At 38.0% G+C, this 144179-nt stretch overlaps 1 protein-coding gene across 1 annotated transcript; it reads right to left on the bottom strand.

Annotated features, from left to right (window-relative positions):
• Positions 1-39752: 39752 nt before the first annotated feature.
• On the bottom strand, positions 39753-120309 carry rab2a (RAB2A, member RAS oncogene family). Its single transcript, XM_028803564.2, has 8 exons — positions 120109-120309; positions 97341-97412; positions 96752-96819; positions 78781-78863; positions 67221-67313; positions 66393-66504; positions 51768-51836; positions 39753-42204 (listed from the first exon to the last, which is right to left on the bottom strand). Exons 1-8 carry the CDS (start codon positions 120152-120154, stop codon positions 42109-42111), a joined length of 639 nt encoding a protein of 212 aa, XP_028659397.1. The 5' UTR covers positions 120155-120309; the 3' UTR covers positions 39753-42108.
• Positions 120310-144179: the final 23870 nt, after the last annotated feature.

The following is a 144179-nucleotide window of genomic DNA, read 5'->3' as shown; positions in this document are numbered from 1 at the left end:
AATGTTTTGAACATATGACTGGATAATTAACATGTGGCTTCTGTGACATGAGTAACGAGATTTTTTTTTCCATGGATGTTTTTCACATCGTGCAAAGATGAACAGAACAATGCTTACTGTGAGACCAGTCTGAAAGGGCTGGGGAGTAAAAAAGTAAACATGCAAAACTCATTGATGGTCATCAAAATGGACACCAAGTGTGTTCTGCTCTCTGAAAATGAGGTCTCTCTCAGCAAAGAACTTGATTTCAATGCTAATTTACATTAAGAAATGGAGCTTTCATACAAATCTTTCCTACACTATTACATATGTGAGCATAATTTACACCCTTATCCAGTATAGTTCTCTAGTTTTAAGAGTTTTATTCCAACAATACTAAAGTCAGTACACAGGTGACAAGGAAGAAGTGCAGAGGGAGATCCAGTGCGGAAACCAAAGTCCTCCCAGAAAAGATACAGGCATAAGGTTGTCAGTTATGTGCCGAGTTATTGAGAAACTGGGGATTTGAAATTGGAATGAATATGGACAGTAAAGAAACAAGAGGCAGACTAGGGACAGATTAAACATTTGTGCAATGAAATAGTAAAGAGGGTGACAAAAAACAGGATAGTTGAGTGCCATCAGGTAAGTTGTTATCATGCAATTCCAAGACTTTAAAGACATCAACATGAAGACCTGCTAATCTATTGACAACTGTGTCACCAAGAGTCAGAAATGGGTAAACAGAGAAATAACACACTATCCTTAAATCTGCTCAATCCACTTCAGGGTCTCCAGTTGGGGTGGTGGAGTCTTTATAGACAGCATTGGGTGCAAAACATTTACCATTCATGCACAAAGTGCCCAGTCTTACACTCACACACACACCCATGCAGAGTCAATTTAGAGTTACCAATTAACCTAAGCACACTGCTCTGTGGTGTAAGACATGAGGAAACATACAGACATGGGAAGAATGTGCAAACTCCATACAGAAAATAGCCAGTCGTAGCATTCAAACCTGCACACTGGATCTGTGAAGCAACAGCGCTAAACATGGAGCTATTGTGCTGCCTAATGAACAATTCACTAAATGGTCCTTGACATGAAAGCCACAAATGTGCTTACCACTTCTAGTTTTACTGAATACTGTCCACTGCATGCCACTTATTGGTCAAAACCAGTCATTTTCTTTGTTGAATATACCACATGATTTGGACGAATTGTTCTGAGCTACATATAAACAACAGAATTCATTCAATAAACCCCTGTGGACAAATAAAGTTATATCTATCTAAATATTTGAAATTCAAAGAAATAATGTCAGCACACATTATTTAGCTTTATTTCGGGACCCTAGCTTCATTTCACATCTTCAACATACACTATTAAATGAAGCAGGCTTGCATGAGTACAAATGGTTATGGGGTTTGCACAGACAGCCCTCAACTGTAACAAGTGGAATTGTGCCCATAATTAGCTGTGTTAATTGCTGCATTCAAAAGGCACGTGAGATGTTGGGGCTAATTAGGGAGCTTAGGGCCACTTGTAGTCCTTTAAACAGAGCATCTAGGAGATGTGAAAGGAGCCAGCAGACACGGGGAGAAGTATAATGAAAACAATGACAGAGTGGCTTTATTCAGTCCTGGCAAGAATCAGAAAGGGCAGGCATTCATCCATGGGTACAGCTTATTAGGGCAGGGTATCAGCCGGAGAACTTATGTATAACCTAAAGAAGGCGACGGCAGCACAAAAGAACACTGTAAAGTCTCAGTAGCACTTTTACATTGAATTACTGCAATCTTAAAATATGATAAATAACATAACCATCTATTTATTGGTGTTGAGGTGTCTGTCACCCGTTGCACAGCTGCGTTCAGGGATCTTGAGGTGATTCGTCGTGTGGTGGGTGCAGAAATGCGCTGTATCAGTGCAAGCTCCTAACCTCTCTGTCTTTCTCTATTTACTGCCGTCCTGATTGATGTCAGTTCCACTATAAATGTACCTTTAGCCATAGAGTACTCCAGGCTGTACATGAAAGTCTCCTGCTTTATATGCAAGGCAAAAGTAATGCAGCCACTTTTTTTTTTCTTTTGTGGTGTACATGTTTTGATGCAATCAGTTTGTTAAAATTAATTAACTTTACCCCATTCTCAACTAACGTTTGACCTCAACAGTCTGTAGACACTATATAGCTGTTTTGAGTTTAAGGCATTTTTCATATTATTTAAGACAAAACCATTTATCAGATCAATTAATATTCACAACCAAACTGTGTTAATCATAATATTGTGTATAATTAATATATTAAGCTCGTTTTGCTTGCCAACCCCCATGCCTGCGCTAAGCGCTAGCCTCTTTGTGGTTCTGTCGTTTGCGTATGGGGATGCGGATGTACAATTTAAACAGATTTTTATTTTCATGGGAATTGTTACATATGCATCATAGAACTATTTTACATTACAGCGAGTAATTAACCATATTAAAAAAGAGTAAAACAATAATTTGAAAGTAAATTATGTTTCATGTTGTGTTAGAGTTATTTGTTGTATAATATGATTTTGTTCTGTTTGGCTTTGGAATTAACACACAAATACTTTTTAAATTTACACTTTTACTGTAAAACTTCAGTAAAAACAATTTTTTTAATTAAAACTTCGTCAATATCGCATTGAATTTTAATTCTGTGCTTGGACTTTCATCGTGACAACGTAACATGATTGAATTTTGTTTCTTTCTCTCTATTAAATAAAACAACTTTTTCAAATGTTTGGCTCTGAGATTTGTTAATTGTCTTTGCAAAAGCTATTCTAATGGGAAACTGTTAACATTTTAATACAAATGGCACATCAAGATCTCCTTTGTTGTATAATGTTATCTGCGGAAAATGTACTACATTACCTAACTTGGATACATCCCAAAGTCTCATTTTGTGAAAACATCTCTTCAAAAAAGTCTCATCTCGTTGCAGGATTTGTTTAATATAATTGAGAGATATACACATACACAATATACTGCATATACAGTATAAACATCTATATACCACAACAATGAAGATCTAAGCCTGCAAAATGATTACCTCCCCAACTCCATTTGTTTCTGCATGACAGCCTAATGACACAGAATGAAGTAGAGACAGATATTCCCTTTCAGATATCAACAGTAACAATTCTTGCCTTGCACCTTCATGCCTCAAGAATTTTAAAATGAGGTGTATACTAGCTATTGCTACTGTTTGGGTGACTGACTTGTGTTAAATCTACATGACAACATGAAACTTGGTGAGTCACCTTGTAGCACCAGATCTCTTCATGTTGTCTTTGTAGATTTTAGTGTATCCTGATCTTGTAGGCTGCTTTTCATAAAGGTGTGGATCACACATTTTGTTTACATGTCTCTCTCATTTTTATATATGGATATTTTTATACTGAAAAGCCAGCAGGTGTAATACAAGTCCTTTCTTCAGTATCTACATTTAAAAACCAACTGTCATTTTCATCTAATGCTGCTGTATGTGAAAAATATTTGAAAAAACAAGGAAAACAGATGTTTTTGGCATTTTCAGCAAAGCAGAACACATGAATCCTATATTTGCCATAACCCTCTTCCCATCTGAGGTTAACATACTGAATTTAAATTATGAGAAGACGCTAAACTCTTCAGAACTGAAACCATAGCAGGATATCATTTTCTTGGAAAGAGTAACTTGGTACATTTAAGGATTTCAGTAAAATGAATTGTGTCATAAGTCAATTTGTCTTTTTTTGCTTTTGTGAAAGCTGTTGCATGCATTGTATATAAATGGCCATCTGTTAGAAGGATACAGCAAAAGAGTGTGCAATTGGATAGGAAACAGGCTGGGAATCAAACCTAGGCCACATAAAATGTGTGTCAAAACTAGTGATTGCTATGCCACAATGCTGACCTTTTATATAAACATTCATCTATTCATTTTATGAATGCTATTAATAGGTAACTAGAAGATGGAGCCAGTCAACATAGTACTGGATGCAAGTGAAGAACATACCCTGATCAACACAGTAATCTCGATCAACACTGGACATACTCTCAGCTTTAACCACATGGACTCAACTGTCTTCACAACTTCAGTAATGCCAGGAAACCTAGCATATGCATCACTAGGCTGTAAAGTGAAATTAAAGTAGTTCAATTAAAATAATATTCACACATGTAGCTGCACATATTTACAACTTTAGTGCATTAACATTAAATTTCGAAACCATATTACACCTATATACTGTACATACGCAAACACATATATTAAAGGATAAGTATGGTATTTTTCAAATTGAACTTATTTCTTCAATGTATACTGCATTAATATATATTCATTTGCCACATGAAATTGCATTCTAAAGTGAGGCATTGTTATATATTTTTAAAAATACACAGTCTGCATATGTGTTTATAATGAATGTTAAGGGTACTTGTATCCAAGAGTGAAAACAAAAGCTTTAAAACTCACCAAATTCCTCCATTTTTCAAGACAGATTAAGCAATTTTAAAAGGAGACTGGCTGTGCACTTCACCTCATTGCTCGCCTTCCTTTCACTGTACCTTTTACCCCTAACAGAATGGTTTCCTCCAGCATATACTTTTCATTTTGTAGATCGTCTCCAAGCGATGTTATTGACATTACTGAATGTTGATACTCAAGTGTAAATTGATGTCATTGTACTGTAGACAACTAGACAATAATCCCAGAAAAAAGTCACATAATCACTCACAGCCTTTTCACTATACGGAATCTTATTCCTGCCATTAAAAAAATGCATTGTATTATTGGCTCCAGCAGACCCCCGTGACCCTGTGTTCAGATTCAGAGGGTTGGAAAATGGATGGATGGATGGATTTCACACAGATATTGTGTACTGTCACTGGTATCTTGCAATCAAGTGAGAAAACTGAACAGACATTTTAGGCCTTCACTTGGTTTTAATCAGGTTCAACAACAACAACATTTACTTGTATAGCACCTTTTCATACAAATGATGTAGCTCAAAGTGCTTTACAAGATGAAGAAAAAAAAAGAAAAAATGTAAAAATTAGGCAATACTAATTAACAAAGAATAAAGTAAGGTCCGATGGCCAGGGAGAACAGAAAAAACAAAACAAAAAACCCAGAGGGCTGAAGTAAAAAACAAAATCTGCAGGGATTCCAAGGCCACAAGACCGCCCAGCCCCCACTAGGCATTTTACCTAACATAAATGATCTCAATCAGTCCTCATGGTATTCAGGCTTCACATGGAAGAATTAGAAGATGATGGTGTCACGCATGTGCGAGGAAGAGGACGTTGTATGGATCAAGCGAAGGTAATTTCACGCCAGGCCAGGGGGTGGCGAGGTACACTAAACCTTCTCCTGTTGTCTCTGCAGACCAGCCGAGGGAAAACCTGTCTGACTCAGGATGATGTCACTTCCGGTTCCAGCACCCAGGATGACGTCATTTCTGGCTCCACCGCCCAGGATGATGTCAGAAGAAGGTCACGTCTGGTTCCCCTATGTCACTTCCGCTTTGAGCACTTAAAACCGCCATCTTGCCAAACCCTCGGCAGTTCATGTCTAAACTCCAACAGAGACACTAAAACAAAACCGATTGTAGCCAGAGATAATATATGGGTCGTTGCCCCAAGCCTTTTTAAGTGTGTCGAGTTTGATCTTTTCACAATGGTTATGTGGTCCTCTGACCTTCAATCCATCAATGTAGGGACTGCATGTTGCTTTGATCTGGTGGTGGTGGCGCAGACAGAAAACCGGAAAAAAGAACAGCAGAGAAAGTAGGGGTTAGTATGGATTTTGGAACCATGAAAAAAAATGATAATTAAATGTATATACAGAATATCAGGGTTATACTAAAATGAAGCTACGAGAAAGCCATGTTAAAGTAATGGACTTTTAGCAGTTTCTTAAAGTGCTCCACTGTATTAGCCTGGCGAATTTCTATCGGTAAACTATTCAGGATTTTAGGTGCATAACAACAGAAAGCTGCCACACCACTTATTTTAAGTTTAGTTCTTGGAATTATAAGCAGACACTAATTTGAAGATCTAAGGTTACGATTTGGAATGTAAGTTGAAAGGCGTTCCGAGGTATAGGATGGAACAAGATTATTTAAGGCTTTGTAAACCATAAGCAGTATTTTAAAGTCAATTCTAAATGACACAGGTAACCAATGTAGTGACATCAAAACTGGAGAGATGTACTCAGATTTTCTTTTCCTAGTTAAGATTCTGGCAGCTGCATTCTGCACGAGTTGCAATCGATTGATGTCTTTTTTGGGTCTTTTTTTTTGAGAGGAGTGCGTTACAGTAATCTAGTCGACTAAAAATGAAAGTGTCAACTAATATTTTAGTATCTTGCAAAGTTATAAGGGGTCTCATTTTTCTTTATTTCTTAAGTGAAAAAATGCTGTCCCAGTACTCTGATTAATATGTGATTTAGGTCAGAGTGAATAATTACCCCTAAATTATTTACCTCTGTCTTAACTTTCAAGCCTAATGGATCAAGTTTATTTCTAATACCCTCATTATATCCATTTTTGGCAATCACTAAGATTTCTGATTTCTCCTTATTTAGTTTGACAAAATTACTACTCATCTATTCAGAAACACAAGCAAGACATTGTGTCAATGAGACAAGAGAGTCGGGATCATCAGGCGCTATTGATAAATACAGTTGTGTGTCGTCAGTATAACTGTGGCAGCTCACATTATGCCTTGAGATAATCTGACCTAATGGAAGCATATAGATCAAAATGAGCAGTGGACCCAGGATAGATCCTTGTGGAACACCATATAGAATATCATGTGTCTTTGAAGTATAATTACCACAACTAACAAAGAATTTTCTACCTGTCAAGTAAGACTCGAACCAATTTAAGACACTGCCAGAGAGGCTCACCCACTGACTAAGGCGATTTCTAAGCATATTGTCATCAATGGTATCAAATGCGACCCTCAGATCTAAAAGGATGAGAACAGATAAATGGCCTCAGTCAACATTAACCTGTAAGCCATTTACTACTTTAACCAGTGCAGTTTCTGTACTGTGATTTGTTCTAAAACCTGACTGAAACTTGTCAAGAACAGCATGTTTATTCAAGTGATCATTTAGCTGTGTAATGACTGCCTTTTCTACTATTTTAATAAAGAAAAGCAGGTTAGAAATAGGCCTAAAATTGTCAAAAACAGAGGTGTCGAGATTATTTTTCTTGAGAAGGGGATTAACAACAGCAGTCTTAAGACAGTCTGGAAAGACCCCCATATCTAATGATGAATTTACTATGTCAAGAACACTCTCAGTTAGCACATCAGATACTTCTTTGAAAAAACTTCAAAGTTCAAACTTCAAGTTTAGCATAAACAGATAGTGTGGTAGTATAGTGCTGTCATTCCTGCCTCACAGTGCCAGGGTCTGCATGGAGTTTGCACCTTCTCCCTGTGTATTTATGGATTGGCTTCAGTGATTGTCAGTTAGTTTACACACTCAAAAATGTTGTCTTCCTTACTTTTATTACCATATTTTCAGCAAAAGTGACTCAGCATAATCTACAAAATTTGATAACGGATGTTCAGTATTGCGGTTCAGTTTGCTTTATTGTGGTTTAGCTCTATCACTTACTCTGCATTTTTCATTTTCTTAGTATTTTTTATTGTGTGTGCGCACAACATGCTTTGGAAAATATGCAATGCCTAATGTTGATTGACACTGTAATCTTAGTAACCACTTGCAGGCAGCCTGGCTCTTACAAAAATCTGAGGCTTTTTAATCAGAGCAGTTCAGATTTATTGTAATGTGTACAAAGCACAATGAAACTCATATCGGCACTCTTCACCACCATGCTTTCACTTGAAATGAATCACACTCTGTAGGTTATATTAAGCTATATAAAATAACAAAACTGAATGTACAAGGAGAAATGTAGGTGTCATTTAGGGAACAATAATCATATCATTTAAGTGCATATCCACCTGTTGCTACAATACATGGCAGAACATAACTGTTGATAAAACAGAATTGCATACATACACATGGCCTGAAGCTTTGGGAATTTGACGAGGGGGTGTGCGCGACACCAACTGTGAAAATAGTACCAAGAATCAGTGATGAAATGTATTCACAGAAATCACATTTCTTAAATCGAAACATTTGATGCTTTAAATAGGACATATTCGGTAACTTTGAAGCCGTTAATATTTATGATGTGACCATTATAAATGCATGTGCAGGGTAGATGTTTTTTAAAATGTATAAAAAATGTTTCACTTCAGAATGCAATTTCATGTTTCAAATTAATAAATACCATGATTGTGAAGAAGTAACTTACTTGAAAAATATTAGACTCAAGTTGAAATATTGAATATCCTTTAATTAAGCAATCATTAAAACTAGTATTAACAAAAACAAATCATGGTACACATTGCATACTTGCATTACATTAAGATATGGTGTAACAAAGGCGCTACATAGGCGCCTGACCCGGCACAGAAGGACAAAGAGGCACGTATAAACTAATACAGACTTTTATTTTCTTCACCCATGGGCACACGTCTTCCCTGTGACCCACAGGCAATACACAGTCCAAAAGTTTCTCCCTTTTACCACCACTCCTCCTCAAGCTTCGTCTCCTTCCTCCCAACTCTGGCCTCTTGAGTGGTGGTGGCTGGCCCTTTTCATACCCCACCCGAAAGCGTTCCAGGTGCTTGATCACCTGGTCCTAATTGCATTTCCGGGGGGGGGGCTGAAGATTCAACCAGCCGGGCTGCAGACTCCATGCAGCTCCCCCTAGCGGCCATCCGAGCCCCCAACCAGGCTGTGAAGGACTCCATCTCCCATGGAGCCATGCGCTAGGTTGGGGAATCATCGTCCACCAGGGAGGCTGCCACCAAGCATCCCGGGGAAGGTATTGAACTGTCCATGGCTGCTCACCCAGAACAGATGCAGCAGGGGCGTCCCTGCCGGGCATGGGACCCGGCTGTCCTTCACAATGGCTAGTTGGAGAAAAGGAAAACTAACCTCCAGGTAACAACATTTTTTGTAAAAATTAACTTCTAGAACTTTAAGTCACAATTATCATGATATTTGGCCTATTGACCAACCTTCCTGTCCTGGGTATTCTACAATATAACATTCCATTCAGATGGCAAAGAGGACAAGAATAGAATTGAGGTCCATGTACCTGTGAGCTAGAAATTGTAGTTTCCATACAACAATGTTACCCTTTTAGTGTACATATATTTATTGATAACACAAACTCTGAAGGCCTGATAGTCAACAATAATGATACAGCTTACAGAGAAGAGGTTTGATTTCTGGCACAGTGTTAGCAGGACAACAATGCACTGCTCTGGAGAGGATGCTGTGGAGAAGGTCAACAGTTTTAAATTTCTTGGAGTCATAATCACTGATGACCTGAAGTGGGCACAACTCATTTTAGCTAGTGTCAAGAAGGCTTACCAACACATTCATTTAATTAGATGTCTGAACAAACCCAGATGTCTTCACTTATGCTCACCAGTTTTTATCGGTACTGAGTGGAGTCCGTCCTCTTAAGCTGTATTACATAATGCAATGGCATCTTTTCAGCCTAGCACTACCAAAAATTTCAGAAAGTGGTAACGTTGTCTGTGAAAAAGACTGACACGTATCTCTCATTCTGGCAAAGAGTTGAGGACCATTACCACTTGTACCAATCAGTTCTGGGACTATTTTATTTTTTCTCCCATCAGATTATAAGGCTAGTCAAACTGCATGGAGAGACCTGATGTGAGTTCTTACAGCTGTGCTTGAAAGTTTGTGAACCCTTTAGAATTTTCTATATTTCTGCATAAATATAACCTAAAACATCATCAGATTTTCACTCACGTCCTAAAAGTAGATAAAGAGAAACCAGTTAAACAAATGAGACAAAAATATTATACTTGGTCATTTATTTATTAAGGAAAATGATCGAATATTACATATTTGTGAGTGGCAAAAAAAGTATGTGAACCTATGCTTTCAGTATCTGGTGTGACCCCCCTTTGCAGCAATAACTGCAACTAAACGTTTTCGGTAACTGTTGATCAGTCCTGCACACCGGCTTGGAGGAATTGTAGCCCATTCCGCCGTACAGAACAGCTTCAACTCTGGGATGTTGGTGGGTTTCCTCACATTAACTGCTCGCTTCAGGTCCTTCCACAACATTTCGATTGGATTAAGGTCACGACTTTGACTTGGCCATTCCAAAACATTAACTTTATTCTTCTTTAACCATTCTTTGGTAGAACGACTTGTGTGCTCAGGGTCGTTGTCTTGCTGCATGACCCACCTTCTCTTGAGATTCAGTTCATAGACAGATGTCCTGACATTTTCCTTTAGAATTCTCTGATATAATTCAGAATTCATTGTTCCATCAATGAAGGCTAGCCGTCCTGGCCCAGATGCAGCAAAACAGGCCCAAACCATGATACTACCACCACGTTTCACACATGGGATAAGGTTCTTATGCTGGAATGCAGTGTTTTCCTTTTTCCAAACATAACGCTTTTCATTTAAACCAAACAGTTCTATTTTGGTCTCATCCGTCCACAAAAAATTCTTCCAATAGGCTTCTGGTTTGTCCACGTGATCTTTAGCAAACTGCAGACGAGCAGCAATGTTTTTTTTTTGGAGAGCAGTGGCTTTCTCCTTGCAACCCTGCCATGCACACCATTGTTGCTCAGTGTTCTCCTGATGGTGGACACATGAACATGAACATTAGCCAATGTGAGAGAGGCCTTCAGTTGCTTAGAAGTTACCCTGGGGTCTTTTGTGACCTCGCCGACTATTACACGCCTTGCTCTTGGAGTGATCTTTGTTGGTCGACCATTCTTGGGGAGGGTAACAATGGTCTTGAATTTCCTCCATTTGTACACAATCCATCTGACTGTGGATTGGTGGAGTCCAAACTCTTTAGAGATGGTTTTTTAACCTTTTCCAGCCTGATGAGCATCAACAACTCTTTTTCTGAGGTCCTCAGAAATCTCTTTAGTTCGTGCCATATGATACACTTCCACAAACATGTGTTGTGAAGAGCAGACTTTAATAGATCCCTGTTCTTTAAATAACACAGGGTGCCCACTCACACCTGACTGTCATCCCATTGATTGAAAACACCTGACTCGAATTTCACCTTCAAACTAACTGCTAATCCTAGAGGTTCACATACTTTTGCCACTCACAAATATGTAAAATTCGATCATTTTCCTCAATAAATAAATGACCAAGTATAATATTTTTGTCTCATTTGTTTAACTGGTTTCTCTTTATCTACTTTTAGGACTTGAGTGAAAATCTGATGATGTTTTAGGTCAAATTTATGCAGAAATATAGAAAATTCTAAAGGGGTCACAAACTTTCAAGCACAACTGTATATACAGCTTATCATCTGATGTTGGATTCAAGGCATATTGTTGTATTCATTGGGTATTCAGACTTTTAGGACTTGAGTGAAAATCTGATGATGTTTTAGGTCAAATTTATGCAGAAATATAGAAAATTCTAAAGGGGTCACAAACTTTCAAGCACAACTGTATATACAGCATATCATCTGATGTTGGATTCAAGGCATATTGTTGTATTCATTGGGTATTCATTTTCTGCTGTTAGTCTTTGACACTGATGTGTGGGATATAAGTAATAAGAATTAACTGTTCTAACCATATTTGAGCATGAATATCCATTTCTATCCCATTATTCCATTACAGGGTTGCAATGAGTCAGTGCCTGGCGATATTGAGCAGAAAGCAACAACCAACTCTGAACAGTGGGTCACTTCACTGCACACAAAGAAACTCAGTCACACTCACATACATTTTTGTAATGAATGAAACAACAGGGTACATGGAAAAGATGGGACAGCACTCTGGGAAGGAAGCTGATGTAGGCAAAAATGTGGAGGGCTGAGCCACATGCAATGTATGATTGTCATGATTTGGTGTTATATAGTATTATCTAGCGCTTGAACAGGTGGATTATAAGTTCAATTATTCTGTTTCCATCATGTTTACTCAGAATTCTTTAGGGTTTACATGCTGTGTTTTGTTTTTGCATTGTGTTGGATGCCATTTTAGGTCCTTACTGCAGCCATATTGAGTTCCTATCATTAGACCTGCTTCCCCATGTTTCTAAGGGGCTAGGCTTCAGATTTCATGATCAGTTTGTTATTGATGTGACGGATTAAAAGGACAGCTAGGGGTTTGTTTCCTTATCTGATCTGTAGATATTAAAACAATCAAAAAAAGCCCTGCTCTAAAATATCTTGTGTGTTTCGTTAGGTTTTGACCTCTTTCAATTTTGTCTCATTAATTAGCTTTGTATCCTAATGGAATGTCCCAGCTTGCCCTTTTATTTGCTTATGCACATCTCCTGATGCTACTCAAAACATTCACCGGTTATTTCACTGCCAGGTCAATGATATGCACCTCCAGTCTAACTTCAATACACGGGGCAAATTACACATACCAGTTTACTCAATATGCTCCAAATTTAGAGTCTTGGAGGACATTTTTAGTAGTTATTCCAGGATACTAGGAGAGGGAAGATACTTATGGTATCATGATTAAGTCTTCAGGGTAATAACAGAAACCATCAGTAAGAGGATTAAGTGGACAAAACAGACTTGCTCTTCTGAAGTGGCCATCACCTTCATTAAAGTTGGTGACCAACCAAAATCCCTACCAAAAAGATCTGCAGGAATCTTGGCCTCTGCAAGGTACTGAAAATTGATTGTGGATCTGGAGAGATAGCTGAAGTTCTCCCAGCATATTGCAATCATTACCTTGAGGCCAGGTATTGCCTTACCTCAGAAGCTATGAAACAGTCGTTCTGCTGGAGCTGACGGTATCAGTGGAGGATCCTAAGGATGAAGCTTGACAGAAAACACATTAAGTATGAGGGACTGATCAGCGAATACAGACAAGATGGTTGAAAAGTAAGGTGCCTACATAGTAGAGGTTGGATGCAGGGGTTTCACAGGCCAGTCCTTGGTCAGATCCCTCAGGTTACTGGACATCAAAGGAGAGAGGAGGAGAAGATTTTTAAAGGGCAAACCAGGCAAGAGATGCAAAACATAAAAGGGTTAAAACCAGCAGATTGAAAAGTGATGAAATCCACGAAGCAAAAGAAGGAGACAAAAATCAAGGTCAGAAGAACAAAATGAAAGTCAGGGACACAAGAAATTAATTCGGAAAGCAAGAAACACTCGCAAAAGGTTTAGCAAAGATTTTTTTACCTGCAGCTCAGATAAAGGCAATGTGAAGTGGGTGACACTTTAAACCCACCGCTGTGATTACCAGCGGGTGATGAACCTGGAGGCCATGCCCCACAACGAAGGGAAAAGGTTACCCTGGCAACTGGAACAAGCTGCAGTGCACACAAGGCACATGAGATGGCCACCAAAAAAAAACAAAATTCAAAAACATAACAACTGAAGTGACTAAGAAAGCCTACAAATGGCTGTAGTTCAAAAGAGAGGAGCCATGGGAGAGAAACGGTCTATTTGCTATCTGGTCAGAAACTGAAGAAGTGGCCCGAAGCACCACATGATGTATTTACTCGGTGTAACTTGGAAGGAAACTTGAGTAGCTAGTGAAAACCAGTGTGGACATGGGAAGAAAATGCAAGCACTGAATTCCCAGCTGTGAATCAAATCCAAGTCCCTGACACAGTGAGAAAGAATCTAATTATTTATGCCACACTCTATGCATTCACATAAGCATCCATCCATTTTCTTAACCTACTTTTTTCCTTATAGAATTGCAATCTTAGCAACATCAGCTGAGAGAAAGCAACTAACCCTGTTTTGTACCTTACTAGACACCCTCATACACACATAAACACTCAGGGCTAACTTACAATGCCAAATCAAGCTAACACAGATGACACAACTCTGGCACATGGAGAACACTACACAGTTAGCTATCACACAGGAGACCCAAGGCTCTGGAATTGTGAGCCAGCAACATTAACCACTATGCCATAGTGGCTTAATTTCTGCATAAACACATAAATGGTCATCTTTAATTAGGAAAGTAGCATGTACCTAAAAAAAATAATGTCTGAAAACACTGGAGGTCACGTAGGCAAAGTGAAAACAAGACTTCAGAAGTCACTGTAAGTTGCAAGACAGGTGCATTTACTGCAGTTACCCGCAGGGTGTTATGCAACATGTTTTGTTAAAAGTGTGTGTCCATCAACAGATGTAAAGCCATAAGGCAGCGAGTCAAGCCACAGCAAGAATGCTTAATGTGCTGCAGATATCAAGTGCATTCTCAGTTCTCCGTGACCTTTAGGATTCAGTGTGAGGACAAAGATGTAAATTCAAATCTCCAGTGATGCTTTTTCAGTACATCCAAGTAAATATGCTCTACCAATTGGTACAGAGGCACACATCTTCACACCAGGATGATTGCAGAAAAGTGGGCACATATATTGTTCTGTTTTTGAAGAAAAACTTTCAAAAGACCTGTCAGGAAGCAGAATTAATTTGTAAATTTCAAATTTGCTCTTTCTATGTTTAAGGGCTTGCTCAGATATATAAGATTAGAAAAAAAAGTTTGGAATAGTAGGGTGTTGTACTGTGTTAGCCATTATGGATGCAACGAGAATTGCAACAAAATTACACCTTTTATTAGCTAACCGAACAGATTATAATATGCAAGCTTTCGAGGCAGTACAGGCCCCTTCTTCAAGCAAAAAATAGATAAGAATGCAGATGTCTTTTCACTCAACACACGGCTTTCTGTGGAGTCCTGAGACAACAAAAACAATTGTTTGAAAAGTCTGCAGCAGGCAAGTTGCACTGGCCATTGCCTTTTGTTTGTAGAAAGGTAAATCCAGTCAGGCCCTAAGGGGAGATCTGTAGAGAGAAGGCTGCATGATTCTATCAATTGGCGCCAGAGGTGGCGGTGGGGGGGGATGGGAAGGGGTGAACTGCCCTCCCCACTTGTTTACTAGGCTCTGAATACTTTCTGATGACTATTTTCTGTCTTGTAATCGTGTGCACTTCTGCTGATGCCCCCCTCCCCCAACCACACACACATTTTTTCTTTTCATTAATTGCCATGTGAGCTCTTTTGAATGGCTGACCAACTGCATTTCTTAAACAGGATGACTGACAAATTTTCACTGGCGATTTCCACACCCCTGCTTAAGGTTAAAAGGTCTACAAGGGGATCACAATTGCAGCAGGCCTTCCTGGACCTTAACCCCCCCCCCACCCCACCATCACCACATCCTTCTAAACCTCCCTAACCTATCAGTGCAACTGCCTGTCCAACCAGTGGGTGACACCCAGTCTTTCCGCATTAGCATAGCTCTTCCATTATTACATTAAAAAAAAAAATCACCAATTCATTTCATTACAACTGAAGAAATTCTTTAGGCAGCCACATGTTAGGAAATTGTATAAGCTAACCAGTTTGGCATGTTTTGACAAACAAATATTAAACACAAACCACTTTAAATATTAGAGAGGAAAAATGAGTGACTCTAAAAAAAAAATTTTAAGGAATGTGACTGTTTAGTGTAAAAGCTTTGAAGCCATGGAGAGGAGCCGTCTTCTTTGTGAACAGTGTCATGGAGGTCATCGCTAACTGCCACTTGGATACAGCCAGAGCCGGTCTTCAGAGTTATGAGGGCACACTTATCTTGCGAAGTGTCAGGCTGAGCTGGCAGTCTAGTGAATCTTTACTGCGTCCCTGAAATATCAGGAAAGATTTCCATACGTCGACTAGACAATTCAAAAAGTAAAGTCAGGTGGGATCACCTGGCTTTCTCACTCAAGAAGAAGACAAAGTGGGCTGTCCACCTGAAATTACATCTGAAAGTGAACTTTGTCTGCATATGCCTCAATACATTTTTAAAGTAATTAAGGCTGCCAATGGGAAGCATGGTGGTGCAGATGAAAGCGGGGCTGTGGCCTCATAATTTTAAGGGACTGTGTAGAAATCCCTGCCTGATCACTGCATTACGTTTAAGCATTCTACCTGCACCTGAAATCATTGTAGTTTTCCTTTCACTGGCCTACTGGGACCGTGAAGTATTGTCATTGCATTTTGGGTTGGTTCCTGATGACTACTGATGATTACTGCAACCCAAAAATTGGATTGGTTTAGTAACGTGGATGGATAGACAATTCAAGTACTGTAAGTTAGAATAGTGGTTAGTTCTCATGCACCATAGTTTAAAGAGCCTGGATTTGATTGATTTGAATCCTTCCTCAGTTTCTGTTTGTGTTTTGCATAATGTTCCTATATTTGTGGCTGATTTCTCTAAATACCCTCACTTCCTTCTACATTCCAAAAACCTGCTTATTAGATTGACTCATAATTCTAAAATGAACTTGTATGAGTGCTGTCATGCCATGCAGTTTTCTCCTGCCTTCATCCAGTATGTCTAGAATGTAGACTTCCTACAGCATTGAAATAGAATCAGAAGATTCCACACCTAGGAGGAAGGCTGCTGACATTTTCTTTCAAGACCTTTTTTCTGAGGCCCAACTTGAAGGTGTTTCAGCTTCATAAACTTGTAATTTATGGTATTACTGAAGATAGCAGCACTAATAAACATTACATTAGACAAGTGATTACTAGGCCTGTACTATTAAAAATAGGACCAGCACAATGTGCAACACCTTAAGGCCATGTCACATTGCACAACATCTCCAGCACTTTTCAGTCATAGCCTTCATTTACATAATCTTGGCAAGTTAGAGGCAGTCAGTGGCATGCTCCCAAGGAACACAACCAGTGAGTCACTCCAGCTAGTCTGCGAAACACTCTAATAAAATCAAACAGGTTAGTCAAAGGGACGGAGTTTGTGTGGAAGAGAGCTGACTAGACGTTCAATGCACTTAATGTTGGGGTGAAAAATAAGGAACATGGGTGTTTTGGACCTCACAAACAGGAGAGAATCTTGTCTGTCTGATGTCTCATGTTTTACATACTATGGCAGAATAGAAAAAGGGAAAAAACAGACCCAAGATTGCAGATAAACTCGCTGTAGTTGTTAGGCCTTCGTACAGTGCTGGCGCCGTTAGGCTGTGTGTTATTGACTGTCAGAAAAAGGAACAAGCATCACTGTGCTAGAAGGTCGGCACTCAATTGGTAAATTTGGCCTGTATATCAATAATCAGTTGTTTAAATAGACATGGTCCAGCAACAAGATAAGCAACTGTGGTCTCTAAATCTGACATACCACACAACTAGAAGTCGCGTAATGTAACATCGGCTTTACAAGACTAAGTCCCCAGGTTTAATTCGAGGATATGTAATGTGTACACAGGTGAACAGTGTAACTTCTGTTCTTATTGATCATCTAGCATGATGAAGAACTCCATAGTAAGAAAAAGTTAAAAAGGAGACTGGTGACATCTGATGGGACCTGATATCCAAAGGTGAATCAACAACTTTGAAGTAGAACCAACCTTGGAAAATTGAGCTGGGTTTGTGTTCTCACAACAAACTGATTGAGAAATGTGACATGGCAGACAAAAAAAGAGGAGTGGCAACATCTGCTGAGCATGAAGCAAATTTCTTAATCTGATTATGTGATAGGAAGAAGAATGATAGCCATCAAGCACAAACATCATGACAACCTGCTGGTACTCACAAATTACTGGGGATAGAACCTTAATCTTAGTCTTAATCATAAATTTATGAGCTGATACATTTTGGAAAAGTTAAAAAAAAATTGAGCTTGCAGCTTTCAAAACTAAAGAGATCAACAAAGTGATATGGCAGAAATAAAAGTGGTGCTGTCTGTTGAGCGTTTGGCTCCTTGCCAGTCCATCTTTTGATAATTCTACAGGACATGCTACAAATGTCTTTCGAATTCATATTCAAGCATATGTATTGTCTTACCAAAATGAAAAAGTTCAGCTTTCTATATATGAATCACCATTATTTGAGGACTACAGAACCTGCTTATTCTTATCATAGATCTATCATTTATGTCCACTTTGTCCAATTCAAGTTTGCATGAGCTGGAGTCCATCCCAGCAGCATCAAGAGCAAGACAGAAACCAGACATAGACAGGGTGCCAGTCAACCACAGGTCATGTACTTGTGCACAAAATGTAAGTTCACTCATACTGAAGTAATTGCACGCATGTCTTTGAGATGTAGTAGGAAAACCCAAAATACAATTTTTTAAAACTCTTTGTATCAGTATAGTGGGAGTCTTATGTCTTCAATTCCTTCCTTTATTCCTTATTATTTTTTTCTCATTTCACTTTTTTATTACAAAATTATTTCCTACAGGTAATGATATTTATTGGTTTACGACAGACACTTTTCAAACCTACAGGCTTGAAATGGAACTCTCACTGCTGGCAGTCTATGTAACAGTGAATAAGTGCCATAAACTAACTACAATCCTTCCACCATCAAACTTGCTTTATCCAATTAAGGGTCGCATTAGTCAGAGCCATTTGAATGGACCATGAAGTGCAAGGCAGAGAATAGCTCTAGAGTGGGCATCAGTTATTGCATAGCAATATATACAGTACAACCATATCCACACCAGGCCAATTAAAAGTCATCAATTAACCCAACACAAGCATATGGGATCTTTTTTTGCAAATGTATACTGAATTATGTCATCCCTAAATTTAAGTTGTGTCCACCTTGAGCTATACTTTTTAAAGTAAGCATTAAATTATTGATTAAAGATGATACTTCTGAATGAGTATTCGCTTGTAGAATTCCTTGATAGTTGCAATAGGTTGTGCTCATTAAAAAGAACTAAAGCAGTCAAATCTTAAAATTGAACTTTTAAGGAAATTCAGAAATTAAATATTTTTAGGAAAATTATTAAATTAAGACAAGTGAATTCAGTTCAGTTCAGATAGGACAGATATATTGTTAACTTGAAATAAAACAGTAAACTCCACAGCTGGCAATTATCAGCTTGGAAGATTACAGCTATCAATCAACTTGGGTTTTTACATGATTTTGTTTCAGTTCTGATCCACCATACATACTGTACATACTAATAGAAAAAGCAAATGCAACATTTTCTAGAATAAAAAAAGTAGTTATAGCTTGTGAAATCTACAAAATGTTGTCAGTTTATTTTAGATTACTAAAAAGCAACAGCTTGTGCACTGAGGCATTGCAACTTATTGAACACATGAAACAGGGCTGCTATCTGAAAATGGCTTATATCCAAAGGTATCATGCAAACAAACATAACCAGGTTCAAGGAACACAAAACCCATAAGCAAAGGAAGAAGTAATATTGTTTGGTGAGTCAACCTTTACTCCATTTCCAACATTTAGATAAGTTTATGCTTGGAGAAAGACAAGGACGGTTTCAATCCACAACGTCTACATAAGCAGCCAGCTCATAGAAGTCATTATGCCAGATGATTCTTCTTCTTCTTTTGGCTGCTCCAGTTAGGGGTTGCCACAGTGGATCATCTTGTTCCATATCGTCCTGTCTTCTGCATCTTGCTCTGTTACACCCCCACCTGCATGTCCTCTCTCACCACATCCATAAACCTTCTCTTAGGTCTTCCTCTTTTCCTTTTGCCTGGCAGCTTTATCCTTAGCACCCTTCTCCCAATATACCCAATATCTCTCCTGTGCACATGTCCAAACCAATGCAATCTCGCCTCTCTGACTTTGTCTCCCAACCATCCAACCTGAGCCGACCACCTAATGTACTCATTTCTAATCCTATCCATCCTCGTCACACCCAATGCAAATCTTAACATTTTTAATTCTGCCACCGCCAGCTCTGTCTCCTGCTTTCTGGTCAGTGCCACCGTCTCCAACCCATATAACATAGCTAGTCTCACTACTGTCCTGTAGACCTTCCCTTTCACTCTTGCTGATATCCATCTGTCACAAATCACTCCTGACACTCTTCTCCACCCATCCCACCCTGCCTGCACTCTCTTTTTCACCTCTCTTCCACAATCCCTGTTACTCTGAATTGTTGATCCCAAGTATTTAAACTCATCCAAATTCGTCAACTCTACTCCCTGCATCCTCACCATTCCTCTGCCCTCCATCTCATTCACACACATGCATTTTGTTTTGTTCTTACTGACCTTCATTCCTATCCTCAGATGATTGCTATGTACACTAGTGCCAAATGTTATGCTGGGGTCCAAGTGAAAGGTAGAGCTCAGTTAACATGACCAGGTTCACTTAATTTGTCAGCCTAACCTCCTGTTTCCCTCTTATGCTGACAAAACTCTGATCAAATATCTCTCCTGGATGTGCATCTTTTATGGAAAAGTTTATAGCCTACCTCATTTACCTCAGTGTTTTGATTTCCTCAAGACTTCCCCCTACTTAACAAACACAAAAGTGAATTATGTCTCATTGATTCACCAGGACAACTTAGTGAGCTTCACTGTCAAGGTATTACAAAACTATCCTACAGTATCTGCCACATTGAGCAAAGGTGGAGTCATATTTGACAGTAGCTTGACCATCTCTGCTACAGTCAAAACTTAAATACATGGTCTGCAGAAATCTGCCTGACTCTAATCGTACCTCTCTAGATTAGCTGATGAAGTAGTTTACATGCATTTATCACTTCACATAAGAACTATTATAATTTTCTTTTTAAATTTACGTCTTCCTGCAACTACTATGAACATGCCATAACAGGTTCAGAATGCTCCCACCAGAGTCTTGACGCAGACAAAACACTGTGACCACAAAACACCTATGCTGGCTTCCTGTTGAAATACTGCATTGTTCTCAAAAACCTCACACTTACTTACAAAGCTGATTGTTCTAAGACCCCAAAATACTTGTCTTTACTGCTTACTCCATTCATCACCTGTTGGACAGTTCAGATCTTCTGATGCTGGAGTTCTTATTGTTTCAAAACCCCTTTTTTGCAAATCTTAACAATCACTCATTGGACCTCTAACTACTTCACCATGAAACTCTCTTCCCAGGTCTATTTGTGCAGCTCCATCTGTCCCCACATTCAAATCAAGGCTGAAGACCCAGGTCAGGATTTTCATTCACTGTCCCTTCATTTACGAGTTCCATTGTCTCTTCAAGTTAATGTGACTGAAGTGTCACTAACTCACGGCATTAACTCTCCTAATTGTAACAGACTACTCAAACTTTAATATGTTCTATGACATTGCATCCTGTTTCGTAATTTGTTCAGCAGCTGTGTTTGATCTCTATAAGCTGGGGCACAAAAAGCTGTTTTGAAGTGGGTATGCAAGAAATCTTTTTCGGCCCTGTAGTGATGTATCTCACTCAGCTTATGGCCAACTCCCCTTTGATAAAAGAGAGCTGTACTTTCATCTACTGTAACCAGGAGACAGTGAGGCTATGTAAGGGCTCCCATGCATAGTGCTTTTTGCGCTTGTGTGTACATGTCTTTTTGACACTTGCTCTGTAAAATGTAATGTTAGGTATAAATCCACGATGGTTTCTAGTGTTTACTAGTGGGCTCCAGCAGTACAGCTGGTTAGTGCATGGCCTTTACATGACAGTGTCTGTGTATGTAATGCCAAGGCCAGGAGCATAGCCAGGAATTCCTTTCTGGGAGAGATGGAAAAAGTACATAATTACGTCTATGTCCAAGCAGCTGGAACTATCATAAAGTATATTTTGGGGTGGTTCAAACCTGAAATAACCCCATCTACACCTATGAATTAAGTACGGAGTTTGAACCTCACCTAGAGCAATGGATCTTGAAACCACCTGACCTGCCGTGATTAAAGTTGTAAACACTAAGAACACTGAATCAAATGACTGAAATTTATATCTCAGCAGATATAAATTTTCTTAATTGTGCAGTTTAGTGCAACAGACAATGCACTGGATCTCAAACCAAGAGTTAGTTCGTGCTTCTGACTCATTGTGCCACCATAAGAATGTCACTTAATTTTTCCATACTACAAATGAATAAAGTTTATGTTTGTGCTGTATCCTTTACTTGTAAGTTCCTTTGGGTGCAGTGTCAGTCAAACACATAATAGTAGTGCCCATCTTGTACAGTGACAAGAAAAGGTATGTAAACTCTTTGTAAATAACCGCATTTATGTATAAATGTGTCCTAAAATATGGCGTGATCTTCATCTAAGTTACAATGATGAACAAATACTGTCTGGTTTAACTAATAACATACAGATTATTGTATTGTTCTTGTATTGAATACATCATTCAAACATTCACAGTGTAGGTTGAAAAAAGTACATAAACCCCTTGGTCATTGACTTCAACAAAAGCTAACTGGAGTCAGAAATTAGCAAACCTGGAATCAAATCAATGAAACAGGATTGGAGGTGGTGTACAGCTACTCTGATCCATAAAAAAGACTCAAATATTTTGAGCATGCCTCACAAAAAAGAGAGCTTAGAAGATCTAGATGAAGAATTGTTGATTTGCATAAAGCTGAGAAGGGCTACAAAGTAATTTTAAAGAATTTAGATGTTTTTCAGTTCACGGCTAGACGATTTAGTACTGTGGCTACGCTACCTAGAAGTGGGCGTCCAGCTAAGATGACTCGAAAGACACAACTCAGAATGCTCAGTGAGGTAAAAAGAACCACAGAGTAACAGCTAAAAGCTTGAAGGAATCATTGGAACAGGTTAACATCTATCACATTCTATCCAGAAAATATCATCTCAAGCGGTGAAGTACGGTGGATGGAGCATCATGGTTTGGGCCTGCTTTGCTGACTCATAACCTGAACAGCTTGCCAAAAGTAAGGGGTAAATAAATTCCGAAATATATCAAGGTATCCTACAGGATAATGTAAGGGTGCCTGGCCACCAGCTGTAGCTCAATAGAAGTTGGATGGTGCAGTACAAAAATGATGGTCAACAATAGTGTATATAAAAATGGCTTCAAAGTAAGAAAACTAACCTTGTGGAGCAACCCAGTTACAGCCCAGACCTTAAACCAATAAAGATCCTGTGAAATGACCTCAAGTGAGACGTTCACATCACACATCCTAAGAAAAATGGTTCAGCTGAAGACGTTCTGTAATGAGGAATGGTCCAAAATTCCTCCTGAATTGTGTGCAGGTCTAATCTGCAGCTACCAGAAGTGCTTGTTAAAGGTTACTGCTGCTAAAGGAGGTTCAATCAGTTATTAAATCCAGGAGTTCACTTACTTTTTCCACAGCACATAGTGAATGTTTAATGAGAGTGTTTAATAAAGATATGAAAGATTTTTGTGTTATTAGCATATTGTGTTTGTCAATACTTGTGACCGAGATGAAGATCAGAATAATTAATGCAGTAAACTAAGTCCATCTACATGGTTCACATACTGTACTTTTCCTTGCCATTGTATCTGGTACATGGGTTTATTTCTAATATTTTGCAGATTAAAGTTTATATTATACATTGCATTGTAATCGTGTTGGCCCAGTAAAGAAAGGCTTGTGATGGCGTTTCCTAAAAAAAATGTGACACATCTTTCATTTCAACTCTTAAAAGGTTTTGTTAACACACTGTGTCAGAGTAAACGTAAAGTTAACGTAAACTGCGTGACAATCCTCACTGCACATTCACCCTTCAATATACCGAACCGGCACCGCACAGTGGGCTCAGGCGACTCTAAACGGTAGTTTGCGCTGCACAAGAGCACACGTTGCAACATTTTTTTCTTCTTATTATTATTATTATCATCACTAAATTTTAAAGCACTGCAGCACATGATCTGCCATCTGCTCTTGGCAACTGTTGCTTTCGCAGGCCGTTGAACAAGTGCAGTTGGGACAGATTTGTTCGGCTAGCATTTGGAATTTTTCTATTCTAAATTACTTATCAAAGATAACTAAATATGGCTTAGTCAGTATTTGAATTTCCATCAGGTACCTATCATTACCAGTGAACTGTGGTGCGCTTACCGTTACACGCATTCTCATGTTTAACCGCCAAACAAACTTTTCAATGGCGATAACTCCAACTAAATTCCGGCGCGACCGCTCATCGCCCCTTTCTGTCTCTTGAGGCGACTCGAGTGGAGAGCAGCGTACAGAAGCACAGAAGCCAGCGGCATTTTTTGAAAGGTTTTGTTGTTGACGTGCGTGCGCGCTCACCAGTGACATCCCCGCGCTCAGCGGCCGAAGCGCGCGAACGAAACGAGGGCTCCCGCACAAAAAAAAAAAATGCCACACGGCTCGAGAGCTGGGGCAGGCGGCATGAGGTTACCCATCTTTTTCCCTTACATATTATTTATCAGAAACAATCAATGATAAAGCGATCATTTATTTTGTTATAATTTAAACTTAAAATGTAAGCGGAAACTTTGAAGAAGGTGAGAGGGTAGGCAGGATTTTAAATGAATGGTCTGTTCCCTGTTTGTGGATCCGGGCCAATCCTGTTTAACAGATGCGCGTGCGCGCGAAGACGCTCACACACGCACACACACACACCCATACACGGCTGCGCTCTTGTAACCCGGATGTCACTTTTCACCACCGTTACTCGCGTCTTTCACATTAAAAGACAGCGAAGACGTGAAGAGGGTGGCTTATTAGTTGAAAAGCTGCCGCTTGCGGTCGAACTTCGCATCTAAGAGTAGATGAAAGATTTCTATTAAAACAACGCGTGTAAAAATGCCGTCCGGTCGTGATTTAAATGTTATGCCTCATCACTAAGCCTCAGTTATGCTTGTATAAACGGTTACGTGTTTTTTTTTCTACCCCACAAGTCGTTTTGGCAGTTTTAGCCGAGAAGACTGCAAGCGATACCTCTCGACATGTAAAGCCGCTCTTGAGCTACTGGGGCTGCAGACAGGCAAGCAGCGCCGCACAGTCGGTGAACTTGAATGGAGCCGTCCCGTTTGACGACTTCTGGGGTATTGGTGGATACATTTATCCCAGGAGGTCAGTGGGGGTCATTTGGGAGGGGGAGCTCGATGTCGACTCCTACGACACTAGCACTGTTTCAGTCTTTGACTAGATTTAACCTACTTTTCTGAAACCTGAAAATCGGATTGCCGTCCAGGGTGACTACTTTGTGTTTTTGCTGTTAAATGCATTAAGTGTTTTCTCATTTAACCCATGCAAAACGATGGTTTAATAGGAGATATCCATTATGAGGTTGTACAGCGCCATATTCACTGAACACATTTATAAACTGCATCCATCTTATTTGTGTGACCAACAAAAATAATAAATTAGTAATACATTTTATAGGTTCATAATTAATACCAAGAATACGTACCATACAGTAGTAATAACAATACTTATTATTTTTAAAAAAGTGCAATGTCAAGAGGGGAAATTAAATAAAAAAGGTTGATATAATACAATTACTGACCAAAGGGTGTACAATGAAACATGATACAAAAAACATGTTGCATAATCCATCTGTCATCGTACGCTCGCCACATGCCAAAAACGTGAATTTTTGCGACAATCTTGTTAAATAAACCATTCCTGAAGAATCGGTGTATATTATAAAATAGGAAACGCAATTCATTTTAAACAGATGAGGGAACTCTTGACCAATGAATGAGGGAAGCAGACAGATGTTGACCAATAAATGGGGGAAGCAGGTGGATCTTCAGTTCAAAAGCTCAGTCCCGCTGTTTATAAATTGTGACGATTTCCCCGTAATTATCTGTTTAACAATACTAGAGCAAACGAGCATACAAGACATGGGGATTATGCAACAAGAATAATGTGTGAAATTTTTTTCCCCCATTGAAATTTTTCATATTGTTTGACATTGTGCAGCACTGGTCACCATTGACTGATGTCATATCATAAACTTTGTTTTTTGCTAATCTGTTTTTTTAATCTATATTCTACATGAAAAAAATAGCTCTAAACACATGTAAGTAAGCCGGTAAGTAGCATATAAAAAATAATTTTGGGGAGGAGTATTATTTTAACACCACTTGATAGCACATCATTATAGTCTTCAAGAAAATATAGAATTTTAATTTTTTGTTAGCAATGGTATAATAAGTATGCTCTAAGATTTTTTAAGGTAAGGAAGACTGAGGCCTTTATATATTGTGCCTTTAATGTTCACACATTGTGCACTATGAAGGCTGTATACAGTATATAGTGCTGTTTATGCAATCACAGGGTGCTTGATGAAGCATACTAGAATGCAGTTCAAAGCATGAAGGCAAAAACTGGGATATTTAATGAATAATTCAAATATTTGATAAATGACAAGGAAAGACGTTGAAGATTCTTCAGCATTTAAAAGGTGTGGAACGTACAGAGAAACAGATTATCGGAAACAATAATGAGAGGCACATGTGCGTTTGTCAAAGTACAATGTATACAAAAAGACAGATGGGAATAAAAAATAAATAGAGGAATAGGTAAACAGAGCTGCAAAAGAGAATTTGTTGAGCTGGTAAATGTGTTAGGAGATTAATACAGATGGCGCTACATAGACAAACCTAACATAAGACATGCAAAAAAAGCAGGAGCTGTAAAACAAAATGGATGTTTACCAGAATTTTCAAAACAGTACCTTTGAAAAAGTGAGAATATGAGTGTTGGAAGATCTTTGTATGGGGCAAACCAAGACAATGTGTAGTCTGGGTTGCTATAAATTGCAGCTATTTGAGAACATAACCTAGGTTTTAAAGTGTTATAACAGTAACCATTTTCAGTCATAACCACATTTCCTCTTAGCAAGCAGCTTCTCTTGAGTGGTAACTTATAAACACATATAATCATTTGTGATTACATATTTTAGCGTAGTACTTTATGTGATTCTGTGGTTAGTGTTGCTTTACGGTTCAGACACATAGGTTCAGAGTCCAGCCCACTTACTGTAGGGAGTTTGCACATTTTCCCAGTGCACTCGACCATGTTCTGCTAATACTTCAGTTTCTCTGGAAATCCCAAAATTTGTATATCACATTGATAAGGAACTCTAAATTGATCTGTTATTAATGAATGCACCATAATGATGACTTTTCAAGGACTGGTTTATGCTTTTTGTCTGATCTATTTGAGATAGGGTACTGCTCTCTGCTGCCCTTTAGTGGAAAAAGCAGGTTTAGAAAATGGATGAATTCATTTTGTGTTAGGCATGCTTTTATTTGTTCTGGTGTTCTTGTTTTTCCATTGTTTCCCTGATTCCTTGTGCCTCTTTTTGTTTTAGACTATTTTCTCCTTCTAAGCAGAAATTTGACTTAGTTCTTAAGTTATTGTTTTGATCTGATGTAGTACCAACAAACGTCTTCTGACAACATCTCCACCATTCACTTATCTGACTACTTTGGATCAACCTATGATAACTCATGACTGTATGTCACCATAGGGCATATCTTTTTTTCTTTAGGATCCAGTCCTCATGGTGACCCAAAGCTCATCTTGGGGATCCCTAGCCTAGGAATGCAATGCAAGAGATAGTTCACATATTGCTTGACCCCTTTGCCTCACATGAAATTTATTTCATGTAAGACAGGAAGTCAGGGGTAAAGTGTTTGTTGTGTTTCGTTAAATTTGGAATCTGCTGTTAATGTGTTCATACTTTATTGCAAAGGGATGTGCAGTAATCCAATAATAAATATTTTAATATATAAAACTGAATGAGTTTGCTTGGTATGCAAATCCACAATGTTGAACCTACTTCCACCATAATTTGCTCAGATTCCCCATTTGTATGGGGAAGACCTTAGGCTGTGTTTCGTTCCAACATCTTTCCCCTTGGGGAAATAGTGATCACACTTTCACTTTATTAGGGAAGTGTTTTAAGGAGTAACTTTTTGGGACTTGGCCCAAATATTCAAAGTTGCTCTCCTTGATGGGTTCAGTCAGTGAAATTTTGGTTTGTGGCCAAAATTCTTTTTCCCTGAGAAATTTATTGAGCGATTGCATCTGCTCTTCATTCTACCCCAACCAGCATTCGGTACACCTGCTAAGTGAAAATATGGCAAGTACCCTATAGGTAACAAAAAGAAGTCTTGATTGGGGCCAAGATGTCGCATTCAAAGCACAGAAATATAGTTCAGCATGACTTTCAGGTTATGTAGGATGATGACAACGATGAGGAGTCAGACTAAATAAACTGAACTGATGATTGTGTACGAGTAGCTTTGCTGAAATGCCACCTACATGCAGTACTTTCCTGTTTGAGAATGAAACTTCTAAGTCGTGTTTAAACACAACAACAAGTCCTTGCTGTTAATCTCCTTGACATGTTTAAAAAGGGCATAAAAGAAAACATGCTTCATCTACAGTCTTCTCAATTGCATTATGAATTTTCTAAAGGAATTCCCATCAGTATAGTTTTCACACAAACATTTTATGAGTGGTTCAGTGAACCAATGGAAAAATGATGGCAGAAATAAAATGGAAACCACATTTAGCCTGGTTTCTTGTGCTAGTAGAAATACTGCATAAATGATATGGTCAAAATAATGACAGTTTACTTATTGGTCCTTCCTCTGACTGAAACAAAGTCAATGACAAGGTATGTAATCATTTTGTTGCTTACATATAATGTCATCTTAGGCACTTGTATGTATGACCATTTGTTATTCCATTTTTAAAGTTTAATGTAGTTTTATATTGATAATCTGCATTTTTATAGTGTGTAATACCTCAGGGATGATTAGGCTCACACATAGGTGTACTATCACTATCATTATCACACACACACACAAAGTGTCATATTACAGTCTATTTATTAAACACAATTACTCCATTCACTCTTTTTCTGAATGAACTTCTTCCATTACAGGATCATGGTGAGCTGGAGCCTATCCCGGTAGAAGTGGACGCTGGACAGGAATGAACCCTGAGTAGGACTACAGTCCACATATGTGCTTACAGACACTACACCAGTGTTGAGGTCTCCAGTACACCTGAGATCTTATGCTTGGATTATGGGGGTTAAACAACGCATACTAACAGAACATGCATAAATAAACAATTGGACTTATCTTCAAAGATTCTGTAAGGAAATGGTTGAACTGGGAAACACATTTTCTAAAGATAAATGGAAACCAAAAAATCATAAATAGGACATTCTTTTAAAAAAATTGGCAAAATTTTAACAAACAACTACATCTAAAATTATTGCAAAGCTTGAGCTGTTGCAACAGGCTCAGAACTAAATTCAAATAAGGCATCATTCATGAAAACAGGTTTTTAATATGGGTGAATGTAATACTTGTTGCTTTAAAAGAGTTAGTTTTTCCTTGGCACCTGTAGAACAGTTTACCTCCATGTCCCACCTGCTTCAGGTACACCAAGTTTATGTACTCGTGATACACTAGATTAAAATCAAAATATAAAAGATGAGTACATGTACAAGTAAAAATGAAAAGTAAGTCATCTATCAAATGTTAATTGTATAATATGGTACAGATCGGTTTGTGTGCCTCTCCTAGACAGTGGCACCTGCATGTTTGTAGTAAGTAGGCAGTCAACATTTGTAAATGAGAAAAAAATTGCAAGTATTTTTCAGTTTCAGAATATACAGTAAAAGAAACAATTAATGACTGGCTGTAATCCAAAGTGGCACATATTTATGAAACCAATTATAATAATACTAATTTTACCTCCAAATCCCCAAGCACCACCTTCACAGATATGTAAACACTGAGAAATGATGTCAGTCTCCTTTTCCACTGAAATTTCCAAATATCTCCAGATGTCTTTGCTTTCCCCTAGTATTCTGCATTCCTACTAACAACTGGCCGTAGAGACATTACCATTAACCATCTTAAACAAGGTCATAGACCCTAGGATGCTGAACAAGCCAAATGCCCCTTTATATAAACTCCAGTATTTTCCCAGCCAATGCTGTCAAATTTGTACACTGCAACAGTTTTTGACTGCATGGTGACACTGACGAAAGTTTTTACAAGTAAGAAGACGACTGCCAGCTTCCACTAAAAGCATACAACTGTGTTTGCTGTAATTTAATGTGAGACACCCTACATTCCATAACCATTATATTTTGTTTTTTGTCTCTCTGTCTTAGATGGAAGATTTTTTTCTTATCCCTGCAAAGACCTGACAACTGTTTGTACAAGGTTTTAGAAAAGTTCACATTTTTGTATTTGCTTCTGTATCTCATTTTCTAATCTAGTCTTTCACACAAAAAATGTCTAAATAATAACTAAATAATAGAAGCTAGCCTGGGTACCTGGGACAGTAGTTGATATTGTCCTTCAGCCTTGGCTCACTGCAGATTCAGATTGTTCCTTTATGTGAAAACGGGGGTCAGGCACACTGGCTGTGTTACATATCATGAGCAAATGAATGGAGGCAAAAGAGTGACACATTTTAAGTACTGGTGTATGAGGGATCAGTCAATATGGATTTTGATGAGAGAAGATCATGTTTCACGAACTTGTGCAAAACATTTGCTCAGAGGAGCGTGTACAATATTATTTATCTCAATTTTCAAAATGTTTTTGATAAGGTACCTATAAGAGGCCAATGACCAAACTGAGGGGTGCAGGAATTCAAAGTACATCGTGCAGATAGGTGCAAAAATGGCATAAACATAAAAAGCAACAAATGCTGGTACAGGAAACTTTCTGAAACGTATGACTGTAAAAAGTGAGGTCCCACAGGGATCAGTGTGGAGGCCACTGCTATTTTTGATTTACACAAATGATGTAGATGAGAACGTAACTAAAATGGTGTTTAGGTTTGGCAATGGTACTGTAAACTCAGCATAACCTAGAATCAGCAGAATCATTACAGGGGGCCTGAAAGGAATTCAGACATGGGCAGATTTAATGTGAATAAATATAAGGTGTTGCACATAAGGCAGTAAAAACATTCAATACAATTACACATGGAGGGGTCTGTGGCTTTAAAACATACTTTAAAAGGAGGGATTTGCGGTCATAGTGGATGTGCCATTGCCAGCACCCAGAGAGTTTACTGAAGTGATTAAGAAGACTAATAGGATGTTCAGTTAGACAGCACGCATGACGTGTCGAGTACAAGTCAAGGGTGGACGTGCTTAAGCTGTACCACGCATTTCTGAGGACTCATCCATAAGTTTTAGTCTCAATATTACACAAAAAAACCACATCAGCCCCAGGGATAGACCAAAGACAAGTGGAAAGCAATCAAAAATGAAGTGGTGTCAAAACAGAAGTGTTTAACATTACGAAGGGAATGCATGTGGTATATGCCAGCTGCTACTTTAAAACAAGTTCTAATGAACATGAACACAGGCTCAGATGGAAGTTGGTTCAGTGGAATAAGTCCCTAAGCAGTGTAGGAGAGTTTGGGCACAATTGAAAGTAGTCATGATGGTTAAGTGCACAAAGATGGATGAGCTAGTTTGGATTGGATGTCCTGTTCTCGTCAAAATTCTTATGTTCTCTTAGATAGATAGATAGATAGATAGATAGATAGATAGATAGATAGATAGATAGATAGATAGATACTTTATTAATCCCAATGAGATAGATAGATACTTTATTAATCCCAATGGGAAATTCACAACTCTTGTTCAGTTTTAGTGTGCCACATAGATACCCACATGCATACCAGCCATCCTGTTAGTAATGAAGTTTGTACACACTTCTAGTTTACAAAGTTAAATCAAAAGTTCAGCCTTTGGTTTCTTTCTATCCATGAGAAGTTCAAATCATGTTTGACCGGTTATTTGTTGTTTGTGCTTCCTTCAGTAATACTTCCTTTAACTCAACTGCTGGCAAACGAGTTTTTCTGTTTGGTCATTTTACATTATTGTTAAGATTGGAACGGCATAAATGTTTTGTGCTTAGCACGACTTGCACATGGCTAGAGGTCTGAGCCCTGGTTTGTTACACAATCTCCCCTTCTAGAGCACTACACTTTTGTGTAGTGTGTGTTCACCCTGTGATGGACTGCTGCCCTATACTTGCTGGGATAGGCTTCAGACCCCACAACCCTGCTCAGTATTGGGTGGGCTTAGAAAAGGGTATGGTATGGGGGATAATGAATACAAACTGTACATTTTGGCAGAAGGTGCTGTTTTATAGAATTTAGTGGGAAAGTGCTGGGGGTTCATTGTTGTAGATATAAAGACCACCGGTATGAGGAACCCTCCTTTTGTGTAACTAAATATAAAACATGCTGTAAGTATGGCAGTTTCTTTCTTGATCCTTTTTTTTATTTTAATACAGCAAGAATCACCCTGGAGGTCAAGATTAAAGACATTTTAAAACCGTATATGTTGTGAGCGAATTCAGCAGCATCCTACAGAAAATGCTCCGTGTGTCTGGTTAGTGACTGCAGTTCACAGTATTATATAAAATAATTCCTGTTTTAATGAGATTGACAACAGTTGCAGGTTTTTTTTGTCATCAGTTTTCTTTATGAAATCAACACACTGTTCACGGATTAGTCCAAGTTCAATTCATGCACCTTCTGGATCAAGTTGTGAATCCTGCCGACTACACTAAGTGCTCTGTTGTAGAATCACACAATGATCCATAATGGAGTGGCAGTACTATGCAAAAGGTGGGGGAAAGAGTAAGAGAGCTCATCTGGCATAGCCGGGAAGAGCTACAGTAAGTTTGCAGTGCTTACAGGTAGTCCACCCACACAAGCAAAGGATCTCACTTTTGAGCTCACAGTATAAAAGGGGCAGATTCAGAGGGTTTTGTAATCCAGGCATTGCAATTTTGTAGCAGCAGTTACTACAGTGCAAGTTTCCAGACTGGGAATCTGGAAAACAGACAGAAGGAAAACAAACTGTTCAACACAACAGTCCATTGCCATTTAAGAGCTAACTCTACACAAGACTCACACTGCAAACGAAGAAGGTAATGTGAATGTACAGCAAACAAGGGATACTAAGATCAACCCAAGCAATTGTAGAGGAAAGCGTGTATGTATAGTGGACAAGGGATGTGAAGACCAAGCCAACAGTCTTAAAAATAAATAAAGTTAAATGAAAATGAGAAGATACAAAAGTATATACCATCACTTTTGATACAAGGCCCTGTTAAAATAAGAAATGCTTAAATATAATTAGTGATTAATTAAATTGAGTTAAACTGTTGTTGTACCTGCACCATCTTACGATCCACCCATTATCTGAGCTCTAGTAATCCCGGATTAATGCACACGCATTTAATTTTTCTGTGCTGTACTAAATTGGCCAGTACGAGTGTGAATATCTGTATGCTCTGCATCGCTTGGATAGGCTCCAACCTCCAGCTCTCACCTGGTCTAGGAAGCCAGTGCATTCTGTGCAACACGTTCATTTTCAAGATGGTCCAAATATGTTAAGTTAAAAGGGATAAAGATTTACTTTGCAGGATGAAATGTCCCATTTTAGCCAGAAATAGTGTCTGGATTAAAAAAAAAAAAACTTTCCCTTTGTCAGGCTGAGGCTGCACCCACCGTTAGAAGAAGTCACTGAGCGCAGAGTGTGCCAGTCGAAGGTCTACAATCGGGGAAAAAAAATGCATTCAGTTTCAAAGCTTAAGTTTGAATGTTTGAGATTTGTTTCTCAGTCGGATGTAAATAGAGAACTTGATGCCAATGTATGAATTTCTTTTAAAAATAAAAAAATTCACACGCTCATATTAATTTTCATTTACAACTTGAGTGAAATTTAAAGCAGAAAAATATTAAATAACAACTATCATATTATCCTAATTATTATTTGAACTTCTTTAAGAGTTAATTTGAGGCCTGAATTTCCTTGTTAATACATTTTAGCAAATTAGTTGTGTTGTGACAAAGTAGTGTGGTTATAAATAGCTCGATTTGTTAAGAGGCCATTATTTCACATTGTTACTAGTGGATAAAAAGGCAGAATCTCAATATAGCAAAGTGAAATTAGAGACCATTATAAGTGTACAGTGAAGGTTTGTCAATATGGAAATTTTCAAAAACATTGAAACATTCTATAAGTGCATCACAAAATCTATCAGCCCTGAGCTGGTAACCATCTCTGATGAGGACAACCACAGGAAAGGCAGAGCAAGCAGTAACGCTCCTGCAGCAAAGAACTTCATTAGGATCAGCAGCTTCCGAAATCCGCAATTAACTGCTCCTCAGATCACAGTCCAAATAAACACTGCATTTGTGGTCTATCAGCAGCACATCAACATGAACTGGTTACAGGAGCTCATCATGACAGAACCAACTGAAAAAGAGGCAAATAAGAAGAGGTGACTTGCTTAGGTCAAGAAACACAGGCAGTACACATCATCATCAAATCGGCAGTGGAAATCTGGCCTTTGGTCTGACCGGTCAAAAGTTGAAATAGTGGTTAATAACAATCCGTGTGTCTTCGTAGATTAAATATAAATGGCCTCATATCTCAGGCTTCAGTTCCAAACGCCCTCTTATTTTCAACCTTTAATAGCTCAGCAGCCTGTGCATTTGTGTGCCCCACCAATTAGCAGTGCTGCCTCACTGACTTGACTTCCAATTCTAGGCAGCCAAGTCACCAGTGTGTGGAGTTCTCCTCCTTCATTAGAACAGTCGATGAGCACAAGCCATTCTGTCCATCTCTATAATCATCTCACACTTTCAAAAAACAACAAGTTTCATCATACTACTTTGTAATTTCTTTCATGTATTTACAGATCTCTGTGTGAGGAAAAATAAGCTGACACTTGTGCAAAATCTCCCTTTAAAGAGTTAGTGTCCATGTTCTTACTGAGACCTCATCTCAAAGTTAGCTTTCCAATCCATTGTCTGGATGTGAACTGCAACGAGTCTGCTACAACTCCCAGGTCCCTGCTGTAAGGGGGATTGTCAAGTAGACTATTAACACTGTCAACAATAACAGTTGCATAAATAATACCTAACAATCTTAAATGTGATATTTACCTGCAAAAGTCTGGAAACATTTTGTCAAATTACATAATTGGCTGACATTTAAAGTGACAAATACTAAATACAACTGTGACAGCAAGCAGACTAAATAGTATTTGTATGAAAAGATTAATGTAATGTTATGATTTACTTAAAGAATTGAAAAGATGTTTAATAAAATTAAAAGTCACATTTGCAAAAGTCTGTAATTAGTAGCAACAGCCCTTTGGCAAAAATCACAACACCTTTGAGCCTTTGGACTCAAGTTTTGGAAAATTTTCCCCATTCTTCCTTAAAGATCTCTTCTAGCTTTGAGATGTTCTTGGGCAGTCCGCATGTTCTGTATAAACATATGTAATAAATATGAAGGAGAGGAAGAAGGAAAAAAAACAAAAAACGCATGTAGTTAGACACTTACCACTATCCAGTTTTCTCACCTGCAGGACACGCACACTAAAATGCATGCACTTTGCACGTTGCAGTGCACACATGCTGTCGCACCATGAATTTTTGTAACTGTACATTAACGTTTTCATATAAATGCCTTTTTTTTTTAGTTTGTTTGCTGTTGACATTATTTACTATTTTTTAACATCCAAATGTCAACAAAATAAAGTCTGCCCTTTGTATTCGCCGATTCCACATCCACCGATTCAACCAACTGTAGATCTAAAAAGTTCATAAAAAAAGTTCCAAAAAGCAAAACTTGAATTTGCTGTGTGCTAAAATCCTACACTGAACCCACCTAAATGAAATGATGTGTAGGCATACATTGCTGCCTACCTGAAAGTTTCTAACTAAAGCATCTGCAATTGTGAAGTCTCAGCCTTCTACCCTCGAAAATGCTCAGCTCTCAACGTCCACAGATCCCAACATTAGTAGTGTAGCAACTTAAGGGTTCGGACTGGTGAGGGACACGCTCTTGAGGTAGGCATGAGTTAGCCAAGAGATGGGAATACCTTGAGGAGCTGGTTATGAAGCAGTCCCGCCTGCTATAGTCCACTGAGGGTCTGGATTTGGACAATGGGCTTGGATGTTCTTACGGACAGCCAAGGGAACTGTGTGGCATGTGGGTTGCCCCAGACACATGTAATGAGGTGAAGCTGGGTTGGTGTGCATTGAGTTACAAAGGGACAAAGCAGTTGGGATTGTGTAATGCCTCTGAAGACTTGAGTGGGACAACAGAAACAGCACTGAATAAACCAAACAGTCCTTACTGGGGCCAGTCACCAGCAATCAGCATAAAAAGGCCAATTCCATTCCTGTATCTCTCACACCCGTTGATTCATTACAGTTTTACTGAGCGTCCTCCAAGGCATCAATGTCTGCAATCGGAGGGTTAACACAGTGTGCATATGAGAGAGAGAGAGAGAGAGAGAGATGATAAACTTGTCTTTTCTCTATGTACTTGTATTTTATACATTCTGTTAAGAGTATTTATCTTTCAGGTCATTAAATGCAAGTAATCTGTTAGTGCTGAGAGATAATGCTCTGTGCTGCTAATCTGCACTATGGCGTTAGGCATACCCTGGTCACGTCAGTACTTTTCATTATTCCCTAAACAATACAGTGCTGTATAACAACTATTTACATAGCATTTACATTGGATTAGAAATACTAACTAATCTAGAGATGATTTCAAGTATATGGGAGGTTACATGCAATCTCTCATTACTCTACAGAGTTCAGTTTGGTTACATTTCAGAAGGTGATAAAAGTTCCTGTGGCTGAGCAATATGAGGACACCTGTGCAGCTAATACAGCGCATGCACAGCACTGAAGAACCATCGGGGCAAATCCAAAAACTCACAAGTTACAAAGAAGTAAAATTAAAGCCACTCGTAATTTGCCCCTTTCACTTTGCAATTTTGACAAAGTCTAGGTATCAAACAATTTTTATTTGATGTTATCATCCCAATGTTGCTTTAACCACTTTGTTACTTAAACTGCTTAGTGAAGTTGTCTTTTAAAAAAGTCATCTGCTAATCACTGTAATGTTTAACTTAACACCGGTGATCAAGTAACTGTAAAACACTTGTCTTTACACACAATCCTACACGCTTGGCTAAGTGTAATGCTAACTCAAGTCCGGTGAACACAGCCCAGAATTTTGTAGTTTGACGGGAAATGATTAAAAGTACCAGCGATGTTATATGGGTTGGAGACGGTGGCACTGACCAGAAAGCAGGAGACAGCTGGAGGTGGCAGAGTTAAAGATGCTAGGATTTTCATTGGATGTGATGAGGATGGACAGGATTAGAAATGAGGACATAGCTCAGGATGGATGGTTTGGAGACAAAATCAGAGAGGTGAGATTGCTTTGGTTTGGACATGTGCAGAGGAGAGATACTGGGTATATTGGGAAAAGGATGTTAAAGATAGAGCTGCCAGGGATCTTACAAAATCTGGAACATCAGAAATAAGACTGCTGCTTCAGTAAATGTACAGATGAAACAAAAATTATTAAACTAATAACAGGTACAACCCAAGGATGTAACATTTTTCAAAGGACAGTATGAATGGTTGGACTAAGTTACAGCAGAAATAAGTCAAATGCTGAAATCATCAATGAAGTTCATTTACCTTGACTTACCAGTCTCCAATGTTTAATGCCACCGACCAACGTTGTGCTAAACACTACAGAGGATTTATTTCTTTGACAAAATAACAAATATGCAAAATAAAAAACGCATTCTGAAATGTTAAATAAATGGGAAAATGAGGTTAGCAAAAATTATTAAAAGTAGTATGTATTTTGTTGCTTTATGTATTTATTTCAATGCACAGTACACAACATGAAATACGCCTGAAATGAAACCTGTCATTGTCATCCAGCAACACACGAGGTACTTGGTGACTGATCGAGTAACAGAGACCTGCCACTTGTGGGTACCAAATGTAACTGCTCAAAGTTGTGACCATCCATATGGCATCCATGGCATATACAAGTACAAGAACGAGTTGCCTAGAATTACTGCACAAAGCAAATACTTTTATTCGAGAACCTCTGAATTTATCATCCTCTCAAGAACTTGCATCTAAATTATATGCTGTATGTGTGGTACTTGATTGGCAAAGATTCAAATCCACTCTACCAACAATTCGCCAATCAAAACACAGTATTCACTAGAGCCCACACCCTCAACTTTGATGGGTAAATCATTTCAAGGCATAATTCACATTGTGAAATGAATAAATGAAGAAACAAATAAATGTTGTTTATTTCTTTATTAACCTAGTAGATCTCATTATTCAATGAATTAATTATGCTCAGATCATATATATTTTTTTTATATTTGTCACATTTCACAAGGCACCTTTTTTCTTCTTTTGTTCAAAATTTCTCTCCGTGGAAAACACCAAAGGGCTCCCTCCTCTCTAATGCCTGTTTAGCCCTTTCAAAAGGGTTAGGCGTTAGGGTTTGGGCTGAGCTGTAATGGTGAATAGCAATGACGAACCAAACATCCATGCATGGCGAGTATTTAGTATACAACCCTGATACCACCACCACGACCCCTCGCAATACCTTGAAAATGGCCACATCCTCACACCACATCTATTATATACATTAGTAGGAAAACGAAAAGTAACCGTAACACTGGACGAGCTTAATCTATAAAGACCTTCAACACTCAAATACAGGAAGATATCTGTTCTGAGAGGGGCAAGGCACATTGCTGCACATCTATCACCAAATTAATAACCTGGTTAAAGGAATACCCCACCCAAAAATGGAACTTTTTGTGTTACTTACCCCATGTAGTTTGTAGTGGTGGCTAAGAATTTTTTTAATCGCATGTGTTCATGCAGAAAGGTTGAGAAAAACATTTGATATAATAGAATCCAATGGCAGCCAGTTCTGTAAAACTACAAACAACTTGAAAAAACGCCATGAAACTAGTGTTATATAATCCACATTGCCATTATGCACTCATATGCTCAAAACATTCCAAATATGTGCATTTTTTTTGCTAAAATAATATTAATACTTCTGGAAAACTCTGCATATACGATAAAAGAAGAGACGCATTCCCATAATATTGCATGTTTGAATTGAAGATCTGCCTCTCCCTCATTCATTACTCAACAGTCCTGCATTTTTCCTATTTATCAGACACCCTTTTCCAAAATTATTAACCATTTTTCAGGTTGTGAGGATACAAATAGATACACTTGACATGAGTTATCCAAGGTTTATTTTTATTTTATGGACATTTATCACACTGTTTGTCATTGGAAGGTTCACCATTTGGTTCAATTACATCATAATCTGTTTTCTTTTGTTCTGCATGAAAACATGAGATGAAAAAAGTTTTTTGGTCTCTACTACAAACTAAACTGTGTAGGCAACATATTTAAAAAAAACATTTTTGGGTGGAGTATTCCTTTAAATTTTTTGGAGCATACCAACAGGGACTATTAAACTGACCTTTACAATATCTTAAAGTGGTACAATGTAAAAATAAAAGTTGTTCTTGTCGAGTTCTAAAGATTCAAATGCAAGTCATTATATAGCCATCTAATCTACTGGTTTGGAACTAGAAGATGGACTGCTTATTCTCCAACACAGACTCCTTTAACATGGCTGTGTCGTTAATCGCAGTAGCTGTCTACAGTGTACTGATGACTGCCCTGTAGCTCAGTCAGGAGCAGTGAAACTGGCGCGCTGGACTTTACACTGCAGGAGTGCCAAGGACACCCCTACCTCTGAATCCAAGTATGGCAGTCACTTCGCACACCTGCACATCAGCTGTACAAAAATATCAACCAAGGTAAGGTATCCTCATCTGGTAAGCTGCCTTAGGAGAAAATGTCTCTAGATCACACTAGAAATAATAGTTGACTAGTTCAGCACCTTAGCAGCAAAGAAATGTTTGTAGTGACAGCTGCCATTTATTTTACAAAAAGAACGTAATGGGCGTACATATCTAATTGCATAAAATTACACAATAACCAAAATCTTAATGAAGAAATGAGTTGCACTCAATAATATACTTAGGTGAAAATAACCAAATGCAACTTGGACACAAGTTTTATTTTCAACAGCAAGTTAACAACATATTTGGACATTATCAGCCAACACAAGACACAAGCTCCTCAGGCAGCAAGACACAAGTATTCAATCAGGAAGTACAAGAATCTTTTCTGGGTTAAAGGGATGACATGAATGCCATTATTTATGTCTACATAACACTAGCAGATCTAAATATAGCAATCATATGGTTTTTTCTCTTCCCTTTTTTACAAGCTTGTTTTCACTTCTCCAGATCAGCATCACTGTGCAGAAAGCACACTATGTCCTCAGTACAACACTTTTGATAGCTCTTCCATAAAATATGAGAAATGTTTTAATGCTTTCTTTTCTAGTTCATGGACATGACATGACGTAATTTACTGAAGATGGTTATCTTAATCAGTAGGACTAAACTCCACGAAAACATCCCTTAAAAACAATCTTAAAATTGAAACTGAAAAGTGGATAAACTGCAGTAAAAGTAATGATATATGGACAAGGCTTAAGGCATTCTGGGCAAGTTCCAAAAAAAAAAATAGATAAAAAATATCATACACCTACAGCATGAACAGAAAACAAAAAGAAATGCACCCACATCAACAAAGCATACACTGACATCAGCATTTACACCTAAACAGGGAGTCAGAATTGTCATTGCAACTTTACATCTCTGACAGAGAAGGTTTATTTTTATTTCAGACAAATTCCATAAATTAAAACTAGCCTTAACATGATTTACACTGAATAATGCCAATATTACATCAGTGGTGCTATTGGTACATTTATTTCCAGAATATTTGACAGCTGCTTATTTCATCTTTACCAAAAACTTTATTATTTAGTGGGTGTAGGTAATCATAGAACTGCATAAACCATAACAATAAAAAAGTATTTTTGTATAAAGTGTTTATAGTTAAATCCCTAAGCATGCTTAAAAACATATTTAAATTGGATATATATATTTAAATTTAATATCAGAACAAAACTTATTTACATGTCTAAGCACTGATTACCTTTCTGAAGCCAATAAATATGTCTTCAAGTACTGCCTTTTTGTCTTTACTAAGGTTCCGTACAAAAAATATCACCATTTATTGATTTGGAAAGCTTAAAATAAGTGTTATCAGTTTACAATGTGTTTAACGACAGGAATTTATTTTTTTTTTCTCTTTTATTAACATGTCATTTTAAGAAGAAACAGCACAGTAAATAACAATGTTGTGGGTCACATAGATACTCCAGTTTTGGCTTTTATCACACCCCTTTCACAAAAGACAAGATGCCCCATCTCATGGCTACAAATAAATCAGACTGCCAATAAAAGCAACTCTTCACATAACAACTACAATATTGAAAGAACAGATCTGCACACAAATTAACTTGCAAATAATAAGTGCAAATCACATAAAAAAAAACTCAATATGAAAAATATTTAATCTATATCATTATGAATCACTTTTGGACATAGTCTGTCTGTTGCTGTGTCACTTAAAATGTCTTCATTTTTTAAGGCACACAACTGATCTATTTCTGAAGAGGTGGTCCATTCCTGGAGAGTAAATTGTGGTTATAAGGTTTTTCAGATAAACACAGAATTTGGCATTAAAATAGATAGGCAATATTGAGCCAATATCGCTATACACCAAGCAGATTTGTGGGATTACTGGAGAGTAAAAGAAAAGGCAGATGGCAAGGCGGAAAGAAAAAAAACCAAACAGGATTAAAACTGTGTTAAAGCGGGTTTGGACTATAACAATACTGATGCAGTTTCAAGCTCTAGTTTTACAGTATAGAATGTAAGTAAATTCAGTGAATAATCCTACCTTGGCAGATATACACCAATGCTTATTTTTATAACTATATACAGAAGGTGAATGATAAATATAGAATCAGGAGTCCCACTTTTCTTTCGTCATTATTTTGAAAATGGTCGACAATTCTTTACACAGTCTCATTTTGTCGAGCTTCAACAAAGCACGGTGGTGGTGGATTTCACCCACAAAAATTGTTTAAAATACTTTGATGTTTTTGTAGTGTTTAATATTTTCCATCTAAACTGAGGAGGTCACAAACATTTAACAAAAATATATTAAAAAAAAAATCACAAACATCTGACCTAGAAATTAGAGTGAATATAACAATACAATCCTCAAAAATGATATTTTTGGGAAAAACTTAACTTTTTATGCTGCAGCATAAATTGATGTTAAGGTTGCACAGGGATAGTGAAGAGGACCCGGGCATCTGTTTTGAAAAACTGCCATCTAATTTATGAGCCAATTTCACCGGTTGGGTTTGAGAGGAGCAGTTAAGAAAACGGTTAGGTGACCCAACCAATTGGACAGAAAATCATAAGACCTCAGCAACAGCCCCCTCCTGCCTGCTGCCCTCCTTGGCTTCCTGCAAGTGTTGCATTGGTTGCAGCATGCTGTGGGCCAATTTTGATGCCATTTGCCTAAAAAGAGATTAAAAATGTATTTAGTCAAAAATAAAAATGTACTTATACATGTTTGTCACAATGATTTACTATAATATCAGGTTATTCTTTGTTATCCATCTTAGTTATAGGAGACTACAAATTTCACATAGAGTGTAGCCAGTCTGGGAATCACACCCCAAATTCCTGGGGTAATGAGACAGCAGTAGTGACCACTGCAAAAGAATTACAAGCATGAAACTATTAAATATGAACAATTAATTAAAAATGTTATTTTAAATTAAATGTGTAAACAATAAGTTAAGAGGAGGGTATGAATATAGACAGCAATGGTAAAACATTTGGTACAGCCAATTAAAACGGACATAAATAAATAAGAACAACAATGACTGAAGGTGACCATTAAATATTATTATGTTTAATCTAAACCAATGAGATATACAGTACCTGTTGACCAACTGTTTTATTATACTATAAAAATTGATTTATATTCATGTACTTTTTCCAAAATAAAGCAGACATGGGACATGAAACTCTCATAATGCAACTTTCCATCATATTGCTAAATCACCTTTTTACTTATTTATATAAAGCTGCACCCAGGTTTGATCTGTCCCCCTTGACAGTACATTATACTGCCTGGCCAAAAAAAAAGTCGCCACCTGGATTTAACTAAGCAAATAGGTACGAGCCTCCTATTACATAATTACTGCATGGGCGATTATCTTTCAGCTGGCAACAAGTTATTTAACCCCAACTGGTGCAATGAGTTGCTTCTCATTTCTTAAACAACCATGTCGAAAGACACATCTCGTGGTCGTGGAAAAGATGTTAGTCTGTTTGAGAAGGGTCAAATCATTGGCATGCATCAAGCAGAGAAAACATCTAAGGAGATTGCAGAAACTACTAAAATTGGGTTAAGAACTGTCCAACGCATTATTAAAAACTGGAAGGATAGTGGGGACCCATCGTCTTCGGGAAGAAATGTGGCAGGAAAAAAATCCTGAATGATCGTGATCGGCGATCACTTAAACGTTTTGTGAAATCAAATCAAAGAAAAACAACAGTAGAACTCAGGTCTATGTTTAATAGTGAAAGTAAGAGCATTTCCACATGCACAATGCAAAGGGAACTCAAGGGATTGGGACTGAACAGCTGTGTAGCCTTAAGAAAACCACTTATCAGTGAGGCAAACCGGAAAAAAAGGCTTCAATTTGCTAGGCAGCTTAAAGATTGGACTCTGGAGCAATGGAAGAAGGTCATGTGGTCTGATGAGTCCAGATTTACACTGTTCCAGAGTGATGGGCCCATCAGGGTAAGAAGAGAGGCAGATGAAGTGATGCACCCATCATGCCTAGTGCACCATCATCAATGCAAGTGTGCATCAATTAAATATATCTGAATGATTTGTTTTTCAGTCCTATTTTTGTAAAAATTGATCAATTTGTATGGAATGTTATGTGATTTCAATAAAACCAATAAAATATAAAAAAAATCTGAATGAGCTAACATTTTTATCTTTGGTCTTTGCTACAATTTGCACAAAGTAAAAAGATAGTGGTTTAATATTGTGATTGGATTACTATTATGCTGACTTGGTCTTTTTGAGTACCAAACTTTAACAAAGCTGTGTTTTCTTCCATAGTATATGAATACGTGCAAAGGTATATACCAAATGTCATGGAAGAAAAGCTACAGAATTTCAAAACTTAAAACAATGGCAAGTGACAGTGATTTCTGTACTACAATATGGCGGTTTTTATTCTCATCTTTCATGAACTACATTTACGGTCTTGGTTAATGCATATTTTTATTTGTATCCACTGAATGTGACAGACACCAACAGCAAATAAACAAACATAAGAGAGGGCTGTAAAACAAGCAAGGGAGTTAAAGGATTAATGAAACTTAATGCTTGTTGCTGTGTGGAACTTGGTGTTCCTAAGACTGACTATTATCATCCCGAATGTGCTGTCAAGCGCCCAAAACAACACAGCAAGAAAATTAAAACTTGTGTTGTTCACCAACAAGATGACACCCTGTCACAATTACATCAGTTACTTTCCAGTGTTTTGAACAATACAATCCCAAAAAAACTGTATTTAAACCTGTGAAAAGTGAAAATGTTCTTCTTTTTATTTTATTCCAGTAAGCGAATTTAAAACTAATTTGAAACTAATACTTGTCTTTTAAATTCCAGTGGAATTTAAAAACAAGTTTTAGTATTTTTTACTTGTAACCAGATTCAGAAAAAAATCTAACACAACAAGCTAATAGATGCTGAAGTGAAATGTTTAAAATGGACAATACACTGTGGGCAATATAACAAATCTTTCAGATAATTAAAAAGGAAACCACCGCAATAACTGCAGAATGACGAGTAGAATCTTACATACAATCACTTTCCAAATTTTGATAAATAAGCAATTTTAGATAAGTTATCTATTTAACACTTTCTGGTGGCCTTCTGTAAGACCAGTTTAAGTCGGGTTGGAATGACTTCAGGTTTCTCCACCCAACGACATGTTTTTAGGTAGACTGACAGCTGTAAACTACCCTTAAGTATGCAAGAATGACTACAATGAACTGCCATGGTGTCTAGGATGCTGTCGGCCTGTTCCTTCAATGTGGGGTCAGACTTACCAAGAATGTCATGAGAAAAAAGAAACTTTAAAAGAATTGAACTTAAAATTTGCTCATAGGTGCTAAAGTTTGCACCAACTATATACTCTTTGTATGTTTTATGCATTTTGGTTAAAAGAAAAGATTCTGCCTTCAAAACTCACAGCCAAATGTGACAATATACTTTTGACCTTTGCCAGTTCACCTTTCCAAATGCTATACATTTCACAATGTTCTCAATGTACAAATAATTATGTGCACAGGAGTACAAATTAATGGAAGTCTTTCTACACACACACTGGTTTTCAAAACTACTTCCAAGAAAATGAGATTTAATACTAATAACATTAACTGGTCCACACCATTAAATTTCCCTGTTAATTAATGCAACTTGGATTAACAGAGCCACCATCACTTATTTATATTTATATTATATATACAGTGGAACCTCGAGATACGATCACCTCTGTATACGAGAAATTCAAAATACGAGGAAAGTATGAGCGAAAAATTCAGATCTAAATACGAGCATTGGCTCACGTAACGAGCCACGTGCCAGGCTTTGGGTATAGCTCGCGGCTTAGCGAGAGAGCGTGGTAGCTGTAGCGAGCCGCAGGGCGATCTGCGGTGTCTGCGTTTCTCACCTAAGTGCACAGGTGGGAAACTGCCCACATCCATGATTTGTCCTGTGGCTGATGGGCTGGGCAGGGTTGCCACCCGTCCTTTAAAATACAGAATCGTCCAGTATTTGAGAATGAAATTGCGCGTCCCGTTTTTAATCAATACGTATGCGTCCCTTATTTTTTTGTATTAAAAGTGGTAACCCTAGCAGTTGCCATGTCTTCCCCGCATATATAGAGAAGCGCGAGCCGGTTAAGGGGGAGAAGAAGTAAAAGAAAAGAGAGGAGAGGAGAGAGAACGGAGGTTGCAGGAGGAGGCAGGAATCCGCAGCAGTAGGAAGTCGGTGCGAGAGAGCGAGCGAGTACAGGCTCGCGTGTAGCTGAACAGGCGAGCCAAACAGCTGAAGCAGGACGGTGTAGAGAAGGTCAGCTGCATTAAGTGTCTCGCCTGTTGCAGAGCCCGCATGGGAGAAGCAGGTGAGACGCTAACAGAGAAGAAGCACCGGGGATTGTCATCTGTTTTTTGAAGACTGCTTCCTGTTGACGTTTTAACCTCGTGTTAAAGGATTGTTATTCTTATGTACTTTAAACCTCCACTTCACAACTGTTTTAAGGATTAAAGATTTATTGAATGCTCTACTGCACTTTGGACACCTGTTTTGATTCTTTTAATAATCAGTTATATTATTTACCAGTGTTATTTATTAAAGGTAGACTACAGTATATATAACTTATCAGTGTTATTTGTTAGGAAAATTGATTTTTATGTTAATATATTTGGGATGCGGAACGGATTAACTGGATTTCCATTATTTTCAATGGGGACGTTTGTTCTAGATACGAGAAATTCACTATACAAGCTCAGTGCTGGAACGAATTAAACTCGTATCTAGGGGTTCCACTGTATTTATAGTTATATTATATTATATATAACTTATTTTCAGTCTCTAGTAATGTTTAATTTCTACACTCACAGAGATGTATTAAGGAATGGGCCTGCAACAGATGCCCACTTTCATGAAAATCAGGTGTGTATTAGTTGCAAAAAGAAAAGAAAAAAACAAAGGGGAGGAGTAACAGCCATTAGGAAAAGAACACTGTGAACATCAAAGCATTTAGACTAGAAGCCATCATGGAAACAAAAATCATAAAAGGAATTGTTGTTCTAAGACTGAGCCAGAATCAGAATTAACAACCCTATCACAGATTTTTGCAAAGGTTTCCTCATCTGGCCAAAACCATACAATGTACAAAAATGTGTAGTCATTTTGTATGTTTTTAAAATGACAACAAACGTGACAATATGAATGTGTGAAAGGTGGCCTACCTGCTATCTATGTTGTACTGTGATGTAATGTCATGTAAAACTTTACTATTTCTGTCTTAGGTAAGCTAATAATATAGTATCATTCTGTACTAAAAACAATACGCGGTCAGCTTTGCTTTAAGCAGGGAAGCACACACAAGTGCTCTGTGACATCAATAATATCAGCGGCCCCTAAAGACATGGCTGCTTGCCAAGAACTCTCACACAGAGCAGCCGTTCATTCATCAAACACATTCATCTATCCTAACACTTACTCCCTCAAGTGGATTTCAGCTAAAGTGCAGGAGTTCAAGAAAAAAAAAAGTAATACAGTAGTTTTTGAAATTTAAGCTCTTAAGGAAACCTTACATCACAGAAAATCTCAGATTTATAGGGCTTGGCAGGAACTCCACTACATCAGTAACCTTGGGGTTTCTGGCAAGAGCTCTCTATTGACATCAGCTGATGTGGTTTTCACTTTCTGTCTAAACCATGCCCTTCTCATTTTTAAGTATGAATTGAAAAGCACATCCAATCACTCACTCAGGCTCATTCCTTTAAGATGTTTGTAGCTTTATGAAATGAGCCTGGAAATCTGCCAGTTCAAGTAATGAAATTGATTTCACATGGCACAGTTCATTCAGAAAGTAATGCTAAAATGTATAGGCAGCATAACGCTACCTGAAATTTTGATGAACTTTCTGCATTAAAACTTTCAATAAACTACTAAAAAGTAAGCAGAACAGGGCAAGGAATATGTTTAGAAGATTTGCAGAATATCAAAAGTTTATTAAAAGGTACATTTTGTGCCAAGATGAAATAAAAGCAAATAATGTCATAAACAATGCTTTAACAAGAACATGACTGGGAGCAAAAAAAAAAAAAAAAAATCAACATGCACCAAACTCCACACACATGCCAGAGGTTAGCAAGCTATATTCTTAGAAGTAGCAATTGTTCAGTATGGAATCATTATATAGTGTTCCAAGTACCAGTCTGATGACTTGACAGAGCAAGCCTACTGACTCTGTATGCACACAGTGGCCTAGGTTTGAAATACTTTCTTCAGGGTAGCTGAAACAGCACTGGTTATTTGTGTATAAATTAATCAGTTGTTCCTAGAATGTCTGAACATGTATATGCGACCATTCTCACTGACACATGGGAATCAGTCAGTCTTTATTAAAAGAAGAACAGATAAATGCTGTGTCTTTTCAAATATGTTAACCCATGTCTACACTGAGATGAGTTATAAGAAAAATGTAACCTCCTATATGTTTTTAAGCCATACAATATAATTATGCATTAGAACTGTTTTACTGAAAAAAGTGCTCTCTCAATATCTTTAATATTATGTTGCTTTTCTTTTTCCATGGGAAGGAAAAAGTTTATAGGGAATGATAAGATGATATTTGGTTGAAACAGTAGCTTATGATCAGATTTTAGTAGAACACTATCTTATGTGGATCTGTTGTAACTTGCAAAAAAAGAACACCTTGATCCAAATCACTAATGTTTAAGCTAAAAACCAAGCAGTACAAAAAATATCTAATATCATCTAATAATGCAGTTAAAATTCATTCCAACTACAGTGACCCCCCCACTGTAACACAGTTCAGCTATCGCACCCCCGCTATATTGCGGAAAAATTCAATAAGTACATCCTACATGTAGTGCACTTTACAGCCAATTCATAACAAAGCATATGGTTTTCAGCAGTCACTACGGTAGACAAAGAGTTTCGTGTTACAGTACCCAGATGATTTCTTACAAGGCCCGTTATTGGCTGAAAGAGGAGACTCAACCAATCAGAGCGGGATTTTCATTCTCTTGGGCTCTGATTGGCTGCTGCTAACGTGGTGTAATCTTGCAAGAACAGCGAGCGTGGGTCCCCAACGCATCTCAGTTCTCTGCGTATCGCGTATTTTGCTTGTGGTCTGATTGTTGTGAGCAAACTTTATTAACTTTCGTATTAAGCCCTACGATGGCTCCCAAGCATCCTGCATCTTCTTAGAAGGGAAGGAAAGTGTTACGTGGACATCGCTCACCATTATGGCTTGAATGAATCGACTGTACGCTACATTATTTTTATTATTATTATTACTATGTTATTCATATTCTTAGCCCGACATCCACATATCATATGTGTTTACAAAGTGTGTTTTAATAAGTTTACATGTGTTTAAAGCATGTGGGAGGGGTATTTTAAGGCTTAAACTATAAAAAAAAATGTTTATTTATATGGTTTTTCTATATCGCGGATTTTCACCTATCGCTGATGGGTCTGGAACGTAACTTCTGCGATAGGCGGGGGATCACTGTACTGCCATAATACAACAGTTAAGTTACAGAAAAATCAATTTTGCTTTTTCTCAGTATGTTTTAAACAAACCAGAGTCACTAACAGCTGGGTAAGTCATTTAACAAAAGTAAAACAAGTCACTGAAGCTATACAACACTTGAAGAAACTATGCTGATTACATATTGGGAGTGACAGAAATGCCTCCAGCATATTAAAAAGAAATAACTGATTCCAGTGATAAAGAAATGTCTCTTTATTTTTGCAATCTAATATTGCTGCTGTGGGAAACTATTAGTTTGCAAAACACTGAATAGAAGACTAGGATGGGGTCACAATCCAGTGTCTTTCCATGAATTTTAACTCTTAAAGTGACAGTTTTGGATGAAGACCATCAGTGTTTCCTAAATGTTTTAAGCACTTTACTCATCAAATTTTAGGTGCACGACACAGAATTGGGTACTGGGAATGTGCAAGACAAATGGGCTTTTTATTATTTGGATGGATGGGAAAGTCATGGGGGGAAAAAAGCTGCATACTTGCAGTTGCAATTGTTACATATAAAGAGACCCACTCAACTGATCATGAAGAGAAAAAAAAATTAGAATAGAACACAAAAAAGCATCTTAGTTCAACACGATTTAGATGTTGCCCTGCAACTGTCCCTAATTACACTTTTCACATTCTAGGACAAGGATATTGAAGTTCATAAGGAGCTGGGCCACTTAAAATAAACACAAACCTCTGGTGGACCACAGAGCTTTCTACTAATAATTTGTGTTTGCTTTTGGGAGAATTTCCAGTCCATTCAAATAATAGTTGATTTTCAATAGCGGTGAAAACAAAGTTACATTTTAGTTATTTTTGTAAGGCAAGCACTTCTTCAGGAATACTCTCTTCATACTAAACTAGGTGTGTTAAAAGGGAATCGAAGTAATCAATATTGACACAGCATTAACACTTGCAGTGCACCATGCAATGCATATGTCTCTGTTGTATGCCATTTGGTATGGGACTCATGAAAGCAGTGTTAATGTTTGTGATGTGCCATCTATTGGAATGACAGGGGCATAGTAACTTAATAGACAGACAGACACACCCTTTTATTAGGGTGGAAGACAGACCATAGCTAATTTAATTGCTGTTGTACAGCAGCATTGACTACAGCAGTGTACACAAGTAAAATGGGTTAATAAGTAAATTTCTGTCGTTGGATGTTGTTTTTATGTGATTATGTTTTGCTTTGTTAGTATGTTTTGTACCTTAAATAATTAAAATAATTCAGAAAGATTCTTGTCAATGTGGAATTTTATTGTAGCTGTGTTTGGTCAAAAATGACAAATTCAAAAAACAATGAAGTTTAAAATCTACTACTTTACTACCTACTTTAAATAAACAAAAAAGCCTAACATAAAATAAATAAATGCTAATATGTTTAAGCATTAAACCTTACCTAATTAGCAGTCCTATTGAGTTAGTGAACTGGCCTTTGCCATCCACAGCCAGCTTGCTGAATGTGGGAGTCCGAGAGGTCAGGGTAACATGCAGAACTGTTCATCTTGGAAAGACTTATGCTGGTTGCTCTTAATCAAGTTGATTGTAGAAAAGCCATATTTACAAAGGTTGATTGACATAAACATTGTTGAAAAATGGGCCAATCTGCTGCTGTTCTTAAACTAATGAGTGTTGTGGGTACAAAATGCTGTACATTCAATGTTCCTGAATGCCATTTTTAAGCCGTCATTGGCTGTGAACTTATGTAATTTCTAAACAACTCTTAGCTGTGTCATTCACATGCTGTAGTCTTTTGGGTTTAGCAGAGAACAGACAAACAAAAGAACATTTGCAGTAATACTGAAGTCATTAGAATCCTCAAAGTATTCGGCTAGTTTTCTCAAACATGTACATATTTCTGAGATTACACTTGCACTGTTTTCTATGAGATGAACTGCAGGAAAAGATACGGTAGCTTTCAACACTTCAAAAAAGGCAAAAAACTGACTGACGCCCAGTCTTCATTGTCAGCTAGCTGACATTTAACTGGGAGAGTGCAGTTTTCCCAAGCCGAATAAACAACACTGCAAATGTGTTTCTGTCAGAAGATGGCGCCATTTTGCAGCTTTGCCTTCTTAAACCCACTTGACCAGTAGCCATTAATTCAAAAGTGATTTTAAATAAAATTATATTTTTTTTACTGAATTAAAATATAAGATTACACAATGGAACTGTTATATTTTGCTCACAGACCAGACTTAGCTTGAAGTATAACTTCTCTTGAACACCCCAAGAAGTGAAATACACTCTCCTCAATTCATTTACTTCTGCTTTCACATTTCTGCTTCTTTCTTGGCCTTGACTTCCTTACCTATATATGATAGTTCTACTGTTGACCCAGTTATTGTCTTTTAACCAGCTAATATCTCATCAACTTTTTTTATAAGAGACAAGCCATAGGTAAAGCACTATAAAAATAAAGTTTATTATTATTATTACCATTAAAACAGGGGTAGCAACCCTATGCTATTAGGATCATTCTTTGGTTTAGGACCTGACCAACTTGTAAAATTAAAGAGCAACATATAAAACAGCAAGGCAGAGGATTTTGGGACAAAACTACAAAGTTTTATTTGGGTTAACTTTACCTAAATCTTAAACACAAACATAGTATTAATAACCAGAGACAAAACTAACATTTTATGTTACAAAAATAAAGAATAAACAAACAAACACATACCTCATTATTGATATCAAATACACCTTCTTGAATTTTTTCATATATTTCCTTGGCTGTGTTTATAAATGCCTAAAATGGACAAGGAGAAATATGTAACATCCTAAAAACATTACTTCACAGCAGATATAAAAACATACCCAGATGATCTGCTGCACAAATGATAACCAAACAAATGACTGAAAGCATTAAAGTTTAAAAACTTAAGGCCCGGTTTTCTGGTTTGGAAAAGTATAAAATAATCCAAGCATGCCTTTACATTTCAGCAGACATTTGAATTGTTTACATTTTCAATATGTTCACTATATAGCTCACTTATTAATTAATTTGAGAAAAAGTGTGCTTTATAAATGTAATATTCTGTACAGGGTTTCAGTTAAAGTAATCTTGTCATCAAAATAAAAAATCTCTTAATCAAAATATTTTGCCTTCAAATAAAGTCTTTACTTAAATTTAATGCTAAATATTCTTTTGTTATTCAGAAGTGCTCAATAGTATGTGTAGACATCTACATATAATGCACAAAAAACATTTTTAACAAATAACCAAAAGGTACAACTGACAATTTGGTAGGCAAATTTGGTAATTTTCACTCACTACTGTGTCTGTTATCTTTGTAATCCAGTTTGATATTTTGAAATTGTTATTATATATAATAAAAATTCTTAAAAAAGAATATATAAATATATTATAAATAATACAAATTAAGCAAGCACAATTGTTAAAACTGATTATCACCATACAGTATTGTACTGTATTTGTACTTTAAAGTAAACCAAAAACTAAGATAAAAACATATTCAACTTAATAAACAGTAAAATCAATTTGCTTGTAAATGTGGAAGATACATTTTTTATCAAGCAACTCTATTTTTGCAGTGCTGCAATGTTTAATTAGCCTTGAGAAACATACTTTTATTTCTTCTGTTTCATTTGTACTCACACTAACAGCACAGGTCACCAAGAAAAATAAATGGTGCTTCTTCCTGGTCTTACCCTGGAAGCATTTAACTGCTGAACTTGCCACCAGAGCTTTGTTTCCTAATTAACAGGACTGATATGTTTTCACCTATAAAGGCCTCACATCTCCCCAGAGTAATCAATCTGCTGCAGCTCAATTACTGCACCAAGCGCGGAGTGCAGTGAGCGAACAAGTCTTAAACGACTGCGGCAGGCACAGGAAGATATGAATATGCATAAACTCTAAGTGGGTGATCGAAATATCATACAGGGTCAGGAGAATTCACAGCAAACTAATGAGATGAATTAATCACTGAGGGTGTTCTTGGTGCTTCCAGAAATGAACACATTTTCAAACAGTTTCACATTTTAAATATGTGAAACTGGCTTTCAGCCAATGCTGAATTGATTCATTCTTCTCATAGACTAAAGTGTTAACGTACACATATGGGGATTCCCTAATCATGTATATACCTGCCATTCTAGAATTCACACAGAAAAAGCCAAATTAAACTTGTCACTTTTGTTTTTTGAAAATGTATTTTGATCATTATTTATGAAATTTTATTTCACATAAAACTTAAAATGTATTTCTTAAAATTAAAAAAAATTCCTACAAATTTTTTATGGCTAGTAAAAAGTAAAATGAAGAAAACCTATCAATAAAACAAACAATTAAAAAAAAATAAAGGTCTACAAAATAAACACTAGACTGGCAAACAAACAATAAAACGATTCAACTACTTTAGATGAGAAACAAAACTGGGGAGGGGATGCGTGTTAAAAGGTGCACTCTGCAAAGTCATATTGCAGCTTTTCTAAAAACTTTTGCGACATCCTGTTTTTGCTAGGGTTTGGTTAAAAAAAAAAAAAAAAGCATGTAATGCACAGTTTTAAACTGGCATGACTTTCGAAAGTAATATTTTATAGCAAAAGTAACCACAAAAAATTATTTTATGTGAAATAAAAATATGTTGTATGAATAAAACATCGTGTTTCAATATTCATTTTCATGTGAAGAAAGAAGCTCCATCTGATTACAAACTTTCTTTTAATGAAAGGTAAATAATTAAACAATGTATTGAGTACATTTGAAATAGAATATTGGCTAATTTTCACCTCTAAAACTGGCCTAGCACAAGTAAAACTGGGCATGTGTGGTAGTGTGTAGTTGGCTGGGGTCCCATTTTTGATTGGTCTCTTTGTTATACTTGGTTATCTTAGGAAAAGTGCAACTCTCAGAAAGGCAAAAAGGAGGTTCAAATATGGATGATTAGTGCTACAGGATTTGTTAAGTTGAAATGGCAATATGTTACAAATACTTAACATAAAAATACGCAAAGAAACACTTTCCACACATTCTCCAAAAATGTATTTTTTTAAAAAACATTTAACATAACTACCATTTGTTCCATAGATGTTTCAATTAACAAGCCATGAAAAGTAATTCATATTTTTAGTATTCTGATCATTTCTCTCTTTAGGATCCACTAAGTGGTTCCACACTTAACAGGGCATTTCCACCTGTAAAGTTAACAGAAAGAAGAATGATGCGGAAAATGCAAAAGTAGACCCACGGCCAAGAAGGTATAGCATCTTATGAACAAGGAGGGTGAAAACTAAATTTACAGAATCTTAAAAAAAAACAAAAAAACAAAAAAAAAAAAACTGATGTTCCTTATGGATCATTGTAGAAAGCCACGGCATTTCTGTTAGTATAAATATCTTGATAACCACTCTTTATATTTGTAAATATGCAGTTGACACTAAACTGGATGCTGCACATGCTCTGGAGTCAGCAGATGAATCTGGACAGAAGTAAGAATTGGCCAGATTTGTGATACATGAAATCTAATGTAAATAATAAATGCTGTATTTGAAAATGTAGTGGGGACAGGGTAGATGGTGGTCTGAAACTAGAGGTGACATTTTTCAAAAATTTTATCTGAAGGAAAACTTTCTGGGAACCATACATTTATGGAATAACTTATCACATAAGTGTGGTGAATAGTACTACTTTGGGGTCACTGAAAACTCAATTGGATGATATTTTGCTTGTTGTGTAAGTAGGGACTGATAAGGTACAAATGATCTGTTCTAGCCAAAACTGTTAAGTATTTTATTCAAATTAGATCAGATACAGCTAAAACCATGGGCAGTACATTTAGGACAACTTTAACAAATACATGCCAGATTCTAAGGATCTTTTGAATTGTAAAGTAAAATTAGTTTTTCTAATATTAAGTAAAACAGGACATTCTGGACTCAGTGCTTGATGGTAAGTAAGTTAAGATTCCTACAGCTGAGATAGATAACTAAGTATTACAAGTTATCATAACAGGTTGTTTATTAAGCAGTAATCGTACTGCAGTAATAGTCTAATTGTTTTCTCCAGGTCACAAGGCAAGTTAAAGCTGGAAACAAACTGGCAACCTTGCGCTGTAAAGTATCTTGCTTAATAAATAAGGGAATATATATAATAATTTTCTTCTTAATATGATTTATTTGTATTTTTGATGGGCTGGAATATATGAATTCTACAGTCATAGCTAAAAATTATTTTAACCCCATTAGTTCATTTAGTTGAGACCAAATCATTTGCTTAGTGCCTATACAACTACTGGTCAACATCTAAAACAACAACATAAAATGAATAATAACACAACTTATTATGTTACAAAATGAATTACCATGCTTGTCTATAAAATATATGTTTATGGGGGATATGCAATAACACCTCTATTATAAAGTTCTAATATTAACAATTCAAAATTTTAATGTCACACTTTACAATGTAAAAAGTATATGTCGCTCCCTAAAACAGTGTTTCCCAACCTCAGTCCTGTGGCTCCCCTGTGACTGCAGGTTTTTGTTCCAACCAGATTCCTAATCAGTGACAACACCTGATAGCACTGATCTCATTTAATTAGCTGGTATTATTATTCTTTTATTCTGCATTCAGAAAAGCACAACAGCATGATTTTTACATTTATAAGACATTTAGAAATATTTCTGCTTTTGCTAGAGATTTAAATGCTCAACTCTTTTGTTGATTTCATTATATTTTGCCCTTTCTCTGTACAGTTTTTCCCATTCGTTGTATCTTATTAATCTATATATATAAAATTCTTTTCGCGTTTGAAATGGCAATTACGTAAGACCACGTGATATGGAAATTACGTATGACCACACAATATGGAAATTTCCTATGACCACAGAACACATTATAATACAGGTAGAAGTGCGCCCCGCGTCGCCCTCTCCCAGCCCTCCTGTCTGGACTACAGCGCTGAGCCGTCCACCGCCACGCGGCGGTACTCGATAGTAAAAGAGATGAGGAAAACAGCTTTGCGTCTTTCTACTTTTTAACTGCGCCGAGCTGTAAACAATGTGAAGACGAGACCGCCTTCAGCAGCGAGGGGTCATGAGAACAAAGTGGACGCTGGGAGGGTCAGGGTTAGGGGCTGAATGTCGGGCTGCTCCGCCAAGTCGAGAGCTTCGCAGGTTCGGGCAGCGTCCTCTCTTCTCGCACTGTTTGTGACACTTCAAGTCCCCCGTCGGCTCCTGGGAGAGTGGAAATCTTTGCGAATGAGTGTAATTGGCGCCATCGAAGCAGGACTGTTTGTAAATTGCCCTGCACGACTAATTACTGTCCCTTAAGGTAAGTTTGGGTCACAAAACCCCACAACATTCAAGGTTGCTTTTGTGATTAATTATTTTAAGCAGTAAATCACAGGCACATAGTCCAAGGTTGTCAGGTAGAAATTTGGATGATCACATAGAAAATGTAATTTCTATACCACAGCGGTCATGTAGCACCTTTCACAAGGGATCTACTACTTACCTGTTGTGTTATAGCGCCTTTAAAATGTAGTTTATCCAAAACCACTCCAGTAGTGCTCAATGTATCTTTACTTCTTAAATGTTAATGTTTTACTGTTTAATAACTTATAGACTACGTTTTATTTTTTTCCCTTGCAATCAGTGAGCAAAGCCACTGGGTAATCCACTAGTGACAATTAAAAATGAGCAGAGCAGACACGCTGGCTAACAACACTGAATAATCAAAGGCTGCAAGTACTTTAGCATCTACAATTAGAACACCTAGAAATGTAGAATGAAAATCAAGATGAAAATATTAAAAAGAAAAAAATTCAGTATTCCCATATAACTGCTTGGTACATTTTAATAATAATAAAAAAAAATTTATATATATTTACCAAACTTAGTTTTCTAATTTCTATATTGTTCCCAAAACACAGAACTTGGGAAATAACACATCACTTAATTAGCCCAGGAGTACAATTGAAAACAGAAGCTGGTTGGAACAAAAACCTGCAGCGGCAGGGGGCCACAGGACCGAGGTTGGGAAACACTGCCCTAAAAGATACCTATATTTTATACCTGTTTAATGTGAACTAGCATTTGAGTAAGTGTATAATATAAACAATTCCCTGGCCAAACATCAAGCATTAAGTAATGAAAAGTATATTTTCCCTTTCCAGCAAAATGCCAGTTAAAATCTATGCTCATTTTATTAAGCTTTGTCTCCATCTAGTGGGAAAGAAAACATATTACAGTTGTATAGCCAATTACTTTCCAGACAATTCTTCTAAGTAATTATTTTTTATTCATTTTGATTTAGATGTCGAGTTCTGCACACATTGCGAGATATAAAAGTTAAACTTTAATAACATTAAATATACGATTTAAGAAAACTATATACAAGGGGTGATCAAAATGTTTACAGCTCTACACCTGACACGGTAAGTGTCCAAAGATTAGGTCCGGTATATTAAAATATGAATTAGAAGTATTTAGCATTTATGGTTTATAGTGCAGGTTTCTCGTTTCCATACCACGCAAAAAAACAGGCATAAGGCTTTTAATGAATTTATAGTGCTGCACATTTGGAGACTGGCATTTGTAGTAAATCTGTGAAAATGGACAAGTTTCTTAAAATTCCTTAGTACACTTAACACTTTCCCCAAACAATGTTCACACTCCCCCCATGTATAAACTACCCTTCATACCAATTCATCTTTTATCCATTCACTTCTGACAAGTTGTAATTGGACAGAATTTCTCTACCATGCACGTCTTATTACCATCACTCACCCCTTACATGTCCACTGCTACTTTGCCTCCAGCTATCACCTTGTGTTTTCTTGAATTTACGTTAAGGCCTTTCACTTCCAAAACCATCTCTCTCTTTCAATTCTGTTTCACTTGTTTCCATTAATTCAAGATCAATGCGGCGATCCTTCAAGCACTTTTCTTGTCACTTAGTCAATTACTGCCATGTAAGGGAGAAGACTCAAAACAAGATCTCCAGTGCAAGGTTATTATACTTCTGCCTTTTTTTCTATTACTTATGATTTTACTTTTAGTTTTAATTTAGTTTTACATGGAATTCATATTGAATTTTTTGGTAGTGTATTTTTTATTTCACAAAAAGATTTTTTGTCTGATTTTTACATATATTAGCATCAGTAATTTTGGTATGTGTAAAACAATGTTAATTTTGCATCACAATGAAAGAAATGTAGACTTACTAGATTTGGATATATATTTGTTTATTTTCAGTAGATGCCAATGGGTATGCCTTGCTAAAACCAAACGAACAATATATAAATATATGAATATGAACATAATTGTGAACAATTTTATAAAATGTTTATATTTGTGATGATTTGTATGGAAAAAAACAGCACTTGTGTGAAAATCTGCAATTCAAATCTAAATGGTGTAAATCAAACAAATACTTCATTGTCCATTGCACAATTTAATAAAGTCCCCCCAACAACACAAATACAAAACAGAGCCTGATTGTTAGTTATATACCTATCAGTTAATTTTCAAGAAAACTTTGCCCTCCAGCGAAGTGGTCATTCTGTTCTCAATCCAGAAGACAACGGTCCACAAGCTGAGAATATGCTTTCCTTCACAAAGTCTTTTAAATTATTTCAGTTTTACATTTGAATTTCTAACAGTGTTCTAAAGGTTTCATTGGCATGCCAATATAGCGAATAAAAATAAAACCTTACATTATCAATATAGCATATGTACAATAAACATTCTATTGCTATTCTATCTAAAGAAACACCTATGTGAATTTTGATAGAAACTGATTAGGATTGGCTCTTCTATACACAGAGGTTATGTTGTTTCACATGACATAAAGTAAGGATGGACGGGAAAACAAGTATCAGTGTAACATTATATAAATATATAATAAATACACACACACATACATATACATATAGATATATCTACATCTCTCAAAGGTCTATATACTGTACTAGCCAACCCGCGGCGTAGCATACACCGCACAATCACGCTGCTTTTTAAATGAATTTTAAGCACAGGGAAAAAAATGAACATTTGAAAAATCCGTAATTTAATAAACCACCAAGAAAAGTAACATTGCAACAATGCACTCTACGAACCAACATACAATTGTCCGTGACTGAAAACTGGAGAACCGCCGTCGCGCCTCCACCTCCCAGAGCGAGGGACGGGGTTGGACGGTGCTCGGGTGCGAAGGGAGGAACGGGGGGAGAGGGGAAGGACGCCCATTCTGCCCCCCCCATTCTAGTCTGCTGATCTCTTAGTCATCGTTCAGTACGCACTGCCTGCTCATGTGCCTGCCCCCAACTCCTCACCTGAGTCGCTTTCGTCTGTGTACAGTCCACATGCACCTGTAAGTCACGTTGACTGTTCATTTTCCAAACACCGCCTCAGTCGCTTTTGTCTCTGCTACAGTCCACATGCACCTCTGAGCCACGTTGACTTTTCATTGTTCTTTGCGGTTCCGGCTGCTTTTCTATATATAATCCACCAAGTCACCCGACCATGGTAGTAGCGAGGGGGGGGCGGGTGTGTACAAAGGACAGGGACGTAATCAGTGTGAGCGTATGACCCGCACTTCCTGGGAATTCCTCATTCGTGGGGAACAATTGCAAGCCCCAATCTCCATCACGAATGGGGTTCAACAACTTACCCACGTCTCTCGGCACCGGGTAGAGACACGTTGATCCATTCAGTGTAGCACGCGTGCAGTACCGGACATCCAAGGGCATCACAGACCTGTTAATGCTCAATCTCACGTGGCTGAAAGCCACTTGTCCCTCTAAGAAGTTGGAGGCTGACCGCTCTTGGGTCGCGTAACTATTTAGCAGGCAGGAGTCTTGTTCGTTTTCTGAATTAACCAGACAAATTGCTCCACCAACTAAGAACAGCCACGCACCACCACCCACAGAATTGAGAAAGAGCTATCAATCTGTCAATCCTCGCCGTGTCCGGGCCTGGTGAGGTTTCCCGTGTTGAGTCCAATTAAGCGAAAGGCTCCACACCTGGTGGTGCCCTTCCGTCAATTCCTTTAAGTTTCAGCTTTGCAACCATACTCACCCCCGGAACCCAAAGACTTTGGTTACCCGGTTGGCCGCCCAGCAGGTCATGGGAATGACGCCGCTGGATCGCCTGTCGTCATCGTTTATGGTCGGAACTACGACAGTATGTGACCGTCTTCGAACCTCCGACTTTCGTTCTTGATTAATGAAAACATTCTTGGCAAATGGTTTCACTCTCGCTCGAATTGTTGTTGGGCGTGGCTTTGTCGTGCGTGTGCCATGGTCGGTTGCTTAGTGAATTGTTGGCGGGCGGGGCTCTGAGTTGTCATCGTATCCCATGGTCTTAGCGTTGGTGGGCGGGTCTCTGTGAGTTGGCGGGCGTGGCTATACCATGCGTATCCCATGGTTGTCTTGCTTGTTCTGTCAGCTTAGTGAATTATACATATAGATAGATAGATATATAAAGGTCTGTTTATATCTACAGCTTTTATTATGGTTGCTTTGTTGTCTGTTTATTTTATCATAACCTTGTCATCAGCTGTGTTCCAATTATCCAGAGTATATTTGATGGCGTGTGCCAAAGTTTCTCCCGTGTTCAGAGGACATAAACTTAAAGCACTGTGTGTTAGGTTTGCTGATGAATGGTAAAAGCATTCAGGAATTCCCAAAAACAACCCTTTTTACTCAATCTGTTTAAACAAAAGGTTACATTCCATGCTTGCTTGACCATCACATTGACATGCTGTGTCGCTGTATCCATTTTATGAGTGATGAGTGCATTTATTCGTGAAGCGCATGGAATGTTAAATTTAGGGATCAAAAGTAGAAACTAATTTTCTAACAAACAGCACATCATACAGCCTTGTAGTCATGTCAAGTTTCAAAAAACAGGTTTATTTGGGCATGATCACGTTTTTTTCAGCCTTTTTCTAAACCCAGAAATATGCCATAGGCACATAGCAATGTGTAACATGGCTATTTAATTGAACATCAAGGTTTGTTGGGTTTTTACCCTTAATCTGTACAGAACACAATATGCCCTGCTCTAACACCATGCACTTACTATTGTAGCTATCAGTGTTCTATTTGAAAAACTCCCATACAGCACTTTGTCTGTCTTCCGGCCATACTGATTGCTGATGCTGTCTGGTCAGAGAAAGTTTATATATTGAATTTCAAAGCCTACACAGGAGTGCTGTAATTTTATGACAAATGCAAAAAAATATTCTTCCGTGTTCTAAAGTATATGATCAAGAAAATTGATTTTAGTTATAGTTTTGTATCATTTTAGTTTTCCATCTCAGTTTTGTTAATTATTTTATTTCACTTTACAAAAATATTTTTTCATTAACAGTTTTAGTTTTCATTCTCGTTACAGTAATAACATTGCTCCACTGCAGCCCCACTATGATCTTATCCTTTTACAATCCCATTATATTGGAATAAGCATACTTCTTTTCCAATGTTCAAGAATCCTCCTATCATACACAAGGTTTATTATTTAATATCATGCTGAATGTCTACTATAGTGGCACAGCTGTAAGTATGTATGTTATGCATCTAGCCAGAGTATGCATTTATCGGTCAAGATTTGCGTTACTCCTTGGCTCCACCACAGTACAATGTGTGTTGAATGTATGTTAATGTCAAGCAAAGAAAACCAACTATTGTGGCATTTTCATACATTATTAGGTCTGCTTTTGCCGTTAAAACACTGTGAGCATGCTGCCTTCTAGCACTGTGCTCTTAACCAGCAACTTCTTCCTTCCACTCTGTGAAATCTTCTCCTTTCTCCACATACAAACTGATGTAGGCTGTGTATTACTTATTTCAAGCTGTGTGAAAATATAGCAGTGCCATTTCTGGCAAGTTTACAGTATGTATGGCTTTACCGAACTGAAATCGCACTGGGGTGTGCGCCTGTGTACATCTGTGCTTGCGGGGGCTACTTTTTGCCTATCATATTTTGTGTTGTTATTTTACACAACCCATGATACAAGATTCATATTTCTGGAGAGTGACAACTTGGTGCTAGTTGGTCATGCGTGCAAATGTACTTTGTAATCATCACAATAAATCAGTACTGATTATACTACATTACATTTTTAATCAAAGTGTTAGATTTTGAAAGAAAAAAAAAAAAGCCAGTCACCTACATTTAATTTCAAAGTGCACAATATCACTCAGCCTTACTCACTTTCTGCAGTGTGTCATGTGGACACAAATACTCTGAGGAAATAGAGCCACAGAAACAGAATGAATTAGCGATAGGCAATACAATAAAAAGATTCTATTCTTTTTGAACTACCCATTTAAGAGAATTTATTTTATTAACTCACTTGATTCATTAACAGGGCTTATTCCCAGGTCCTCTTTAGAAAAGCTGTAAAAATGTACTGCTGTCGTAGATAAGAATGCTTAATTATATATTACATGTTCTTTAGTAATGATTTAATTTGAACTTGCAGGAATCGGCCCACTGTATATGCCAGGTGCAGTCAGTGAGCTGTATGTGTGCTAGGGTGCACATAAGCAAGGCCAAGCTGAAAACAACAAATAATTGTCAGAAACTCTTGATTGTATATACTATGACATAAAATGCATCTATGTTAAATATTCTGTATAAAGAAGTCTGCCCAAAGTTCACTGTATAAAAACACAATTACTGTATATTTAATATAAACATGTTCTCAGAATGAGAATTTTAACTCAAGACAGCTGAAACTTGCATGTACACCGTAAACACATACTCGCCAAACCAAAAATGCTGATGACATAACACATGCGTCGTAGAACTAGTATTGTGCTCAGCTGAATCAATTCGTTTATGCTCACAAATCAATTCATGAGACTTAATGAACAGAGTCATTCAAAAAGGACAATTCATTTGTGAATCACCCATCACTAGAATGGACCACCACAAACCATTTATCGAGTTTCATAGTGCATGTTATGTCTCTATTGCTGAGAACACGATAAAAAAAAAAAAAAAAAAAAAAAGAATGACTAAGGACAATGACTGTGAGTAAATTGGTAACTTTTACTGCTTGTCAGTAGACATTTATTAAAGCTCATGATGTGATTTGGTAGTTCTGAGTTGTGCTACAAAGGACTTTTAAAGTAATTTTTTTGAATGAATTTTAATCATCTTTACAGCCTTAAAAAATGGCTTTTTCAGTAATTATTGTCTAAATCACACCTGAGCAGCTATATTCAATAATGTCAATAACTGTGACAGAAGAGGATTTTTAGGGTAAAATAAAAAATATATATATATATTTGCAAATGCAGCCAAGTACGAGCCATAAAAGAGATGGAACAATTCACACCAGGTTAAGTAAGGCCAGGAGCATGACATGCATACTGCTGAAATCAATACAAATTTAAAAACCTATACATTGGCATGGTATTGGTGTAGTAATTGATGCTTTTGAATTAATTGTAAAAGAAATTACTTTCTCAAATTCATTAATTCATCATACAGCTTTGCTTATTCCCATAAAGGACTGACAGAAACCAGAGTCAAATCTTTCAGCATTAGGAAAAATGAATTAAAAAAAAACATGGAAAGTGAACCAATATATCACAGAACATACTCTGACAAGTACCTTAATTTGCTCACCCTCTGACAGTTTTGAACTACCAAGCAACCTAACCTGCAGACCACTGGTTTGTGGGAAGAAAGCTGGTGTATCTGTAGAAAAACATGTACACAGACATATGGGGGGTGGAGTGCAAACTCCTTATAAACAACAACACGTTTGGTGTATTGCTACAGACCTTGTCATTTAGTTCACCAGCAAATAATGATTTTTTTTTTCTAAGCTAAGATTAAACAAATATTTAAGTACAACAACAAACAATGCCTTAATTGTTGGTAAAGTGGTAAAATGTTGGTAAAGTGAAAGCATCTTTAATGAGAGTCTCGGCAGTTTGCAAAAAGATACCTTACGCAGTGTGTTCCAGAAAGTAAAAACACATTATGCCAAAAAGAGATCTTGCTGTCTAATGGCTCATTTGTCCAATTTCACCAATAACTTTTTCTTATTTTACTTAAGCTAGGAGGCTTCGCTCGCCAACCCCCGTGTTTGGTTTTCCAGATATATACTTAAGATTTTTTTTTTCTTTGAATTGTTGCTATTTCATTAGTTTCACTTTTATTTCAGAACTTCTTTAAAAACAATATTTGGAATCTTTAGAGTCCCAACATACTCAATCTTTTAAATGAGGTCAGTGAGACGTGTGTTTAATGACTTTGTACCATAATTCAGGGTAGGTTTCTCTGTTTGGAATTTTAGCACAGAGAAAACGATCGACATCATCAGCAGTTAATAATTTTTTTTTTTACAAAGTAACCAATAAATGCATGTGAGGAAAACCACATTTTTGAAATTCTTTGACTTAAACTTCAAAGCCTTACAATATTTACATACTTCAGACATATCACCTATGTCCATATATTTGATCTCTATTCGCCTTTTAGTTATTTCTCTGAGTAATAATTTCTCTTTGTTTGCGCTAATGCGATGTTTACTTTCTTTGATTTGACACTTTCATTTTTTTCTGCTTTCATATTCTGTACCTTGCTCTGCATGTGTTTTGCACCTACGTGTTTTTTTTTTTTTTTTTTTTTTTTTTTTTGAGTCTTTTGAATCCCACTGTTTTCATTATCTCTAACCTGCTCTGCATGTGTTTGGCCCCCTTGTTTTTGAACCTCTTTATGACGTTTTACGTTGTTTTATACTCTTTGTATTTTATTTCTGACCTCGCTTTGTCCTGCTATTTTTTCAATTACACCTGGTACGTGATGATTACTTTCCCTTTTATCGAGTAATAATTTCCTTTTATTTGTGCTAATGCGATCTTTATTATCTTTTTTTGATACTGTAGCGACCTCTGCGTTCGGGTCGAAAAAAGAAGTGGGAAAAAAAAAAAAACAGACGTAGTAAAGTTTCACAAAAGTTTTACTTGAACAATCAAGAAAAAAAAACGCCGACTTCGTAACCCCAAACACCACCTTCTAGCACCCTCTCCAACCCCTCCTCCCCTCCCTTACCGCATCAATCAATACCCCGCTGTCAGTCTTCCGTGCTGTACTCCGCCCTCCCTCAATCAAACCTAACAGTCACTCAAAACAAAAAAGGCTTCAAACTGCCTGGGACGCTACAATACTTTCGAATTTTACTGCTTTCATATTCTTTACCTTTCTCTGCATGTGTATCGCGCCATCATTTTTTTTACCCTTTCGAATTGCACTGCTTTCATAATCTCTAACTAGCTCTGCATGTGTATAGCGCCAACATTTTTGAACATCTTTATGAAGTTCTACTTTGTCTTTTGCTCTTTGTCTTTTAATTCTGAGCCTGATTGGACGTGCTTTTTTTTTTTTCCAATTCCACTTGTTCCGGGCTGATTATTACTTTCCTTATTTTCTGAATTTGCACCTAGATTATTATTTTTATTTTTTTTTTGCATTTTTTTCTCTCCAAAGCTTTTGAGTCTCTTTTCTCCACGCTGCTCTTTCTTCTTCGCTTAGTCGTCAACGTTTTATCTATAATGTATTGTCCTTATACGCTTTATATGCGCTGAGAGCCCTGGATCTGTGTGTGCTCAAAGCCTTGACACGACTGAGTGTTTTGCTGCCTGCGGTCTTATTTGATATTGGTTGTAAGTAGGGCGTGTCTTGCAAGAATCTCATGTTCTATGTCCCCCGCGAGACGGTCCGGGGTCAATCTCTTGGCACAAAATCTCATGTTTAAGGTCCCTGCGAGACGCTCTGTGGCCAATCTCTTTTCGTCTCGCAAGTCTTTTAAGTGTCTTCCGTGATCTCCCTAGTCTTTCTCTCCCAGGATTTTTTTTTTTATAATAGAAAGAGATGTTCCACAGTAACCATTATCATATAAGTAAAATTATTGTTAGCTGTAATTTTTCTTGTTCACATAAAGAATTTCTTCCATTCTTCATTCTCTGTCATTAAGGGACAGCAAGAAATTCTGCTTTTCATAATTAACAAGAAAAAAAAGAAAAAGAAAACAAGCTGACCACTAAATCTAATTGCAGTTCAGACCAAAATGAAAGGAGGTGAAATTAATATGTTCAGACGAACAGATGAATGAAGGATATAATTGTACAGATCTCCAAACTGCTGCATTTTTTTAACAACAGTCTGAATTAAATAATACATTACAATCAGATAATGTTTGTAATAATGTATATAATAAAGTAAGGGGCAAAGCTGAACAATGTTACTGTTCTAGTCAAATACAGAAGTTAGTTCACAATAACTATCTGAGGTAATGTTTGTAAAATGAATTTACCTCTTCTACATTGGAAGCTGTTTTAGCTGATGTCTCCATAAAAATAAGGCCATGTTCTCTAGCAAAAGCCTCGCCTTCTTCTTTTTTCACCTCTCGCCGAGACTCTAAATCACTGTAAAATAATTTAAAAATGTATATGAGCAATTAATTTGTTTTGTTAATACAAACAATAATTTTAGTTTAAAAGGATTCTTGTTTTCAGTGTATTCCATCATACCTTGAATAATTATCCACAAGTAAAATTCGACATGATATGATGTGGGTGGTTGATGGTTGTTTAAAAACCTAATTCTGAAACAACCAATATAATCTGACACAGTAATAATTTAATTTATTCAAATGAAAATTATATACATTTAGCAGTAACTAAACAATATGGAAACTTGCAAATATTTACTTTGCAATATGATTAACATTACGGTCAGCAGAATACCACTTACTTCTGAAAAGTATGAACTTGCTTCTGTGTTAAAGTATTTTTTTTTAAGAAAATGTCATAATACAGTTAAACCAAGACCTGACATTGGATTAGATAGGTTCATTAGAGAGAATGATTCACAATCAAACTGAGCATTACAGTTTTTAATTAGCTCAAAACCCATCCAGGTATTTAGATCAACTGGTTATAATTTACACTATAGCAGTAAGAACTCTAGGTGTGCTGCAAAATATGGATTACTCTTGAAGCCAGTTAAAGATATAAACAAGTAATAAGCACATGACTGTTAACCTAAAATAACACACACTTGGTATTACTAAATGTTGATACTAGTGTCTGCTGAATTAAAAACAAAAGGTGTAAAAAGAGGTGTGAAAGATATTCTTTACCTTTTGTTGCCAATAAGCATGATAACCATGTTGGAATTTGAATGCTGTCTAGCATCTTCAAGCCAGGTAGTTAAATGATTAAAAGTGTCCCTTCTGTTAAGAAAGATACAGAAAGGAAGTATGATCATACAAAGGCATGGTCTAAAATATGATAAAGATAAAAATACATGTAGAACTTAAAATAATATTTTTTATTTATATAACACTTTTCTCAAATCCAAGAAGATTTTACAGAATATTTAAAACATACACAAAATTAAAATAAATCCATGGTAAATGGAGCAATAGTGGTAACTATACTATTGTGGAATACAGCTTCAAAATTATTGTCATAGGTGATTTTACAATTGGGAAACTTCCTAATGACATTTTGTCTGTTGCCTCCACAGTTACTGGCATCTCTGGTAAAGAAAAGTCAAAAAAGGTTATGAAAAATCAACTTTTGGTAGATTATCTTATTCTCACTGGGGAAAAATGAGAGAAAACATATCTTTAAATGAAATTTATTGTAAGAAATATATATATATATATATATATATATATATAGTAATCCCTCCTCCATCGCGGGGGTTGCGTTCCAGAGCCACCCGCGAAATAAGAAAATCTGCGAAGTAGAAACCATATGTTTATATGGTTATTTTTATATTGTCATGCTTGGGTCACAGATTTGCGCAGAAACACAGGAGGTTGTAGAGAGACAGGAACGTTATTCAAACACTGCAAACAAACATTTGTCTCTTTTTCAAAAGTTTAAACTGTGCTCCATAACAAGACAGAGATGACAGTTCTGTCTCACAATTAAAAGAATGCAAACATATCTTCCTCTTCAAAGGAGTCAGGAGCAGAGACTGTCATAAAGGCAGAGGAAAATCAATAGGGCTCTTTGGCTTTTAAGTATGTGAAGCACCGCGGCACAAAGCTGTTGAAGGCGGCAGCTCACACCCCCTCCGTCAAGAGCACAGAAAGAGAGAGAGACAGAGAAAAACAAGCAAGCAAAAATCAATACGTGCCCTTCGAGCTTTTAAGTATGCGAAGCACCGTGCAGCTTGTCGTTTCAGGAAGCAGCTGCACAAAAGATAGCAACGTGAAGATAATCTTTCAGCATTTTTACACTAGCGTCCGTATCGTCTAGGTGTGCGAACAGCCCCCCTGCTCAATCCCCCTACGTCAGGATCAGAGAAAGTCAGCGCAAGAGAAAGAGAAATGTAAGCTGGGTAGCTTCTCAGCCATCTGCCAATAGCGTCCCTTGTATGAAATCAACTGGGCAAACCAACTGAGGAAGCACGTACCAGAAATTAAAAGACCCATTGTCCGCAGAAACCCGCGAAGCAGCGAAAAATCCGCGATATATATTTAAATATGCTTACATATAAAATCCGCGATGGAGTGAAGCCGCGAAAGGCGAAGCGCGATATAGCGAGGGATTACTGTGTGTGTATATATATATATAAATATATATATATATATATATAATGTAATACAGTACCTGTCTAATAACAAACAGTACACAACATGTGTTTCACCTAATTAGGGTTCACCAGCTATACGCACACACAACAAACAAAAACAATTTTAGTAGCTGACCAATACTGGCTCTTCTGCGCCAAGTTTCTGCCATTTATTTTTATTGTACACTTGTTTTTCGTTTCAGAACATATAAAATGTAACAATTACGTTTTCCCATAATTTCCAATGCTTAGGAATCATATGCCTATTGATATTCATTCTTCCTAAGGCAATGAACACCATGACCAATCTCCTTCACATACCCTATTCAAGTAAATGGCTGTTCAATTCCATCATGGCACAGCAACTCTTGCAGATTAGACAAGCCCTGTCTCATCTTCAGTATCAACAAGAGCAAAAAATATCACCACTTTGGAACAAATCATAATGGAGAATTAATGAATGAGAGTGTGTGAAACAGCAGACACTAACAATTTGTGTTGGGAAAGTTAAATCCATTTTTCATAAAATATTAAACATGAAAAAGGTCTGTGCATGTTGTGAGACCCGAATGCAGACTCTTGAAATGGTGTACACCACATTCACTTTTTAAAATGAATTTTGTGCTACTGAATTCCAACTGCAAGAAATGTGAGAGATTAATTTCTTGAATGCATCAGTATGATCCAGAGATCAAACACCTATTGAAACAATGGTGGCAGGGTGATTCTCCAGAATGTGAGGAAGTGAACTAGGTGAACCAGGTGTAGCAGTAGTGCAGTTTAACAAGTAAATGAAACTATTGGATGGTTATCACACTAGGCTGAACAACTGGTTGTCAGGATGCTTGGAACTAAAAGTTTTTAATACCAGATAACCAAACTAAAGACTCAACAATGCAGCATGGCATATTACTGAATGTTTTGGATCTTCAGGTAATTAAACATATTTCTAATCAAAAACAATTGGATAAAAACAAAAAACCCAGTTCTTCAAATATGATCCCAATTGGGTGTTGCTTTTAAAAGGAGCACCACTGGCACCCACCCACCCAAGCATGTGAACAAGACAGCGATATCAATCAGCAAGTCTATAAAGCAAGTAACAGAAACAATACAATGAACATTAAAACAACTAGTGCAAAGAAGTAATAATGTGAAATGTTAATTTAGGAGTAGATTATCCTTTGAAACTTATGTTTTTTAATGTTTATATAGTAATCATTTAAGCTATTTAAATATAATAAATTATTAGTTAAGGACAGAGGGACAGATACGGTTTAAAGTCACTTTTATTATGAGACACTATGTAAACAATTTACTGGTGATATTTTTAGAATTGATTATGTAATTGTATCATTAGCAGAACCTTACTAAGCAATATTTCTGTTGGAAGCTCAGGACACTGTGCACATTTACAACCATCTATAGTTAAAACAGAAATTACTGTATAAGTGGCAAAACACAGTCAGACACAAAATACCATGCAGAATGTACACACACGTCACAATATCACATCACAATATTTCTTCAAAGAATGAAGTGCTTAAAACTTATGAAAAAATTGCTCAAAAGAAGCAGGTGAGCAGCAACCATCAAATGAATGCGACACAGCCCTTCCTAAAACTGTGATTCTCTGCAAATAGGGTGTTATGAAGATATCACATGTCCCTTTTGATTTATACATGCTCCACCTGAAATGCCATCATGCCCTTCAGTACAGTGCACACACAGCTGCTTCCTCTGGTTTTTGCTCATGGAGTTTGCATTTTAAGGCTACAGGTGCATTATATGTTATTTTTGTTTTAGGAAGGTGTTCTTTCTGTGTAAGGTGACTGTAAACTTTATTACAAAGGAGGCTAAATCAAGCTCTTGGTGATGCAAGCACGACTAGAAACGAGATACAAATAATCTTACACAGTTCTGTTAATCCCTTCGGTTGGTGGTGGGGGTGAATTCTAGCATGGTCAAGTCGCATGTGCTCGTGACCCAGCAACAGCCAGCTGTGGTTCAAAGGACAGAAACACTGGTTTATCCGTGATGTGTGTGACTAGCTTTGGTACCCGCTCCATGGCTGTGTCTTGCCCTGTGCCAGGAAAGGCACTGTACTCAACCACCGTAATCCAGCACTGGAGGAAGGTGATTTGAAAATGTATCTTTGTACTTAAATTTATTCCAGACATGAAATACAAGAAAAAAGCAGCAACAAAAATTAATAAATAAAAACACACTAAATGTCTATGGGGAAACTGTAACAGAGACAGGAAAAGATGTGTGAATTGTAGCACTAAAACCCCAATCTATTATACAAAATACATGAAGATAAATGTTTGGATGAGTATGTAATTATAAGTACATAGTTGCAAATTGTTTAATTGTTGCTTTACAGTGATATATAGTGTGTGCATTTGTGCACACTATATGTTTTTTTGAAGTTGTTTAGGTGCAAGAGACAAAATATTTTCATAAATGGAAACATTTCCAAAAAGGGTGATACCTTGTACCAAACAGTATAACTCTGCAATGCTGTGGAATATGAAAGCTTGGTATGACAGCTGACAGATTGGGTCAGAAAAAGAAAACTTATTCTAAGTTCTAAGGCTGTGCAACATAAATGTCTTGGTTATGTACTATAAAGTCCAATTTACTACAGAAAAATCCGTAAAGTGTCAACATTTTTTAGTGTTTTATTTAGTAGATATTGGTGTAAGCAAAAGGTTTTTATTCATTAAAACATTTGGAATGTTAAACGCATTACTCTTCAGCCATTCAGCAGCTCAATTATCACATAAACAGAATAAGTCATTTTTTGGTATGTAATTTAGGCATAAGAGGTTAAATGTGAGACAATGTTAACAGGCTTTTAAACAAGTGTACTCCTTCAAGAAGGATCTAGAAGGATCTAGTTATCTTTACTTTTTTTTAAGAAACTATATAATCCTCAAGTTTTTGTATATCCAATATAAGTTGAGAATTTTAGCATCATGACAAGCCTTAATTCTACTTCCAGTTAAATATTTCCTTGATTCTTTAACAGCATGTCACAAAAGAACTACAATTAATTCTGCTTGATAAAAATGAAAAAAAAAATCCCAATATTAAAAAATCATCCCAATGCTGCATTTTCAAAGCTGAAGAAAGGAAGCTAAATTAATGTTTAAAACAAAAAAAAAATTCTTGTACTGTAAATTCACAGCTGGCATGCTTCAAATTAAAAGTTGCAAGTTTTACTGTGCAATTTGCAGCTACTCGATATAACTGAAAACGTGTCATTTGATTTATTGATTAATACATTAAATTTCATTAGCACATTAAACTGCAAGAACTTGAAAATACTCATTTTTCCATTCATGCACTCATTTTCTAAATTGCTTATGAAATCTTAGGATCATGAGGAGGTGGCCACCTGTCTTGGCTGGATTGAATACAAAAAAGAACTAATCCTTTGATGTAAAATCAAGTAAAAACCCATTCACCCATGCAGGGCTGATTTAGAACTGGTTATTACTCTTTAAACTGTGAAGGAAAAAAGGATATCTACAGAAAACTTCACACAGACACAAACATGCAAACACACGCAAACACACATATTAACTGCTACACAAATGTGCCACTCCTTAGCGAAAACAGACCATCTCTGACATTGGTCCATAACTATTATTCAACTCTAAATTTCATTAAAAACTAACAATGGTCACTATGAAGAGGATAATGCCACTCAATAAAATTATATTAATTTACATGTAGTAGTGACTATACAACTACTTCTAATAAGTGTTCCAAAAATCCAGCTGAAGGCAAGTCTAAAGAACAGGTTTTAATGTTTAATTTTAGAAATTATCTGTAATTACTAAAATTTACAAGAATGGCATGTGCCAGTTGCATTCTGTGATCCTATAGTATAACATCTTGAGGTAGCTACTTAATCAGCACTTTTATGCTCTCTAGTCTATTATAGAAGAAAACTATACTTGTTAATAAAAAAATCAAGTGGAGGTCAGTATTTTATTTGTCAGGCTAACAACTGTCCTAAAAAAAAAAAAAAAAAAAAGAACGATGTTAAAATTTGACTATTAATCTGTACCAGTAATCATAGCTAGGTTTTGTTGAAGGCTTTAAAAATTCTACTTCATGTGCACTAGTAAACTATGTTTCCAGTTTATTGCTCTGTATTTATGGTGAAAGTTACATTATGAGATATTAAAATACTTCCCTTTATTTAAACATAAGCTGTTTAAGCGCTCAGCAAAAATGATTTAAATTACTATGAGTCGGACAGTTGATAGCCAAGAATCTCATTTAACAATTATTTCTTAAAAATGTAACTATGTTTAAATGTTTCACAGCTTTGGTTTTGATCTGAACATTTATTGACAGATCACATGTAATAAATGATGTAATTGGGGACAGAGCAGAATATATGTCTTACAAACACGAAGACAGCATTTAATCTATGGAGTTGCAATTCTCAGCAAGTTACTTTCAAAAAATTGTCAAGTTTCAGTTAACTACATAATTGGTAGTTATTTCAGATTCCCTTGATCTTTCTTGCTGGTTTCCATCCTGCATGTACATTCTTTTAATTTCAATCAATGTCCATAAATACTTGTCTTAATATTAAACCAAACGAATTTTGCTAGGTCAAGTTGAACACTGCATTTGAGGACTCTAAACACAAACATCATATCCACATGTAGCTTTGTTCAAGACTAAAGCATCTCAGAGTAGGGCATGCCCATAAATCTCGGCATGCATTAGGCTGCTCTTCTCTTCACAATTTTTTATAATGTGATTTGTAGTCATGTACATAGTGATACCAGCATGTAAAAGTTGCTGCATAATGTCCCCTGATTTTGATTCAACAGTTTTAACCACCGAATACATTTTATTTGTTTTAATTGCTTTTATACAATGAGTAGGGGGTGAGAAGGCTGCTTGAACATACACCTCTAAATCTCTAAGAATTTGCTTCCTGGAGGTCAGTGGTGCTAATCTTGTATTTTTTAGGAATGTTTAATCCAAAAAAAACGGTACACATTTTGTGTAATGGATCAAATATGTAAATGTTTACACAGAAACCTGAACTTAATATCAATATACAGCAACTCAAAATTTGCTGAATTAATTTTCATCTTTATTTGGAATATCCTGCTGAGAAGTGGGAGGTCATGCAGACTGCATTGCCCCTCTAGAATGTCTGCTAGGATGACAGGAAGGCTCTGTAACGTATGGCTTTTCATTTGTTCTCCTATTTGCTCTCCTATTTGCTGTTAGGATGCCTCTCTCTTTTTCCAATACTTGCCCCCTTGCTGTACATAATCCTTCTCTCACTGCTGTAAGACAAAAGAAGTAACTATTTCATAGGTGTATGATATTTTCTATAGGCACTGCAAATATTTATTTATAGTTTAATAGTAGGATAAAAATTGAAGGCGTAATATGTACAAAGTAAAAGTTAAATAAGACTGATTACCTTTTCTTATAATATGCATTATTTATTAGTTTTTAGCTGGCACAAACTTTTTTTTTTTTTATTTTCAGTACAAAACTCTATGTTAGGAAGAAAATTCGAAAATCCAGTGATTCACCACATTCTTGACACTCCCTTACCAGCCCTCAAAGTTAATGTTTGTATTTATTGCTTGTGGAGCTTTATTTGAAAAGCACACATATATTTATGAATTCTTACATTAAAGATGTATGTGAACACCATGGCTCTCAGAAGAATGTGGTAATTGGATTATTAAAAAGAATCCCTCTTCACAAAGCATCTTGGAACTGCTGAGGTTTGTTGTTCTTTAGGTCTTCTTCATGATGTCTGTAGTGAACTTTCCAACCATCAGCTAGATGTTATTTTGTTAAACTGCTTACCTTAACCTCACAAGTGACTATAATGTTTTTTGAGCAATACTTCAAAATCATGTTCTCTTTCTTGTGTTAACGTATGATAAAAGTAGCACTAAGCATCTTGTATTCTACTAGGCTGAACATAATACAAGACAGTAACTACCCATTAATACAAATAAAAAAGGAGCATGTAACAGATTCTTTTTTTTTCTTATTTCCTCATTGCATGGTGTGTGTGGCAACATGCAATTAGCGCATGCTCCCAAACCTATATTTAATCGAATATGTAATAATGTAATAATTTTTCAGTGCTACTAAGTTTTATTTCTGTAACTACTCATTCAAACTTTCAGCTCTAAAATGATCCCTGAAACCAGTCTGCCAGTCATTCACTGCACTTGGAGTTACCTTGTGGACTATAAAAACCATTATCTTTCATTACTTTTGAGCTTTTTATTTATGCCCTGCAATGGTTATCTTAACCTCAGAATCTGCTTCTCATCAATACTGTTATACTCATTTAAGACAAATGAACAGAAATATTGATGGAGCATGGTTGAAAGTAGTAATTAATTATAAATCCACACCACTTAAAATCAGTCAAATCATCTCAATTAATTTAGCATTTTGAGGGCATTATTCTGCTGAAAAGTGAAAAGATGGAGCAAGGCAGGTAAAACACGCTTTAAGGTGCTATTCTGCCAATATTATATATTTTCATATACAAATTTGCAAACTATATTTGGTGAGTTATAGTTACAAAAAAGTTATATTGCTAAATCTTGACAAAAAAATTGAAGAAACAGTCACTGCAAAAGGTTCCAGATAAAATTAAATGCAGTTGCTTACAGTTTAAGTATGGAAGCTCTGAACCGCACAATGAAAAAAATTATGGGACAGCCCTTATCTCGTTATGTATGTGAAAATATCTTGTACGTACGTGAAAACATCTTGTAAATATTTCATGTATATATTTCACATATGTATGGGATACTTTTATGTACGTGCCCACAACGTTAGTCACGAAATGCCCATCGCATGTTCAGTTACACTATGGTTAAGTTTAGGTTTGTAGGAGGGTTATCTGACTGAAAGGTTTTAGGTATGTGCTTTATGTATACAGGTATCCATCTGCATACTCGTATGAAGACCCTCAGGAGATACGTTGTATTTTTTTTTCTTCTTGGGAAGCAATTTGGTGCATATAACTTACTATATCGTGCCCACCATTTATATATCTTATGCCCAACACTTACCAGGTACTTTAAGGTTGCACCAGGAAACATTGCGTGTGCTCCACATACATTCAGATGAGAACCAAATACCATTGAGTTCAACTGTACATCATTTTCTGGAAACAGGACATATCAATAAACAGTTTGATGTTTTCCTCACACAGTTGCATTCCACAGAAATGGATATTGGTAAGTTTATACAAGCAGGTTATACATTCAAGCCCAGGCCGTGGGATCCACGAAGCAACAGCACTAACCACTGCACTAATTTATAGTAAAAGGAAATGATATTAGTTAGCCATCTACTTACTAGCCTACAGCTTCTTATTCGCATAACAAAAGGAATTCATATTTCACGTATTGAGCGCATTTGAAGTTTACCCAGTCCAATGCAGGTACGCAAATTTAATTCTCTGGTGAACCTGGCACACTCAATCACTTATCTACACCGAAGGACTGTGGGATTTAACATGCATCTAAAGAGTTAAATTCAAATCAGGTCACTTTAATTCCCACAGTTTTCAGACAAGAAATGTACCCTTGTTAAATCTGAATATCCTAGTCAAATCCACTGGCAAATCTGGCACACAGATGTGAAAACATCTCATATGTACACAAAAGTATCCCGTACATAAGTGAAAGTGTCCTGTACATATGAGATATTTTCACGTATGTACGAGATATGGGCTATCCCATAATTTTTTTACTGTGCGGTTCAGAGCTTCCGTAGTTTAGTCAAAACACCCAAACACAACATGTTGCACCATACAAAAATACAGCAATACACACAACAGGTGGACATTCTTACTTAACACCTAAACGGTTGAGGGTGTAGCCGGTTAGCTATCTGAATCAGGCTCCAAGTAATACCAAAACAAGAAATGGACACAGGCACACAGACACACACACACACACACACTCGTTAAACATAATACACAATACACAAATTTTTGGGTGGCAGTACAATGAGCATTTTCCTATAAGTGCCAATATTGAAGGGGCAGAAGTAATAGTAAGCATTACCACATTTGATATACAATTTGTTGCTGAAAATTTTCAAATAAGAAAACAGACGTTTTGAGGCAAGGTAGTCATACTCAGCAACCCTATACAACTAATCAAGTCATGTGAGATTAGAAGTGTACTACATTAGAATGTGACAATAATGATCCTATAATCAGTTTTCATCATCTGGTGTCAAACTATAATGTTATATAAGACACAATTAGATAAAAAGAGGGTCAAATTCAAAATTGAATTATGTATTGCTTCCTAATACCTTAAAGAACAATGATAGATATAGTGCATCCGGAAAGTATTCACAGCGCATCACTTTTTCCACATTTTGTTATGTTACAGCCTTATTCTAAAATGGATTTAATTCATTTTTCTCCTCAGAATTCTACACACAACACCCCATAATGACAACGTGAAAAAAGTTTGAGGTTTTTGCAAATTTATTAAAAATAAAAAAACTGAGAAATCACATGTACATAAGTATTCACAGCCTTTGCTCAATACTTTGTCGATGCACCTTTGGCAGCAATTACAGCCTCAAGTCTTTTTGAATATGATGCCACAAGCTTGGCACACTTATCCTTGGCCAGTTTCGCCCATTCCTCTTTGCAGTACCTCTCAAGCTCCATCAGGTTGGGTGGGAAGAGTCGGTGCACAGCCATTTTAAGATCTCTCCAGAGATGTTCAATCGGATTCAAGTCTGGGCTCTGGTTGGGCCACTCAAGGACATTCACACAGCTGTCCTGAAGCCACTCCTTTGATATCTTGGCTGTGTGCTTAGGGTCGTTGTCCTGCTGAAAGATGAACCGTCGCCCCAGTCTGAAGTCAAGAGCGCTCTGGAGCAGGTTTTCATCCAGGATGTGTCTGTACATTGCTGCAGTCATCTTTCCCTTTATCCTGACTAGTCTCCCAGTCCCTGCCGCTGAAAAACATCCCCACAGTATGATGCTGCCACCACCATGCTTCACTGTAGGGATGGTATTGGCCTGGAGATGAGCGGTGCCTGGTTTCCTCCAAACGTGACGCCTGGCATTCACACCAAAGAGTTCAATCTTTGTCTCATCAGACCAGAGAATTTTCTTTCTCATGGTCTGAGAGTCCTTCAGGTGCCTTTTGGCAAACTCCAGGTAGGCTGCCATGTGCCTTTTACTAAGGAGTGGCTTCCGTCTGGCCACTGTACCATACAGGCCTGATTGGTGGATTGCTGCAGAGATGGTTGTCCTTCTGGAAGGTTCTCCTCTCTTCACAGAGGACCTCTGGAGCTCTGACAGAGTGGCCATCGGATTCTTGGTCACCTCCCTGAGTAAGGCCCTTCTCCCTCGATCGCTCAGTTTAGATGGCCGGCCAGCTCTAGGAAGAGTCCTGGTGGTTTCGAACTTCTTCCACTTACGGATGATGGAGGCCACTGTGCTCATTGGGACCTTCAAAGCAGCAGAAATGTTTCTTTAACCTTCCCCAGATTTGTGCCTCGAGACAGTCCTGCCTTGAAGGTCTACAGACAGTTCCTTTGACTTCATGCTTGGTTTGTGCTCTGACATGACCTGTCAACTGTGGGACCTTATATAGACAGGTGTGTGCCTTTCCAAATCATGTCCAATCAACTGAATTTACCACAGATGGACTCCAATTAAGCTGCAGAAACATCTCAAGGATGATCAGAGGAAACAGGATGCACCTGAGCTCAATTTTGAGCTTCATGGCAAAGGCTGTGAATACTTATGTACATGTGCTTTCTCCGTTTTTTTATTTTTAATAAATTTGCAAAAACCTCAAGTAAACTTTTTTCACGTTGTCATTATGGGGTGTTGTGTGTAGAATTCTGAGGAAAAAAATTAATTTAATCCATTTTGGAATAAGGCTGTAACATAACAAAATGTAGAAAAAGTGATGCGCTGTGAATACTTTCCAGATGCACTGTAGGTTAATCTAAAATAATAAATAATGTAAACCTATTAAACGATAGGCAGAACAATAAAAGCCCATACTTGTATTAAAATAACTAAAAAAAAACCTTACCTTGTGATATCATAAACCAAAAGAGCTCCAGCTGCACCTCTGTAATAGGACCTTGTTATTGAACGGAAGGATTCTTGACCAGCCTGCAAGATACACAGTATATATATATATATATTTTCTTTTTGTTTAGGGATTTTTTTTTTTTTTTTTTTAAGGTTTTTAAGAGACACTGGACCAGTATGAAGCTAAAAAGCATTTATTTTTGCTATAATTATTGACTCTGAAAAACAGAATGAGTAAATGGTGGTTAGAATACTGTATGCTACAAGTGTCTCTATAAACACCTCTCTCAACTGACCCAGGAAAGTCAATAACAAGACACAAGGTAAGTTGGTTGCGGGGGGAGTCAAAAACACAAAAATGATTACATCATACAATGGACTTTTAGAAACAATACTCCAGCATAGTCCCGTAAACCGAACAGATAAACTGCAGCTCTACATTTAAATTCAAGAACTCAAGCTATGGGTAGCTGTTGACATTAGTATAAAGTAGCTCACTGTAAATAAATGACGAATGACCACTTTCATCCTCACCATCTGCCAGAGTAAAGGCTGGTGGAAGGCCAGAGATGGAAACTGCACATTTGATAATGTGCATAATTCTAATAACATTTAAAAAAAAGTATCATTGATAAAGGTGTAGCTTGCTAATTTTTAATATGAACATTCCAAATAATTCTAAAAATAATTATTAACAGTAAAAATCATAAAACAGAAGGTTCAGCAGAAAATATGGACAAAATGCAAGGTGAAAGAAAGCACATAAACAAATTAAGCACAGGAAAAGGAATTCAGATACTTTTTTATTTTAGAGATAGTCTTAACATACCATAATAATCAGGAAAAGTGTCTGGAGTAAAGGTAATAGAACCATTAACATCTAGTGATCAAGTTATTCAAAAGATAAATGTCTAAGGTTAATTTGAGTATGGACAAATGACTAGCAAATGTGGCAAAGTCTCAGGGAAAAGTGAAACAAACTTTTAAATATGGAGATGGTTGATAAGCAGTGGTACATGTTTAGAAGTATATTAAATACTATGCAGAACATTTTTATCCTTGAATTTACAAAAATTATGATATTTACAAGAAATGTACAGAGCATGAGTAAGGAGCAAAAAAAGAAATTACAAAAGAGAATGCAGCTGTACATCATATAAAAGTGCAGTGCCAACTGCAGAGCTTATAAGCACAAGAGAACAAAAGTTAGAAAGGATAAGAGGAAAGCTAAAATGCAGGTGAAACGCAATATTACTAAAATAAAACAATACTGATGACACAACCAGGTTCTTTCATCGTTTTATTCAAAAAAGAATGTTCAATGAGAAAGTGAAGTATATTAGAAACAGCGGGTAAATGAAAAACAGCAATGCTCTCATTTCATAAGAATGGATATATGTGTGTTTTTCTCATGTTTGAAGAAATTGATAATCCACTAACAGCAAGAGAAATTCTAAGAAAATACTAAAAAATTTGGAAATTAAAGAATATAAACTACTATCGGGGCTGGAAAGACTCAAAATCAAATAAATCACAATGACTAGACAGCATTTATACCAGAATGTTCGTGGAAGGTAACAATGACATATCTTTATATATAATATGGTACCGGGGCTGTTTGTTTGTCTGTCCAGGATTTTAAATAAATCATCTATAGCTCGCAAACTGTTTGACCTATTGACCAGAAATTTGGTACACATATACTACGTGACATCTACTATCCGCTTTCGGGGTGATGATTCACCTCCAAGGTCATTCCTCTTTTTAATTTTTATTTTATTGTATAATCAACTCTCGGCAGCGGCCACCAGGGCAGCCATGTGGCGCACGATTTACGGCCACTGTTCTCATCCCTACCACCTTCGCTGTCACTTTCACTACCTCTTCATATCTTAAATCAATCTTGAAGAAGATTGAAGACTTAACTGAAAAATTAAACAAAACATACTAAGTAATTATAACACAAAAACTGACTGGCGAAAAGATGCAGATGGAAGAAGAGGGCCGCTAGGGTGGAGAAAAGAAGAGCTGCTCAGGAAGCGGCATGAGCATCAACCTCTGAGCAAATGAATGCGAAACATACAGAGAAAGAGTCTGAAAACTAGTAATGATCAAGTCAAGTATATTCACTGCACATTATCGTGCAGTGCGCCATTACTGGTGAAGTATAAATCCATAACATACATTTTTCAAAAATAAGTGAACTGTAAATTTCTAAAGCCTGGTAGTTTGCAAATATTGTACCATTAAATAAAAAGGGTGATCCCTCTGTTCCAAGTAACTACAAGTAAGCAAACTTAACATGAATCATGGTTAAATTAATAAAAGCATTTAAAAAGATATACCAATCAGATATAAGAGTGTTATTGAACAGAAAAGCATTTGATCATAGGTACATCATTAGTACACTTCAGAGATTGCCAAGTTGCTAGCTAATATTTATGTGAAGATATCAACATTGATTGGTTGTGCTTTGCCTAGTTCACAGTGAATCACACTATCTAAACTTTACTAGGTACTTTTGTTAATGCTCATCGAAATAGGCAATAATGTGGCTGTAATACAATACATCTAAAACTTCTTGCTGACCAAACACTAAAATGGGACAGATGCATGATGTAAGCTAATTTGATCATGGTAGGACTTTTTTTTTGTTTCTTTAAATCAAATAGGTGGTGGTTCCAGCATTTTAGAAAAAACTATCCTGGTATTTTATGCATTTCCATTTCTAAAGATTAAGAGAATGGTGCAATAAACATAAATCATCAAGTGAGTGGTAGTTCCAGCAGTAAAAACACCTTGTTATATAATGATGACAGAGGAGATCAACCTGATTTATGCAATAAGAATAATGATTTCAGATTGCACCCATTTGTAAAATACTACATGCAAGGCCTAGAAATTAGAAAATGGCTCCCATTTACTAATACTGGAGTTGACTATTTTGGGCCTTGTGAGGTAAAAGGGACAAGCATTTGTTAAAAGATAAGGTGTAATAGTTACATGCCTTTCTATTACAGCAGTCCATATAGAGGTTGAACACTCACTTGACACTAGTTCATGTATCAATGTAATACATCAGTTTACAAGTAGAAGAGGGCAAGTTTCTGTTTTACGTTTGGATAATGGTACCAGTTTCATAGGAGCCGAATGAGAGTTGCGAGAAACACCACAAAAGTTTGGATCGGATCAAGATAGAAAAGAAAATGCTAAGTAAAGGAATAAAATGGATATTTAACACACCAACTGCATCCCATCAAGGTGAGAATGTCAAATTCATAACGTGAGAAGGATTCTTAATTCTGTGTTATAACTATACGTATTAGTGGATGAGGGATTGCAAACAGTATTGTGCGAGTTCAAAGCTATTCTTAATGATGGAACCATAACTGTAATAACTGATGACCCCAAAGACCTTGAACCATCAACTCCAAACAATCTACTGTCAATGAAAAGGCAGCCACATATTCCACCTGGTGTTTGCAACAAAGAAAATCTGCACTCACCACAACGCTGGAGACAAAATCAGTATATGGTAGATTTGTTCTGGTATACAAGGTAACATTGTATTACTAGCTGACTCCACAGCTCATTGTCATTAAACTAATGACGGATTCTAAAGTGACTCACAGTGTTTGTACTAAAACGTGATATATACAGTATATAAGTGGTTTTAAATATTTGTAAATACAGCAATGTTAATGTTCAGATGTTGTAATTCTGAGGTACATTTCTTAACTGAAAGATAAAAGTTTACATCTTGCCTGAAATAGGGGGCCTGAGATGCCTCAAAAGCTTACATATTATAATGTTTATAGTTAGCCAATAAAATATGTCATTTTGTTTGACTTTTGACTAAAAGATGATACTATTGATATTGAGAATTGTACCCTTAAGATAAACACTAAGTACAAACAAGAACAACAAAACTTTTAGGCCAGTTTTTATATGCAAAAATGAGTAATGATGCAAACTTTCATGCAGACTGCAGTGCCTGCTGCTTGGTCAGATGGCCCAAGACCATCAAAATTCCTCCTTCGTGTTTGGTAGTTGATGTCACACACTGAGAAACCATCCTTTCACCAACTCTACGATGCACAAACAACCCTGTATGATAAAGCAAACTTGGATTCATAAGTCCTTAAGACTTTCTTCCAGTTTGAAGTAGTCCACAGCCAGTATTTCATGGCCCAGGCAAGCCTCACTTTCTAATGTTGTCCTTTAAGGAATGGCTTTCTAACTGATACTTGCACTGTCAAAGTGTCCTCTTCACAACAGAGACCTGCTTTTTTTGATCACTGTTAAGATGTGCTTGAAGCTGTTATGCTTTTAGGCACCTATCATGCAAGCTGTTGACCATCAGAAGCTTGTCTTCAGATTGGATTATGACTTTGGGTCTGCCAGATCTCCTCGTATCCGAGTTTCTTCCAGCTTCCAATTGCCTTCGGATTGTAATGGACACTTTTAATTTTTTTTTTTTTGCAATTTATTTTTGCCTTTTTTTTTTTTTTTATATAATAAGCACAATTCCGGCAATTACAAACTGAAATTCTCCTACCTTGGTCAGTATTTCCAGAAATGATATGTTGATGTGGTGCTGTATCATCATCCCTGTGAGCAATTTTTGTAGTTTTTAACTTCCATTTTTATCACATATTATTTAGTGTTCTTAAATAATTTCACTCAAGAGTAATGAGTACCAATACTGTAAAAAAAGCTGCCATTGTTTCATTTTTGGAATTTTAATATCAACTTGTTACTAAAGTTATCGATTCTCATGACATCCCTAAGGACATGTGCTGAGGGCCTGCATGAAGGACGTGATGCTACTAATCGACGAATACTAAGGCCTGATAGTAAGTCCAAAAATCCAGTAGAACAGGGTGGCACCAAGTCCTAAATTGAGAAATCTGGTTGTCAGATTTCCTGGTATAAAAGTATAAAATGCTGAGCTGTGATCTATAAACAGTATGTATGAAGTGCAAGGGATATGGCATCCTCTGTGGACTTCTTGTGATGATATGCAAACTAGAGGTGACCAAGTTTATTTGAGGTGACCAAGTCTATTTGGAATATTCTATTTAATGTATCACAGCAGCATTCTCTCAAACCACATCTTCTCGACTGGAGTGATTGCCATTGTTCTGAAGTCATTAAGATAATACACCTGTATTTTCTTAAACAAAACTATAACAATTTTAAAAGATTTTTAAAACGCTCTGAAATTCAATCCAGAAAAAAGTCTTACGGACACTAAAAATCCTCCATCATGCACAGAAAAAAAATAATGTTGAGCTGCAAGCAATCAAATGGCTTGCTACTTGTTCTGATGATCAAGACAGGATGCATTTAATTGATCTGGCAGGTATACTGAAGAACATATTGGATTTGGTTTTACTATGTAGTCAATAACACTCCCAATCTCTGAGAACGTTTACGCAAATTGTTACAGTTGCTTAATTCCATCGTTAGTTTACTACTGTACTGATGTTTACCCAGTTTGTTTGTCAGGGTTCATATCTGTATTTTTTGCATGTTCACATACCACTATTTTAAAATGCATATGCACATGCCTTCACAAAATTGTTCATGTCCGCAGTGATCAACAGTTTCCTATTAGGAAAAATTCACATTGATTTCATAGGTACACAGTCATCCACACACGTTAAACATACTTATCCAGATCTGATGAAGAGGCTCTAAACACGTCCCAGTTTCCACAATCAAAGCAGTATAATTTTTTTTCCCCTGTTTCGTTAGTCCAGCACTAATTTCTTGTTGGCACATCATGCTTCTGTCTCTGCTTATAATGTGACACCAGGAGTATGGCTGATTGGGGTGTAGGAGTGATTCAGAATAATAGCACTCCTCATGGAGCAGATGATGGGTAAAAAGACCTTACATTTGCTTTGTTGAAGTTGGCTGCAAAAATAAATCATCCTTCAGGATGTAATCATTCATATTTTGCAATAGCGTACAGATCGGTAAGAAAATTTTTTGTATTGGTATGTTGAGGAAAATAAACAGAAACCAGAAAAACACTGGGAGAACTCCCTTGGAAGATAAATCAGATGCTGTTTGATAAATAAGTATTTCAGTTCAGGTAAACAATTTTTAGAGACAATTTCGTTCATGATTCTGTTCATCACAAACTACATGCCTCCTCAGATAGATTAGATAGATAGATTAGATAGATAAACTTTATTAATGCCAAGGGGAAATTCTTTAATTTTACCTGATAATTCAGCCCAGCACCCACAAAAGACAAACTATTTGGATGTGTTGAGCAGCGTCTGGTGTTTGTGCAGTTAACCATGTTCCAGAGAAACAAAATAAACACAGCAGTTTGTGATGTTTTTCCATGTAACTAGTCTTGCCTGTATTTCATCTAGTTTACTCTTCAGAAAAAACAAACTGGGCAGAAAAATGCTGGGCAAAGGAGGTCGTTTGTCACAGTGTTTTATTCCCACCTGGACGTGCCCTCTTCATTCTAGTTTCCTTGCTGTTTCTGTCCAGTTATTCTTAGTTGAGTCCATCATACTGGCTAATGGCAGCATCTTCGTATTTATTGGGCAAAGAATTTAATTATGTATACATGTGTCCAATTAATAATAATTTTCAACTAACTGCACAAACTTCAACAATAAAATTCTACATATATATAAAAAAGCACAAGTAGGTGGGGAGAAACAAGCCATACATCACCACTCTCTGGCACCATGATTAATGGGAGTTTAAGAAGAAAAGATACTACCAACACAACCTGTTAGTATTTTTTGAACTCAAAACTGTAGAAGTAGGCAAAAATAATTTCAAAATGTTTTTGATCCTGTTCATACTTAAGACCAATTTTGAAACAAACTGTTTGATTAATTGGCCAGAGACAAGACTAAAAATAAGAGAACATCATCCTACTTGGGCTGAGGTTATTAGTTGAGATATACAGGGATTTGTACTCGTATCACTACTCTTTGTCATTTATATTAATGACACAGATTCTAATCAGGTCAGTAAACTTGAGATATTTTGCACTGACATGATAATAAAACTGGAGAGATTAATAATAATGAGGATGCAGCAATAATAATTAAGAAAGTTTAGTACAATAGTCAAAAAATTAGGCAGACTCCTGAAAAATGCAGATAACAAAGTATAAGTGATTTACAAAGCATAAGGAACATAAATACTAGATGAGTAATGCTGAACTACAGGAAACAAACTCTGAAAAGAATTTAGCGGTTTATAGTAATACAAAGTCCTCCTTCCCTAGGCAATATACAGATGCAATTAAAAAGACAAATATAATGTTAGGATATATATCGATAAACCGTCTGAACTCAAAATCAAGGAATCTTATGCTCAAGTGTGTGTAGCAAGCCAGTGAGACTACATCTGGAACACTGAGGGTCACTATAGTCAAAGTGTGTGTGCTAGACAAACTACCACATGCATCCCAGATGTCAATTATATGTCCTACTTTAACAGGCTAAAGGAATTAAGCTTCTTTAGTAATAAACAGGGAAAGCTGCATAGGGACTTATTTCAAGTCCTAAAAAATATCTCAAAGCCATCCCAAAAATTGTTAACTCAGATTTCTTTTAATTAAGCAGTGAATCGTACACTTAGGAACACCAAGGGCATTTAACATTGAAGCCTGGAAGCAATTGTGGGAATTTGGAAGAAATACTAATCATGTACTAGAAGCACTTTTCAAGTTAAAGAGTTGGCAAATGTAAAGATTTCCAACATTACACTTATATATGCCTACTTGTCTTCTCAATATTGCAGTCTTAATAACAGGTGATTTCCTGATATAACACAAAAAGTACAAGCCAGCAACATATAAATGTATTTAAAAATCTATTAAACTGTAATTTGATAATATTGCATTACACTAAAGAGTACTAACAGAAAAAAAGAAACTGAATAATAAACTAGGATAGTTTATGCAGGGCGGCACGGTGGCGCAGTGGTAGCGCTGTTGCCTCGCAGTTAGGAGACCCGGGTTCGCTTCCCGGGTCCACCCTGCGTGGAGTTTGCATGTTCTCCCCGTGTCTGCGTGGGTTTCCTCCGGGCGCTCCGGTTTCCTCCCACAGTCCAAAGACATGCAGGTTAGGTGGATTGGTGATTCTAAATTGGCCCTAGTGTGTGCTTGGTGTGTTTGTGTGTGTCCTGCGGTGGGTTGGCACCCTGCCCGGGATTGGTTCCCCGCCTTGTGCCCTGTGTTGGCTGGGATTGGCTCCAGCAGACCCCCGTGACCCTGTGTTCGGATTCAGCGGGTTGGCAAATGGATGGATGGATGGATAGTTTATGCATTAAATACTTTTACGTTGGCCACAAAAAAAAAACAAAAAAAAAAACCACTGTGTAGTGTTGTTAACTAAAGAACTCATCAGTACAGATACAAAGAAGCAATTCACATATTAGCTAAGCAGACTCGTATCCAACATGAGAGAGAGGTTGTTAAGCATATTATATTTTGAATTACAGGAAGAGGAGATTGGCTCAAAAATATAGAAATGCTCATACTGACAAGACTTGTTGGCTAATAAATCATAGGCTTGTTATCTTAAGAGCCTGTTTGTAAACATATATGTAATCTTCTTGGTAAATATCTTCTGATCATTTTATTAGAATTGTGAGATGTAATTAAAACAAGCCTTTTGTTTTAGTTTTTTCTTGTTACTGCCACATGTATATTTATTACAGATAACCTTACGTGTACATGTTTCAATAGTAAAAATGTATTTTACATTTTATGTTTTAGTAAAATGTTTTGATTTAAAGGCCACTGAAGTGTAAAATGTTTAATTTTATTTAGGGCTGGGAATCAATTCAAAAACTAAATTGATTGCATAAATGTACATAATTAATCATGATTAAATGCATCTAACATTAAAATATGTAATTATAAAATTAATACATATCATGAAATTAAATACATACTGAATCACAAATTTAATGTAGAATCAACCATCCATCCATTATCCAACCCGCCATATCCCAACCACAGGGTCACGGGGGTCTGCTGGAGCTAATCCCAGCCAACACAGGGCGCAAGGCAGGAAACAAACTAGGCAGGGCGCCAGCCCACCGCAGGACACACACACACACACACACTAGGGCCAATTTAGGATCGTCAAACCACCTAACCTGCATGTCTCCGGACTGTGGGAGGAAACCGGAGCACCCGGAGGAAACCCACGCAGAAATGGGGAGAACATGCAAACTCCATGCAGGGAGGACCCGGGAAGTGAACTTGGATATCCTAATTGCGAGGCAGCAGCGCTACCACTGCGCCACAGTGCTGTCCCAATGAAGAATCAAATCAAAGGAATTAAAAAAAAAAATAATGGTATAGTTTAAATTTAAGCAATGACCTTAAACCTAAACTTTTAACAAAATATAACTTGAGCAAGTACAACCTGAATGCCTTCCTAAAAAGTCAAGTTGAAAAGAAGGCAAAAAGAAAATATATTAATTATCAAATTGGCATTGCAAATGAGACACAGATGTGTCAAAGTAAAAATTAAGTGATCAAAACAAGTGTTGACTTTGAAGGCACTGCTGAAGACTGATTTAATTGAATCTCTTAAATGAACATACATTAAAACGTGTTAAAACTCCATAAATACTATCCTCAAATTGTTCACCACCATTAACAACTTGATAATTATATTCTACACAAGTATTTTTCAACTGGTGTGCCATGGAAATAACAGTGTAGTGCCCCTGGGCCATGGCCTGAGAGAGACACACTCCTCAAGTGGCCGAAACCTGTCTGAGGAGGATGGGACTACCTGGAGAAACTGACATAAAAGCAGCTCTGTCATTGCCTTCAGTTTAATCACAATCAGACTTGTCTAACCCCTCTGAACTGTATTCTGCTTCAGTGTTATGGCCAAGAAGTACGTGCTCTTTCATTGTTGCTCCCCTCAACTCACTTGTCCACTCTGTGCTGTTTGTGCACTTCGCGCTTCCTTCCTGTCTGCATCCACCCCGTGTGGCTCCTGAGCTCAGTTACCAATGCTGAGCAAAAGCGCTTCCATTTCAGCACCTTACACTTTCAAACCCATCTCTCCCTCTCCTTTCAACCTTTTCCCAGGACTTCCTTCTCTTGCTGAGATGTTTCATTTTCATAACGCACTCCACCTTCTGAAAACACAGTGCTCAGTAGCTATCCAGCCACATGCCACTCCAGCCTGATCGTTACAATATTATTGTCTTGTAATGTTAAAAAAATACTTTAAAATGCCATCCTGACCAAAGCGCTGCCTGAGGAGTTTGCACTGTTGCTGGCCCAGGATGCCACAATATTTTTTAACACGCTAAACAGGCCACATTAATCTCAAAAATTAACACGTTAACTTTCCCTGGCCGAATTTTATTAAACAATGAGCAAACACAATCTGTGGTCTAGTTTATTTTAATTGTAAAAACACAAAGGATAACGCTTTAACATAGGATACAACATTTACGCTTAGACACATTATGAAGGACCAAGTGGAAAAAACAAAATCAACCGATTCTGACAAACATGGAAGAATGGGTAATCAAAACAGGAAAAAAAAATAGTTATGTTTTCTTCTAGGTACTCCATTTTTTTCCTCAGATTAACTGAGATGCATCAATATTAATTGTCAAGTCTAAATCAGAACTGCATGAATAATCGTGGATATGTTTAAGATAGTGGGTCCTGGGTTAGGCTCTGACAACCCATAAAATTCTAAAAAAGAAGCGGCTTGCGAGAAAGTGGCGTTTCAAGCCTTCGGTGCCTTCTGTGATTCTGGGGAATGTAAACTCAATCTCAAATAAGATCAACGAACTGGCTGCGCTGGTGAAAAATGTAAGGACCTACAGAGAATGCAGTTTGTTGTGTTTTTGCGAAACCTGGCTAAATAACACCATCCCAGATGCCAACGTGGAGCTATCCGGGTTTAGCACAGTTAGAGCGGACAGAGATGCAAGTACCTGTGGTAAGCACAAAGAAGGAGGACTCGCTCTCTATGTTAATACACAGTGGTGTCACTCTGGACATGTTAACGTCAAAATCTCCACTTGCTGCAGGGATATCGAACTGTTGGCCGTAAGTTTACGTCCCTACTATTTGCCCAGAGAGTTTGGACATGTCATTGTTGTTATTGTATACATTCCTCCTCGGGCAGACGTGGAGTCAGCGAGTGACATCATCCATTCCGCTGTTGCTAAGTTACAAACGCAGCACCCTGAGGCGCTTGTGCTAATCGCTGGAGACTTTAACCATATGACGCTGGACAAAACATTGCCTGCAATCTCCCAGTATGTGGACCGTAACACCCGGGGAAATAAGACTATTGATTTACTGTATGCAAACGTTAAAGACGCATACAGCGCCACCCCGCTGCCTGCGCTTGGGAAAGGAGATCATAACCTGGTTCAGCTTCAGCCTCACTATAAACCAAAAGTTAGAGTCCTACCTACAACCACACGATCATTCAGGAAGTGGACCCTGGAGGCTGAGAATACTCTGAGAGAACTTTTTGGAACTACAGACTGGGATATCCTGCAGGGATCTCATAATGAGAACATTGAGGAAGTTGTTGACTGCACTACTGACTACATCAACTTCTGTATGGACATTGTAGTTCCAGTAAGAACAGTACGCTGCTATGCTAACAACAAGCCATGGATTACAAGTGACATCAAGGGCCTTTTGAATCAGAAGAAAAGGGCTTTTAAAGACGGTGATCAGCATGAGCTCAAGCGCGTGCAGAAGGAACTCCGAGTCCAACTCAGGGCGGCGAAGGAGCAGTACAGGAGAAAGCTGGAGCAGAAGTTGCAGAATAACAGCATGAAGGAAGTGTGGGATGGGATGAAGATCATCACTGGCTGCAGCTCGAAGCGGGGTACCACCATTGAGAGAGACGTGAAGAGAGCAAACCAAATGAACAACTTTTTTAACAGGTTTGACCACCCTAACCCACTCTCACCTCGGAGTACTGCACCCTCCACACATCCTTCTGCTGATACCAGCATAGGAAAAACATCTCCACCCATAATAACAACAGTGCAAGTGAGCAGAGAGCTGAGGAGACTTCGTGCCAGCAAAGCAGTGGGTCCAGATGGAGTATCGCCACGACTGCTGAAGGTCTGTGCATCGGAACTGGGGGGTCCTCTACAGCGCATCTTCAACCTGAGCCTGGAACAGGGGAGAGTCCCGAGGCTTTGGAAAACATCTTGTATCACCCCAGTCCCAAAGGTATCACGTCCTAGTGAGCTGAATGACTTTCGGCCTGTTGCTCTGACATCACATGTGATGAAGACCATGGAGAGGCTGCTGCTTCACCACCTTAGGCCACAGGTTCAATACGCCCTTGACCCTCTGCAGTTTGCATATCAGGAGAAGGTGGGAGCGGAAGATGCCATCATCTATATGCTACACCGATCCCTCTCTCACTTGGACAGAGGCAGTGGTGCTGTAAGAATTATGTTTCTAGACTTCTCTAGCGCCTTCAACACAATCCAACCTCTGCTCCTTAGGGACAAGCTGACAGAGATGGGATTAGATTCATACCTAGTGGCATGGATCGTGGACTATCTTAAAGACAGACCTCAGTATGTGCGTCTTGGGAACTGCACGTCTGACATTGTGGTCAGCAACACAGGAGCGCCACAAGGGACTGTACTTTCTCCGGTCCTGTTCAGCCTATATACATCGGACTTCCAATACAACTCGGAGTCCTGCCATGTGCAAAAGTTCGCTGATGACACTGCTATCGTGGGCTGTATCAGGAATGGGCTGGAGGAGGAGTACAGGGACCTAATCAATGACTTTGTTAAATGGTCCGACTCAAACCACCTACACCTGAACACCAGCAAAACCAAGGAGCTGGTGGTGGATTTTAGGAGGCCCAGACCCCTCATAGACCCAGTGATCATCAAAGGTGACTGTGTGCAGATGGTGCAGACCTATAAATATCTGGGAGTGCAGCTGGATGATAAATTAGACTGGACTGCCAATACTGATGCGCTGTGCAAGAAAGGACAAAGCCGGTTATACTTCCTTAGAAGGCTGGCTTCCTTCAACATCTGCAATAAGATGCTGCAGATGTTCTATCAAACAGTTGTGGCGAGCGCCCTCTTCTACGCAGTGGTGTGCTGGGGAGGCAGCATTAAGAGGAAAGACGCCTCACGCCTGGACAAACTGGTGAGGAAGGCAGGCTCTATTGTTGGCATGGAGCTGGACAGTTTAACATCTGTGGCAGAGCGAAGGGCGCTCAGCAGGCTCCTATCAATTATGGAGAATCCACTGCATCCACTAAATAATGTCATCTCCAGACAGAAGAGCAGCTTCAGCGACAGACTGCTGTCACTGTCCTGCTCCACAGACAGATTGAGGAGATCGTTCCTCCCCCAAACTATGCGACTCTTTAATTCCACCAGGGGGGGTAAACGTTAATATTTAACATTATACATAGTTATTGTCTGTTTTTTTCACCTGTATTATTATCATTCTTTAATTTAATATTATTTATTGTATCAGTATGCTGCTGCTGAAGAATGTGAATTTCCCATTGGGATTAATAAAGTATCTATCTATCTATCTATCTATCTATCTATCTATCTAGATACATCTGTAATTATTGGCTGGTGAAGACAGACAGATTTTACTCATAGAATTCTGTAGAGCTTTTAAATAGATCAGTAATTATATTCTGAGGTCAAAATTACAAATATTTTTTAACGTTTCTGAAATGAATATATTTTTTAGGTATTTTTGTTCATATTTAAAATTCAGTTTTAACTAGTCAGAACTGAGGTTAAGGTTAATTACATTTTACTTTTAATTAGCCAAAATAACACACCTACTACTAAGACTTTGCATAGTCTAACATATATTGTAGATATATTTATTTGATTAGTCAATATTATGGTTTAGTTATCTAAAAGTGAGACTGATTTATTTTTTTACTTGTCTGAATGTATAAGTGAACGAAGCAAGGATGTAATAAATGAAAAAATTGGTTTCCAATGTTCTGAAGGCTTTTGTGCAGATAAAAGGGGAAACATAAAAATCTAAAGTAGATAGAAGAAGCATCATCTCAGGAGAAAACAGCTAAGGGTCAGGGGTTAATTTAAGAAATCATGGGATTACTAGCACATATCTTGTACAAAGCCAAGAAAGTTTCTTTAACAAGTATGCATAATAGATGTAATCCACATTTCTAGCTTTTCACAACCCTGTCAAAGTATTCATACATTTTAAAACTTTGCATAGTTTGCATGTTTCAAAGACATCAAACCAGTTTTTCTAGGTTATGTATCAGCAATGTGAGGGTATTTACAAATAGAATATACTTCAACACTCTGCTGAAGAAAGTACCGGTGACTGAAAGTATGAAAAATATAATGAACAAAAAACTAATTTTGCACCACTGTACGATTGTAATTCAACTATGAGAAAAAAGTTATTTTCTATGCTAAATCTCATTTACAATGCAGAATAATCCATTAGAAGCTCAATGTACTTTGTTGTTAAAGTATTTAAGCATGTATAAACAACTATACAGAAATTCAGAGGAGTTAAGGCAGTTACTAGCTTTATTTAGGAGTTTTTTTTCCTTTTCCTCTCTGTTGGGCAGCTATCCTGCTTAACAGCTATAGTGTTCGGGTAGATTAATGATTCTCAGCCAGTAAGTATCAGACATCACATCTCTGTCTTGAGCTTTCTTGTTTAACTGGGGATACATGAGTGAGCAAATGGACAGATGGAGTGACTATTATTTGGAAAAATATCTCGAGTCATACACTATTTCAAATCATTTTCCCTATTTATTAAAAGACTACTAAAGATTTACTAATATATATTTTTTTCACTACAGTGACCTTTCAATAGCCATTAAATTTACCTTTATTAAAAATTATATACACAGCCTTACTGCACTTTGTATTTAAACTGAATATTAGAGGTTTAACAACTTACTACAAAGGTATATGCTACTGAATAAAATATTTAATGCACTATAGAAACTGACCGTCATTTACACAACCATCTATGGTCTGAATTAAACTTATTTCCCATTGTTATGTCAGTACAGTTTCTACCATTTTGCAATTATAATGCATGTCTTCATTTTACTTTCATACTATTTACATCTAATATGAGAGGGTGTGTTAGCATTTTGCTGTCCATAATCATGACCGCATACTGGGACCACAGCTTGTAGTTTATCCCATGATTGGACCTTTGAAGCAATTTTGATTTCATATGCTTTTTAAAAATAATATATGAACATAATCAGCATGTTAGCAATGGATGCGTATATACAGATTTTCTGTTGCAGGGCATGATTTTCAAGAGAAGGCAATAACATCCAGCTTGCAAAACATTCCACTAAGCATTAGTGACTGCTGCTACATATTCATACACATTAGAAGTACTTGTTTTGTTCCAAAGTAAAACAAGGAAGTCACCAGTTGAAAGTTAATTGAAATTCACAAGAAAAGAAAAATTTGGGAGTTTTACGTGCTTGATCATATATGCGGTATTGCTTTCAATTGAAATCATCATAACCAAAGATCTGCTTGTACATAGTTTAGGAAGAGACCATTTAACTCCACCACTTCTAGGACAACGGCTTTTCAGTCACATTCACCTAAAGCAGGGGTCGCGAAGTCCAGTCCTGGAGGACCACTGCGGCTGCAGGTTTTTATTCTAACCCTTTTTTTAATGAGTGCCCTGTTTGTGCTGCTAATTAACTTCTTGTGAATTAATTTTAATTGAATTGCTTTTTTAAGATTTGTTCCCCTGATTTTCTTCAGTTTCTCTGAATTGCTTAATTATTTTGCTTAAATGGCACCCAAACAAAAATGAAATGTGAAGTGAGGGAGCCAACAGAAGACCAACTAAGTCCATCCATCCATCCATTTTCCAACCCGCTGAATCCGAACACAGGGTCATGGGGGTCTGCTGGAGCCAATCCCAACCAACACTGGGCACAAGGCAGGAACCAATCCCGGGCAGGGTGCCAACCCACCGCAGACCAACTAAGTCATGGCCTCAAACTCCAACCAATTTCACTCCAACCAGCTGTTTAATGTGGTGCCAATTCTTGTCGTTACTTACACCTGTGGCTTGTTGCTGCTCTCATGGTGCATTAGCAGACATATCCTAAATTGCTGATTTTCTCATTCTAAGAGCACTCTTAAAATGTTTTGGCAACCTCAGCAGATCGACATTCCTGAGGCCTTCATCTTCCTTTATTTTCAGATATTATATGATGGACACCAGTTGTTTTGACTTATTTTGTATCTCATTACTGTTTGGCTGCTAATTAGAGAAAAAGAAACAATTAAGGGGTCTGAATCTCCAAGAACAAGTCAATTAAAAGTTCAAAAGAAGCTAATTAGCAGCAAAAACAGGTCACTCATTAAGAAAAGAGTTAGAATGAAAGCCTGCAGCCATGATGGTCCTCCAGGACAGGAGCTGACGACCCCTGACCTAAAGCACTCCCATCATTTATCTGCCTGCTTGAATTTAATTTGCAGTTGTAGAGACTTGTAGGGGCATTAGGATCCACTGACCACAAGGTAATTGCCTGCTATTAATTTTTAAACAAACGACTAGCAAGCAAAAGTGAGATTTACTAAATGTCAAATAAAGTCAAATGCCAAATTCAATATTTCATTTTTATTTTGAAGTAAGAAAATTGAAAACTAGGACTTGAACAAAAAATCTAATTTAAGACAAAAAATGTAGTTTGATATTAGTAGAAGGCTACAATGAAAATTCACACCTACTGTGGCCCTTTATGGACTTGCCTGAGTAGGCAGGTCCTACAGGATTTTTCTGAAGATGCTTCAATCTACCTAAATTCACATTTGCCAAAATACAAACTTTGAAATTAAGTATTCATGAAATAAATTCGGGGATTTTCAGACCTTCCAAGCAAGGAGTCACCCTTGATTAGTTCCTTTTGCAGCAGTGTCTCCTTTATGTACTGTTTGAATTGTCTATTTACTTGTAAATAGGTTAATTTGCTTGTAAGTTTTACATGCCAGGTTCTGAAGTGATAAAGGCAATACTTAGGAGTAACTAGAGAGACTCTAGTTAAAGTTTGAGAATTGAGATAATTTTATATATCTTCATTCAGACACAAAGTCTTGCAGTAAGACTTCTTAAAAGTCTCTGACTTGTACTGATAAGATGCTCCCAAAAAGTATACATTATACCTTCTCAAAATGCTAGTTAAAAATTCTTAAACAAGTTGTAGCCACATTAAAAGAAGCAATTTAGAGAATCTAATCATTCTTCCTAAAATTTTCAATTTTACACAATATAGTGCTGCCTTAACTACTCAAACAGTGATTGTTCCTCTAATCTGTAGCTGCCCTTAGCAGCACATTTTCCCCCTTCCCCCATCTACATTAGTAAAGCATGTCACTTGAACCCACACATAAAAGAAAACACTTAAAAAAAAGGAGTGGATATCCGAAATTACTACAGTATCAACACACAGTTTTCGGTATGTAGTGATTTGTATCTTTGAGTAGTTTTAAAGGGTATAAAATCCATCATGGTCATGTTATCTCATGTTATTTCATTTACTTTAGCCTCAGATCGCCTTGCAACATTTATCAAACATCCCATGCATTGCTATGGTCTGTTATTGGTTCCCTACTCATTTGTTTTCATCACAATAGCTGGAAAGAGAAGCAGTCTTAAGCTATATTACAGTACCACTGTCCAAAGCTGTATGACTGAAAAAGGAAGAAAAACTGGTAATTTCAGCAAGAATAATGAAAGGATCAGAACAAACTGATGGTCCAACAAATAAAAGTAATTCTATATTTAGTACTTTAAGGCTTTTCAGGTTAATTATATTTAATCATGGTGCATGATTATAGTTGTAATATTTTTGTATCATTACAGCAGCATTTCCATCTATTTTAAACCTTAAGTAGTAATTATAGCAAAGAAAATTACTCACAGTATCCCATATCTGAAGCTTAATTTGTTTTCCATCAATGGTAATCATACGGGCACCAAATTCAACACCTGGCCAAATATGAATAAACATTTTGATTTATATATGTTACAACGTAATTTGTTACATTCACTACATTTAATTTGCAAATATCTGAAATGTTTATTATATTATAAAAATAAAAGCAGGTTGGTACATTGTAAATAAGAATAAAAAGAGAATGCAGTGAAAAACAGTAATTTATTTCATCCATATAACCTCTAATCTTCTCATCTACCATCAGATGCAAGGTAGGAGCCAACACTGGACAGGAACTGGTTCATCACACTCACTCACTCACTCATACCAGACAATTCAAAGTTCTTATTTGCACATCTTTGTCTTGTGCGAAAGAATCTGAAATACCTAAATAAATACCCCATACAAATTAGGGAAAACTTTACAGCAACAGTGACTGGGACAGCATTTCAACATAATCACCTGAAGCTATAGAGAAGCAGCATTATCCACTTGATCATCATACTAACAGACAAAATAAAGAAGACAAATAACAAAATGTAGAAATAATAAAGGGAACTTTAAAATGTCTTACCAATTGTGAGATCGTGAACTGGCTGAAATCTTTTATCTGTAAACTGCAATAATAAACATGACTTCCCCACACCTGAAATGTAAAACACAAAAACATGTCTCTTGATTAATTACTGTTGCATTTTATATGATTAATTTAGCATCACTGAAATGATTATGATGTCATCTGGCCTGAACTACAGTTTCATTTTCTTAGAGTTCTCATGAATACAAAATCTCCACATAGCACAGCAGGTCTTCTTGAAGGGGATGCAGTAGAGTTGAAAGATACTAGAAATCTTGAAAACTGAATACATTTTTAATGATAAAATGCTGAGGAGGGTTCTTCTGCTAGACATAATCTCCTCTAGTTCCTAGAAATATTAACCCAGAGGTTAAAAGGAACTAAAATGGAAGAGTCACCATGAATAGCAGCTACAATGGAGCTGGGTCTATCTAGGCACCACATCATCCTTTAGCCAATTATTTTTTAAGCTAGAAGACTAGGCCTTGCAAGAAATGGGAACGAAGTACAATTTTAAATGGATCACATACTAGACCCACAATCTTAAGAACATGACCATCCGATTTTACTTATGTATGTAACACCATTAGGTCTTTTGAATATTTAAATAAACTAGTGCACAACAGGACATATTCTTCAGGTTTCACATCATGATTAAGTTATTTTTAATAATCATCCTTTTATTTAATTATTCAATAACTAGTCATTAAGCCCGTTACAATAACGGGCACTAGAACAGTAGTCCATAAACATTAGTAGGAACAGTCTATATTAAATGGCAAGGGACCTTTTACCTCATTAAATTTTTTCCGTAAAATGCCTGTAATTTTCTCTGACAGTAATACTGGCTTTGCTGTCCGTAATATGCGTTTAATTTTCTGTGACAACAGTGGGCAATCAGCAGATTCTCCCCAGCAACTGATGTAATGTGCGCGAAAATAAATCTACTTTTACTTTACACTTTAACGGGCCAAGCTTCTTAATCACAAATCTGACATCCTCAGAGTGAACACTTGCACAACAATGGGGAAGCTGGTCTCCACGTCTCAGGTCTTACCTCATTTACGGAAATCACGGACACATGGACGCACACAGGGATTTTATTAAAGAGGATAACAGAAAGAATGGCCAATTGACAAAGCATAAAACCATCATAAAACTCCAATACACTGCTGCCTACTCTGTCTTGCTTAAGTTAGTTTCCTCCTTGTTTCAACAAAGGCTTTAGCAAGTGCTACTTCTTTGTTGCTTTTTTGTGTTTCAATTTACATACTAATTGAAAGTTTTGTGTTGTATGGCCTGCTGGATAGGTTCAAGTCTTCTGCTTATTCTTTCAAGGTCAAACTCTAGATATCTTTGACCCTATAATGAGGAGTGGTTAGACAAACTGGCTAATGGAGCTTTCACAATGTGTGTTACTAAGGATCAACATATGCAAAAATGAAATGAATTAGTAGCTCATATTGACAGTATATTAGGTTAGAAACAAATAAGTTTTAAAAAGAAAACTATTACATATAAATATAATAATACAGTCTGCTAACATGAAAGCTAAACTTAAAACAAAAAAAGAGTGTATGATGCATTACAAGTACATCATATATACTACAAGAATAATTCATTCATTTTCCTATAACATATCAGGATTATTAAACAATGGCCACTATACATTTCTCATTTTATTTAGGCATATACCAAGGTTCAGTCCTGAATCAAAAGAATGAGAAAGATCCTAGGGTTCTAGTTAAATAAAAGTATGAATTAAAGAAAAATATTTGCCTCTGAATAAAAAAGAAAAGTCCTTGGACCAAACCAAAAGCCAGTATCCAAAGTGAAACTTCACGATAGATGCTAAATTCCTTACTTAAGGAGCAGTTGTATCCTCTGATGCAGGAAGACAACAAATTATTATGCCCCCATATTCAGAACTATTAATATTCTAAAGCACAACAGACAAATCTTTGGGCTAATCCAATTATTACCATAACACCATGAAACTAATATTTGTCAATTCATTTTTTTACTACCTATTCACTTAAGCCCATAAAACTAAAGCCTGCAGAAAACATTGAAAATGATAAAAAAAAACCCTAAACAATACATAATTGTAGTTCAAAATACTTTATAGACATGCGTGGTCTATTCATACATTTGTACTTCGTCTACTTTTCTATATACAAAAAAGTATTTGGTTTGTACAATAAAAACGAATACGTAAATATAATTAAAATACACATTTTATAAAAGAATAAACATAATTTTAGTTTGCATAAGAGATATGGGAAAATGTTGTTGTTGACCATAAATATTTATAATAGACAGACAGGCAGACAGATGGATATACAGTGGAACCTCGGTTTACGAGCATAATTTGTTCCGGAAACGTGCTCGTAGTCCAAAGCACTCGTATATCAAAGCGAATTTCCCCATAAGAAATAATGGAAACTCAGATGATTTGTTCCACAACCCAAAACTATTCATATAAAAATGATTAATACAAAATATGAAGTAAAAATACATAAAACAAATTAACTTGCACTTTACCTTTGAAAAGAATCATGGCTGGTGTGAGTGAGTTTCTAAACTCTTGTGGGATTGCACCCAACGGGACGACACGTGGAAGAGCATCCCAAAGCAATCGCAGTCTCCCAGCGCTGTAGCAGTTCGCCAGAAAAGCGAATCCGAAAAGATCAAGGACATGCTATAAGCGCCTGCCGTCAATGGGTGATACAAGGAACAAGGAACATTATAAATGTGCAGGGCCCTGCCTGACTGCTGTGTCTGTGTATAAATAACCGCGCTGTTGCTATTTCAAGCTGAATAAAGCTTGTGTTGCTAAGGTACTGAGACTCAGCTTCGTGTTTTAGGGTGCAAGACGGGGACTCGCACGTCACAGCGCACACACACACAAGCGCACGCGAGCACACACACACACACACACACGAGCGCGCGCACACAGTCACAATGCTAATGCTGTAGTAAACACTATACGCTCGTACGGATGTTGACTATATGAGTGAGGCACGCCGACTCAGATGGAGAATAGGAGACGATTGCCCACAATCCCGCAGCGAGAGAGAGAATCCATCAGCTCAGTTGTGATCACATGACGCTCAGCAAGCAATCTACTCGTACTGCAAGACCTCGCTCGTTTATCAAGTGAAAATTTATTAAAAATTTTTGCTCATCTTGCAAAACACTCGTAAACCAAGTTACACGCAAACCGAGGTTCCACTGTACTTCATTTGTTCCCAAGGAAAAATTAAAACTTTGGGAAACTCATTCATTGACATATTTTACCAATTGGTTGTAAGGTTCTGAAATTGTTTAATCCAGAAGTGACCCCAACAGTATGCGGAGTGGTGGCTCTGAGGCTAGGGATCTGCTCTGGCAATCGGAAGGTTGCCAGTTCGAATCCCGTAAATGCCAATAGGGACTCTGCTCTGTTGGGCCCTTGAGCAAGGCCCTTAACCTGCAATTGCTGAGCGCTTTGAGTAGTGAAAAAAGCGCTATTTAAATGCAAAGAATTAACAGTAGTTTCCAGTAGTCCAGTGATGATGTTCAGTGCATTGATTAACTGCATATATACATACGTCTTTCCCTGCAAAATTCGTATACTGTATGTATGATCTGCTGCCCTGTCTACATTTTTACAATGCTCGATACCATAGCAAAAACATAAATCCCATTCAATGGCTTTTTATGAAAGCACCTTATTGATCAGTATTGTGCCTTTTTCTGTAATTATACAATATAATAAACAATAACAGTAACAACAGCTTTAAAATACTGGTATTTCCATCTAGCAGCTACTAGTGTCGATCAGCAAATTTTACAAGACGTTATTTGTAGTGAATTTGCTACAGAGTAATTACGATTGTGGAAGAGAGGTGAAAAAGAGTGCAGGCAGGGTGGAATGGGTGGAGAAGAGTGTCAGGAGTAATTTGTGACAGACGGCTATCAGCAAGAGTGAAAGGGAAGGTCTACAGGATGGTAATGAGACCAGCTATGTTATACAGTGCATCTGGAAAGTATTCACAGCGCATCACTTTTTCCACATTTTGTTATGTTACAGCCTTATTCCAAAATGGATTAAATTCATTTTTTTCCTCAGAATTCTACACACAACACCCCATAATGATAACATGAAAAAAGTTTCCTTGAGATTTTTGCAAATTTATTAAAAATAAAAAAATTGAGAAAGCACATGTACATAAGTATTCACAGCCTTTGCCATGAAGCTCGAAATTGAGCTCAGGTGCATCCTGTTTCCCCTGATCATCCTTGAGATGTTTCTGCAGCTTAATTGGAGTCCACCTGTGGTAAATTCAGTTGATTGGACATGATTTGGAACGGCACAGACCTGTATATAAGGTCCCACAGTTGACAGTTCATGTCAGAGCACAAACCAAGCATGAAGTCAAAGGAATTGTCTGTAAACCTCCGAGACAGGATTGTCTCGAGCCATAAATCTGGGGAAGGTTACAGAAAAATTCCTGCTGCTTTGAAGGTCCCAATGAGCACAGTGGCCTCCATCATCCGTAAGTGGAAGAAGTTCAAAACCACCAGGACTCTTCCTAGAGCTGACTGGCCATCTAAACTGAGCGATCCGGGGAGAAGGGCCTTAGTCAAGGAGGTGACCAAGAACCCGATGGTCACTCTGTCAGAGCTCCAGAGGTCCTCTGTGGAGAGAGGAGAACCTTCCAGAAGGACAACCATCTCTGCAGCAATCCACCAATCAGGCCTGTATGGTACAGTGGCCAGACGAAAGCCACTCCTTAGTAAAAGGCACTTGGCAGCCCACCTGGAGTTTGCCAAAAGGCGCCTGAAGGACTCTAAGACCATGAGAAAGAAAATTCTCTGGTCTGATGAGACAAAGATTGAGCTCTTTGGTGTGAATGCCAGGCGTCACATTTGGAGGAAACAAGGCACCGCTCATCACCAGGCCAATACCATCCCTACAGTGAAGCATGGTGGTGGTAGCATCATGCTGTGGGGATGTTTTTCAGCAGCAGGGACTGGGAGACTAGTCAGGATAAAGGGAAAGATGACTGCAGCAATGTACAGAGACATCCTGGATGAAAACCTGCTCCAGAGCGCTCTTGACCTCAGACTGGGGCGACGGTTCATCTTTCAGCAGGACAACGACCCTAAGCACACAGCCAAGATATCAAAGGAATGGCTTCAGGACAACTCTGTAAATGTCCTTGAGTGGCCAGCCAGAGCCCAGACTTGAACATCTCTGGAGAGATCTTAAAATGGTTGTGCACCGACGCTTCCCATCCAACCTGATGGAGCTTGAGAGGTGCTGCAAAGAGGAATGGGCGAAACTGGCCAAGGATAGGTGTGCCAAGCTTGTGGCATCATATTCAAAAAGACTTCAGGCTGTAATTGCTGCCAAAGGTGCATCGACAAAGTATTGAGCAAAGGCTGTGAATACTTATGTACATGTGATTTCTCAGTTTTTTTATTTTTAATAAATTTGCAAAAACCTCAAGTAAACTTTTTTCACGTTGTCATTATGGGGTGTTGTGTGTAGAATTCTGAGGAAAAAAATGAATTTAATCCATTTTGGAATAAGGCTGTAACATAAAAAAATGTGGAAAAAGGGATGTGCTGTGAATACTTTCCGGATGCACTGTATGGCTTGGAGACGGTGGCACTGGCCAGAAAGCAGGAGACAGAGCTGAAGGTAGCAGAGTTAAAGATGCTAAGATTTGCACTGGGTGTGACGAGGATGGATAGGATTAGAAATGAGTACATTAGAGGGTCAGCTCAAGTTTAGACAGTTGGGACACAAAATCAGAGTTTACTCATCCCTAGTAGTTGCTCAGCTATCTTTTAAGTAAACTAGTATTGGCATTCATAAATATCAAAATTCAAGGCAAAGTCTGTTTAACATGTGGCTGTGTTCAGGGGCAACTGGGCGACAGACAACTCAGCGAAAAGACAACTCGGTGACATCCTTTACCAGTTAGGTAATAGTTAGGTTCAAAGAGATTTTTAATGATATTTAAATGACAATGTAGGGCGCCGGAAAAAATCCACAGAATCACCTGCTTTATGAGAGTCCCAATACGTTGAGAGTAAAGATATTCCTTAAGCCATACTCGCAGGTCACCTTTTGTATTCTAAATAACATTATCATACGATTACATTCAATACAATTTATATAAAGGATTAGCAATTTTGGTTGCAGAAGATAATGTAAGAGTTTGTTCCATCTGCAGAATAAAGTTTGTTCGTCAATTATATAAATTTATTTTCAACATTTTAAATCACGTTCTCAATTTAATATAATTAAAAAATCTCTTTGAACCTAACTATTACCTAACTGGTAAAAGATGTCACCGAGTTGTATTTCACCAAGTTGTTTCTTTGTCGAATTGTCTTTCGACGGGTTGTCTTTTCATGTGAACCATGTGGCAGAGATGGGGATCCCCACAGTGTAATAACAAAGAGGTAGTTTAAAATCTTGGAGGGGTTTATCAGGAATGATAAATCATGAAGTACCTGATTTATCTTATTATGTGCACATTCCAAATTTATCCTCTAAAATTTTCTGTCCTGCAAATGTAAGCTATTGCTTAAAATCCATACTAAATTTATGTACTTTTGAATTAGTGAATTACAAGATGATTCCAGATATTTTCATTTAAACCAACTCTAAAGCTGTTTTTGTAACAATATGCTATTAAAGTTTGGTTTGTCAGTGAAACAATCAGTCATGTTTGTAATATTTGCTATTGTTAGAGTTCTATATGCATCATTAACTGGTGAGAAATTTATTTCAGAACTCCTGTTAAAAGCCTTTGTTTTTCTGTTTTCAAGGTTTCTTGCGTAAATGATCAGACTTTGTTATTGCTTTTGATGTAATACAAACCCAAAATTAGAAAAAAACTTGGGCTGTCATTACATGTATTCAATAAATTTATATATAACTATGAGACTGTAGTACTAGGGTGTTATACCGTGTTAGCCTTTAAGGATGTAGTGACAAATCAAGCAAAATGACACCTTTTATTGGCCAACTAAAAAGATTACAATATGCAACCTTTTGAGGCAAATCAGGCCCCTTCGGCCCAAGCTGCCTCAACCTTGCATATTGTAATCTTTTTTAGTTAGCAAATAAAAGGTAACTATGAGACTGTATTACATTCTTTAACATAACATTAAAATATACTTATCACTTACATGTTATATTAATGAATGGTAGTTTGTTTTTGAGAGTCAAACGAGTGACAAATTCAGTGTTTGCAGATTTGTATTTAACAATGAATTGTGCTATTTTCATTATCCTGCTAACTGCATGTTTTGGCGATTATGTCTCTGTTAACACAGTACATGTCATACAATAGTGTGCCTTATCCTTCAAAGCACTGAAACACTATATAAGTTTTATTTGCGTATGAATGTACTCCAGTGTGACCCTGAACTGTATACAATGTTTAGAAAATGGACAGATAATTGGACTGATGGACATCTGTAAAGATGTTCATTACAATCAGAGAGTGATCGATAATATTATTTTTCTCTCAAAGTAGACACAAATTCATTTTTCTGAATTAATTCCAAGATTAGATAAAAGTGGAAATAACATGAGCTTGCGTTTGTGCTTCGCTTAAAAAAAAAAAGTGCAGAACTCACCTGGTAAATTAACTTACGCAAACACAAAAGCATTTACAAACATTACTTCTGCCGATTTTCTTTTCGACATTTGTTGATGTGATGCTGTATCATCAACATTTTGAGCCATTTTTATATGTATATGGTTTTCTCATGTATTATTGCACCTTTCGGAGTAATCAGTCTACTTGCAGTCACGCATGAGTGCAGTACCAACTTTCTCAGTACTATTTGTACAGTAAAAAAGCTGTGACCATTACATTTCCTTAACTTAAGTACCAAATTAGTACAAAAATATCAATTCTTGTGACATCTCTTAGGCACTTCAAATAGTTCACAAAGTGATTAACTGAAACAAACGGAATAAAACTGAGCAAGGGAGAACCAATCCATAAAAGGTGAAGGTTCAGTTGATGTGGTGATTTAATCTACAAATTTTACACCATACAGTGTCATCCTGCATTAAGATCTCTCCCAAGCAGAAATTTTGCAGCAAACAAATGTTTCCAAGGAATTACTGTATAAGCTCTTCAGCAGAAGCAAAAACAAATGGGTAAGGTGAAGACTGTGGTGGTTGGACATGGAATTATAGTGTAGCAAACAAGAAATAGACCAAGCTTAGTTCTCTTCAAAAGAGAGAGAAAGTGTAAAGCACTGTATATGCTCAAAACTGGCAGAAACCACTGGAACCCTGGTACACCCATCTTCAGTCTGGGGAAGTCTTACCAGAAGTGCACTTCACGGAAAGGTTGAGACAAAAAAGCCATTCCTCCACAGCAAAAATAAAGTCAAATTACTCACACACGTGTGGAAACACAAAGGCTATAGTACAAAAAAATTGCAGCAGATGGTCGACTGATGAGTAAAAATGTAAAATGTTTGGCTCCAACAGAAGGTAGTTTTAAAGGGCTGAACAATGGTACATGGATGAATGTCTGCAGGAAACACTGAAATATTGTGCAGATTCTCTGAAGTTTGGGGCAACATTTCCACAATTTTCATCAAAATTAACTGTATATACTGTAAAAGGCTAGCTGTGTCATCCAGCTTCACTCAGGAAATTTTGTAAGCCATTGGACATTGGGTTACACTGCTGTCAGTTATCAGGGCATATCAGAAGTACAGTGGAACCTCGGTTCATGACCATAATTCGTTCCAAACCTCTGGTCGTAAACCGAATTGGTCGTGAACCGAAGCAATTTCCCCCCAAAGGATTGTATGTAAATACAATTAAACCGTTCCAGACCGTACGAACTGTATGTAAATATATTTTTAAAAATATTTTTAAGCACAAATATAGTTAATTACACCACAGAATGCACAGTGTAATAGTAAACTAATGTAAAAACACTGAATAACACTGGGTGACGAACACCCAGGATCCCTGCTCAGCTGCACGCTCTCTCTCTCTCTCTCTATCTCTCTCTAGCACGCGAGCCTGCCGGCTCTCTCTCTCTCTCTCATCAGCACACGAGCCTGTCTGCTCTCTCTCTCTCATCAGCACATGAGCCTGCCTGCTCTCTCTCTCTCATCAGCACACAAGCCTGCCTACTCTCGCTCTCTCTCTCATCAGCACACGAGCCTGCCTGCTCTCTCTCTCTCTCATAAGCACACGAGCCTGCCTGCTCTCGCTCTCTCTCTCATCAGCACACGAGCCTGCCTGCTATCTCTCTCTCTCTCTCTCATCAGCACACGAGCCTGCCTGCTCTCTCATCAGCACACGAGCCTGCCTGCCTGCTCGCTCTCTCTCTCTCTCTCTCTCTTACATTGCAGCAGTTCATGTCTGACCGAGAACAATGCAACATGTGCGGAAATCATCAGTGTGCACAAACCGAAAGGGAAACTGGCTTGTTCGTATACCGAGTGTGTGGTCGTGAACCGAGGCAAAAGTTTGGCAAACTTTTTTGTCGTAAACCGAGTTGTACGTGTACCGAGGCATTCGTGAACCGAGGTTCCACTGTACTATGTAACTAACCAAGTGTTCTTCTGTATACAATATGTGTATTTATATATATATATATATATATATATATATATATATATATATTAGTATATACCTAGGGCTACTATTATTGGCAGGCGGTGTGTAGATGTAATTAATAATTTGGACCCAGGGCTTCAAATCCCTCAGGTTGTGGATTCAAATCCTGCTAATGACTCTGCATGAAGATGAGTAATTAATTTCACCTACCTGTGCTCCAATAGGAAAACTACAATAAATGTAACCAATGGTATTTAAAATTTTGCATGTTGTCTGGCATTAGTCAAACAATAATAATAATAATAAGCCACTGGAGGTGCATACTCTTGAACATGCTATACATATACATATTTATATATATATACTAGCCATGTGCGCCCAACTACGTTGCGCGTTTTAAAGTTGTCTGTGAAGGGCTCCCTGTTTAAACGCGGCTGCCAGTCGTGAACTGGTCCCTTCGTCGCACAGCATTATGATTTTTTATAAGGGAAACAAAATTGCAAAACAAAACCCTTGGACATTGATTCGATAGGAACGGCCTCCTCGGAATCACTGTCCGAATAGTAATTATGTGGTGGTGGAGGAGCATTTCTGCTTCTCTCCGTTCACAGTCCGTCTCGTTTTCACGACGCTGTCGTTTCCTCTCACGTTCTCTTCTCAACCTTTCTCCAATCTCGCAGGTTGCTTTGTGGCAATCCAAAGGGTAAGGCAATATACACGGAGCAATGGTTATAAAAGGGGGACAAATAGATATCCAGGCTCTTTAAAGCATAAATAGGGATCACTTCACTGACATGTGAGCAAGCCATGGTACAACTGTGAGAGGCGCAGCACTCGCCGGCTACAATGTAACAATAATAATTTCCGGAACGTGCTGTCATGTTGTCATTCATTTTACCCACTGTCTTTCTTTCATTCATATGTTATGTAGGCACGTACCTTTTATCTTCGGCAATCTCATTCTCTAACCAGGCCTCAGGAGCTAACCAGCGTAACACTGTCCACCACCCCTTTCGTTATTCCGGCACATTGTTGACATCCGTGAGTAACAACAACGTACTAAACTGGAAGGTGGTCTACGTATGCGTGGAATTAGCGGACAAACAAAGATCAAGATCCAAATGAAGATTATATATAAAGATTAGTTAATTTAAAGCACAACAATTTGTTTAGTATGAAAGTCTGTGTTTTGAGGTGTGACTGGAGTACTACAGTCTTCAGTAGCATAAGCCTGGAGGAGATTCTTAATGCAATGCCTATGTTTTAGCTGTCTCTCTACTGCCATCTAGTGCTTCTTCTTCTAATTCATTCACAGACAAACAAAGATCAAGATCCAAATGAAGATTTTATATATATATATATATATATATATATATATATATATATATATATATATATATATACATATATATACATATACATACACACACACACACATATTGTATATATATATGAGAATGTATAAATACAGTAAATGTATACTTTTAATAGCAAAAAGCTGTAGTGCAATTAATGATTTAAAATGATTAAAACCTACACATTTACATTTAAGCAGTGTTTCAGTTGCCAGTATCACTTAACTGACTGTGTGAGAATATACAGGTGCTGGTCATAAAATTAGAATATCATGACAAAGTTGATTTATTTCAGTAATTCCATTCAAAAAGTGAAACTTGTATATTAGATTCATTCATTACACACAGACTGTTGTATTTCAAATGTTTATTTCTTTTAATGTTAATCATTATAACTGACAACTAACGAAAGTCCCAAATTCAGTATCTCGGAAAATTAGAATATTGTGAAAAGGTTCAATATTGAAGACACCTGGTGCCACACTCTAATCAGCTAATTAACTCAAAACACCTGCAAAAGCCTTTAAATGGTCTTTCAGTCTAGTTCTGTAGGCTACACAATCATGGGGAAGACTGCTGACTTGACAGTTGTCCAAAAGAAGACCATTGACACCTTGCACAAGGAGGGCAAGACACAAAAGGTCATTGCTAAAGAGGCTGGCTGTTCACAGAGCTCTGTGTCCAAGCACATTAATAGAGAGGCGAAGGGAAGGACAAGATGTGGTAGAAAAAAGTGTACAAGCAATAGGGATAACCACACCCTGGAGAGGATTGTGAAAAAAAACCCATTCAAAAATGTGGGGGAGATTCACAAAGAGTGGACTGCAGCTGGAGTCAGTGCTTCAAGAACCACCACGCACAGACGTATGCAAGACATGGGTTTCAGCTGTCGCATTCCTTGTGTCAAGCCACTCTTGAACAAGAGACAGCGTCAGAAGCGTCTCGCCTTTGGACTGCTGCTGAGTGGTCCAAAGTTATGTTCTCTGATGAAAGTAAATTTAGCATTTCCTTTGGAAATCAAGGTCCCAGAGTCTTGAGGAAGAGAGGAGAGGCACAGAATCCACGTTGTGTGAGGTCCAGTGTAAAGTTTCCACAGTCGGTGATGGTTTGGGGTGCCATGTCATCTGCTGGTGTTGGTCCATTGTGTTTTCTGAGGTCCAAGGTCAACGCAGCCGTCTACCAGGAAGTTTTAGAGCACTTCATGCTTCCTGCTGCTGACGACTTTATGGAGATGCAGATTTCATTTTCCAACAGGACCTGGCACCTGCACACAGTGCCAAAGCTACCAGTACCTGATTTAAGGACCATGGTATCCCTGTTCTTGATTGGCCAGCAAACTCGCCTGACCTTAACCCCATAGAAAATCTATGGGGTATTGTGAAGAGGAAGATGCAATACGCCAGACCCAACAATTCAGAAGAGCTGAACACCAACAACAATACCCATTATGATATTGTTGAACTTGTAGTATTATACAAAAACACACCATCAGAGATGTATTCTCACCTAGTCGACTTGTACCAGAACCAGGCCTATGTGTGCATCTTTTTAAAGCATGGCCAAGGGATGAGCTGCAGAATTACTTAAGGGTAGGATAACACTAGATGATGACACAATGTCTCACAATACAGTAAAATGCAGTAGATAATGAAAAAAAGCTGGTAGAGAAGCAAAATAATTTATTAAATTGGGCTTTTGATTTATTTTTTATGACCTTAGCTTTTTGAATTACATATGGAGTGTCACGATATTAAGGAACCTAATCAAACTATAGTATGTCGTGCATCAGGTTTCATTTAACATGCGGTTTCCATGGAACTGTGCATATAAATACATTTTGTTTACAAATATAGAGCATAAAAAGTTCACCACTTAAACAGTTCATTATCTTTTAACATGTGAACATAATGGAAATTAGAACCAATTTTCAATTCTAAAAATGCATGACTGCATCTTAAAGACTTATTTATTCAAAAAAAATTAAACTTCCTGGAATAGAACAGTCAATGCACCCCAAAAATTATCCCTAATCTAGTAATGATATTTGTTTTGATAATGTATCATGTATAACAAACCAATACAAATAATTAGCCAATCACTTTAGCTTATCTTGAAGGGATATTAAAACAAAAAAATTGTATCAGATCTTCACAGTGCATACATAAGGATGTGGCGGAGTGGTGGCTCTGAGGCTAGGGATCTGCACTGGCAATCAGAAGGCTGCCAGTTCGAATCCCGTAAATGCCAATAGGGACTCTGCTCTGTTGGGCCCTTGAGCAAGGCCCTTAACCTGCAATTGCTGAGCGCTTTGAGTAGTGAGAAAAGTGCTATATAAATGCAAAGAATTAAATAATAATAATTATTATTATATATACAGAAAGAAACTATATAAGCATTTAAACACCCGTCAGAATTGGCCTGTTGCTGGTTTGTGTACATGTGTAAAACAGTCATGAGTTTTGCCTAGAAATTTTTATCATCATTGGGAGGCATTGGTTGCTGATTCTTTGCAGGCCCTCTTAGAGAAAGGTGGGATAGAAAAATAAAAATAATGTATTTTTACAATAAAAATGGAATACATACAAATATTTAATTGAGTTACATTTCTAAGTGTTTTATAGTAAGTACTAGGGGGCTTCGCCCACCAACCCCCATGTTATGGTATTCCGGATACACACTTAAGATTTTTTTTTCTTTGAATTGTTGCTATTTCATTAGTTTCACTTTTATTTCAGAACTTCTGTAAAAACAATACAGTGGAACCTCGGTTTGCGAGCATAATTCGTTCCAGAAACGTGCTCGTAGTCCAAAGCACTCGTATATCAAAGTGAATTTCCCCATAAGAAATAATGGAAACTCAGATGATTTGTTCCACAACCCAAAACTATTCATATAAAAATGATTAATACAAAATATAAAGTAAAAATACATAAAACAAATTAACTTGCACTTTACCTTTGAAAAGAATCATGGCTGGTGTGAGCGAGTTTCTAAACACTTGTGGGATTGCACCCAACAGGACGACACGCGGAAGAGCGTCCCAAAGCAATCGCAGTCTCCCAGCGCTGTAGCAGTTCTCCGTAAAAGCGATTCCGAAAAGATCGCGGACATGCTATAAGCGCCTGCCGTCAATGGGTGATACAAGGAACAAGGAACATTATAAATGTGCAGGGCCCTGCCTGACTGCTGTGTCTGTGTATAAATAACCACGCTGTTGCTGTTTCAAGCTGAATAAAGCTTGTGTTGCTAAAGTACTGAGACTCAGCTTCGTGTTTTAGGGTGCAAGACGGGGACTCGCACGTCACAGCACACACGCACGAGCACACACACGAGCGCGCGCGTGCAAGCACACATACACACACACGAGTGTGCGCGTGCGCACACACACACACACACACACACACAGTCACACACGCGTGCACACACAGTCACAATGCTAATGCTGTAGTAAACACTATATGCTCGTTGACTATATGAGTGAGGCACACCGACTCAGACGGAGAATAGGAGACGATTGCCCACAATCCCGCAGTGAGAGAGAGAGAAGAACCATCAGCTCAGTTGTGATCACATGACAGCAGAAAAACTACTCGTACTGCAAGACCTCGCTCATTTATCAAGTGAAAATTTATTAAAAATTTTTGCTCATCTTGCAATACACTCCGAGGTTCCACTGTATTTGGAATCTTTGGAGTCCCAATATGCTGAATCTTTTAAATGAGGTCAGTGAGACATGTGTTTAATGACTTTGTACCATAATTCAGGATAGGTTTCTCTTGTTTGGAATTTTAGCACAGACAAAATGATCTACATCATCAGCAGTTAATAATTTTTTTTGCAAAGTAACCAATAAATGCATGTGAGGTAAGCCCCGTTTTTGAAATTCTCTGACTTAAACTTCAAAGCCTTACAATATTTACATACTTCTGACATATCACCTATGTCCATATATTCGATCTCTATTCGCCTTTTCGTTATTTCTCCGAGTAATAATCTCTCTTTTTTTGCGTACGATGTTTACTGTCTTTGTTTTGACACTGTCGTTTTTTCTTCTTTCATATTCTGTATCTTGCTCAGCATGTGTATCATGCCTACGTTTTTTTTTTTTAATCTTTTGAATTCCAGTTTATCTCTAACCTGCTCTGCAAGTGTTTGGCCCCCTTGTTTTTTAACCTCTTTATGACGTTTTACTTTGTTTTCTACACTATCTTTTATTTGTGACCTCGCTTTGTCCTGCTTTGTTTTCAATTATACCTGGTCCGTGGTGATTATTTTCCCTTTTCCGAGTAATAATTTCCGTTTGTTTGTGCTACTGCGATTCTTTTTTTAACACTTTCTAATTTTCCTACTTTCATATACTTTAACTTTCTCCATGTGTATAGCGCCAACATTTGTGAATGTCTTTATGAAGTTGTATTTTGTCTTTTACTCTCGGTCTTTTAATTCTGAGCCTGATTGGACGTGCTTTTTTCAATTACACTTGTTCCGGGCTGATAATTACTTTCCTTATTTTCTGAATTTGCACCTAGATTATTCTTTTTCTTTTTTGCTCTTTATTCTCTCCAACGCTTTTGAGTCTCTTTTCTCCACGCTGCTTTCTTCTTCACTTAGTCGTCGATGTTTCATTTATAACGTATTGTCCTTATATGCTTTATATGTGCCGAGACCCTAGATCTGTGTGTGCTCAAATCATTTAGATGACTGAATGTTTTGCTGCCCGTTGTCTTATTTGATATTGGTTGTAAGTAGGACGTGTCTTGCAAGAATCTCATGTTCTACATCATTGCGAGACGGTCCTGAGTCAATCTCTTGGCACAAAGTCTCATGTTTAAGGTCCCCACGAGACACTCTGTAGCCATTCTCTTTCGTCTCGCTGGTTTTTTTAAGTGTCTTCCGTGATCTTAACGTGAAGATCACATCTCGTCTCCCATCTTTCTCTCCCAGGATTTTTTATAATAGAGAGATACTGCTGTTTGCTAAATTATTATGCAATTAAAACAAAAAAAATCACATTTTTTGAAGTGTTCTCCTGTCACATGCACTAAAAAAAATTATTTCAATCATAAAAAAATATCATAAGTATAACACTTATATTAAAAAATATGCAATTTATATGTTTAATTCCAGAGTAGACTGTAACAATAATCCTTTATTCATGTTTAATAATCTGTATAATCTTCACTATCTTTAAATTAGAAACTTTGTTAACTCTTTTAGGGCGGATGTCAGACTTTTGTCAACACGAGGGGTTGAGGGCGAATGTCGACAAAAAATGACATCCAGGGATAGAGGGCGACAATCAGCTGTTAATGGCGACAAAACTCACCGTCACGTCACAGGTATTCCCTCTGTGCTTGGAGGAATGCTAGACTCGTTGACTCGGCAACTAATCCTTGCGTGTGCGTGCGTTGCGAAATGTAAACAATGGCAAGATGGCATCGACATGTCACAAGGGAGCAAAGCAAGTGCAGAAAAGAAAACACTCGGCAGACAATGTTTTGCGCATTATCGCGGAGTCGGGCTCTGATTTTTCAGAATCGGATTTTAGTGACAGTGATCAGGAGATCGAGCAAGAGAGTGAGCCAATGCCGCGCCAGCTGAGCGTATTCACGCAGCTGATGCATCTATGGCAAGGTTCGCGTGGGAGGAATACACAGACATTGATCCGTGGGAGCCGAACTGGCTACTGGACTTCACAAGACGACATGACTTGCTGTTGGACACGACAAATCACCAGCTGCTGAACTACTTCAGGCTGCTCTCTCCTGATGCTGCTTTTCAGCTACTGTCAGACGAGACAAACAGGTAGGCAGAGAAATTTTTTGAATCGCGGGCTGCGCTTGCATTGCATTCTCGTCTTTCAAAGTGGAAACCCACAACAAAAGACGAGATGAAGCGCGCTGTGGCATTACAAATAGAGATGGGACAGAACTGGTGATATAACTTCAGGGAGCATTGGTCCAGACGTGCTTTGTCCCCTGGTGGCTTTGGACAGGTTATGCAGCGTGATGATAGGTACGTGATGCCGCAAAGTTTTATTCACTTCTGTAATAAACAGAAGCAAATCCCATGGGGTGAGCCAGGCTATAACGCCATGCATAAAGTTCAGCCCCTGCTTGACATTGTGGAACCAACATAGAAACAATTTTATCAGCCTGGCTGTGATTTGTCTGTGCATGAATCTATGATAAAATAAAAGGGACACCTTTTTTTCTGCAAATATATGCCAGACAAGCCCACAAAGTATGGCATAAAGGATTTTGTGCTGGCAGAAGCAAACACTGGTTTCTGCCTTAAAGTAACTACATATACAGGAAAGTATTTCTTTCAAAGAGAGAACTGTCCCTTGACAAGTCAGGTTGTGCTGGAGCTGCTTCAGGGCTATGAACATTTGGGTCATGTTGTGTACATTTGGACAGTTTTTATACATGCCCAGAATTGTTCATGGACCTACAGAGCAGAGGAATTGGAGCTTGTGGCACAGTGAAGGTGAACAGGAGACACATGGCTTCACAGGTGAAGCCAGACAGGCTGAAGATGAAAAGAAGTGACAATACGGTTTTCATGCGGGCAGAAAACTTGGTGGCAGTGGCATGGCACGATGGCAAACGGGTGACTTGTCTCTCTACAGTACACACTAACAATATATGTGAGAAAGTGCGGCAACAGACAATTGAAAAGTAGGCACCAAAGCAACACATATTGTAAGGAGTGCAATGTGGTAATGACTGAAATTGGCTGCTTTGAGCAAGATCAGACTTTGCAGGACTTTGCTACGTAAAATGTATGTGATATGTATGTGAAATCATATAGTATGCAGGCTCATACAACATGCAAGACAGTAACATTTGTCAAAAGTAAATATTTTTTGTTGATTTGATATGTTAAACAATTGTTTTGTGTTCTTTTTTTAAAAATGTTAGTTTTTGGAAAAATATTCAGCCCTGGGAGAAAAGAAACAAAAAAAAATTAGCCCTAAAAGAGTTAAACAGAACCTGCCCAATTTTTCTCACCTCCCACCTCCCTCTGTGCTGGAAAAAATATTGCTCAGTTTCATGGACTTAGACAGCATTTCTGCAATATATAAAAGCATTTTACAGTCCCTTCCATTCAAAGATCCAAGAGGACAGTGGGAAAAGGATCTCTCACTTAACATATCAGAAAAGCAGTGGAAGGTAGCAATGCAGAGAATTCACTCGAGCTCCATATGCGCAAAGCATACAATTATTCAACTCACAATTATACATTGAGCACATCTGTGTCATTTAAAATTGTCCAAAATGTTTTCAGGGCAAGATCCAACCTGCGTACACTACAATCAAGTTCCAGCCTCACTGGGTCACATGTTTTGGGCCTGCACCAAATGAATATCATTCTGGACCAAAATTTTTAAATGCCTTTCAGATAGCCTTGGTGTCACAATCCCTCCTAACCCATTAACAGCTATATTTGGTGTACTTCCAGATGGGCTTAAAGTGGAGAAGGAAAAAACAAACTGTGATTGCCTTTACTACACTACTGGCACGGAGACTTATCTTGCTAAACTGGAAGAATCCTAACTCTCCCCTTTTAAGTCAGTGGGTAACTGATGTTATATATTATTTGAACTTGGAAAAAATCAAATTCTCACTTAGAGGATCTGTGCAGACTTTTTTCAAAACCTGGCAGGATCTAATCAATAACATTTTAGAATAAGCTTTTAAAGCATTGAGGAAGCAGATTCTCTCCCCATTTCTTTTTCTTCTCCATTTATCTATATTCACTTATTAATTTATCTATTTACTTATTTTTACTAGGTTTAAGTTTTATTCTGCTGCCCATGCTTTCTTTCTCAGGGGCGGGGGTTGATTGGTTTTCAATCCTATTCTTGTAAAATTGATCTATTTGTATGGAATGTTGTGTGATTTCAATAAAATCAATAAAATTATAAAAAAAAAAATCTGTATAGTCATTAATCAAAATTATTTTTAATATTCGGGCTCATATTTGAAATAAAAGGTGCTTAACTATCAATTGTGTGTATGATGTCTTATGAAATTTATGAAACAGATTCAAACTGAGACTGACTGAAAACAACCAAAGAGCTGTAATCACATCTCAAAGACGACCATTTCAGATAAAATGTCGAGTGTGGCTGGATTAACATTGAATAATTTTTACAATAAATTTCACTTTCATACATGTCTCATTAATTTTAGGGACTTCAAATGTCAAAACATCTACATACTTAAAAGGTAGGGTAAAATACATGCATGGGGACTTGGAGCCTATCACAACAGCATTGGCACAAGGCAAGAAATAACTCTGAACACTATGTCAGTCGATCACAGTGCTCGCTTATTACACACACGCACATATGTTCAATAAAATTTACATTTATTTTATTTGCTTAACAGACACTTTTGTCCAAAGCAACTCAGAGAAGATATGTCACATAATCAAGTAAACATCAGTCTGGGCAACTGTTTACAAACAATGGTTACAGGACATATTACAAACTGATTATCACATGTGAAGTACTCACAACAAAATACAAGCATCTTTACAGATATGAAACCCTAACAGTAATTAGACAGAACTTCACCAAACGTGTAAGCTTTCAAATGTTTCTGAAACATTTTGTGTTTGAATGAAGTTGGTCAATTAGGATTCTCCAATTAGCCTAACACACATATCCATGTGATGTGGTAAGAAAACAAGAGTACTAAGAGAAAAACCCAGACATGCCCAGGTCTTTTATAGATATATTAAAAAAGACAGTGAGAATATGTCAGTTCTGTAAGACTGGACACCAGAATCCTAGAACTATGAAGCTGCATCACAAACACACTCTAAATTTGATAAAATATCTGAACTTTACTTTATGTTACACTGAAGTTATTAAACAACATTTATTTTATCATTTCAAACACAATTTGCACAAACAATACATGAATATAACATTTGCAATAGCAAATGCTCCTGGAAAATCCATTTGCATGTATAACCTGTCTGATTTTACTGGACCTGAAGGTATACAAGTATTTCAGGCCTGAAAATATTATTTACTTTTAAAAATAAGGATCATGTCACATTCACACTTAGACAACTTGATTTAATTTTCAACTAGAGAATATTTCAAACAAACATTTTTAAACTAAGTAGAAACGTACTAGGTATTTATAAACTAAATTATAATGTAATATCTTAAAACTTTATAAAATTATTTGGAATATATGATGGCACCAAAGTCTTTAGGCCAAATTCAATGGATGTATTATAAATTCTTTTTGGAATAAATAATACTTTTTGTAGGAACCATTGGATGGTTTACAAATGTTACAATGGCATATAAGACAGGGTAAATTACATATGTATTTATATATATAATTCAGTATTTTAAAAGATATTTATTTTATGTGTGTAGTTTGAATTATTTGGGTAAATGGCAATGATATACTCAATGAACAAGAATTTCTTTTTTTTTTCTTTATAAAAACTATCTGGCAATTCATTTTCAGAACAAATGTAATCCAGGTTTTGAGGTGCTACAATTAATACAACCAACCATATTTTACTTTTTTGAGGCACTATACAAATGGTTAATGTATTAATTGAATCTGTGTGTGTGTACTGCATGATTATGCTGTTTGTGACATAAGATATTATGTAAGATGTCTGTTCTTTACCTGATTGCACTTTTTCTGTTACAGGGTAAGGTGAGGTAACTTACCATTATCAACACATTACAGCAGGCTAAAGTTACCAATATGCCATGTCTTAATTCTGTTAAATCTCTCCTCTGCCTTTGACACAGTCAACGACTAGATATTCTTTGCCACCCTTCCTGACCTTGGTATCAATGAGACTGCTCTTATTTTGTTTGAGTCTTTACCTTTTGGGCAGATCCTACTAGTGTGCCCAAGTGTGGAGAGATGTCATAGGTGCACCAGGCAAGCATGAGGGTTGGCCCAAGGATTGGTACTGGGCCTTCTCCTCCTCTATGTAAACACCTCCTAATTAGGTCCTATCATCCAGTGCCATGGTGTGTCTTATCATTGCTGTGCTAATGATGTGTAACTGTACCCATCATTCCCTTCAAAGGAAGACAGAGTATCAGCTACAGTCCCTGTATGTCTCGCGGATAATTTCAGCTCCCACTCAGATTGGCAAAGACAGACCTTCTTGTTATCCCAGCTCATCTGTTTGTATAGTGCCCCATCTCCGTTCAGCTTGGCTCATCTCCAACACCAACCAACCTGGGATTTGGGATGGTGATTGAGGACCAGCTGCAGATCCACTCTTTACAATATCTGCCAAACTCAGACCTTATCTAACATAGTATGTGGCACAACTCCTGGTGGTCCAGGCTTTGGTTTTGCCACATTGGGACTATTGCAACTCTTTGATGGCAGGAGTACTAGCATCTGTCACCAAGTCGCTGCAGATGATTCAAAATGCAGCAGTACACCTAGTGTTCAACCAGATGGTGCAGTCACATGTGACTCTACTTTTCAGCTCACTATATTGGATTCCGTGGAAGCATGAAAAATTGCATACAGTGCAGTCAGTAGGTCAACACCTGTATATATGGAGACACTCGTGAGGTTTTATGCTCCTTCTCAACTACACAGGACTGCTGATGAACTGTGTCTTGTGATACCATTTGTGTACAGAATCCAATCTCAGTCCAGACTCATTAAATGTGTAGCTCCTGGATGTTGTAACAAGTTGCCCACACCGATTCAAAATTCTGACTCCCTTAATGTGTTTAAGGAGCTTTTGAACTCTTTCTTGTTCATTGAATTTCTGTCTAATTAGCTTGCTTGTTGTTCTGTGCTTTTTATTTCTGATGAGCAATTTTGAACCCTTGACTGCCGGTTACTCGATTATGTTTACGTCTTTTGCAAGTCGGTTTGGATATTAGCGTTTTCAAAGACGTATATGTAAATGTGAGCTGTAGTCTATTCAGCGGCAAAGACTAACCGAGACCGGATGAGAGTACATCACATGACACGTTTACTCATGTCAATTTTCTTATATTATTCAAAACAACCTCTTATTTGGGAATGTGGAAAGAACCCGCAGGAACCCAATGTCCATATTTCACACTGACAGGAACTGGACACAGAACAGATCATTAAACATGCGAGGCAGGATATTATTACCGTGCATAATACGAAATATTAAAAAAACATTTGGTTGATTTGTATAAAACTTCAACTACTAATATTATGTTCACAACATTATAGTAATTATGGAATATTGTTAGCATAACAGTATTGGTTGACACCACCAAAGCATTTACCACGTAATCACTTTACTAGTTCGAATATACGGAGGCATCGATGGCACTGCCACACATCTGTGCATCATTAGGCCCGCTAATCAATCCTACAATTCGCAAAAATCTACCAACGTTATAATGTTGGAAACAACCAATTGACAATCCTGACCTGGTGCTTAAACGTGCTAGCATACATAATCTAAGCGCCACATTGTTACATCTCCACCTGTCAAACCTACACACCCGAGGCCTAGCAGATAACAACGCGTCTTTCTCTCAGAAGCCATTTTAATAAATACGTAAAACGATGTCAATAACCCTTTCATGATGCGCTAAACGGTAAAACTAAAACTCTCAACAAGGCTGATATTTTGTGAAACCAATTTCTGTGTAAATACTATCTCCTATGTGTTACGTCCCAGCGTCCCTTCTTCTACCACGTCACTGACTCCAACACTGCGGAAACGCAGATCCCGAGAGCGAGAGGCTGGCATTCATGTTTCTTACTACCGTTTCAAGTGCCGACAGCTTACTTACCCGTATCCCCAATAATGATATATTTGAAGAGGTATGCATATGCCATTTCTAAGAAGATCTTAGTAACACCTTGTTTGGTGTTTCTACTTAGATGTTACAATGTTACAGATATCCAAATAACTCGTCTAGCTTTCTCTCTGCGCCCGCGACGACAAGGAACAATAAACACCTTCCAGCTCCGGCAACGTACGTCACAAGGCCCGCCCCACCACGCCACGCCCCGCCACGTATGCACGCACGCAACGCGGAACCCGGAAGTGCTTTTTCTTCGTCTCATTCGGATAGGTAAGACGGATGTTGAGAACGGAAAACGTAATTGCACAAAAAAACTTAAATATGTTCCATATTTTTTGTAAGTTTTATTTTGTTAATCATTTTTTAAACAAATACATTACAAAATACAACAAAAAGCATATAATTGTTAGAATGATATTCAGGTTGGGTACGATACATACATAATACAGACTTAACCACAGTGCCACTTTATATTGCTATGTTAATTTTAAACCTCAGCTCATTGACAATGTCAAGAGTTCTTACAGCTTTGGTGCTTTTAGGACCATTTATTGATTGGAGGCAATGATTTGGTTTGATCTTGAGAATGTTACATTTTGGTTTTCTTCTAGGTCATTTCGTTGCATGAGTAAGATTTCGTCAAAGAATTATTAACCGGTTAATCAGGTCTGCAGTTTTACAATCAATATCAGTCCTTTTGAAACACAGAAATAAACCACTTTAATACTAAAAACAAAATTGAAGGAGTAATGCAGCAGATTCTGTATACAAGTCTAGAACACAGAAGAGTACCGACATTCCCAAAAAGATGGGAAAATGTTTGACTCCTTCTCACAAAATACATAAATAATAAAAACTGCTCAAAAAAATTAAAGAAACACTTTGAAAAAATTATCAACCTACAGAGGGCTGAATTCAAAGACACCCCGAAAAATCAAAGTGAAAAAATGACGCAGCAGGCTAGGCCATTTTGGCGAAATGTCATTGCAGCAACTCAAAATCATACTCAGTAGTTTGTCCTGGGGAATCTCCTCCCATATCTGGACTAGGGCATCACTGAGCTCCAGGACAGTCTGAGGTGCAACCTGGTAGCACGTGATGGACCGAAACATAATGTCCCAGAGGTGTTCTATCGGATTTAGGTCAGGTGAGTGTGGGGGCAGTCAATGGTATCAATTCCTTCATCCTCCAGGAACTGCCTACATACTCTAGCCACGAGGCCGGGCATTGTCAAGCATCAGGAGGAACCCAGGACCCACTGCACCAACACAGGGTCTGACAATGGGTCCAAGGATTTCATCCCGATGCCTAATGGCAGTCAAGGTGCCGTTGTCTAAGAGGTCTGTGTGTCCCTCCATGGATATACTCCCCAGACTATCACTGACCCACCACCATACCCGTCATGCTGAACAATGTGACAGGCAGTATAGCATTCTCCACGGCTTCTCCAGACCCTTTCATGTCTGTCACATGTGAATTCAGCCCTCTGTAGGTTGATAATTTTCATTTCCATAAAACGACGTGGCATCCTTTTGTTCCTAACACATTACCCAGTCCATATCAATATAGATATCCAGCATGATTTTTTTTTTTCCATTGAGATCAGATGTGTTCCTTTAATTTTTTTGAGCAGTTTATATATAGTGTGAAAGACCAGCCCGGACACAGACAGACACTGAGACAGCCAAGTCCAAAATCACACACGTTTATTCTCTTTCACCTTGTACAGCCCCAGACGATGCCCAAACTCACAATAAACTCAGTCCTTTACTTCTTTTTCTCTCTGTTCTTCTCTTCTGCTGCCTCCACTCCTCTCTCGCCAGCTTCTTCCACCCGATTCTGGCTCCTTGAATGGAGTGAGGCGGCCTCTTTTATACTGCACCCGGAAGTGCTCCAGGTGCTCTCCAAACGCCTTCTGGCAGCACTTCCAGGTGTGGCAGAAGTGTTGCATGGGAATCCTGTTCCTCTTCTGGCAGCACTTCCAGGTGTGGCGCAAGTGCTGCATGCTAAGGCTCCGGAGCTGTCCAGGCGCCCCCTGTCAGTTGAGCTTCTAAGCTTCCAGCCCATAGCCCCGATGCAACCCACGGGGGCTGTCCTCTTGTCTCCCGGTCCCTTGCTTCGCCAGGCTTCGCCTGTAGGTCACGGTCCTGGCCATCTATTACAATATATATATATATATATATATATATATATATATATATATATGGTGGTAAACAGCCCAGACACAGACAGACGGACACCGATGGTTAAACACCCAACACATGTTTATTCATATTTACAAATGACACACAGCACACAACCCACTTTCACCCTCCAAAGTCCAGGCCTCACATTGCCTCTCTTCCTCTAGGTCTGCCTCCACTCCTCTCCTCCCGAGCTCTGTCTGTCTTCCTCCCGACTCCAGCCATCAAATGGAGGGAGGCGACCCCTTTTATAATCACCCAGACATGTTCCAGGTGCCTCCCAATGAGCGCCGGCCGGCACTCCCTGGTGTGGCGGAAGTGCCGGCTGTGCACCCAGAAGCACTCTGGGTGTCCCTGGTCTTCTTCCCCCCAGTACTTCCAGGTGTGGCGGAAGTGCTGAGGGCCAGGGCTCCTCAGGCATTCGGGTGCCCCCTGGCGGTGACCACGGGCCCCTGTAGGGTTGAGCTTCTAAGCTCTGTTCCCATGGTCCCCAAAGCCACCAGGGCGGTCGCCCCCTCGTGGTCAGGAGAAGGCGTAACCCCTCCTCCAGTCCTTCTGGGCGTCCCGGCTGGATACCACCCCCAGCCACTTGCCACAGCATGTATATATATATATATATATATATATATATATATATATATATATATATATATATGTATATATATACATTTATATATATATATATATATATATATATATATATATATATATATATATATATATGTATATATATACATATATATATATATATATATATATATATATATATATATATATATATATATATATATATATATATATATATAATCAATTTCAGTCCTATATCTACGAGCAACAAAAATGTTTAACAGGATAAATCCTATGTATCAATTTAAAAGATACCTCCTACAATTAAATAAAAACTAAAAATCCATAATAATAGAAGGGTCATTTGTTTTGATTCCAGATGTTAATATCTGTCTTTTATTTTATAAGCAGGATTCTTTTTAATCTGAAATGACCTACACAGGACTGCAAAATTAAACTCATACAAAATTGTTTGAATTGTGAGTAGTTATTTTTATTTACATTTCTGAACTCAATATAAATATAATTAGAATGTTTCCATCACCATCCATCCTTCCATCCATCCTCTTCCGCTTATTCGAGGTCGGGTCGCGGGGGCAGCAGCTTGAGCAGAGATGCCCAGACTTCCCTCTCCCCGGCCACTTCTTCTAGCTCTTCCGGGAGAATCTTGAGGCGTTCCCAGGCCAGCTGGGAGACATAGTCCCTCCAGCGTGTCCTGGGTCTTCCCTAGGGCCTCCTCCGATGTTTCCATCACACCACAGTTAAGAAAAAAAGTGAAAAGAAATTTAACTAGAATATAACAAATTACATAATTTATTTATGTACCGGTATACAATATTGCTGTAAATCAATAACCATTAAAATATTTATTCAATCTAATACTTTAAACATAATATTTAAAGAAAAAAAACTATATATTTAGTGGCTTACATTTAACTATTCACTTTTTTGTCACTTAGTTTTTTTGATCCAAACCTTCATTTTGTGGCCTGTGGTATGTACACTTTTTATGGTACATTCCTATGTATTATCCAGAAGTAGTCTACATGCCAACGTCCCTGGCACCTTCTTTCCATGTCTTTGATGTGCTGATGGAATATTTTACCCTGCTCTTCACTCACCACTCCAAGATTTTCAGGGAAATGTTCCAAATGTGATATCCAAAAAGTGAACTTTGAGAATCATGTTGCACTTCATCCATCCATTTTTCAAATTCACTTTAGCTGGAGGCTGTCCCAGCAATCGTTGAGCGCAAGGCAGGAACATTCCTTGGACAGAACGATATTCCATTTCAGGGTGAACACACATCACACACTCACATTACATGGCCAGTTTAGCATCGCCAGTTCCCCTAACCTGCATGTCTTTGGACTGTGGGAGGAAACTTTAACACCTAGAGGAAAGCCACACAAGGAGGACCTGGAACGTGAAGCCTGGTCTGCTAACTGTGAGGCAGCAGCGTAACCACTGCAGCACTCTGTTGTCAACAACCCAAGTTCTTAAACTTAATTAATAAAATGTTTGCAGTTTCTTTATAATCCATCCATCCATTTTCCAACCCGCTGAATCCGAACACAGGGTCACGGGGGTCTGCTGGAGCCAATCCCAGCCAACACAGGGCACAAGGCAGGAACCAATCCTGGGCAGGGTGCCAACCCACCGCAGGACACACACAAACACACCCACACACCAAGCACACACTAGGGCCAATTTAGAATCGCCAATCCACCTAACCTGCATGTCTTTGGACTGTGGGAGGAAACCGGAGCGCCCGGAGAAAACCCACGCAGACACGGGGAGAACATGCAAACTCCACGCAGGGAGGACCCGGGAAGCGAACCCGGGTCCCCAGGTCTCCCAACTGCGAGGCAGCAGCGCTACCCACTGCGCCACCGTGCCGCCCATTCTTTATAATTAGGATCTTTATTGTTACCAAAAAACTTAGATATTACTTCTGTAAATGATACCCAAGCCCTTTTTTCTTATACAGTGGTGTGAAAAACTATTTGCCCCCTTCCTGATTTCTTATTCTTTTGCATGTTTGTCACACAAAATGTTTCTGATCATCAAACACATTTAACCATTAGTCAAATATAACACAAGTAAACACAAAATGCAGTTTGTAAATGGTGGTTTTTATTATTTAGGGAGAAAAAAAAAATCCAAACCTACATGGCCCTGTGTGAAAAAGTAATTGCCCCCTGAACCTAATAACTGGTTGGGCCACCCTTAGCAGCAATAACTGCAATCAAGCGTTTGCGATAACTTGCAATGAGTCTTTTACAGCGCTCTGGAGGAATTTTGGCCCACTCATCTTTGCAAAATTGTTGTAATTCAGCTTTATTTGAGGGTTTTCTAGCATGAACCGCCTTTTTAAGATCATGCCATAGCATCTCAATTGGATTCAGGTCAGGACTTTGACTAGGCCACTCCAAAGTCTTCAGTTTGTTTTTCTTCAGCCATTCAGAGGTAGATTTGCTGGTGTGTTTTGGGTCATTGTCCTGTTGCAGCACCCAAGATCGCTTCAGCTTGAGTTGACGAACAGATGGCCGGACATTCTCCTTCAGGATTTTTTGGTAGACTGTAGAATTCATGGTTCCATCTATCACAGCAAGCCTCCCAGGTCCTGAAGCAGCAAAACAACCCCAGACCATCACACTACCACCACCATATTTTACTGTTGGTATGATGTTCTTTTTCTGAAATGCTGTGTTCCTTTTACGCCAGATGTAACGGGACATTTGCCTTCCAAAAAGTTCAACTTTTGTCTCATCAGTCCACAAGGTATTTTCCCAAAAGTCTTGGCAATCATTGAGATGTTTCTTAGCAAAATTGAGACGAGCCCTAATGTTCTTTTTGCTTAACAGTGGTTTGCGTCTTGGAAATCTGCCATGCAGGCCGTTTTTGCCCAGTCTCTTTCTTATGGTGGAGTCGTGAACACTGACCTTAATTGAGGCAAGTGAGGCCTGCAGTTCTTTAGACGTTGTCCTGGGGTCTTTTGTGACCTCTCGGATGAGTCGTCTCTGCGCTCTTGGGGTAATTTTGGTCGGCCGGCCACTCCTGGGAAGGTTCACCACTGTTCCATGTTTTTGCCATTTGTGGATAATGGCTCTCACTGTGGTTCGCTGGAGTCCCAAAGCTTTAGAAATGGCTTTATAACCTTTACCAGACTGATAGATCTCAATTACTTCTGTTCTCATTTGTTCCTGAATTTCTTTGGATCTTGGCATGATGTCTAGCTTTTGAGGTGCTTTTGGTCTACTTCTCTGTGTCAGGCAGCTCCTATTTAAGTGATTTCTTGATTGAAACAGGTGTGGCAGTAATCAGGCCTGGGGGTGGCTACGGAAATTGGACTCAGGTGTGATACACCACAGTTAGGTTATTTTTTAACAAGGGGGCAATTACTTTTTCACACAGGGCCATGTAGGTTTGGATTTTTTTTCTCCCTAAATAATAAAAACCATCATTTAAAAACTGCATTTTGTGTTTACTTGTGTTATATTTGACTAATGGTTAAATGTGTTTGATGATCAGAAACATTTTGTGTGACAAACATGCAAAATAATAAGAAATCAGGAAGGGGGCAAATAGTGTTTCACACCACTGTACTACAGAAGTGGTGTGCCCCGTGAATATTTTTGTACTCAAGTAAGTTTTGTATAAAGTTTATGGTTAAAGTTGGCAAAGTCCGAGTGAGGTGCTCATGATATTTTTAGCTTCTTCTCATGTAGCAATGTAACATCTTGAAAAGTTTTTAATTAAATCCATCTATTTGACTACTTGTAACCAGATGATACAGTTCTTTATGAAGCAATATGAGTTGAGCGACACATTTATTTTAGTCCAAAGTTTTTAATATTAGCATTTCATCCACTGTTGCACCAATGCAAAAACTAGTTCTTTGTTGTGTTCCTTTCCTACTACCATGGCAAGCAACTTTTATTTGTTTTTGTAATGTTTTTTTCCAAAAGATTCCTGTTCCTGGAACCAACAAGAAAATTTAATACGTTGGTCATTTTCTACTCTGTGGATCTTGTTAATTCCAAAATGCCTTAGTATGGCTGTGGTAACATCATGATTAATAACTGGTTTAAGTTTTTTTTTTATCCATTATTGGTCTGTTGCTAATGTTTGATGTAATCATTGTACAAGTAATGGCTAGTAAGCTTTATATGTACAGTACATGATGGATAAATTAATAGAAGGAATTATTAAGGAAAAGGTCAACTATTACATGTCGAGAAAAGATAAATTAGCAAATACTCAGAATCTTTTCAGACTGAGAGATTGTGTTATACTAATATGCTGAAAATCTATGAGGAAACAATACAAGTCTATGATTACAGAGATTGGTATGATATTATTTACAGGTATCTTGGTTTCAGATGGATTTTGATAAGGTAACAACTATAAGAATAGTAATTAAAGTTTAAGATCAGAAAATTCAAAACACAGTGTTTAGGTGGTACAGTATTGATTTAAATACTGGGAACAAAGGTGAGAGAATCCTTTATAGAGTTAAATGATGTTAAAATTATCCCTCAGGGTTTAGTGCTGGGGCTTTTAGTCTTTTTAATAAATCTATAAATGACTTGGACAAGCATGAAATACATGTGCTGAGGCAAGTGGGCACATCATCATTGATGTTTGTGAAATCATTGGATGTGTCAGGTCTTTCAACTTCATACTGCCTCATCCAGATAACCCAGCCTGGGCTGTCCAGTTTGCACTCTAGCTACTTTGACCCCATCTCTCTCCTCTCTGGAGCCATAGTCATCAAGTGGCTCTCTTCGCTTAAGTGGCCTTGTGGATGACTCTTTTTCTGTTAGCTGCTTCTAAGCATAGGTAACTGAGAGCCTTAGTCTGGGAGTTAGTCTGGCATTGCCTGACAAGTGCAATTTATTTGGTGATCTTCCTCTCATAGGCCTCTTCCAGACATTCTTCCCATGGGACTTTTGGCTTCACCATCACCATTTCCTTTGTGGCCTCAAACAAGATGACAAGGTCCATTTACAAGTTATTGACAGCGATGTGGCTATGGAACTTTAGCAGTCGTTTGAGATCTGCAGGAACTGCCAGTTATTTGCTGTGCCCAAATTGCCTGCTGATGTTGTCTCTGATGTCTTTGCCTACTTGCCTCCTCCCACAAAAGCAACCATCTGCTTGGAAGAGCAGTAATGCTTGACTGCAGCAGTTCCAGCACTGATAGTTTCGGTGATAGCCTTCAGCACTCGGTCGTGCCACCTTTTATATCTTGCCAAGTGCTTTGAAGCAGCTGCTAAGAATGTGTTCCAATGTCTCTCACTTGGAGCACAGTGGGCAGGCTGGAGACTCAGATTTGCCCCATATGTACTGATTTAATAGGGGAGGCACTATATTATACATTGCCTAGACAAAGAATTGTATTCAGTGTGGTTCTGATTTCCATATCCCAGCCCGGGTCACGTACCTCTGAACAGCTTTCTTCCATCTAGTCCACACTTCTTGTTGTCTCATTGTGACTGCCCTAAATGATTTTTCTTCCTCAACTGCTGCTCTCACCTCCTGGTATACCAACTTCTTCTCCTCACTCCCCTTGATGGTTCTAATGTGAGACGTCTCAAAGGAACCTAGTCCAGCCTGTCCTACTATCACTATCCTACCAGCCTCTTTGGCTCAGCCTTGCCCATCCTGTAAAACTGTCTTCTCTGCCCTCCGTTTTCTTCCTGTTTTTGCTCTTATTCCAGCTGTGGCTACCTTTGGATTATCTGAGACCCAGTATACTTCATCACGTCTCTAGTCCTCATGACCTTGAACTCCTCTTCTAAGGACTTGAGAGGCAGATATAATTTGCTATGACCATAGAGTGTGATACTGCTTAGGCTCTTTAGTAGCCCCAGCCGCTCACTGTCCACGCTAGGATTCTGACTGTGGAGATCAGTACTTAATAGATGAGAAGTGGCCAGAGGAGCTGGGAAGAAAGCCATGCTCCCACAGCTAAGCCATAAAATTCCCTGCTAATCCAGATCAGTCTGTGGCTTTCAGCCTGCTGTCCATCTCTGTGTAGGTTGTGTGCATAAATACAGCATCCTTCAGTGAGCTTTCAGAAACTTTCCCTACACTCTTGACAGGCATTTCTGAGATGCATTGAATATTTGTTTCCACAATGCAGAGTCTGTATTTGTCTTAACACTTTTCCCCTTTTCAATACGAAATATCTTGACTTAGCTGGCTTGAACTGAATCTGTACCCACTGCATTAACTTTTCTTTGCCTTGCAGGATCCATAGGTAGCATGGGAGAAATTGTATGGTGACACTCTGATTGTCTATAAATGCTCTTACTGGTGGCTGACGTTGAGAAGATTTCATCTTGGGCCCTCTGTATTCTGGCTCAGAAGACTTCATCAGCGGGTTTATGCAAGGTAGAACAGGATCACACAGATAGTGTATCCTGTAATGATGGATAGATAGATAGATAGATAGATAGATAGATAGATAGATAGATAGATAGATAGATAGATAGATAGATAGATAGATAGATAGATAGATAGATAGATAGATAGATAGATAGATAGATAGATAGATAGATTCAAGTACCAGTAGCCAAGACTTAATTATACCAAGTTAATTCAAACATTTAAGTGCACACTACACAAATAACAAATACTGTACAAATAATGCAATTACAGTACACTGGGTTTGGAATCTTGCAGTCAAATTCAGGCAATGTAGATGTTGCATGAAATAAAACCAGTGCAGTGAGAATTGTGTGAAAATGTGAGAAATAATAATATTACCCAAGTGACAGTTGGCACATAATATTAAAGTGACAGATACTAAAGTGACCCAGTATTAAGGTAAAATGAAATAGAGTGACATGGCTTATGCTGATAGGGTAATACAGTTTTGACCAAGTAGTGAGATATAAGATATAGTGCATAGCTAATACACGTAATATAGCTTATGGGCAGAGAACCCAACCATCCCCCTTTCCTGTTGGGAAGAGTTAAAGAGTCTTACAGAGAGTCTAATGGCTCTGCGGACAAAAGATCTTTTGTATTTGTTCATATTGCAGTTCTGTGATAGCAGCCTACCACTAAACACACTCCTCTGCTTATTTATGGTGGGGTTTAGTGGGTGATGTTCATTGTCCATAATAGATAGCAGCTTGCCTAGTGTCATTAAATATGCCACTGTCACCAGAGAGTCCATTTCCATTTCAACCACAGATCATGCTCACCTGATCAGCTTGTCAGTGCAATCAGTATCACTCTTCATCAAGCTACCCCAAAGCACACCACAGCATATAAGAGAGAACTGGCAACCACCAACTTATAGAACATCTGTTTGTTACATATCTTAAAGGAACCCAGACTCCTCAGAAAATAGAGCCAGCTTTGCCTCTTCCTGAACAGATCCTTTGTGTTCTCTGACCAGTCCACCCTGTCATCCAACTGCACTCCCATATATTTATAGATCTTGACCCACTCCACATCAACCCCTTCAATGATGACAGGTCTCAGTGGAGGTTTATACCTACTGTATGTTAGTTCATGACTGTCTCCTTGGTTTTGGAAGTGTTCAACGGCAGATAGTTTGACCGACACCATCCCACAAAGTCATTCACCAAACCCCTGTATTCCTCCTCCTGTCCACCCCTGGCATACATCACAATAACAGTGTCTAAGAACTTCTGTATGCGGCATGTCCCTGAGTTGTAGCTAAAGTTGATGTGTACAGGGTGAAGTGTAAAGGAGAAAGGACAGTCCCTTGTGGAGCACCTGTGCTTCTGATTACAGTCTGTGATGTGCAGTTCCCCAGTCTGACAAACTGAGGTCTACCAGTGAGGTAATCTGTAATCCAGTTCACCAGGAGCGAGTCAACTCCCATCCTGGACAGCTTGTCCCTTGGTAGAATAGGCTGGATGATGTTGAAGATGCTGGAAAAGTCAAAGAACAAGATCCTCACAACACTACATCCTTTGTCAAGATGCGAGTGTGTCTGGTAGAGGAGGTAGAGAATGGCATCCTCCACACCCACCTTCTCTCAATAGGCAAACTGCTGGGGGTCTAGTGTGTGATTCACCTGTGGTCTGAGGAGATTAAGAAGTAGTTGCTCCAGGGTCTTCGTGATATGGGATGTTAAGGCCACAGGCTTGAATTCATTGAGTTCACTGGATCTAACATTCTTGGGAAAAAGCAAGACATAAGGTCTTCCACAGTGTGGGGACCCTTCCGAGTTGAAGGCTCAGATTGAAGATATGCTGAAGGAGTTTTGCAAATTCAGCAGCACAGGCACTTAGAAGTCAAGGACACACCTTATCTGGGTCAGCTGCTTTCCTTGGGCACAGCCTCCTCAGTTCTCCTCTAACCTGGTCAACATTTTGATGTTGAGAGAAGTGGGGCAGAGAAGCAGGAGGGCTGTTAGCACCTGCTGCTGTGCTGGTGGGGGGAGTGGCCTGCATGATCTATGCTGGCATCTCGGGGGTGGGTTGGGTGAGTAGCTGTGAAGGAGGGGGTGGTGACCGGTGAGTATGTGACAGGAAAAGCAGGAGCAGGGCAGTCAAACCAGTTGTAGAAGAGATGTTATTCACTCTCTGCACATGGTCGTCTGTTGTATAGTTTGTGGTCCTCTGCTTATAGCCTGTGATGGTCTTCATACCATCCCACACCTCCCTGATGTTATTTTGCATCAAATTATGTTCTACCTTCTTACTGTAGGACTCTTTAGCCTCTCTTAGTCTAACCTTGAGATCTTTCTGTACACTCTTCAGCTCTGCCTGATCCTTGTTTTTGAAGGCTCTCTCTTCTTGTTAAGAAGGTCCTTAACATCAAAGTTAATCCAAGGCTCATTATGAGCAAAGCAGCATACAGTTTTAACAGGGACAACAGTGTCCATACAGAAGCTTAGATATCCCCTCAATATCCCCTCCATGTGCTTCCTGCAGAACACTCCAGTCAGTGGACTCAAAACAGTCTCTACAGGCATTTTCAGCTTCAGGGGACCATTTCCTGAAGGAGTGTGTAGTTGTGGGTTGTCTTTGATTTAGAGGCTTGTACTGAGGCTGTAGGTAAACTAAATTATGGTCTGATTTACACGTTGGGGGAAGGGGAGTGGCTTTGTAAGCATCCCTTACATTTACATACAGAAGGACATTCTCCTGTTCTTGATGGTGAGATTAACAACCGAAAGAAGCAAGTCAGAGTTGAGTCCAGTGTAGTGATTGTGATTGAAATTGCGAGAGATTGTAATGAAAGCCTCTGATGTCTCACAATGGTTGCAAGTATGACATCACATGCCTTGCCTGCATCCACCCGTGGAGGAACATAAACAACAGCGATGACATGAGAAATCTCCCTGGGTATGTAGTATGGGCAGACACCTACCACCAACAGTTCAAATTCCCAACAGCAGATTGTTTCCTTAACTGTTATATGCCCCGGGTTACACCATCTGAAGTTAATAAATAGTGCGAGTCCCCCACCTTTGCTTTTGCCACAGCATTTGGCATCCCTGTCGGCCCTTACGGTTGTGAACGCCAGAATGTCCATGTTCGCTTCAGGAATGTTGTCTGTTAACCATGTCTCTGTCAGACACAACAAACTGCACTCCTGATAGACCTGGTGGTATTTAACTAGTGCTACTAGCTCGTCCGTCTTGTTGACCAGCTTGTTTACATTCCCCATTACCACTCATGGAATAGATGGTTTATATTTCCTGTGTTTGTTCACAAGCTTCGCCTTTACCTTAGCACCAGCTCTGTATCCTTGATACCTGTGCCTCAGTTCATTTGGAATGATCTGCACTCCGCCAGGCAGTCAGTACCTACCGCTCACTTGTATTGTAAAAAGATCATCTCCATAGCATACTTAAACCAAAGCACTGCACACATAGTAGACAAACAGTAAAGTAAAGAAAAGCAGATAGAGTTACTAGTTAGGCTGCCACTTGTGTTGGTGCCTCTCACACGTGATGGCAATCTCTGTCTTCTCCCAACTTGATGTAACTGCTCCTGAGGACACACTTATTCTGAAATTGTTGTAACAATCAGAAATTAGGTCTTTCACTCTGCTGGAAAGATGAAGTTTTGTCAGTGTGAGCTGCACTAGCATGTGCGGTATAGAGCCATATGTGTTTGCTAGGTCTAACCACAGCACTGACAAGTTTCCCTTGTTCTTTTTTGCTTTCCTGATGAGCTGTATCACCACAATGGTATGTTCCATGTACCCTGGCGCCCCTGTAATGCCATAGATTTGTTGCTTTAGTGGTTTGGTTCAAGGTAGGTGTAAATTCTGTTGGAGACAGCGCTAAAGAAGATCTTTGCCTCAGTATAATCAGCAAGCCAGTCAAGTGTGTACATGATGCTAAACAAGGTGAAACAGCAGATAATTAGAATCAACTGAATTGTTACACCAGGACCTGAAAAACTGGCTTGAACAGATTTGTGGGAAATGAAAGTTGATATAAGTAAATATAAAGTTTAATATACAGGAAGTAGAAATGTTAGACTTAAACACACAATGAGAGATTTGAAACTTCAAGAGAAGGAGCCAGAAGTAATAGTGGACTTGATTTCTTTCTACATCTAGACAATGTACAGAAGTAACTACAAAGACTAATAAGATGTTAGGTTATATTGCACGATATGTAGAGCACAAATCAAAGGATGTTATGCTTAGGCTATATAACTCAGTAGTAAGGCTTTAACTGAATTCTCCAGAAAGAGAATTTAGAAGAAAAGCCAAAAGACTACCACAGATCATTTCACTTCCAAAGCCAAGATGTAACTACAGTTGAAGTTAAACAAATTAAGGTTGATACCTAAATTCCTTCCTAATTTTTATTTCAATTCTGGAATTTTATGATATAATTCTAATAAGATACTACTGCAGAGAAGTTGGAAACATTTTCTCATTACTCCATTCTCAAATTTAAATTGTCCTGGGTAATCCATTGTAAATGTAAAGAAGCGAAAGATTATAAAGATTGGGGCACGTGAACATGATCCCAATATAGTTGAAGTTGATGCAAAAAAAGAGAAGAACACACAATGAATGTGGAGACTTATTCAAGTCATGCATTAACTGATTTCAAGATGGTAGTGGAGCCAGTTTTCTGGGTTAAGAGGTAGAAGAGGTGGGTTCAGAAGGTTGGGAGTGACATCATTGGTGTTCTGTCCATCAATGATCCAATCTGCACATGGAGAAATAGAAGAGGCATTAAGTGACAGTGTCAACCTCAGACTCAGAGTCGAGTTACCATTTGACAAGCTCTGAATTTGTCTCCCAAGTGCATGTGTGTGACAACATACACTGTACATTGTTCTTCCTGTCCTTCACCCACACTACTTCTCCACTTCTCTTTCTTCAATCATTTTACCTCTTGATCTCCTTTTTCTTAAACTGAACAGGCTAAACTCTTTTAATCTTTCCTTATAACTAATCCCCTGCAGTCCCGGAACCAGCCTAGTTGTTCTTCTCAAGACTTTTTTCTAACGCATCTATGTCTTTGCACCCAGTATTCCAGGTGATGCCTCAACAGTGCATTATAAAGCTTAAGCATAATCTCCTTTGACTTGTGTCCTACACATCAGGGTGCTATATAACTTGATATTCTTTTAGCATTTTTAGTGGAGTCTTAATATAACCATGCCTGGAAATTGATAGTGTTGAGTCCACTCCGGCTCCTAAATCCTTCTCATAAATTCCCATAACTTTCATGTTTAAGACTTCCCATTGTGTATTCATGTATAACATTTTTACTTCCTAGGTGTAGTTTTATTTACTTACATTAAACTTCATCTGCCACAAATCTGCCCAAGTCTTTATGCTGTCCAAGACCCTCTGTAATGTTTCAACAGATTATAGATGATCTGCCGGACCGCCTGGTTTGGTATCATCTGCAAAGTTAACCAGATTGTTATTTAAATTCATATCAATAATATAATTTATTTACATTAAAAATAGCAGCAGCCCTAGCACTGACCCCAGAGAGACACCACTATTAACATCACCCAATTTTCAAAATGTCCCTTGTAATAAACCTTCTGCTCCCTGTGCTTAGCCAGTTTCATACCCATCTGACACTACACTCTTAACTCCTACTTCTATTAGCTAGATGCCCAACTTCTCATATGGGACCTTATCAAATGCTTCTGAATATCCAGATAAATAATATCATATGCTCCACTTTGCGTCTATTCTTTTGTTGCTTCCTAATAGCATCCCAGCATGTTAGTAAAGCACAACCTACTCTGTCTGAACCCATGCTGACTGTACCCTAAAACCCCTGTTCTTGCCATGTGCTGCTCAATCTTTACAATAATTGCTTCCATTAATTTACCTGTGATGCACATTAAGCTTACTGGCCAGTAGTTACTTGGATCTGCCTAGTCACCCTTTAAATAGAACAGGAAAATATTTGCTATTTCTAGTCTTTCGGAATTTCCCCGATGTGCAGTGGCTTCCCAAAAATATGCATCAAGGTTTTATATACACTATATACTTGCTGATCTCCTTAAGAACTCCAGGATAAATGTTATATGGTGCTGGTGATTTGTTTGATTTTAATCAACTTAATCTGAGTAGTACTTCTCTCTCTAGAATTTCCAAATCAGTCAGTACCTCTATAGCAGTCCCAGTTACCACTGGGAGGTTGTCCATTTCCTCACATGTGACCTACATGTGACTTACATTCCTGTCCAAATGTTCTTTGTGTACATTCATTGATTTTTGTTATAGTTTCCACACCAAGCTTACCTAACTTAACATGTGTCAAGCATGTGTGATTAGGAGGCATCCACAAGGCTCTACGCAGGTAAGCACTACCACACCAGGAAGAGAGGGGGCACTCTTGTTAACACTATCTCTTATTCCTTCCACAGTTCAGGGGAACCTCGAACAGAAGGCGAGTTACATCACTTCCGGGTCCACATCATTAGGACCCGCCCATTCCAGGAACAAGCAGTACAAAACCAACTAGGGTGAGAAGAAAGGCAGTCAGTTTGTTGACTACCAACAACTTGCATGTTATGTATTTTGTCCATTTTAACACCTTTCCTTTGGATTAAATGGGGGCCCAGTGGTTCCCCAACACTCCTTTCGGCACCAGGTCTGCTAATATCACACATGAAAAAAACTTTTGCCTTAGAATTGACTCTGATCAAAGCCTATCGATCAACTTACTTAAGTGCCTTCCATTTTGTGATTAATTCAGATTTGTTGAATAAACTATTCTTGAGATTTGCATATCAAAAACAAAATTAGCAGATTACAAACATCAGGATGGTACAATGAGGGCTTTGGTGAATTATACTGTGGCCTTTTAATGCATAAATCCAGACAATAAAGCTACCCTAAGCTGATTACTGAACACGGACACCTGTCTTATTTGATGTGTAAGCCATCCAAATATCTAACTGTACACAGACACTTGAAACAGTGTTTGAGAACTGATTTACAGTCTTACAGTCTTGCTGACTGTCTAAAGAGACGTTCTGTTTACATTAATAAATTACAGGATTTATTTTTTAAGAGATTTGCTTGCTTCAGAAAGTCCAACTATCAAACATTTAATGAGGAAACATGCTTTGGTTGTGTGTTTTAGGCTATGTCCACATTACTACATTTTTGTTTTAAAAAAGAGTTCTTTAAATGATCTCATTCCGCAGCAGCATTTTCACACATTAATTACGAAAGTACTTTCTTTCATACTAAAATGACTGAAAGTGCATATGACTTAATTGTCCACCTACACTGAATATGGCCACAGCACAGATGTCTTTAATTAGGCATATACTGTGCAACTTTGGCACAATTTTAAGCCCAATTAAGCTTGAACTTCAGATTTTTCAAAATTCATTGTGCAGTGACCACAGTCAGCATGCATTGTACATGTATTTTCTGAGCAACATCATGTCATGTCAGTTTGACCAAACATGCTTATGTAGTTTGGGATCATATACAATTGTTGACTCTATTATGCAGTGTAAATAGTCACTCGGCAAAGTTTTCTAAAAATCGTTCAAAATACAATTAAAATGCATACAGGTAAGCAAGTCTTCTATACCAGGTCAGATCAGGTCAGTCAGGTTGCCACACGACGAAACTGCTCGGGATCCTGGCTGGCAACCCCCAGGCAGACACGCTGTCCAGTCCCACCCTCCGGAAATGACCATTCATCTGCAGCAGCCAGGTGTTATGTGGGCATTCCCTTGGCCCTTGAGCAAGGCCCGTAACCTGTAATTGCTTCATCCTGGGTATGATGTTAACCTGCATCCAGCCCTGAAAGCAGGTCCTCCAACCTACAATAGAAAATTTTGGGGTTGGTGACAGGATTGGTACTCCAGTCACTGTAAAAAAAAAACCTCACACTGTTCCAGTGTGGTGCTGAGGTGTCACCTGTTGCATGGGTACACTCGGGTCCCAATCCGGGTGGTTTTTCGTGTGGTGGGTGCAGCAACGTGCTGTAATCAGCCCATGCTCCCAACCTCCTTCTCCTCCTCCTCCCTTTGCCTGGTCCAGCCGCTCAGGTTCCCAACAATGAGGATCCTGTGAGCTGGATCACCCTCTGGGATTTAATTACGCCACATGGATGCAGTGCCATAACTGACGCTCATTCACAATGCAGGTAATGTGCCTTATTTGTGATTCCATGAGCAATTTCTCTTTCGACACAAAGTCAAACCAGTGGTACCCAAGGATTCTCCGATGAGACACAGTACCAAAGGAGTCCAGCCTTCAGGTCACTGGATAGTGTCCATGTCTTGCAACCATATAGCAAAACTGGGAGCCCCAGGACTCTAAAGATTTGGACCTTCATCCTTTTGCAAAGACATTGGAAATGCCACACACCCCTTTCCAGCGACCTTATGACCCTACATGCTCTCTGCTAAGTCTCAGGATGTCCCACAGGGCAGCTCAATTGAACACTTTATGAAAACTGACAAAGGCTGCAAAGAAACTCTGCCGATAGTCAATGTTTGCACACCATGAGAACCCTCAGTGCCAGGATGCGGTCGATGGTAGACTTGTTAGGCGTAAAACCAGACTGCTTCGGTCGCTGGTAGGTGAGCAGGTGATCACGGATCCTAATGAGGATGACCCTAGCAAAGACTTTACCCAGCACCAAGTGCAGTGTTATCCCCCTGTAGCTGCCGCAATCCAGGCAATCACCCTTCCATTTCCAGATAGGGATGACAAGTCCTGTTTTCCAGTCAGTTGGGATGACGCCCGTCTCACAAATGGAAGCAAAGATTGTTTGTGATGCCAGGAGGACAGCCTTACCACCAGCCTGGAGACGTTCATCCCAGAGGCAGATACCACAGATCCCTGAAGCCTTCCCTACCATCAGCTGGTTCAGTCAGTTAGTCAGTCAGTCATTATCCAACCTGCTATATCCTAACACAGGGTCACAGGGGTCTGCTGGAGCCAGTCCCAGCCAACACAGGGCACAAGGTAGGAACAAACCCCGGGCAATGCGCCAACCCACCACAGCAGCTGGTTCACCACCTGTGCAATCTCAGTGAGATTGAGTGGTGTACAGCTAATTGGAGGATCAGCCTCAAGAACCGTGGTCCCAGATATATCCAATGTCCTAGCCGGAGGATCAGCTTTAAATGGCTGCTCAAAGTAGGCAGCCCAGCGGGTCACAACTGCAGTGTCATCCGTAAGGACCATTCCATCAGCCGCCTTGACTGCAACTCTCTGAGGAACGGATTTGGATGTGCATAATGCTTCAATTCCTCTGTAAGCAGGACTTGGGTCACTAGACCATAGATGGTATGTCACTTGTTCACAGATTCCTCCTACAAATGCCTTCTTATCTACCCTCAGAGCCCTCATAGCCATTCTTTTCAGTTCCCAGTACAGACCAGAGTTGCCTTCAAGCCATGTGCTGTGACTCATCTAGATGATATCTAGGGTGCAGTGCAAGATGAAACACCTCCTTCTGGAAACACAGGTAACACCAACACAACCCTCAGCAACCTTAAGGGTTTTGTCATGGAAGATCTACCACATTACATTAGAATCAGCAGTTGCACCCAAGTCTGTAAGTTCCTCACACAAACTACATGCAAACTTGCTAGAAGCAGCCTGGTCCAGCCTCATTTTCCTAGTAGGTGGTAGCCTACTGGACCTAAGATGACCTAAGTAGCAACAACAAGTCTGTGGTAAGAATTGACAAACTGGGCACTTCTGTAGACCCTGCGGTTTTGTAAAAGCCTCTGCCCACAAGGATGTGATCGATTCCTTCACCGCACCACCAGTATTGGAGTACCAATTCCAAGGATGTGGTTCAGGGTGCTGGAACCGGGATCCAGCGATTAGCAGCCCCAGGTGTCTTGTGAAGTCAAGGAACATTGAGCCATGGGTCATGACAAGATCCTTATAGCCAGCCCTATCAGTGCCAGTGATCTCATTGAAGTCACCCATGACCAAAGGAATGTCACCTTGTGGGCACCCATCAACCACCGAGCAAAATTTAGAATTAAATGTCTCCCTCACCAAGACATCACTCATCACGGTCAGAGCATACACTGAGACAACAGGCAAGGCACCCATAGAGTGCCTTAATCTGAGTCTCATAATACGCTCATTGAAAGGAATGACGTCGGGCACCATTGGAGGGAACCGTTCTGTCACAGCAACAGCTACTCCCCGAGTATAACAGCCATCAGAGCAACCAGACCAATAAAAGGTGTACCTACCTACAGAGATCTGGCCAGCCCCAGGTCTGCGCACCTCAGACAGTGCCGCCACTGACATACAGAGTTGACAAAGCTCCTCCAACAGCAGCAGAAGATGATCATCATACTGGAGAGGCAAGACATTCCACATGCCTACCCAGATGGGCCACTTCAAATTGGGACCTGAATGTTGCCATCCAGAGAGCAATGCTTCAGCACCACACCAGTTCTGATCCCCAACAGACCTGACTCCACTGGTTCTCCAGCGGTTTTGACTATTCCAGGGATGAGGCTCCCAAGGGCTTTCCTCCATCCCCTTCATAATGTGAGCAGCCTTCCAATGGGTGGCTGCAGTAGAGCTACTCCCACAGAGAGCAGAAAGGAGTCTTGTCTGTTGCCTCAGAGGTGCATGAAGTTTTTTTTATGGTGGCTGGAGTGCCCATCCTGCCACCAACCCCATGATTTCCCTGGAAATTGGAGGACCACTTGCAGGGCTGGATGTAGTTTAATGTCATACCTAAGACAAATTTCAATGCTATGTCAAAATATGTTTTCTTCTGTGAAGAGTGATCAATCAGGAAATGAGACATTGTAATAAGCAGGATTCAATTCAGGAAGACTCATGTAATAGACACAAATGTCTGTTTTCAATCAAAACGTAGTAGTGTGGATGGAACCTTAGTCTCTGCTGGTGTATTCCTGGATTGTTTCACTCCAAGATCTCAGCTTAATCTGAATTGTGTAAATCCCTGCATTCTTCTTGGCACTTTATTTTGAAATACCCAATTAGAATATATGTAGAAGATTGAACTTGGCCTTGGTCAAACAGTAAATCCACCACTTGGTTGAAGAATTGATTTTAAAGTAAAAGCTATTATTAACATTTTCAAAACCATTTAATTCATTTAAAGGGCATAGAAGCAGCATGGAGAACAATGAGGGAACTAATACTATACCTGTCATGATCTAGAGTTCCTTTCAGAGCAAAATATAGTGAGGCCTCCAAAACAAGTCTAGAAATCAGGCCAGAAATCTTTATGGCTTTCTTAGCAGAGGCAATCTTAATTTCAGCCAGGCCCCAAAGCAACCTGCTGGCTTCAACTGGAAGAGGCCTCAATAACAGGAAGCTAGCAAAACACCTAGTAAAGTAAAAAAAAATATGACAAAAGCCCTACAAGTGGAAGGGTGACCATGAACCTTTGGCTAGTTACTAATGCGCAAACAAAGAATCTTTATAAATAAAAAGATTTATTTTCGAAAATACTTTACAGGCAAAAACTCAGAAAGCACAAAGGCACTAAAATAGGCAAACTACTAGACAGAGCAAAGAAGGCTGCAATCCATTTAATCAAAATAATAGCAATACGCCAACAGCAAGCTTTAACAATGTGTCCCATTGAATTGCTGGCCTCCACAGCCTTAATAGGACTGGGCTTTTTTCTAGATGGCCCTGACTATTTGGGAACCACCCACAAAACGCAATGAACATAACAGAACACATACCTTAACAGAGAGAAATAATGATACAAAACTGAAAGATTATGAACATAAAATAACTATTGTAAACATAAAAATTCACTTTAGATTAAACAAAAAAGACATAAAAAGAAGCATAAACAGTAAATACAGAACATGAACTGATGGAAACATAACAATACCAGGCACCAGTCTATCGCAGGATCTTTTCACACACACGCATGGAAAAGGATGTGAGAAGAAAACTAGAATATCTGTAAGCAAAACCTATGCAGATTTAGAGAGCATGTGAAAACTCCATACATGAAGTACAGTTGGCACAGGTTTTTTATTTCATTCATAATTTTAAACATGCCAATCATGTCATCTCTTCATTCCCATACTCCTTTGCAAAGAAAAGTACACTTCAGTCTCATCTCACAGATCATTCCCTCCTCTCCTGGAATGAGTCTAGAAGCTTTTCTCTTGACTTTTGTATGAACTTTATGTTTTTATGTCATTTGTTTTTTTCATATGGATACCAAAACTGCAAATAGCATTCAAAATGTAGCCTTCCAAGTACATTATAAAGCCTAAGCACAATTTTCTTTGACATTATGACACAGCATGTTATACAGTATAATCCAATATTCTGTGGTTTAAGATATCCTCTGACAAAAGAGGTATTTGTTCATTAAAAGTTCCTTCTTGAATATGCGAGTGTGCAAATTACACATTACAAAAGAATGCATAAATATTATTTGTAATCCTGCAACACTTAAAAACTTTTGCTAGGCTCTATATATAATCATTCTTCCTGCAATGTTATGTAAAATTTGTCTGGTCCTTTTGATCAATTTTTAGTCTTTTATTACCAGTAACACTTCACTCTCTGTCTCTCTAAATTCTTTAATATCTATCTATCTATCCATCTATCTATCTATATATATATATATATATATATATATTTGCTTCCTCTTTAAGTGTTATCTTACACTTAAAACACTGAAGGAACCTCCCTGGCTTGTCTATATTTTTTTCTAGCTGCCTTTCAGCACTTCTAATTTCACTTTTAAATGTTGCTCCCACATCATTATACATCCTGTGGTTATTGTACAGGTATCTTTCTTGTACACTTTCTTGTATCTTTCTTGTACACATTAGGATTTGTTTTCTACTGCAAGCTATTTTTTGAGATCTGTTAGATGTTCTGTTGTTTTTAATTCTGAATGGGATTGTCCTCCATTGTAGGAAAATGGGTCATAGAGTATCGCAAAAAAGAAAAAATGTAAAGGTTAATTATACTCTGAAAAGAAGAGAAGGTAAAAAACACACTCTTCAGTAGCAGAGTCTTCAGAAGGTGTTTGTCCACAGTGTGGGATGCTGGTAAAATACACTGATCAGAGAGTAATGGGGGAAAGGAGCACAAATCCAGAGGAGATAAAAGAGTTGAAGGATATGAAAGATCACCATTAGTCCAGACAAGAAAGAACATTAGTAATGGAAACCATATTTTAATAAATTCCTTTGTTTGCAAATTTTATTTTTGTGTTAATTGAGTGCTGATATAAATAGGATATCTGTGAGTTTTTAACTATTAAACAGTGTGGGTTGCCATGGGATCCTGACTAAGCTTAACTGGTGCACTATGCTACAAAAATGAATGTCAAATTAATTTTTCTTCATAATTTTAAAGCCACACTTCATGTAAATATGTTAATAATTAAAGAATATCCTGATCAAATCCAGCCCTAAGTAACTCTCTTTTGCACCTCACCCTTCCTTAAAACAACAGAGCAATACGGATTAGTTTACTGTTTTAAATTTAGTATGACACAGGTTATTTCAGCTTGTATAGTATATTTTGTATACAGCATATTTCTCTTTGACACATCCGATTGCTTATCCTGTCAGCAAACAGATTCTCACAAGCTGTGTTACTATATCTACAAATCTCTATCATATGTCACACCATCTACAGTATGTGACTAGATATTTAATAAAGAAAAATGTCTCTTTGTTGAAGAAAACAAAACCATCCAACTTTTAAAATGTTTAAACTCAATCCCTAGACGCACCTGAATGTTATGCTATGTGTGTATTTTCTGACATGTCTAAAAAATAAGTAAATGATCATTTTGCCACTATTATAATAAGTAGACAAACCAAATGATAAACACAATTTTATTGTTATTTAAATATTGTTAATATTACTTGTGTACTTTCTCATAATTTGAAAGATTTAATGTGTTAATGTAAGTGAGATTGACTTCTTATTGTAACTTTATATTACAAATAAGATATAATATTCCACTTGAGATGTGATGTAAATACAATTTGTAGCAGTACAATTGTGACTGGGCGGCACGGTGGCGCAGTGGGTAGCACTGCTGCCTCGCAGTTGGGAGATCTGGGGACCTGGGTTCGCTTCCCGGGTCCTCCCTGCGTGGAGTTTGCATGTTCTCCCCGTGTCTGCGTGGGTTTCCTCCGGGCGCTCCGGTTTCCTCCCACAGTCCAAAGACATGCAGGTTAGGTGGATTGGCGATTCTAAATTGGCCCTAGTGTGTGCTTGGTGTGTGGGTGTGTTTGTGTGTGTCCTGCGGTGGGTTGGCACCCTGCCCAGGATTGGTTCCCTGCCTCGTGCCCTGTGTTGGCTGGGATTGGCTCCGGCAGACCCCCGTGACCCTGTGTTCGGATTCAGCGGGTTGGAAAATGGATGGATGGATGGACAATTGTGACTCCAAAAAAATGTTATTATTTTTTATGGTTCATCTGGCCCGACATGCCTAAATATTATTCTTTTATAAATAATAAACTACATTTTATTCATAGCAAAAGCAGAAGCGGTTACATTAATCAAATAATCATTAGAACAGCCTTCTTTCAGGAAGAAGATGGGAAATTGTATGAAGTATAGTTGCAAATTTGATCCTACTGCACTTTAATCATCTCAACATCTAAGTTTGTATCAGCTTATTCTGCAAGGTTTTGTAACATCTATCAGATAGTTACACTTTTCACATTCATTTTTTGCCAATTTGTTCTGCTTGAACACTGAATTATTTGAATTTATGCTTCCTACCTTATTGTATGCCCCATTAACAATTAGCCAGTGTACAAGGCTGATTTCATTAGATTCATGTAAAGCCTCAATGCAACATATACTGTATAGAGGCAAACAGAA

This window comes from Erpetoichthys calabaricus, chromosome 6, assembly GCF_900747795.2.
Source record: "Erpetoichthys calabaricus chromosome 6, fErpCal1.3, whole genome shotgun sequence".
NCBI lineage: Eukaryota > Metazoa > Chordata > Cladistia > Polypteriformes > Polypteridae > Erpetoichthys > Erpetoichthys calabaricus.
Note: the sequence above shows the minus strand (reverse complement) of the source record. Positions and strands in the feature narration are given on the sequence as shown.

Bases quoted from the DNA above. Each gene is read 5' to 3' on its own strand.
- rab2a (XM_028803564.2), bottom strand. From the start codon at position 120,154: ATGGCATATGCATACCTCTTCAAATATATCATTATTGGGGATACGG. The intron at 78,864-96,751 runs GTGAGTAATTTT...TGTATCTTGCAG, and splicing joins AGCTTCAGATATGGGATACT to GCTGGTCAAGAATCCTTCCG. The intron at 66,505-67,220 runs GTAAAGAATATC...ATTATTTTACAG, and splicing joins ATGCTTATTGGCAACAAAAG to TGATTTAGAGTCTCGGCGAG.